We start from the raw sequence: 141481 nt of genomic DNA, 5'->3' as shown, positions 1-141481 counted from the left end.
AAGACTTGGAGAAGACAAAGAAGAAGTTGGATGATGCTGAGGTTCTACTCAAAGTCCGTGTCTATACCCAGGAAGAATATGAAATGGGTTTCAGAAACGGGTTCAGAGTGTGCCGAAGAGTCTGCCTACATGCTGAGCCGAAGTTGGACTGGTCCAAATGTGCCGAATGGGTCCAGGATCCCGAAGACCCTCATATGAAATATGCAACTCCAATCGAAGCTGAAATCCTTAAGGCTGAGGAAGCCGAAGAAGAAGCTGAGAGAATGGAGTTGGAGGCTGAACAGAGGGAAAGGGAGGCTCGGCAGAGTGCAAAGCCTGCTTCTTCTGCTGCTGGGACTGAGACCACCATGGGGCCCCACAATGCTGATCAGTCTGATCCTCGGGCTGAAGCATAGGAACTCGGGCAGTCGTCTTCAGAATCTTGCGGTTCATCATGTGCTCAACTTTAGACTTGCCGCTTTCTGAATTTTTGCCTTGTTTGTTTTTTGCTTCAGCTTGCCTTGTCGTACAAACAGTTTATTTTTTGCTTCTGTACGTATTTCGGCAGCTGTTATTTTCCGCTTGTGGGCGGCTGCCGATATAGTTTTTTAACTTATTTGAACTTGTAGCTCAATTTCTGAGCATGAATTATTAATTTGACGTCCCTTTCTTCAACTGCTTTCTTTGAATGCTTTACTGTTTCTTTAATTCTGCTGAACATAAACTTGCACTGGTAGTGCCTCTTGCCCCTCCAGAAATTGAAGTATGACTTCAGCTGAATAAACAATTTCTTTATTTCTTAAAAATGGGTATCCGAAACACAGGGCTAACTGAAGGCAATGCTTCGAATAATGGCTTTCTGGGATACAAGGCTCAGTTAAGGCAATATCCCAGACTTGTCCATGGACTCATGTCTTTGGAGAACAAATCTTACTGAAGCTTGACTTCAGCTGAAAGACCAGAGTTCTTTAAAAAGACGAGTTTGTCAACAATCTGAAACCCAGTTACCCGAAGGCGAAGGTTGCAGACGAGGCTGAATAAACAATTTCCAACAGTTGCTGTTATCCTTGATTTTCTGTCTATCTTTAAAAAATGGATATCCGAAACACAGGGCCAACTGAAGGCAATGTTTCGGATAATGGCTTTCTGGAATACAAGGCTCAGTTAAGGCAACATTCCAGAATTGTCCATGGACTCATGCCTTTGGAGAACAAGTCTTACTAAAGTTTGACTTCAGCTGAAAGACCAGTGTTCTTTAAAAAGACGAGTTTTGTCAGCAATCTGAAACCCAGTTACCCGAAGGCGAAGGTTTCAGACGAGGCTGAATAAAAAAACCCTTAAAGAGTAGATAGAACCAAGAAAACTTTGAAAGGATAAAAAGTTGCAAATATTTATATAAATGGTGGCTCCAAGGCCTTTCATTAATTCAAAATGTACTTACAAAGATTGTTCTGCCCCGAAGGGTTTACACATGATATTTTTTCAGTACATCAGCGTTCCAGTGATTTTTCAACTCAGTTCCATCCAACTGCCGAAGTCGGTATGTCCCTGGCTGAAGCTCATCACAGATTTCGTAGGGCCCTTCCCATGCAGCTGAGAGTTTTCCATGGATTCGGCTTTTCTGAATTGCAGCAGCATTTCGAAGGACAAGGTCTCCAATTTTGAGAGGCCTTGCATGGACCCTTCGGTTGTAAAATTTGCTGATTCTCTGCTTATAAGCAGCCATTCTATCTCGGGCCGAGTCTCTTACTTCGTCGAGGAAATCGAGAGATTCCTTCATCAGTTGCTCATTCTCAGCCGAGAAGTGGTGCACTCGTAAGCTTTCAGAGCCTATTTCCACTGGAAGAACGGATTCGGCACCATACACCAGTTCAAAAGGTGGATAGCCCGTTGCCTCTTTTTCAGTTGTCCGAAGGGACCAAAGGGTTCCAGGGAGCTCCTCCAGCCACTTGGACTTTTGATCTTCCACCCTCTTTATGAGGGCATTTAGGATCTGTTTATTTGCAGCTTCGGCTTGTCCGTTACTTTGCGGGTGGCATACCGCTGAATATGCCAGTTTGATGTCGAACTGATCTGTATACCGCTTCAGCGGTAAGTTATCGAATTGCCTCCCATGATCGAAGACAAATACTCTCGGGATGCCGAAACGAGTGATGATATTCTGCCAGATAAATTTTCTGACAGTTTGCTCTGTAATGTTCGAGGCTGCTTCGGCCTCGATCCACTTACTGAAGTAGTCAACACCGACTATCAGCCATTTTTTCTGGTACACAGCCTCTGGAAATGGTCCTAGTATATCCAGTCCCCATTGGGCAAACGGGAGTGGATTAAGGATCGGCTGAAGATCCCTTGCTGGCTGGTGGATAACTGGTGCGTATTTTTGACATTTTTCGCATTTCCGGACCAGCTCCTTAGCATCTGCGATCATGGTGGGCCAGTAATATCCAGCCCTCAATGCCTTGTGGGCTAAGGTCCTTCCCCCGATGTGGTTCCCACAGATGCCGAGGTGAATCTCCCGTAGGATATAATCTGCATCTGTTGGTCCCACGCATTTCAGCAATGGGGCTGAGAAGGACTTTTTCAGGAGTTCCCCTCTGAAGACAATGAACCTTGAGCTGGTTCTCTTCATCTTGGAGGCCAAAGCTCTATCTTCGGGAGTCTCTCCCCGAAGTTTGAAAGCTAGGATGGGGTCCATCCAACTAGGCTCTGGGTCAGCGCAGCACACTTCAGGTGCTTCGTCGACACTTCTTTCTCGACGTACTTCCACATATACAGATCTGTTCAGCTCAGTAAGAGTTGAACTGGCAAGTTTGGAGAGTGCATCGGCTTGAGTATTCTGACCCCTTGGGATCAGCTGAACCTCAAAAGTTTTCAGCTTTGCAATGACTGATTTGATCTTGGCAAGATAAGCTATCATCGAGGGCTCTTTGGCCTCGTAGCTGCCGCTGATCTGATATGCAACTAGCTGAGAGTCTGTTTTCAGGCAAACATGATCGGCTTCTAGGGAGATGCACAATTCTAGGCCAGCGATTGCTGCCTCATATTCAGCTTCGTTGTTCGAGGCCTTAAAAGAAAATTTTAGTGCATACTCGAAGGATTTGCCTTCGGGAGAAGTTATCATTACTCCTGCCCCCGAACCATTTTCGGTGGAAGATCCATCCGTAAACACGGTCCAGACTTTCTTTTCATTGTCTAGCGCTTCTTGGTATGAGCATTCGGCCAAGAAATCCGCTAGAGCTTGAGCCTTAATGGCAGCCCTCGGACGGTAGCTGATGCTGAATTCGGTGAGCTCAAAAGCCCACTTGGCTAGCCTACCAGATTTTTCAACTTTGCCGAGAACTTTTTCCAACGGCTGATCAGTTAAGACCACTATCTGATGACAATCAAAATAGGGCCTCAGCTTCCGAGCAGCTACTACTACCGCAAAAGCGACTTTCTCGAGTAGAGGGTAGCGAGTCTCGGCATCCGTCAGTGTATGACTGACAAAGTAGATCGGTTGCTGACTTTTGCTTTCTTCCTTTAGCAGTACTGCACTAATGGTGGCCGGGCTAACGACCACATACAGGTACAAAGTTTCTCCTTCTGCTGGGCTAGCCAGCGTTGGGAGTTGAGCCAGATGCTCCCGAAGCTGTTTAAAGGCTTCTTTTTGCTCTTTCTCCCAAACGAGCTCTTTTGTTTTCGGGAGTTTCAGGGCTTTGAAGAAAGGTAACCCCTTATCCGAAGCTCTGGAAATGAACCTCGAAAGGGCTGCCATTCTTCCGGTGAGCCGCTGAACATCCCGCTTTGTTTTCGGCTCAGGAAGGTCGAGCGCTGCTTTGACTTTGGGGGGATTGGCATCAATCCCCCTCTTGCTGACTATGAACCCAAGGAATTTCCCTGACTTCACGCCGAAGACACACTTCTTTGGATTCAGCTTCATTTGATGCTTTCTTAAGGTGGCGAAAGTTTCAGCCAGGTCTTTAACATGGTCCTCAGATTTTTTGCTTTTGACGATCGAATCGTCGACATAGACTTCCATGTTTCGGCCCTTTTGATCGGCGAAAACTTGATCCACCAGCCTTTGATAGGTTGCCCCTGCATTTTTCAATCCGAAGGGCATCATTTTGTAATTGTACACCCCAGCGTTCGTGACGAATGCCGTCTTTGCTCGATCGTCGGGGTGCATGAAGATCTGATGATACCCCGAGAATGCGTCCATGTAACTAAGCAAGGCATGGCCACTTGTCGAGTCGACTAGCTGATCGATTCTTGGCAAGGGATAGAAATCCTTCGGACAAGCCTTATTTAGGTCCGTGAAGTCAACGCACATCCTCCAGGTACCATTGGCCTTCTGAACCATCACCACATTTGCCAGCCATTCTGGATATTGGCAAGGCTCGATGAAGCCTGCCTCCAGCAACTTTTTGACCTCGGCTGCGATGTCTCGGTTCTTATTAGCGGAGTAATTCCGCTTCTTTTGCTTAATTGGTCGACACGTTGGGTCAACATTAAGCTTATGGGAGATGAGGTCTGGACTTATCCCGGGCATATCAGCTGTCGAGAAAGCAAACACATCTCTGTTGTCCCGAAGGAGCTGAATAAGTTCACAACGGGTGTTCGGATCAAGGTCCATCCCGATTGTTACACATTTCTCAACGTCTCCTTCGGTCAACTGAACTGTTTCAGTCTATTGGTCCATATCCATTGCTGATGGACTGGACTCTTCAGAATCTGGCCTGCTGCCTATGTCAGCAGGTGTCCCAGTCTTTTTGTTCTTCGGTTGGCTCTCTGAATCTTTCGGTTCAGCCGAAGAGCTAGCCTTTTCCCTTTCGGGCCCTTTTTCTCTAGGCACAGATCCTTGGGCTGAAGCACTTAGGCCTTTCGGCTTTTTTGTGCTTGGCTCTCTTTCTTTTTCTTTCTCCTCCTCATCCTTGTCGTTATCTGGGCGACTACTGGATGGCTTGAGGTAGTTGCACCTTCGGGCGTCCTTTTGGTTGCCCTGTATCCTTTCGGGGAAGCCACCGTCTGAGACGTAAATCATCAGCTGATGATAAGTTGAGACGACCCCTTGGATCTCATGAATTATGGGTCTCCCCAAAATCACGTTGTACACTGAAGGAGCGTCAATGACCAAAACTTCAATCATGACATTCCTGGCTGCCTCATCGCAGCCGATGGTGACAGGAAGGGTCACCTTCCCATCTGGATAAGTTGAAGCCCCGTTGAACCCGGATACCGGGTAGGGTACCGGCGTAAGGTGCTTGGGCTTCAGCTTGATTTGATCGTAGGCCTTTCGGAACAGAATGTTTGCTCCGCTGCCACCGTCAACAAGGACCTTACTGACGTCGTGGTTGGCCACCGTGGCAATGATCACCAACGGATCCTCGTGAGGGAACGTTACCCCCCGACAGTCGGCGGCTGTGAACGTCATGTTCGGCACCGGCGACTGGGGAGGCTGAATGTCAGCGTTGTTCACCTGGTGGGTCAGAGCCCTAAGGTGTCGCTTGTGTTCCCTCCGAGAGCATATTCCTCCCGAGATAACATTGATCGGAGAGAATTTTTCCTCTGGCTTTTTACTATTCTTCCGGGGGAAGTCGAGGTCTTGCCGAGAGTCCTTTGCTGACTTCTCGGACTCCTTTTTCTCGCGGTGATCCGCGATGTATTTTTTCAAGTATCCCTTCCGGACCATGTCCTCTATCTGGTCCTTCAGTTGGATACACTCCTCAGTGTTATGTCCCGGAGATTCGTGGAACTCGCACCATTGATTTTTATTTTTTCGCTGATACCACTCTGGGAGTGGTCTCGGCTTTCGGTAACTCTGCTCCTCCTTCGTTACGCTGTAAATTTTGCCGCGTGGAAGAGAGAGCGGAGTGTAGGACTCGTATCTGCCTGTGTATGAGGCAGATTTTTCCTTCTTTGGGTCGCTGGCCGAAGATTGCTCCGAGGCTTTTGCCTTTCCCTTTGCCCTATGGCCTTGGCCTTCAGACAAGGGTGTTTGTTTTTGCTTCCCTCCCCCAGATTGAGGTTGGGTTTTTGTCTTGTTCCACTCTTCGGCTCGGATGAACTTATCCGAGGCATTCAGAGCTTCCTCCAAGGTCTGCGGGGTATGCATGACCATGAAGTCTAGGAACTTCCCGGGCTGAAGGCCATTCTGCATTGCAAAAACGGCTAGCCCCTGGTCCAGCTGAGAGACGCTGGATGACTCGTTGCTGAAACGGGTCAAATAGTCTCGGAGGCTTTCGGTCTCCCCCTGTTGCAGACCCATGAGTTCTGCAGTAGTCTTCTCTCGGCGGTTTGCCATGGAAAACTTGCTCCTGAATTTGGAGGACAGATCATCCCACCCTGTTATAGAGCCTTGCTTTACTCCATTGGAGATCCATGCTTGCGCGACCCCCTTGAGAGTGGTTGGGAAATATTTGCACCAAGTCGCTTCGGATCTGGGGCAAAGATGCATATGAGCCTCATATGAGGCAATGTGGTCTTTCGGATCCGAAGTCCCATCATATGTGATGTGCGATGGTATTTTAACCGTGGGCACGTGCTCTTCCAGTATCCATTGCTCGAATGGCGAACTGGCGGGTAGCATAACGGCCTTGCCCTTGTTCCTGGCCGAAGGGACCGCGCTCCGCCCTCTTAGAGAGGTAGGAGTGGTTTTTGTCCCTGGCTGGGAAGTCTGGGCCTCGGCCGCAGGGAACGAGAGGCGGCTGTGCACGCTCGGTTCCTTGCCGCCGAGTCGGTCGAGGACGCTTCGGCGAACAGTCTCAGGTTGTTCTCGGTGAGCAGATTCTGGCCGAAAAGCTGAGTTGCTGCTCTTATGCGTTTCTGGTCGGGAGGTTGAGGATCCTCTGAAGAATTGAGGGTTCTTTTTCCTCTCTTTTTCAGTTTTCCAGGTATCCTCTTCCCACTCTTCCAATTCCTGGAAGGAAGGAAGTTTCCCACCATCATGGTCTAGCTTCCTCCGCTGATGCCGGGTATGCGGAGGAGTTCGATCACGAGGTGGCGGCATATTTTGTGCCCTCATTGCCTCCATGAGCACTGCCAGCGCTCTTGCCACCTCCTCCGAGCTGGGCCCCGTCAAAGGGGTCCTCGGCTGAGTGTGGAAATGAGAGCGCACAGTCGATGGTTGACTTTGGGGCACTGAATGTGTCCTATGATCGGACTGACCCCTGCTAGACCGAGAGTGACTCGGCCTATGATGAGAGTTATGAATTACGGGAGAAAGGGAATCCTCCCTGTATGATCCTCCCCCTGAGCTGGCACCCTTGGGAGAGTTCCGGTCCGGCGAGGGTGATGGTGTAGGGGTTTTAGGCTTTTCGCCTGCTCCTTGACGGAGGCTTTTGCTCTTGCGGTTCTTAGCCATTGCTACTAAGATAATTACAAGATGATTTTGGTTAGAAACTTGGCTTAAAGATTTTTGAAAGTCTTCCCCACAGACGGCGCCAAATTGTTTCGGGTGAAAACAATGGGACCTTGTCGAAGGTCCGATGAAGTGGAGAAGACTGGATTCGGTCCAAGTGATGTTGGGCCGAAGGTTTCCTGCACAGTAAACACACGTAAACTAGCCTCGAGGGTGTTGCCGAGGAAGGCCCCTCCGATGCTAAAGTCTGTACAGTGTGTAGAAAGAGAACACTATGCAAGAGAATTAATTGCTTGAGGCTTTGTTGAATGAATGTACAAATGTAATATTGATGGCTTTTATACCTTTGCATATATGGAGAAGTTGGGCCTTAGCCCAATTGGCTTGGCTTGAGGACTGATCTTTGACTTTAGCACAATTGGAGAGTTGAACCTTGACCTTGGGCTTTTAATTGGATCATTTAATGACTAGGCCCAATTGGACTAAATTGGACCCAAACAGACTTATTGATAGGTTTGTTATTATTCCAAATCAATTATTATGACCCTATAAGACACCAAACATATCCACTCCTAATTTGAAAAATATTCTCAAATTTGGTCCAAAAATATGGATTATAACCTTTAGTTTTGTAGATAGAAAATTTCGAGCTTTCTTATTCTAAATAGAAAGAGTGCTGAATGCTTCCGTGGATTCCACGAGGTTATTTAAGTATTTGGAATCGTTCATTTTATCTTTTAGCTATCATTTTAAACACTTACAAACTCACCTCCCGTCATTAACAAACTTAGTAATTTATCTAACTGATTTAGGGGGAATATATAATTCTAAACAACATTATATGATCTCATGATGCACCTCCTAGGCTCCCACCAGTCCACCATCACATTTGAATTTTGGTTTTCTTATTTTTTGGACTTTTGAAGGAAAGGATACAAGATTTTTTTTTTTAATTTTTTTATGTACCTCACATCAGTCACATGACTTAGGGTGGCCACTGGCCACATGAATACTTGAAATCATCCACTTAGCCTTTTAACTAGAGCTGTCAATTTAGGTAAACGGGTCGGGTAAGAATGGGTCGGGTCAACTCGAGCTGGGTCAATTCAGATTAATTCCATAACCTATTCGGGTCGGGTTTGGGTTGGATCGTGCTTAAGTTAGGTCACATCGGTTACTTCTTATCGGGTTTGGGTCGGGTTTAGGTTGGATTAATAACAGTTCGGGTTACATTCACGTCGGGTGAACAATAGGTCGGGTTTAATTCGGGTTAAAACGGTTTAGGGTAATTCTCGGGTTCGATTCAGGTTCGGTTCAAATCAATAATTTGCGGGTTAGAATCAGGTCGGGTCATTCTCAGGTTTGAGTCAGGTTCGGTTCAAGTCAATAATTTGCATATTATAATCAGGTCGGGTCATTTTCAAGTCGGGTCATTCTCGGGTTCAAGTCGGGTTCGGTTCAAGTCAATAATTTGCGGGTTATAATCAGGTTGGGTCATTTCCAATTCGGGTCATTCTCGGATTCAGATCAAGTCGGGTTATGTTCAAGTCAATAATTTATAGGTTACAATCAAGTCGGATCATTTCCAAGTCAGGTCATATTCGGGTCCAATTAACTATAAATAGATAATTATCATTTTTATCAAGCTAATTATTTCCTTTGACTATATAATATATATATGGCAATATACTAGGGAACTATAGTCTATAATTTAGGAAGATAATTATTATCTCCTTTGACCATAAAACAAATATATACTATATTTAACTCTTAAATTTGAGGATGATGCTACTTTCTTTTGCTGGCCTGGACCGACTTGTTCTCCCAAGACAAAATGATTTGATCAACAATAATATAAGGTGGTCTAAATTGCATTTAAGGAGATTTGAAATCGGGTTAGGAACAATTTGGGTTGAATTTAGGTCAGGTCAATAACAAGTCGTGTTAATTTTGAGTCGAGTTAGTAACAGATTGGGTTGAATTTTTGGGTTGGGTAAGTAATAGGTAAGGTAAAATTCAGGTCGGGTCAATAACAAGTCGGGTTAAATTTAGGTTTGGTCAATAACAAATCGGGTTAATTTCGGGTCTGGTTTGTAACAGGTTGGGTTAAATACGGGGCGGGTCAGGAATGGGTCAGGTTGAATTCAGGTCAGGTTAGTAACAAGTCAGGTTAAATCTGGGTTTAGACGGGTTAAAACGGGTTTAGGTCAATTTCGGTTCAAGTCGGGTTTGGTGCAAGTTAATTAAATTGACCGTTGTAAAGCGGTAAATTGGTGCAAGTTGTAAACCGGTAAATTAGCCGTTTAAAAGCATATTGAATGGTTCCACACATCCAATTGGACTCCCAGAGGGTATTAGGGACCATAGTAAAAATTTCAACAGTTTTTATTTTCAGGCGAAAAAAAGTCAAAAAATTCCAAAATTGAAGGCTATATCCACGTTTTTTTGAGAAATTTTGGAGGTTTCAGGGCCCTTGTCGAAAAAGTCTTGAAATTCTATGGGATACATCTCGGGGTCATATAATGCCGTTAGGAACCATATATGATCATTATTTGTTGTCATAAATGTTCATGGTAGGCTTGAATTAATGAAATCGGTGCAAGTTGTAAACAAGTAAGTTGGTCATGTAAATACAAATTGGATGATTCTACCCACCCAATTAGACTCCCGGAGGGTATTAAGGACCATGGTAAACATTTCGGCAATTTTTATTTTCGGGCGAAAAAAAAATCAAAAAATTTCAAAATAGAAAGCTAATATCCACACTTTTTGAGAAATTTTGGAGGTTTCGGGGTCCGGTGTAAAAAAGTATTAATATTTTAGGGGATACATCTCGGGGTTATATAATGCCGTTTGGGACCATATATGATCATTATATGTTGTCATAAATGTTCGTAGTAGGTTTGAGTTAATGACCAAATCCGTGCAAGTTGTAAACCGATATTTAAATTGGACATTTAAAGGCAAATTGGATGGTTCCACCAACCCAATTGAACTCCCGTAGGTATTAGGGACCATGGTAAACATTTTGGCAATTTTTATTTCCGAGCGAAAAAAGTCAAAAAAAATCCAAAATTGAAGACTAATATCCATGTTTTTGAGAAATTTTGGAGGTTTTGGGACCCGGTGTCGAAAAGTCTTGAAATTTTAGGGGATACATCTCGGGGTCATATAATGATGTTTAGAACCATATATGATCATTATTTGTTGTCATAAATGTTCGTGGTAGGCTTGAGTTAATGAAATCGGTGCAAGTTGTAAACCGGTAAATTGGTCATTTAAAGGCAAATTGGATGGTTCCACCCATCCAATGGGACTCCCGAATGGTATTAGGGACCATGGTAAACATTTCGACAATTTTTATTCCCGGGCGAAAAAAAGTCAAAAATTTCAAAATTGAAGGCTAATATCCACGCTTTTTAAGAAATTTTGGAGGATACGGGGCCCGGTGTCGAAAAGTCTTTAAATTTTAGGGTATACATCTCGGGGTCATTTAATGTCGTTTGGAACCATATATGATCATTTTTTGTTGTCATAAATGTTCATGGTAGGCTTGAGTTAATGAAATCAATACAAGTTATAAACCGATAAATAGGGCGTTTAAAGGCAAATTGGATGGTTCTACCCACCATATTGGACTCGCGAAGGGTATTATGGATCATGGTAAACATTTCAGCAATTATTATTTCCGGGCGAAAAAAGTCTAAAAATTCCAAAATTAAAGGCTTATATCCACGCGTTTTGAGAAATTTTGGAGGTTTTGGGGCTTGGTATCGAAAAGCCTTGAGATTCTAGACAATACATTTCGAGGTTATATAATGTCGTTCGAAACCATATATCACCACTATTTGTCGTCATAAATGTTCGTGGTAGGCTTGAGTTAATAAAATCGGTGCAAGTTGTAAACCGGTAAATTGGTCGTTTAAAGGAAAATTGGATGGTTCACCCACCCAATTGGACTACCGGAGGGTATTACGGACCATGGTAAACAATTCGGCAATTTTTATTTTCTGGCGGAAAAAAGTCAAAAATTTCCAAAAATTGAAGGCTAATGTCCACGATTTTTGAGAAATTTTGGAGGTTTCGGGGCTCGATGTCGCTAAGTCTTGATAAATTAGGGAACACATCTGGGAGTCATATAATGCCGTTTGGAACCATATATGATCATTATATGTTGTCATAGATGTTAGTGGTAGACTTCAATTAATGAAATCGGTGCAATTTGTAAACCTGTAAATTGGATGGTTCTACCCACCCAATTGGATTGCCGGAGGGTATTAGGGACCATGGTAAATATTTCGGCAATTTTTATTTTCGAGCGAAAAAAAGTCAAAAAAATTTTAAAATTGAAGGCTAAAATCCATGCTTTTTGAGATATTTTGGAGGTTTGGAGTCCCGGTGTCGAAAAGCCTTGAAATTTTAGGGGATACATCTCGTGGTCCTATAATGCCGTTTGGAACCATATAATAATCCCGGTAAGGTCCTAAACAAAACACGATCCAAAAAAACAAATCGGAATTTAATTTTATCAGCACTCTTTCCCTACTAGCAGCGCTCATTTCCGTGTTCCCATCGACCACCACGTTGTCATTGGCGTTTTCTCTGTTTCTTTATCATCTCGTCCTCTTATCTCTCTCACTATTCCACCTTAACTACCTTCTCTAACTTCCTTCTTCTTCTTCTTCATCAATGGCGCCAATCCAACTACTCGAATCCCTAATTTCACTTTAATTCCTTTCAATTTCCCCAAAAATCAACCATGTTTTCTGCAAATCTAAGCACATCTCCTTCCTTAATCACTCCCAAAACTTCTACTTCTACTTCAATTTCAAAACCCTACTTTCTCTCTCCTCGTTCTCTCACAATCCAATCACGTGCCCCCGATTTCTCTGCTGCTTCTTCTTCGTCTTCTTCTCCTGATTGGTTTCAATTTCCCGACATTTCTGGACCTCGGATTCCCCGAGAAAACGACGCCGTTTCAGGGGGTAACAGCAGCAGCAGAGATAGCGATGATTCTATGTTGAATGGGAAGAGAGAGAAGAAATGGTCGAGAAATAGAGAGAGTTATCTAAGGGATGATTCTGAGCCTCTTCCTCTTCCTATGACTTTTTCCGATATTACCCCTACTTCTCTTGAGGAAATCGATCGTCGTCTTCGTTGTGATCCTCAACTTGAGGTAGATTCTTGATTAATTCAAAAAAATATCTCATTTTTAGTAAATTAATTACTGTCAATTGTATGAACATTTGGGTTTGGAGGTAAAGATTTGATATTTTGATAGTGACATTGATATTTTACTTTTGGGATATTTTATAGGATAAAATTGATATTTTTCTATGAATTGATTGTTTATTTAAGACTCTATGAGAGTGCGAGAAAGGGCAATGACGTAGACGGAATTTATCTCGTGTCTTGAATACAACCCATTCTATACTTTACTAACTAGGGTAGCTAACATCCTACACATGATGAATTAATTGAAGACTTCAACATTAATATGATTGAATACCAACTAGGCTAGCTAACTTATAATTTGAATTCGAGATGAAGTGTTTAGTTGATTTTCTTGATATTTTTTAGGGTCCCTCCTATACATGTAATTTGTTAAGGCATGATTGTAGATTTGTAGTGCACCTAATATGATTTAGTGGGGGCATTTGGAGCCTTGGTGGATATTAATGTGACATTGTAACTTGGCATTTGTACACTCTATGATTTTGATCATTGTTAGATGGAGTTAATAGATATGGTGTATTGATGGAATACGTGTTGATTACCGAAGGTACGTGTGGAAATGATGTATGGGAAGATAATGGGATTAGTTTTGTAAATATGTTATATTGTGACAAAAGCTAATTTTGGTCTTTCTATGTATTTTATTGGAAGATATAGCAAGCATTGTTATTTGGAATTGAATTGCAAATTGTTAGCCTCATGAACAAGCGAATTTGGAGTTTTCCCTCTTGTATGTTCTCTGGTCTAATTCTTGTTTTGGGGACTTTAGGATTGTAAAGTGCCTGTTTTTGAGTGGGTGGGGAAGTGTCGAAGTTGCCAAGGATCAGGGTATGTCAACTACTACAACAAACGAGGGAAGACTACTTGCAAATGCATACCATGTATGGGAGTTGGTAAGATTCTGGAATTGTTCTGTCTTTTAGCTTAATAATTCTGAAAAGTTATTCTTTCCGAGGGAAGTTTATTCATAGCAATATGTATGAATTTCTATTCACCAAGTTTTATGAGATGGATGAGTGGCAATGTTCCTAGATATGGATTAATTAATAAAATATAAACAATGTATGTTTGGCTTTTGTATGTGGCCTCTCTTGATAGGCTAAGAATAGTAACGAAACAGGAGCTTTTCTTTGAAGACCAAAGTTTCATAGCTAGAAAAGTGTATTGACTGTATACAGATAAAAGGATATACATAAGTTTGAAGTTTTTCTTGTCCCTAACAAATTATGAAGAACTGTATGTCATGCAATGCTTTTTAAGATATATTTTCATAACTGTGTATCTGAATAGCTTTAAATGAGACTGCTTACTTTTGACCTAGGAAGTATAGAAACTTCTGGGGTATAAGGTTTCCTATTCCCAAAAGCTCATTTGTTTCCGTGCTGATGAAGTCCAAATTGGCTGAGAGCTTGGGACTTAAGGTTTTCTAGTTTCTGAATGTTTTCATATCTGTGCTACATAGATCTTTATAAATTGTTTATATTCATTTTTGCATTCTGTGACAAGTAGTCAAATGCGAAGATTTGTGTTTAACATAATTGTAATATGACTACTTCACTGCAGAAATCCTACGGTCATTCCTTTTAGTTCCTATTATTATCTTCATTCTTCCTCTTCACAATGCCACCACAATTCCAATCCCTTCTCAATTCCCTCTGGGACTATCATTGGCACTTTACAGGTTGTCCATCCTCCACCCAGGTGTAAGGTGTAATTTACTAATTTTTACACTTGGGTGTTGGATGGAATTTGTGGTGGCATTGAGAGTTTCTGGCATCTTAAATTTGTCATTGGGTAATACATAGGTTATAGCTTCTCTCTGTATCATCTCTTCTAATTTCGTATAACTTGGTTTGCTATCATCTTCTGTTACTGGTGTATAGTTGAACACGTGTATTGCTTTAGTGGAAGGTAAATATACGTCTTGTAACTCATTCTGTATATCAATTCTTGGCTGCAGGATATGTTCAAAAGATATCAGCCCGGAAGGAGTTTGAATCGATGGAGGATTAAAAGCCACCTTGATCTCAGTAGAAACTTGTTAGTTCTTCTAGCTTCAATGTGTATGTACATTCAATATTATTCTGATGAGATATGTTCCCATACCCTTACTTATCAGAACAGATTTACAGAAAAAAAGAACTTTTATGAATTTTGTTATGGAATCAATCATGAAAATTTTCTAGCATCTGATCTTACTATTCTGGAAATATTAATTATATTTGTTCATAATCTTTTAATTGGAATGCAACCTGGGATAAAACACATATATGACCTCATGCAACTCACACCTACAGGATTATGTACTCTTCATTTTGAATAGAAGTATATTTTATTGTCATTCCTGTTAATTATTCTTTGTAAGCAAACAGAATGTAAGTAGCGATTTCATTGAATTTGCCTTTGAAGAGATGGTCACAAATGCCTGTTATTGTCATTTCTACAGCTCTTCCTCTTGCTGTTTACTCAGTCTTCAGTTTGTATTGCTGGATTGTTCTTTGATGCGTTCATAATTCAACCCTATGTGACATTGGAGACTAAAGCTGAAACAAAATCAGTATATACTATATAGCTGCTTTCAAAGGCTGATTGATGGTTGAGATTTTTTGTGTTTATGTTGATCCACAATTACATATACATTTACCTCTTCAACATGTCCGTTCTTTCTTTTCCCCTTTTGGGAGAAAGTAACTGGTAATTCAAGGAAGCAGTATTTTGGCGGTCTCATCTAGTCATCTCTAGACCAGGGTGTGGTTTGGGAAAGTCTATACGAATTTCACTATGTTATAATGTTATGTACTTGTTACACTTCATTTATCAAGAAGATTGACACTTTGACTTGTATACAAATGGCCAATTCCATTGTAATAGTTGCTGCTGCAGGTGCTGCTGTTGTCTCCATGATGTCACTGATATTGCTGCTACTTCTGCCACGACCATTTGCTCTATCTGTAATGTTTCATCTGATAGTAATATGACTTATATGAGTAGTAGCAGGTTTTGAAAGGTAGTACCTTTGATTTTTTGAAGGCCTGAAGGCAACAAGAGAGTGTTGAAAGACTCTTTTGGATAATTACCTTGAGAATGTTGAGCATAATATCCCAAGCCTTAATCTAATGTGTGCATGTTTTTTTTTTTTTTTTTTTTTTTTTTTTTTTTTTTTTTTTGAAGAATAATGTGTGCGTGTTTCTTTAGTCTTCTTTTATTTTTAACTTTTATTTTTCGTTAAAATAGGGGTTTTTTAATTAATTAATTAAGTGGCGTGGAGTCAAATGTTTAAAATGTAAGATTAGATAATTGTAAATGTTAATCTCAGAGACTCAGAGATTAACCACAATAGATAATACTTATGAAGTACTTCGTATAAGTTTCTTAAAGACGTTCTTCAATTACAATTTGTGAAGATTACAATACAAACAGAATTTACTCTCAAAACCTAATTGATAAGTATATACCAAATAATATACTCATAGTCGATCTGACGATGTTGTTTTACTTTTGAACTTTTTTTATGCGTTTAAAAGATTAATGTTCAAATAATACAGTGAAAATCTTTGTAAAAACACAAACAAGGACTTCTTTGTAGTCAAAGAGGTAGCAAGACTTTGCCAATAGCGTTGGGCACGGGCTGGGTTGATAGGTGTAGTGGTCTAGCAAGTTGAGCCTAGAAATCTAGAATGCTTCAAAGCAAAGTTGTGAATTTAGAGCTATCAATTCGGGTAAACGTGTTGGGTTTGGGTCAGGTAAGGGTGGGTCGGGTCAACTTAGATCAGGTCAATGTTTGAGTCGGGTCATACTTCTTATCGGGTTTAGGTCGGGTTAATAACAGGTCGGGTTTCACTCGAGTCGGGTGAACAATAGGTCTGGTTTGATTCGGGTTTTCACGGGTTAAAACAGATTAGGGTAATTTTCGTGTTTCAGTCGGGTTCGGTTCAAGTCAATAATTTGTAGGTTAGAATCAGGTCAGGTCATTCTCGGGTTTGAGTCGGGTTCGGTCCAAGTCAGTAATTTGCGGATTATAATCAGGTATGGTCATTTTCAAGTCGGGTCATTCTCGAGTTCAAGTTGGGTTCGGATCAAGTCAATAATTTGGGTCACACCCAATTGGACTCCCGGAGGGTATTAGAGACCATGGTAAACATTTCGACAACTTTTATTTTCGGGTGAAAAAAAAGTAAAAAAGTTCCAAAATTGAAGGCTAATATACACGATTTTTGAGAAATTTTGGAGGTTTCGGAGCCCGGTGTCGAAAAGTCTTGAAATTCTATGGGATACATCTCGGGGTCATGTAACGCCGTTTGGAACCATATATAAATATATAATCATTATTTGTTGTCATGAATGTTCGTGGTAGGCTTGAATTAATGAAATCGGAGCAAATTGTAAACATTTAAAGGCAAATTGGATGGTTCCACCCACCCAATTGGACTTCCAGAGGGTATTAGGGACCATGGTACACATTTCGGCAGTTTTTATTTTCGGGCGAAAAAAAATCAAAAAATTTCAAAATTAAAGGCTAATATCCACGCTTTTGAGAAAATTTTGAGGTTTTCGGGCACTGTGTAGAAAAGTATTAATATTTTAGGGGATACATCTCGGGGTCATATAATGCCGTTTGGAACCATATATGATCATCATATGTTAAATGTTCGTAATGAGCTTGAGTTAATGAAATTCGTGCAAGTTGTAAACCGGTAATTAAATTGGTCATTTAAAGGCAAATTAGATGGTTCCACCAACCCAATTGGACTCCCAAAGGATATTAGGGACCATGGTAAAAATTTCGGCAATTTTTATTTTCGGGCGAAAAAAAAATTCAAAAAACTACAAAATTGAACACTAATTATCCACAGTTTTTGAGAAATTTTAAAGGTTTTGGGGCCCGGTGTCGAAAAGTCTTGAAATTTTAAGCTAAGGGATACATCTCGGGGTCAGATAATGTTGTTTGGAACCATATATAATCATTATTTGTTGTCATAAATGTTCGTGGTAGGCTTGAGTTAATGAAATCGGTGCAAGTTGTAAACCGAAAATTGGTTGTTTAAAGACAAATTGGATGGTTCCACCAACCCAATGGGACACCCGGACGGTATTAGGGTCTATGGTAAACATTTCGACAAATTTTATTTCCTGGCGAAAAAAAGGTCAAAATTTTCAAAATTGAAGGCTAATATCCACGCTTTTTGAAAATTTTGGATGTTTCGAGGCCCCGGTGTCAAAGAGTCTTGAAATTCTAGGGGATATATCTCAGGGTTATTTAACGCCGTTTGGAACCATATATGATCATTATTTGTTGTTAAAAATGTTCGTGGTAGGCTTGAGTTAATAAGATCAATGCAAATTATAAATCGGTAAATAGGCCGTTTAAAGACAAATTCGATGGTTCCACCCACACAATTGGACTCGCAAAGGGTATTAGGGACCATGGTAAACATTTCAGCAATTATTATTTCCGGGCAAACAGAAGTCTAAAAATTCCAAAGTTAAAGGCTAATATCCACGCTTTTTGAGAAATTTTGGAGGTTTCGGTGCCCGATATCGAAAGCTTTAAAATTTTAGAATACATCTCGGGGTCAAATAATGTCGTTTGGAACCATATATGATCACTATTTGTTGTCATAAATGTTCGTGGTAGGCTTGAGTTAATGAAATCGGTTCAAGTTGTAAACCGGTAAATTGGTCGTTAAAGGCAAATTGGATGGTTCCACCCACCTAATTGGACTACCGGAGGGTATTATGGATCGTGGTAAAAATTTCGACAATTTTTATTTTTTTGGCCAAAAGAAGTAAAAAATTTCCAAAATTGAAGGCTAATGTCCACGTTTTTTTAGAAATTTTGGAGGTTTCGGGGCTTGATGTTGCAATATGGCCAATATCTTGAGAATTTAAGGAATACATCTGGGGGTCATATAATTCCGTTTGAAACCATATATGATCATTATATGTTTTCATAGATGTTAGTGGTAGGCTTGAGTTAATGAAATCGGTGCACGTTGTAAACCGATAACTTGGCCATTTAAAGGCAAATTGGATGGTTCCACCTACCCAATTGGACTCGCAGAGGGTATTAGGGACCTTGGTGAACATTTCGATAATTTTTATTTTCGTGCGAAAAAAGTCAAAAAATTCCAAAATTAAAGGCTAATATCCACGCTTTTTGAGAAATTTTGGAGTCTTCGGGGCCCGGTTTCTAAAAGTATCGAAATTCTAGGGAACACATCTCGGGGTCAAATAATTTCGTTTTGAACCATATGTGAGAATTATTTGTTGTCATAAATGTTCGTAGTAGGCTCGAGTTAATGAAATCAGTGCAAGTTGTAAACCGGTAAATTGCTCGTTTAAAGGCAAATTGGATGGTTCCACCGTACACAATTGGAACCCCAGAGGGTATTAGGGACCATGTTAAACATTTCTGCAATATTTATTTTCAGGCGAAAAAAAAATCAAAAAATTCCTAAATTGAAGGCTAATATCCACGCTTTTTGAAAAATTTCGAAGGTTTCGGCATCAGGTGTCGAAAATAAATGAGATTTTATTAGATGCATTTCGGGGTCAAATAATGAAGTTTGAAACCATAAATGACCATTATATGTTGTCATAAATGTTTGTTGTAGGCTTGAGTTAATAAAATAAGTGCAAGTTGTAAACTGGTAAATTGGCCGTTTATTTGCAGATTGGATGGTTCCAACCACCTAATTGGAATACCAGGGTATTAGGAACTATGGTAAACATTTCGGCAATTTTTATTTTCGCGCTAAAAAAAATTCAAAAAATTTCAAAATTGAAGGCTAATCCATATTTTTTTTAGAAGCTTTTGAGGTTTCTGGCCCGGTGTCGAAAAGCTTTGAGATTTTATGGGATACATCTCGGAGTCATATAATACTTTTTTAAACCTGAAATGATCATTATTTGTTGTTATAAATGTTCGTGGTAGGCTTGAGTTAATGAAATTGGTGCAAGTTATACACCGATAAATTGGTCGTTTAAAGGCAAATTGGATGGTTCCACCCACCCAATTGGATTCTCGGCGGGTATTAGGGACCATTGTAAACATTTCGGCAATAATTATTTCCGGGCGAAAAAAAGTTAAAAAATTCCAAATTGAAATCCATGCTTTTTGAGAAATTTGGGATGTTTCGAGTCCCGGCATTGAAAAGTTTTGAAATTTTAAGGGATACATCACAGGGTCATATAATTCCGTTTGGAACCATATATGATCATTATGTTTTGTTATAAATGTTTGTAGTAGGCTTGAGTTAATTAAATTAATGCAAGTTGTAAACCGGTAAATTGGCCGTTAAAGGCAAATAGGATGGTTCCACGCTTCCACCCACTCAATTGGTCTCCCAGAGGGTATTAGGGACCATGATAAACATTTTGCCAATTTTTATTTTCGGGCGAAAAAAAGTAAAAAAATTCCAAAATTGAAGGCAATATCCATGATTTTTGAGAAATTTCGAAGGTTTTGGGGCTGGTGTCGAAAAGAAATAAGATTTTAAGGGATATATTTCTTGGTCATATAATGACGTTAGGAACCATAAATGATCATTATATGTTGTCATAAATGTTCGTGGTAGGATTGAGTAAATGAAATTGGCGAAAGTTGTTAACCGGTAAATTGGTCGTTTAAAGGCAAATTGGATGGTTCCACCCACCCAATTGGACTCCCAGAGGATATTAGAGACCATGGTAATCATTTCGGCAATTTTTATTTTCGGGCGAAAATAAGTCAAAAAATTCTAAAATTGAAGTCTATATCCACGCTTTTTGAGAATTTTTGGAGTCTATGGGACCCTGTGGCGAAAAGTTTTGAAATTCTAGGGAATACATCTTGGGGTCATATAATGTCGTTTGGAACTATATTTGATCATTATTTGCTGTCATAAATGTTCGTGGTAGGCTTGAATTAATGAAATCGGTGTAAGTTGTAAACCGGTAAATTGGTCGTTTAAAGACAAATTGAATGGTTCCACCCATCCAATTGGACTCCCGAAGGGTATTTGGGTCCATGGTAAGCATTTCGGCAATTTTTATATCCAGGCGAAAAAAATGTCAAAAAAGTCCAAAATTGAAGGCTAATCCACGTTTTTTGAGAAATTTCGAATGTTTCGGGGCCCGGTGTCGAAAAGTATTGAGATTTTAGGGGATACCTATGGGGGTCATATAATGCCGTTTGGATCCATGTATGATCATTATATGTTGTCATAAATGTTCGTGGTAGGCTTGAATTAATGAAATCGGTTCAAGTTGTAAACCCGTAAATTGGTTGTTTAAAGGCAAATTGGATGGTTATACCCAACCAATTGGACTTCCGGAGGGTATAAGGGCTCATGGTAAACATTTCTGCAATTTTTATTTCCGGGTGAAAAACAATAAAAAAAAAGTCCAAAATTGAAGGCTAATATCCACGTTTTTTGAGAAATTTCGAATGTTTCGGGGCCAGGTGTCGAAAAGGCTTGAGATTTAAAGAGATACATCTCGGGGTCATATAATGCCGTTTGGAACCATATATGATCATTATATGTTGTCATAAATGTTCGTGGTAGGCTTGAATTAATGAAATCGGTGCAAGTTGTAAATCAGTAAATTGGCCATAAATGTTCGTGGTAGGCTTGAACCATATATTATCATTATATGTTGTCATATAATGCCGTTTAGGTCGGGTTACATTGGAGTCGGGTGAACTGTAGATCGGGTTTAATTCGGGTTTTCACGCGTTAAAACGAGTTAGCTAGGGTAAATCTCGGGTTCGAGAAAGGTTTTAGTTAAATCGATAATTTGCAGGTTAGAATCAGGTCGGGTCATTCTTGGGTTGAGTCGGGTTTGGTTCAGGTCAATAATTTGCGGGTTATAATCAGGTCGGGTCATTCTCGGGTTCAAGTCGGGTTCAGTTCAAGTCAATAATTTGCGGGTTATAATCATGTTCGGTCATTTCCAAGTCGGGTCATTCTCGGAGTCAAGTCAGGTTATGTTCAAGTCAATAATTTGCAGGTTACAATCAGGTCGGGTCATTTTCAAGTCAGGTCATATTCGGGTTCAACTATATTTAAATAGATAATTATCATTTTTATCAAGGTAATTATTTCTTTTGACTATAATATATATGGCAATAGGGAACTATAGTTTATAATTTAGGAAGATAATTATCTCCTTTGACCATACAACATATATATACTATATTTAACTCTTAAATTTGAGGATGATGCTCCTTTCTTTTGCTGGCTTGGACCGACTTGGTCTCCCTAGACAAAATGCTTTGATCAACAATAATAAGGTGGTCTAAATTGCATGTAAGGTGATTTGAAATTAGGCCAAGAACAATTTGGGTTGAATTTAGATCAGTTCAATAACAAGTCATGTTGATTTCGAGTCGGGTTAGTAACATATCGGGTTGAATTTTTGGGTCGGGTTAGTAATAGACCTGGTAATATTCGGGTCGGGTCAATAACAAGTTGGGTTGAATTTGGGTCGGTCAATAACAAGTCGGGTTGATTTCGAGTCGGGTTTGTAACATGTTGGATTAAATTCGGGTCGGGTTAGGAATGAGTCGGGTTGAATTCAGGTCAAGTTAGTAACAATTCGGGTTAAATTTGGGTCTTGACAGATCAATTTCGGTTCAAGTCAGGTTTGGTTCAGGTCAATAATTTACTGGTTACATTTGGGTTGGGTCATCTCCAGGTCAGTTTATGTTCGGGTCTCGCATACTCGGTTCAACTCGGGTGTAGGGTTGGTTTTAGGTCGGGTTTGGGTCACCATTTTTTCGGGTTCAGATGGGTCGGTTCATAATCGAGTTTGAGTCGGTATTTCAAGTCGGGACAACTTTTGACAGCTCTAGTTGTGATGTCTCATGCACATGCTACCTAAAGGCTAAAAGTTCACAATTTAGCTCTTGTATTATGTCAACGTACCTCCTAAAGAAGTTTTACAATTTCTCCGTATTTGATTTTGGTTTTATATCAGCAAACCGATTGTCATGCACGAGCTGTGAATATAAATTCATGTACTACCTCAATTAACTTTTAGTTACAACTTTGAAATATTTTATGCCTCATAAATAATATCTCAAAGTTGCAACTAAAAGTTAACTGATGTAGTATATACATGGCTCATCGGTGTGTCTGTCATGTGATCCCGGCGAAATGCCGAGTTGGGCCAAAATTGTGACGATCGTCGTGACAACCTGGCGTCCTGGCGCGTACCCACTCTATAAGCCAGTATCTTTGTAAATCGCCACGTGGATAATTTAGTACTCACACCACCATTTTCGAAAACAACAACAATTGAAGTTTTTCCAGAAGAGAGAGAAACAAATCAATCATAGTTTCTGCAACTCAACAACTCTTCCAAACCAAATCATACAATTTTAGCGCGTATTTCAAGCAAAATTTCTCAAATCATTCAACTGAAAAAACCCTAAATTCATCACCAATCATCACCTTCTTCATCAGATGAAGAACATTTTTCCAGAGAATTCCTAACAATGGCTGCCCAGGCAAATGAATCAGAACAAGTTGAACAGAGTCAGAAGAGAAAGAAAGAGGCGAAGAACATTCCCGAAGCTCACGAAGGAGAAGAGAGGAGAGAGAATGAGGTGAAGAATGAAGAATTAGATCCAGAGTTGTTTAGCTGTTTGCTTCAACCAATTGCCGCTGATTCCGATCTCGATTACATTGGAATTCGTCGCCTTCTTCTTCATCGCAAAGCTCAATCCGGTGCTCATCGAAGAATTGTATGATTTTCACCTTTCAATTGAGTTCAATTTTTCAATAATTTGTGCAATTTTTCATTTGATTTGAAATTTTCGATTATTGTATTAAATTGCTTTGTTAGACATGGTTTTTGGTGTTTGATTTGTGATATAGGTCAATTTTATAATTGTTTACTTGAGTGCAATTTGAGTTGATGCTTCTCTTCTATATTTTATACATTTAGTTAAGTTCAACCTGCTATATGAATGTATGTAGTTCAGGTGTTAGCAATGCTATAGTTTTCATGAGGAAATAGCGCGATATTATGGAAATTATATGTTGTATTGTGGCTAATCTGCTTGTATTAATCTCTATATGTTTGGTTTTGTATTTGCATTTTAGGAATGGAGGTGTAATGGTAAAGGTTATGTAGCTTATCGAAATTTTATCAATCGACCACGGAATTGGGAGAGCCTCCTTTTGCAAAGCCAATCAAGCACTCCTAATCAAAGGTTGTTGAATTTTAGCTTTGTTTAAGTTAGGATATTGGCCTTAATCTGCTCTCCAAACCCCACTGTTTTTTCCTTAGATTGCAAACAAGTAGAGCATGCCATGGTCTGATTTACTAGTTTCAAATTTAAAGTCATGTTTCCACACAATTCTGACATCAGGTTCATTTACTGGTTGATGCATCAGTGGACGATGGGTTGCATCTCCTGGTCCACTCTCTCTTCTGTTGGAGGTGGAGAGCATGAACTCAAGCAGGGTATGTGAATGTTATCTCCCCTTTTTCTTTCGTTATTTTTGCCTTCATTACGGTATGGCTTGCTGAAACTTGTGAGATACCGATCCTAAATTCCCAGTATTTTTATACGTAACTCTTTCTGTCTTGGAAAAAAGCACTACCCACTTCTGCTGTGGGACATCATATATATGTTTGGAAAGGGAAGTAAGGAAAAACTCTGCACTTCTTGTTATTCCTCGAGAACCTGTATTAGGTAATCATTAAACTCTTTAGTACCTTCAAAATTTTTCCCTGTGCCACTATGAAGTCTCCCTCATGAAGAAGATAAGGCATTGTGCAGAGCTTTATCCTGAAATAACAGGAAGATTATCATTGTTGACTCTTAACTTGATGCACCATGACAGGCTGGCACTTAGTGCTTCAAAATACTCTGTATAAAAGAGACACTTTATTCTATTTTATTTTAGTCAAATTAATGCCATAGCCAAAGAAGAGTATAAATCTTTAATCCATTATATATAGACAATAGTAATCAATCATACATCTTTCCAATTGTAGGCAGAACACATCTGGGATAAACAACATGCTTCCAGAGTCTCAGACGCAAACACTGTGACATTAATGCTAGAATTTGAGCTTTTTCCCATTATGTTTCACATTTTTTAAAGTTGATTCTTTCTTGCTATTTTAGGGCCTACACGGTAGCAGCCAAGCTAGAAATAGTTTCAGCTCCAGTACTAGTGACAATGATCATCGCTCTGACCGATCACGAAGGAAAGCTGAACCTGCTTATTCTTTTGTAGGAATGCACTGTATCTTTGATCAGTGCAAAGTTGCAGGTGATAATTGCTCTTTTGTTCTGTAGAGGAGTCTTGTATTAGTAAAGTAATGGAATTCTTGCTTATTGGTCTTATATGCAGTTACTGTACTAAAGTTCGGGCACATGAGTTCTGATTTGCTAGCATATGGAGCAGGCGATGGATCTCTGACTGTTTGCTCTGTTTCAGACCCTCCTTCAGTTACAAAACAACTGATAGGGCATACCAAAGATGTCACAGGTTAAGTGAACTGGTACTGGTTCTCCAGTCTTAAACTTGTTTGTTTCTGCACCGAGTAAACTTCATCTTTCCTCCCCTTCCTATTTACCTTAAATTTTCTCCGAGTAGACTTGGTCTCTTAGAAGTTAGAACTGAACAGTTTGTATAGCCTATGAAATATGTGAAGGGTGGAAAGTTTTCTGTGGAGTGTGGATAGATTTGCAGTTAGTTGTCTTCCAGTGTTGATGCTTGATGTTGAAATACCGCATAAATTGTTCTACTTACCAACTGTTGAATTTGTTTGAATGGAAGAGTATGTCCTGAGCAAGCACTTTGTGTAGGTAGAGCTACATATGTAGGCAATGGATAAGTGGTTCAAATAATTTCTTGAAACTAAAGTAGTTTGCCAAACTGAAATAAACAATTGTTCTTTTGTCCAGATTTTGACTTCACAGCCAACAACCAATACATTGCGTCAACATCACTTGATAAATCCGTGAGAGTGTGGGACCTATCTAAAGGTGTATGCATTCGGGTTATTTATGGGGTATCAGTGCAATGGTGTATACGTTTTCACCCTGTAAGTGCTTCCATTTAATGTATATATGATTATTATCTAGTTCTTGGGTAACATTATTCCTTTGCATCTAATCCTTTATTCTAAGCATGCTCACTGAAATGGCATGGTAGTTTATTTTCCTTCTATTGCTCTTTCGTGTGTTTCACAGTGGTATACTGATATGTGCTGCTATGGTGATTGAATATGTTGCTTACAAACCTTGGCTGTATATTCTTTCAACAATTAGTATTTTGTGGGTTTCTTTTCATACCAGATGTTCCTTGATGCAGGTGAACAATAACTTTCTTTCAGTGGGGAATGCAAACAGGGAAATTAATGTGAGTTCTGTTATGTTATCCGTACACCCAAAATATGTGTAAAACAATGGCTCCTTTTGCTGTTCCCTAGTTTGAATCACTGAATTCAATATCTTCCTTTTGTGATGAGCATGTTATTAAGCATCCTGCATTTGTTGATATCTATCTTATGGCTGCTGTATGCTGTTGCAGGTCTACAATTTCAGTACTGGTAGATTGATGCATAAGCATGTTCTTGATGATGAGGTTACTGCAATGGACCATGATCATACTGGTCAGCTGCTTTTTTGTGGTGATGCACAGGTAGTTCTTACACAGAAGTTGCTATTGCTGTTCCTAGGAGTAATTCTTGTCTCTTTCATGAATGTAGTTCAGCTGGATGATGTTTGCAGGGATTTATATATACTGTAGGTATGGACTCTCGGACTGGAGCTTTATCTCGTTTACATCGAAATCGGAATGGAAGCAAGAGGAAGTCCCCAGTCACAGTTGTAAAGTATCGAACCTTTTCTTTGTTGGCACGTGGTCCAGTTTTGCTGACTTGCACTCAGGATGGAAGTTTGGCATTCTTCAGGTTTGGATAACAATTGTTTAATCAATGGTCCTAATTAATTAAGTTATAAAAGTAGTTTCTTGTAGAGATGATGATGGCTCTTCTGTAGTGTTGCCCTGGAGGTAAAAGGCTATTTGACAGTTCGCTGCTCTCTCAAATTGACCCCTCGAGTGCATAGAATTCGAGCTTCCTTCTGCCCTTTACTATCCCTTGAGAAGGGAGAATACATAGGTTTGTTTTCGCTTCTTGTCTCCTTTTTTTTTGTTTTTCTTTGCATTTTGGCTTTTGTAGCTCAAGTTCCTTTTATGTCCTTTGTGGTGTCTATCTGTTGCTCAAGCACAAAATTTATGCATCTACCCTTCGTGCTCATTTGAAAATGTGTTATTTCTAATAAGTTTGTCGTTAGGCTGATGGTTATTCTTGTTCATCCTCATCACAACTAGATAGACTTTACCTAGACCAAGGATGGGTCATTTTTATAATCTTTAATGAGAACCCTTATTTCGTACTGTCTTTGAACTTGAAATGTTAAGAGTTTTTTCAGATTGATACTACAGTGAAATACTTAGTCCAGTTAACATCGGATTTTCTCTGTGGTAATGTAACCTTTGGACTCTGAAGTATAGCAAATTTCTTCTGTTATATCTTATATGTTTATGTTGCTTTGCCATGGCATTTTAGTGCTGCCTTTTATTAGTTATCTGATCTGCTGACACCTCCATTTTTCGATGAAGTTGCTGGAAGTGAGGACTCAAATGTATACTTCTATGACTTGACTCGACCAAGGCATACTTGCGTAAACAAGCTGCAGGTAAATTAAATTCTTTTCCTATTTACCGTAAATATATCCAATTCCATTATACTCAGGGAACCATTTGCCAATACAGGGTCATAGCTCATCAGTAATAGGTATCACATGGAATCATGGAGAGAATTTGCTAGCTTCATCTGATGCTAGTGGTACAGTTATAGTATGGAAGAGAGCTAAAACAAGTTAGTACTCTTTTTGGTCGCAAGCTTAGCATTCTGAGGAACATTCACTGTAATGTGAATGTTCATAGAGGATCGCCGCAAATGCTGAAATGGGCAATCCTGAATTCCTGATTGCTTGATCTGAGTCTTAAGAGATCAGAGTTGTCACATTGTCTTGTAATATTATTGAGCTAGAAATCGAGGCTTTCATATATACCAGTTTTGCGTCATACCATCATTTAGTTTTTTCCATTCACACAAAGGCAATATAGCTTATGCACAATGTATCTATTTTTCTTGTTATGGACCTCACACAATGATTTCATGAGACAAGTTAGTAAATATGACCCAAGAGTTGTGTTATTGGTATGATACGGATCTGAGTTTTGGTTGTAAATTTGTAATGGATTTAATTGTTTTGCAAAAATGAATATTTTCCCAGTTCTGGGGTTGTTTTCTTTCCAAAATGGTTTAGCAAGTTTCTCCTGGAAATGGATCATTTTGTCCATGGAGACTTTATTTTTTTTACTGGTAAGATACGGGGGTGCCCCTCCTACCACCGGGGGGGGGGGGGGGGGAGGGGGATGACCATCGAACCTAGGTCACTCATGGGAAAGATGAGGGAGTCCCTCCACTCCATGTTCCTCGTCTATGGAGATCATTTTGTCTAATCATTTTAATTTCGATATGGCTCTTGAGAAATCCTTATGAATATGAGATACAATTATAGCTGAGATTTAAATACATGTATCGTTCTAATCGATCGCATTCGATTGGACTTTAAACCTCTTTACCATACTTATTTTGTGTACTTTTTTTGGTGCGGAGTAAAGGAAATGAAGGTAATCGTTTTGAGTAATAAGGAAGAGTGAAGAGAAAATTTTTTTTGCCATTAAAAGGTATTATAGTGTAAAATAATAAAAAGAAAATTCTAACATGATTTTAATAAAAAAATAAAAAAATAAAATAAAAACAAAGTATGAATACTGTAAGAAAATCTTCAAGCTACATACCTGAAGAATATAGGATCCTTCTAGCTAGATACATAGCCGAAGAGTGGCACCACTTTATGAATGGGAAAGTTCATGTACTACAATGAACATAATAAGACCATTTCTTGATTAAGTGGATGTGGTTAGGTACATTTTCCATCTTTGTGTGGAAGATTGTAGGATCCTTATGGACATTTATAAATAGGGAAACCTTTTAAGTGTTTGGCTATTCAATTCACAATAAACATTGGGAGAGCCTCTTAAGAGATAGAAAGTCACTATTAAAGTGAGAAAATTATAAGCAAGTGTTCAACAATTGATTCTGAGACATCTATTTTATTTGGTGAAGTAGTTTTAATCCTAAATTCGGAACTAGTTATGACCCGATGGGTCCATACCAGAAACCAATCCTCAAAGAAGGAAGATGATGAAGGAGTTTTGAATGAAGTTTTGAGAAATTAATATTAAAAATGAGATTTTTATAGAATTATATTAATTTTTTAAAAAAATGAGAGTCAATTAATTGAATTGAGGAAAAAAAAATATATTATGCGAATTTAAATGAAAAATTGAGAAATTAATATTAAAAATTTGATAAAAATAACATTTTTATGTCTTATACACTATCCCACATCTTTTCTGAATTAAATAATTTTTATTCGAAATTAATATTTTTTTACTTAATTTTTATTGAAATTATGTTTCGTTGTTATGGAAATTTTTGAGGAGTATATTTTATAATATAAGAATGGATGATGTGGATTGATTATAATAGAATAATTAGGAGTCGAATAATTAGCTTATGGGATCTCGAAATAAGAGATTTCATGGTTTTAAAAAAAAATTCATGAAATAAAAGGTATAGATAATATCTTTGGTGTCACTTCTCATTGAATGCAAAAGTTGCTGATAAAAGAGATTATATAATAAGAGATTATTTTGAAAGGAAATAAATCTATGCTCATTTGCTGATAAAAGAGATACTCGTATAATATAAAATCTGCTTAATTTAGATTGTTTAATATCTTCACAAAAATAATAGGTAAATTATGTAATTTATTTATTGCTATTAAATGAATAATTTTCACTTACAATCGACATTAAAAAAAAAAAACCTATATTTCCTATTCTTTTGCTATTGTTAGTTAAAACCAGTATTTTGTCGCTATTACTCTATTGTAGCCCTAATTGACAGTTGTATGTCGTTACTCCACCACAACTAATTAATTAACACAAACTTTACAAAAAATCTGGTTTACATTATTTATTGAATGGCGGTTGCTGGCAACTTCTTCTCCTTCCTCTTTTAAGGTTCATGGCATCTAAAGGAACTGATACTTGACGATATCGACATCTTTCTCCACTTCAACACTACTTTTGCTCTAAATCTTAAAGATTAATCCAACTCTTCAATTATCTTTTCCTCCAATTTCAATGTGCGATGATATTAAAAACTTCATAATTCCTCCCACTTTCTCTCTCCAATTTCAATGCTGCAGTTGGTAACGGAGAGGGAGAAGGGGGTTGAGGGTTTGATGGAGGAGAGAGAATTTGAAGGTTTGTTAATGGTGGAAATGTTTAGTTTTGAAAAGAGATAAAGATACGGGATGAAAGTAGAGTCATTGAGTTAACTTTTGCATTTTGTGTTTATTTTTTTTATTTTCATACTCTGTTTTTGTGAAAAAAAAAGGGTCACTTTGGTGAAAAAAAGGGTCACTTTTGTGAAAATATGAGTCACTTTTGTAATAAAAAGGGTCACTTTTGTAAAAAAAGGGTCACTTTTGTAAAAAAAAAAGGTCACTTTTATAAAGAAAAAGGGTCACTTTTCGCAAAATGTTCGATGTACAATAAAATTATTGTAAACCGGGGGCATGCAAAAGGAATTGATTAATTAATATCTCACCTATAAAGAAAAGCAATACATAGTTTATCGATGCTAATACTACATATAAGTTATGATATTTACAACATTTTTAGCTTTGCAAAAATAATTTTTTTTTTATTTTTTTATTTTTTTTTACGTCATATAAGTTTTCATCATACCACTTTTACGTAATATCCATACTTTTCACTATTGATGTAAAAAGCATAAGTATCCTACTAAGTCATTTTATTTGTTAATGCAATTTGTATGTCGCTACTCCTTTTACCTCCGGTGTGGTAATACTATGGGCGTGTTCGGCAAAATATAGCTGTGGAGGTAGCTGTTAGCTGTCAACAAGCTGTTAGCTGTCAACAAGCTGTTAGCTGTGAAGATAAATAATTTAGATATGAGTGTTCGGTAAAGTAGTGTTTGACTAGTTGTTACATATAAAAATCAATTTTTTATTTTTAAAACTATAGATTAAATTTTCAACAGCTACTTGAAAAGGTACCTCTAATTTCAAAAGCTAATGTTTCTAACTTTTCACAAAAGCTACCTCCACCACTAAAAGCTACCCTAACCACTACTTTGCCAAACACTCACAATTTTTTGTTGAGTAGTCAAACCACTAAAAGCTACTCAAAAGCTAACGCCGAACACGCCCTATATGCGTATATAAAGAAAAGCAATATATTTATCCCTTCATTTAAATTTGATATTATTATATTGCAATTTTATAGCTAGATAGTTAAACTTTGTAAATATTTATGTAAAAAGAAATGTTTGTCAAAATTTTTAAATTTTCGTTAATATATAATTAAATTGATTGATGGTCAAAAGGTGCATCTTAAAATTCATGTAAAGTGAAAATGAGACTATCAAATTGAAAAAGGAGTATTTATCAATGATAATATACGCTATGAAATATCTCCTTTTTAGTTTTACAAAAATAATACTTCGAGCTTCGTATATGCTATATAAAACTCCGTATCCTATTCATCACCATCGACGTAAAAACCATACTCTTCACCATTAACGTAAATAAACATAAACCTCCTACTCCTTCGTCGTCCGTTGTTAGACCAAGGTTGTTCCTCCACCACCGGTACCGTGTTCTTTCACTCTCCAAAAAAAATGAAAATCCTAACCTTATGAAACTCATGACATCTCAGGCCTAGAAGTTTCAACTGCTATTCTTCCCGCCTAAACTTGTTCCTATCCAATCTATCCTATCCAATCCAATCCAATAATCTCAGCTATTTAATCCCACTTTTATAACCCTAAATCGTAGGGTCAGCTGTCTTTAATCTCTCTGATCTGATGGAGCCTGCTCAGAAGAGAATTTGTAATGGCGGCCGCAACCCAGAAAAAAAACCACCACAATCACCACCACCACCACCACCACTAGATAGACTCAGTGACCTCCCTGATTGTCTTCTAGTACACATCCTGAATGAACTCCCCATCGAAAACGCTGTCGCCACCTCGATCCTTTCCAGTCGTTGGCTCAACCTCTGGACTCTCATGACTAAAATAACTTATCCACCTTATCATCCCAACTTCCACCCCTTTCATTACTACTACACCACCCTTAATCACCTTTTTTCCCAACTCGTTTCCCCGAAAATCGACACATTTCACATTGATTTCGATTTCCACCAGTCTTACAACCTGCTGGATGAAGGCGACATAGCAACTGACAGGGAGTACCACAGTTTCCTGCTCCCTTTGCTCGAACATGTCTGTAGCCGAAACCCTGAGATGATCAAGGTAGACTTCCGTACCTATTCTTGGAAATCTACCAATGTATTCAATATGGCTACTTGTGTTTTTAACTGTGAATCGCTTGTTAGCCTGAGATTATATCTTGATTTTGAGTTTGATAATTTATCTGCTGATAAGTTACCGCTCATTAATCTGCCTAATTTGAAAAAGCTATGTATGAATCTGCGCGATCTAAATCGTGTTTTGATGGGTGTGCTGTTTAAGTGTCTTCCTCTATTGGAAGAATTAAAGTTGGTTCTAGAGTTGATCGAGCCTGATCACTTAATTAATATATCCGCCCCTAATTTGAGGCGGTTATCTATAAAGTTAGATGAAAATGAAGAGGATGTTTTAACTGAGAATTGCAAGTTTGTAATTGATGCCCCTAATTTGCAAACCTTAGCAATAGAAGGTATATTGGCATTTTATAAATTTGTTAGTATTCCATCTGGATTAAGTGATGTGATGATTTCGATTGAAGAGAGTTGTTTTAATGATAGCCAACTCCGTACTTATACTAGACAAGTAATGGGGTTGCTTCGAGGGATTTACTGTGCTAAAACCATTGTCTTGGACGAATGTGGTTGTCATCTTGTGTATTGCATTTATATGTTGGAAAAAATTAATCTGAATGGATTTCGCCCTCCAATATTCCATAATTTGTGCGATCTTAGCTTTATTATAAAATTCGAGGGGAATAGATTTCCGAGTTGTCTCTTAGCCAACCTTAGGAGGCTAGTGATAGAGGGTGTCGAGTGCTACGACCTTGAGATCAAGTTGGTCGAGTACATCTTGGCTCATGCTCCGGTGATGGAGGAGATACAATTATCGGTTAATCCAGATGACAGTGTTAGTGGATCTGTAATAGATGTGGATTTACTTGCGGAAGAGTATGAATACTGTCAGAAAATGTTCAAGCTTCCAAAGAGATCGCCGGATTGTCTGATTGATTTCTACGGTCTGGTGATTCAGACTTCAAGTGAAGACGTAAAAGAGGATGGTGAACTTAACTACACATTCGTGGAATGAATGGTCGGTCCAATTATTTGTATGATTGTATGACTGATGAATTTAAGTATACATTTTGTTTACTGTTATAGGCTGAAAGAACAGGAAAATTCTATAATGTATACTCTTTATCTGTAGGTCTTATTATGTTATGTTATTGTTGTTGGCTTTTTAGCCCTTTAATAAAATTTGTATCGTTTATTTTGTTGCCAATTGAATGAGTTATAATATTGGGAGATTTTTGTTGAATTATACAGTTGATATTTGTTACAAGATTGCAATTTTGATAGGAATTTACACAATTTTATGTATATGCTGGTTATTGATCATGTTAGAGGTTTGAATCAAGTGTCACTTTTTCTAGATCTATGTGGAATAGAAAATTTGCATTTTGGCTAATTTATGACAAGTATAATTAATAGTGTATTGTCGCGAATTCCTCATAAATTAATATTGGGAGATTTGGTGAATCGATTGTACTGTATAATTTATACTATATTATCGAGACAGGTATAATATTAATTAATTAAACTCTACTCCGTATAATTTTAAACTCTATAATTAATATTATTGATCATGTAAAAGGTTCGAGTCAAATGTGTCACATTTTTTGAACAAGAATAAATTAAAGTTTCAAAACCTTTAGTACTAATAAACAATATAATTAATATTGTTCATGTAAAAGGTTCGAGTCAAATGTTTCACTTTTTTTTTGAACAAGAATAAATTAAAGTTTTAAAACTTTAATATCTAATAAACAAATGTATACATGATGTATACATGATATATAACTTTTACATCTTTGGTTGATCCAACTAACATAGGTGTATTCTTTCTAAAAAAAATAAAAATAAAAAATACTCCGTAAAAAAACTGACATAGGTGTACTACTGATTGATAATATTGGGTAATTATACATAACTAATAAATTATTAGGTAATAGATCAATCTTCCTCAATTCCGACTGAAAAAAAAAGTATAATTCCAACATTAGATAAATTTTCCCCAGATCAGTTTGTAAGAGCACGGATTATAATGTGATAATTACGTGTTAAAATAAATAATGTGATAATTTTTTCGGTACACTTTATAACCTTTAGCATCAGCCGACGTTTTATCTCTTAATCACCAAACATGGCTAACAGTGCACCCCTTCCCATAAACAATTGAACCAAATTAAGCACTCCATTAATGAGGGATGGTTAGAGCTTTCCTCGCAATTCTAGGAGATTACGGAATCGATTCACATCCCCACCTGGCTCTCTAAAACTCCCAAAAAAAAAACAATTAAAAAATAAAAAAAACAACCAATTCCGACTGAAAATCAAATTCCTGACCATCATTCCTCAAATTCTCCCTCCAGTGTCCATTCACTATTACTTTCCTTCCTCTCAAATCCTCTTTCATTCAATTCAATTATCTTTAAATACACCACACCATAATTAATCATCTTTCTCCAATAAATCAAAATTTAATTCAATTCCTTTTAATTTAATCTTCAATTTAGGCTTTTCCTTTATTCCATCAAATTCATGGAAGAAGACAGAATAAGAGACCTCCCAGATAGTCTCCTCATCACCATACTCTCTTTCCTCCCTATCAATACCGCTGCCTCTACCTCCGTCTTATCCCGCCGTTGGCAATACCTTTGGACTCACGTTAACCACTTCTCCCTCGAAACCGCCTTTGATAATCTCCATACTTTCATTACATCAGTTGATCACATTCTCTCCAAGCTCACCTCCCCAAAAATCTACACTTTTAACCTTCAATTTTTTCTCCGTCAATCAACCGAATCATCAGCGCAATTATCCTCTTGCTTTGTTCCTTGGCTTCATCAAATTTGTCGTCGTGATCCTAAAATAATTAATGTAGGATTTCATCATTCTCATGGATTTTATTCATCACTTTTGTTTCACATACCTACTTGTGTGTTTGAAACTCGGTCGCTAATAGAATTAGACTTGTATTTGCCTGGCTATATCGAGTTTAAGGCGCCTACTACTTTTATCAACCTGCCTAATTTGAAGAAGCTTTCCTTACTTGTATGTGATTCATACTGTTATTTGATTGATACCCTTATAAAGTCTTTGCCGTTTTTGGAAGATTTGAAGTTGTCTATGAATTTAACCGTAGATGTTCATTGTTTTGCTATATCCGCGTCTAATTTGAAGAATTTGTTTATAGGAATGAATGATTGGGGATCCAAAGTTTGTCGATTTGTTATAGATGCTCCAAAGCTGGAGCACTGTGAAATACATGGGTATTTAGCGTTTTATGAATTTTTTACGACTCCAATTGATTTACAAATGGTGCTAATCTCAGTTGAGGAGCCAAGTGATGATGAAAAGGATGATGATTTTGATATGGATTACGAGTATTATAGTTTAATTCTCGGGTTACTTCAAGGGATTTCTTGTGTTAGGTCCCTTGTTTTGATTAGTTATGGTGTTGATATAATGAGTTATCTTAATGGTTTGGATGGAATCGACGTGCCAATCTTTAGTAATTTAATTGATCTAAGCTTATACAATGACACTCGGCCTTATGAAGGTCCAATTACCAGGTTGTTGCTTAGGCAGCAATAAGAGGCTACAATCATATATGATCTGATGAACCACGACGATAATGAGATCAAATTGCTATGTAGTACAAGACATTTTTAGGAAATGCTACTGTTTTGGAGCAGATTCATACACTGTAATTGAGCTCTAGGGTGGAATGGTCATTGCTTCAAGTTCTGATTTGAGAAATATTTTGCTTCAATATGTACTTTGATATGAAATTGTAACTTATATGACACTTTTGTGTAATCTAAGTTCTCAAACACTGATTAATTTATTGTCTTATTTGTGTATATTATATGATCTGGGAAAAAATGATCTGGTTTAGTCCGTTGTGATAGTTTTTCCTAATTTTACATGTAGCTAGCTTTTATCAAGTTTTTTTTGCATCATTAAAACATTTTTGTAAATAGTTTTTACTCCCTCCGTGTTTTTTAAGTGTTACAGTTTGACTGACACATAGTTATAGTGTTAAAAAATTATAAAAGAAAGATAGTGGGGTTAATAGTTTATTGAAATTAAAAAGTAATGAATGTGAGAGGAAAGATATAACAAAAAAGTTGTAGTGGGTTTGAGTGAGGACCATGAGAAGAGAGAGATATAATATTTTAATGTAGTTTTTTGCCAAAAAAGGAAGTGTAACACTTAAAAAAAATACGGCAGAAAATGGAAAGTGTAACACTTATAAAAACGCGAAGGGAGTATAATTTTCTTGAAATTGCCATGTATAATAAGCTTAATAGGTGAGTTTGATTCCTTTAGGACTTGTGAAAAACTTGTGTGAACCCGAAGTTGTACATGTACGCAATTGGTTTTGTATTGAACATAGTTTTCTCTTATTACCTTATAAAAACACAATCACTTTTATTTTAACATAATGACCATTATTTTAACATAGTGACTTTTTTTTTAAATTAATAAACCGACTATAGTATTCCTATTATAAGTGGTCCAGAATAAATTAATGTGAATTAGGTCTATTTAAGAGTTTGTACCATTTAGGTGCAGATTGTCGTTTTCACAATTCATGCAATTATTTATGATTGCCCGCGTAAATGCTTTGTGTAAATACTATCGTTTCACATTAACAGATTGAGTTAAGCGCACACCTTACTTGCTTGCTCTGGATTCATACAGTGCGTATATTATTTGGTCTTTTATTTCCGTAACTCTGTATGACCGTATATTAAGACTTAGAAGCCTAAGAACGCCTCGCCTTAGAGTTATATAGTATATACTCTTCCGTTGCACCCTTGGTTTATTATACCTTTCCTATATTAAATTTATTGGCACGCCAAGAGTGAGGGATAGCTCAAGTGGTTAGAGCCCTCCTCCCGATTTTAGGAGATGACACGTCAAAAAGTTTATCTTTTATGAGTTATATAGTTTAATCGAATAAAACTCTAAAACCATATGTATCTTTTCTTTGAAAAAAATCAAATTTTTATCCTTATATTCTCCTCTATATATATTTGTCTACTAGACTTGAATAAAAAAATCGGATTGAAGCCTTATTGGAGGATATATTTTGGGAAATTATTAGGATATATTTAATTTCCATAATTTATGCTTAGTATATATTTTATGCCTAGCATATTATCTTTTTGGGATCTTTTGATTATTTCCTAATTCTATCGGGTTAGGGAAACAATGTATTATTTATTGGCTATGGCCATCATCATTGTAATTCAAGCAATGGAGATTATTCAATTTAACATATTCTCTCTAATTTAGCATGGTATCAAGAGCAGGTTGAAATTTTTGTTTTTTTCCAAAAATGGTCGGAGACACGTCTCCATTATTGTCACTTCTTTCCCTCGAAATTACAACCAATAAACCGTTTTCCCTTGGGTTGCAAGGTCAACCTAGGAATTTTTTAACTTTTACCCAACCCAAAGCTACCAATTTCAATGATAAATCTGATAAAAGTTGCAACAAAAGCTGCCATGTGGTGGCCAATTGTGGTTTTCATGAAATCCCTCCACTACAAACTCATTATAATACCATATACATGGTTGAGCACCATCCAGACCCAAGTAATTGGGTTCGTGCTAATGCCGTTTCAAGTGCTACAGTTGAGACAATAACGGGATTGTTCGGCAATATTCATGTGCCCGACAATTATTTGAAAGGAAAATTTGATGTTACCTCTTGGATCATTGACACAGGGGCAACTCATCATGTAACCGGAGACAAATCTTGGTTGTTCGATACGCAGGGTTTTGAGTGTCCTGTTGGTCTTCCCAATGGTGACACCGTATTGGCTTCTTTAATTGGTTTTGTTCGTTTGTCGGACAAGCTCACCCTAACCGGGGTTCTTTATGTTCCTAATTTGAGTTGTAATTTGCTTTCTGTGTTCCAAATTAAAGATGAGCTTAATTGTACTGTCCAATTTAACTCTTATATGTGTGTTGTACATGATTAAACAAAGGAGTTGATTGGAACGGGAACTAGGATAGACGGACTATATTATTTTAGCAATTTAGATTCGGTGAATCATGTTGATGTGGGTGAAGCAAGGTCGACCTTGGAGTTGTGGCCCCGTCGAATGGGTCATCCCTCTGAAAAAGTGGTTAAGTTACTTCCTCATGTCAATGGAAATAAACATAATCTTGATAAAGGGTGTGAGGTATGTATGCGTGTTAAACATCCTAGAGATAAATTTCTTGTAAGTGATGGTAGAGCTTCTAGGATTTTTGAGAAAATATATTGTGATTTGTGGGGTCCGTATCGACATGTCTCGTCGTGCGGAGCTAATTATTTCTTAACTATTGTTGATGATTATTCCCGAGCTGTTTGGATTTATTTGTTGGTTGATAAAACTGAGGTTTTTAGAATGTTTTTAGCGTTTGTTGCAATGGTTGATAGACAGTTTTCTCAAACCATTAAAGTTGTGCAAAGTGATAATGGCACGGAATTTAATTGCTTGCGTGATTATTTTAGTGCTACCGATATTATTTTTCAAACCTCTTGTGTGGGGACTCCACAGCAAAATGGGAGGGTCGAGAGAAAACATAAACACATTCTTGAAGTTGGGAGAGCTATGAGGTTTCAAGCCAAATTGCCTATTTATTTTTTGGGGGAGTGTGTCCTTACCGCTGCTCATCTAATTAATCGTACACCCACTCCCTTGTTACAAAATAAAACACCTTTTGAAATTTTGTTCAATAAATCACCCTCGTTTGATGCAATGCGTACATTTGGATGTCTTTGTTTTGCTCATAATTAGAAAACAAATGGGGACAAATTTGCAAGTCGAAGTAGGAAATGTGTTTTTGTGGGATATCCCTTTGGGAAGAAAGGATGGAGATTGTATGATCTTGAGTCGAAAGTCTTTTTTGTGTCTCGTGATGTGAAGTTTGTTGAGGAAGTGTTTCCTTTTGGTAACTCGGATGATGTAAACATCGATGCAAATCACTGTGATACGGGTGAAGATATACATGTTGATTTTGATGAATTTGAATTGGGGTATGTTGAGAATGAAATCCTTGAAAGTGAGGCCATGAATGCTACGTTGGAAATAGAGGAACCAGCCCACTCCGCAACCATCCCGCGGCATATTGCTACAGACCGCAGGGGGCTGCGAAGTCCTCTGCTCCACCAACAGCCACGGACCAGCAGCAGCAGGCAGAGGCGACCCCTGCCCAACCATCATAGCAGGCAGATTCTGCCCCTGCCCAACCATCACAGCAAGTAGAATCTGCCTCTGCCCAGCTAACACAGCATCAGGCAGATTCTGTCCCTATACGACACAGTACAGCAGCGGCCGAGCAGCACAACAGTCGCTCGGTGGCAGCAGATTCAGTTCAGGATTCCTCCGTCAAGCATCAAATGGTCGAGCCCTTGGGTAAAGGTCATCGTGAAAAGATTCCCTCGGTAAAACTCCGTGATTATGTGACACATTCTGTTTTTGCTAAAAGTCTGTCTCCGTCCTCTCTGTCATCCAACACTCCTTCATGTACGCCTTATCCTTTAGCACACTATATAAATTGTGACATGTTTTCTGTAAACTATCGAAAATTTCTTGCTGTTGTTGTTTTGGGAAAGGATCCAAAATTTTTTAGAGAAGCCATGAAATCTGAAGGTTGACGACGTTCTATGAAAGAAGAAATAAGGGCTTTGGAAGATAATGGGACTTGGACATTGGAGCATCTTCCTCCTGGTAAGAAAGCTCTAGGTTGTGAATGGGTGTACAAGACGAAATTCTTGTCTAATGGTGATGTTGAACGTCTTAAGTCTCGATTGGTTGTTTTTGGTAATCATCAACGAGAAGGCATTGATTATGGTGAGACCTTTGCCCCGGTTGCAAAAATGACTATTGTCCGTGCTTTTCTTGCTATAGCAGTTTCAAAAAATTGGGAGATTCAGCAGATGGATGTTCATAATGCTTTCTTACATGGTGATCTAGAAGAGGAGGTGTACATGAAATTACCTCCAGGTTTTGAAAGCTCAGATTCGAGTTTGGTGTGTCGTTTGAGAAAGTCTTTGATGGGTTGAAACAAGCTCCGAGATGTTGGTTTGCAAAACTCACTACGGCTCTAAAAGGGTATGGTTTTATTCAATCTTACTCTGATTATTCTCTTTTCACATACACTAAAGGCAATGTTCAGATTATGTCTTAGTTTATGTTGATGATCTTATTATTTATGGGAATGATTCCGCTGCATTAACTGTGTTCAAAGCTTATCTTGGTGATTGTTTCAAGATGAAGGACCTTGGTCCTTTGAAATATTTTTTGGGCATTGAAGTTGCTCGTAGTAAATCAGGTTTGTTTTTGTGTCAACGAAAATACACCTTGGATATTGTTTATGAAGCAGGGCTCTTGGGTGCGAAACCAAGTGGTTTTCCGATTGAGCAGAACCACAAGCTTAGTCTTGCTAGTGGTAAGTTACTTGAGGATCCTGAGTCTTATCGTAGACTAGTGGGGCGGTTGATTTATCTCTCTGTGACTAGACCAGATTTGGCATATTCTGTTCATATTCTTTCTCGGTTTATGCATGAACCTCGGATTGAGCATTGGGAAGCAGCTCTAAGGGTGGTTCGTTATTTAAAGGGTACTCTAGGATAGGGTATTTTGTTGAGTGCAGATAGTGACCTGACTTTGCAGGGTTGGTGTGATTCAGATTGGGCGGCGTGTCCTCTTACTCGTCGTTCGTTGACTGGTTGGCTAGTTTTTGTTGGTAAATCTCCTATTTCGTGGAAAACCAAGAAGCAACCCACAATATCTTTCTCTTCTTCTGAGGCTGAGTATAGGTGCATGGCTTCAACCACACATGAGTTGAAATGGTTGAAGGCATTGCTTTTGAGTTTGGGTGTCCAACATCCTAAGGCGATCAAGTTGTTTTGTGATAATCAATCTGCTTTACATATAGCTCGAAATCCAGTTTTTCATGAGCATACGAAACACATTGAAATCGATTGTCACATTGTTCGTGATGCTATTACAGAGGGCTTAATTGCCCCTTCCTATGTTTCCACTAAGGAGCAACTTGCAGATATTTTCACTAAGGCGCTTGGGAAGTCTCAGTTTGATCATCTTCTTTCCAAGTTGGGCATTTACAAACCCATGCTCCAACTTGAGGGGGGTATTGGAGGATATATTTTGGGAAATTATTAGGATATATTTAGTTTCCATAATTTATGCTTAGTATATATTTTATGCCTAGCATATTATCTTTTGGGATCTTTTGATTATTTCCTAATTTTATCGGGTTAGGGAAACAATGTATTATTTATTGGCTATGGCCATCATCATTGTAATTCAAGCAATGGAGATTATTCAATTTAACATATTCTCTCTAATTTAGCAAGCCTCCCTAAAATAAAGATGAACAGCGACACAATTAATGACAGATTAAGCTCGCTTCCTGATTCTGTTCTAATCACCATACTATCTCTTCTTCCAACCAATTCCGCCGCTGCCACCTCCGTCTTATCCCACAGTTGGCGCCGCCTCTGGACACACATCACCCACTTTTCCTTTGAACCATGGAAAGATTGGAGATACGACTATAATTTCCGGGATTCTATGAACACCGTCAATCACATCCTCTTCCAACTCACCTCCTCCAAACTCCACACTTTTCACCTTAATATTCCTAACCCTCACAGTTACACCCTTTTCCCCGATCTAGAAACCGACACGGTGTTAAGGGACGGACTTGCGTGCCTTGTTCCCTTGATTAATCTAGTCTGCCAACGAAACCCCGAGGTTATCACGGTATTTTTTCAAAACTCGTATCCAATTCAATTACATCATCTGCCACCTGTTCAAGTTGTTCAAACTAAATCACTTGTAACCCTAGAATTATATGCAAATATTGAGCTTAAGTTTCCTGATAATCTTGCTGTTAATCTTCCTAATTTAAAGAGGCTTCATATGTATTTGTATGACTCGCAACGTCATGTTATGGCTACGCTTTTTAGGTCTTGCCCACTACTGGAGGATTTATACTTGGGTTTACATTTAATTAATTATTGATATATTTGCCCCGAATTTGAAGAATTTGTATATAGATATGGATAAATCCTCGAGTTTGATTCTTAATAGCAAGTTTGTGATTGATGCCCCTAAACTCGAACAATTCACGGTTGTAGGTATTCTAGCGATTAATGACTTTGTTACAATTCCTAGTAATTTAGAACAAGTCACACTTGATTTGCAGAAAATGGATGATAATGAAGTTTTTCTGAATGAGAGACTAGTGCTATTTCGAGGGATTTCTTGTGTTCGGACTCTTACAATAATGGGTAACTGTGGTGTTACTCTCCTAGATTTTCTTAATAAGGTTGATCTGCCAATCTATATTAATCTGGTTCATTTAATTTTCGACTGTGTTGAACAATTTCACATAAATGGGAGACCTCAACTACCTTCTAGTTGGTTGGCTAAGCTCAAAGAAATAGAGGTCTCAATAAAGATGTTCAACTTTTTGGGTTCGAGATGAACTTTCTTGATGACACATTAAGATTCGCAACAGCTTTGGAGCAGCTTCGTGTTTTTCTTCATCACATAAGTAAGCTTGGCCATAACCCAAATCGTTTTGTAGAGGGCTTTTTCAGTCTCCAAAGAGTTCGCCGAGTTGCAAGATTGAGTTTAATGGTAATATGATTGCTGCTTCAAGTGATAATTACTGTCCTGGTGTGCTATCATGTCAAATACTCGAATAGTATATCTGTAAATTGAACCTCAGCTAATGTGGCTTGCCCCAACCTCTGATATTATTAGGTACTGCAGTTTTCTATTTTGTTTGTGTTTTTTTTAGAAGGATATTGTTATATGCGGGTTGCATGTAAGCATTTAATGTACTTACTTTTTTAGTGGGAATTTATCGACAATTTATGAGTAAATCGGTGTAAATACATGTTTATGAATTGCCAACTCTTTCCATATTTAGCTTCTTATATGCAGGCTACATATATCTTTTCTTATATGCTTTTGTGAGCGCAAAGGAATTAAAACAAATACAAAACATTTGCAAAAGTTATAAAATGTTGATATTTTTTTTAAATCAAAAATATGTTTAAATCAACCTAGTACATGGCAAATTGGCAATTGTCTTTTCTTATATGTCAACGATAATTCACAAGCAATCATAGTCAACGAATCTTAATTGCAAAAAAAAAAACAGATATTTTGTGTAGTCCATATTAACATTAGGAAAACATTATGATCGCTTTATTGATAGGAAAAAAAGTCAATGTTCATGCAAGTTTCTCCCTTAAATTAACTATTAATGTCGGGATTATATGTTTTAATATTTTTTTATTTTCTTTTTCAATCGGAATTGAGGAAGATTGATCTATAACCCAATAAATTAACAATCATACACAATTATCCAAATACACCTATGTTGGATCAACCAAAGAGTAAAAGTTATATACACGTACTACAAACATCTACATTTAATGTGACATTTAACAACCGTACAATTCACCAAATCTCCCAATATTAATTATGAGGAATTCGCGACAATATAGTATTATACCATCATCAATTAACCAAAATGTAAAAGTTCTATACCATATAGATCTATCAAAAGGGACACTTGAGGCCTCAAATATGATCAATAACCAGCATATATAGCATAGCTGTATATATAAAACCGAGTAAATACCTATCAAAATTGCAATCTTGTAAAACATTCCACTGCATATTCAACAAATCTCCCAATATTATACGGAGTAACTCATTCAATTTGCAACAACATAAATCATTCAATTTTATTTTTATTTTTATGTCAATGGTAAGTGAAAAATATGATATGGTTTTCACATCAATAGCAAAGAACATAATTCATGGTTTACGTTTAATTTTGTGAATCTAATAAAGAAGCAAATTTCATAACATGTATTTTCTTTATTGGCTATCTTACACTAGTCTATTTCTCTTTTTCAACTCGAATAATAGCATAGATTTATTTCCATTCAAAATACCGAATAATTAATAAAAGTTGCAATTTATTTTATCATTTGGTATTTGAAAAGACCAAAATGATATTATTACCATCAACCGCAATTTCCTTTTCAATAAATAGAGACAATAAAGAATTCTCATATATACCTTTAATTTCATGGAATCTCCTATTTGGAGATCTTATAATCTAAGCATCACAATCATAATAATTTCTCCTAGCTTATCCATTCTTATACCATGGAAGACGCTCCCTATCAACTTCCAACTCAATTTTGACAATACAGTTAGTAATAATAGGGAAGCCCCAATAGCATTCTTAATTTATCAAATACTAAAGTTTTCACTTTATTTAAAAAATATTTTGTAAAAATATTATAATTTCAGTAAAAATATTTTTAATTCAATAAAAATAAGTTAATTTGTTTGGATATGTATATGTTAATTTAAATTTTAACCTTATGTAATTTCAATAATATAATTTTAATAATCCTGAAAATTGAGTAATTTTCATATGAGTCCCTTTGTTATCTTGTTTAAACATTTGTGTCATTTTGGATTGAACCTTATATTATTTTGCTAAACTATAATGTTATTTTGCTTAAATATTGTGTTATTTATTATATTAGCCTTTTGTTATTTTGTTTAAACATTGTATTATTTTGATTTTAATCATATGATCTTTCTAAGTATGAGGTTATTTGCTTAAATTTGATGTTGTTTTTGTAAAATATAAATTATTTATTATATTAATAAAATATTCTATTGTTTTACCAAAAACTTGTGTTATTTTATTTAAAACTTATGTTACAAAATTTTAGCTAAATAAAAATAAAGAACAAAATCGAAAGAATTATGAAGGAATGAAAATAAAAGAAATAGAACCAAAATATTAGTAGAGATGAATATGATGAACATAACATATGATATTATGTAAGTAATGTAACAAAAAAAATTCAATCAAATAACATATAATTTAAAGAATAATAACATACAAAACATATGATATTATGTAATAGAGGGTGAGGGATAACTCAAGTGGTTAGAGCTCCCCTCTCGATTCCATGTGATTCTGGGATCTCTAAACACCACAAAAAAAAAAAAAAAAAGATATTATGTAACAAAAAGTTTTCAATATTATGTAATAATAACAAATCCAATCATAAAGTTTTAAATCACATGCGCGTACGGAATAACATTTATATTAATTAAAATAATAAGAAGCTTACATTGGAATAAACTTGAAATGTACACAACTTAAAGTACCTCGTGCATAGTAGTATCGTACTTTAGGAGTATAATTTTTTATTTTTTATTTTTTTATTTTATTTTATTTTTTTATTTTTTTGAGGAAGAGTATAAAAGAAATTGGCATGAAGGATATAGTTTTTTTTTTTTTAAAAAAAAATAGTATTAGGATTTGGGCCTAACAATTGAAGTCTAAGGGTAATTTTAAGACGCTGGGCCCAATAATTAAAAATAATTAAGCTGGCCGAAACTCAAAAGTCTGACCAAATAAGTTTTCAATTAACCCAAAATCATCATTAATTTATTTTACAGGTATGAAACACTCTCTCAAAAAACCCAAATACCCCGTGTCAAAAAAAAAAAAAAAAAAAAAAAAAAAACCCAAATACCCTTTTGTTTCAAACTTCGAAGGATATAATTTTATTTTTGGAAGGAAATTTTAAACGGATATATAAATACCGTGTTAAGGAAAGTTTTCCTAAATTAAAAACAAAAATACCCTGCAAATTACCGACTTAAGGTATAGGCGTGTGCTTATTCCTCAAGCAATAACCAATTCGTTTCTATATAATGTACTCTCAATTATTCCTGAATTGTTGTTAACAAAATTAAAGGCAAGATTAATATAAATTTTCTAGAGTAAATTAAAGCAAGGCAATCATCAATGGTGGCGAAGTCACAAGAAAACAACGTCATGATTACTTGCGAGCATCGTCAAGCAGCAACACAACGAGACATGAAGATCATCATACGATACGAAGAGTGGGAGCGGAGGATCAAATGCGGTGAAAAAGATGATGAAAAATCTCCGTATACTCGAAACGAGAAAGCTTTACAAGTATTAGGGTGTTATAATCCCGTAGATTGTGAAGCGTGCAAGAGTAAATTATCGGAGTTTCTAAAATCCGTGTTACACCCTAACCCTGATGAAGTGTTACAAGATTTGTACGAGAATGTTTCGAGTGTTCGACGTATGGTTGTTGCGGAGAAAAAAAAGTACGGGTTTTCTAAGGTGTATGAAATCGTAAACCATGTTGAGCGACATAGTTTGTCGCACAACAAGGAGTGGGTGATCACTTGGGTTGACTACAGGAAGCAACAACAAGAACCGCACCCTTTGCCAGTACGCGCAATGGAGCCGGTTAAGGTGAAGGATGTGTCTACGGAGGGTGAGGGTTTAACTTGTGCTATATGTCTCGAAGGGGTTAAGGGCAAGAAGAGGAAGAGATCCACGTCGATTCAAGATGATGTTCAAGAAACGGAGGCTAATGATGAAAATCGAGTAGTGAGGTTATTGTCATGTCAACATATGTTCCACAAGACTTGTATTGATCGATGGCTCAAGGACTGTGGTCATGATACTTGTCCTCTTTGCCGGATTCTGTTGCCGAAATCATCGAGATGTTGGTTTAATTGGGATCTTGCTAAGAAGAAGGCTTTGGATAATGCTAAGGTTGTTAAACTATGTTATAAGTAATAAGGTCTAGCTCTGAGATGTATGTAGTTAAACAAAGTCAATTGTTAGATTTGAGTTGTATCTTTTTTAGGATTGGAAGTTCCATTGAATTCGTTTGTTATAAATCCAAATATATAGGGATTTAATGAGACAAAAAAATGTTACTCTTGTTGCGCACTTGTTGCATTATGTAAGAAAAGTGCTATTATTAGATTATGAATATATGAATGTTCTTTATTTTATCATAGTTTCATGAACATTAATTTTGTATTAATAATAATTTATGAAAAAAAAAATTGAGGAAATTTTTACATTTAGAGAGAAGAAATTGTTAAAAGTCTAACTCTAAATATCCGAGAAATAATGTAAAAAATTAATGGTGAATATTTTGTATTCAATAATCTCAATCTTTGGTTGATGTTTTTAAGCAACATAGTTACATAGATAAACTCTGCAAAAATGTGTAGTATTTTGACATCATACACCAATTCAAAGGAAGGATATAGAAACATTGTGACTTATTTATTAGTATATATACATATATTTTTTCCAAACAGTTTATGAGTACTTTAAGCTTCAATAAGATAGATTATTAACTGTGTTTATAACACTTACAATAACATGATTCAATAATCAGTACTCAGGTGTCGCAGAGAATCGCGGTTACAGGCTGATACAATTTTTCTTGAATATGGCAGATTCTAGACTCTTTTACACTACAAGTTTAAACAGTGTCAAAATTAACTTGGGCGAGATTTTTACAAGGTTGAAAATATACGTATTTGTGTGAATTATACCAGGCACTGTTCTCATTGATCTCTCTCGAATTCATGTTAGAAACATTTATCTGTAATACATGGCAGTATCTTTCTACGGACAAGTTCATTGTATCACCTCATTTCATTATTGATAGGAAATCCTCCTCTTTGTTGCGTCGAAGTTCAAACAGATAGCAACAACCAACATACATATATATATATATATATATATATATATATATATATATATATGTGCATTCTATCAGCTCTAAATACTACATCAAATCCCTTCCTACACAATCCTCTTTATATAACATAGCAACCTAAAACAAGACTGCTAAACACGATAACCATACTAAGTAACTTCTGGTGTTACAGAATTGACATCCTTGTCCTTCAAGAAAAACACGAGGAACTACTCATAAAAGTGGTAATAACACTAACACTAGTTTTTACTTTGAAGCTGCAATCCTCTGTTTGCTTGAAGGCTACCAAACGTCCATCAGAAAGAAAACAACCAAGTCTCTCAATATACACCTACTTCATGGTATTACTCTCCAGTCCCACCAATATACATCACCTTCTACGGCGTTTAGTGTCCACCTGAAATAGCAGCATTAGTATGAGACCAGTAATAAAGTGATATCAAAAAAGTAGTACAGAATTTAGACATCTAACACAATTAACACAAGACAGGCCAAAACATCTCTTGAGATCATGTAAACACTATCATCTTCTTTAAGACAACCAAAGACCTGAAGAGTTTAACATAGAGAATTTGGTCAACAATAAAATCCCATATTTCCCACCATTTCTTCAGGTCTACAAAAATTGAAAAATCTACTACCATCATTTATAAGCGCGAGAAATAAATGCATTGCTAATCACAACCATTCAAGGTTCACTGAGTGTGGCATAGTAGCTCTTATTAAACAAATAGCTCATGAATGTATGCAAGAACAGTAGTAGCCAACTAGCCAATGAGCAATCTTAATTTTATTAGATTGCACATTGAAACAAAGATACATAGTAAGATTCCATAACTCAAAAGGGAACCAAAAAGAGATCAGAATGTTAATTGATTAGGCAATTTGAGTATCCATTGAAAATCCTAAACGAGTACTGACCCTCTCCCCCAAATACCCACCCAAATGAACATACACACAGTGATCATTTGGGCATTAAGTTTAGACAGCCAAAACAGAGATGGCTGAATCATTAACACCCTAAACTCCCAAAGCAATCAAGAAAAGTGATAGTTTGAATATTCAACATTCAAAGGGAATAAATATTAAAACTATCCAGATCCAAAAGACAAGTAATCTGGTTGTTGAGAAAGGCAAATATACAAATATAAGACTGCAGAAGCTGAAGAATGAAATGATAAAACCAACCTAATTAAAGAAAAATTTTCTTGATACATGCATATCAAAATTAAATCAACAGCTCAATATCCTCTAAATCCTATACACATATCAAGAGGTGAAGCCAGATTTCTAAATTCAGATGGACTGATACTTATAATCCTTATTTAAGAATATGATGTATAATCTCTATAAGGCAATAAGTTTTTTTTTTGGAAACTAAGTGTAAAGTAATAGTTATATATTCACTTCTTAATAATAATAATTCAAACAAATAGTATTTAATTTTATGGTATTACCTACCATTTAGACACACAAAAAAAATAAAAAATAAAAAAAATAAAAAAAAAAATACTCGTAATACTATATTAATAATCAAATAATAAGTATTCTCTTATGAAATTAGTTAGCCCTCAAAGTTAAACATTATCAATAAATTAACACTAAATAGAAGATACATAAATAGTGATGGTAGGTTATGCAGCTATGTAATTGAATCCTCTTTATTTAAAGCAATGTAATTGAATTAAGATCTTCAAAGATAATAAGAGGCAGACATAAATGGAGTGAGGGAAAATAAAAATAGCAAAAAGCCAGCTACACGATTTGAACCAGCACCTCTCACATGCGCGAGGTTTTTATATTTCTCTCCCCCTAACCACTATGACAGGCTGGATGATGTTATGGAGCCATCTAAAAAACGAGGGAGTAGTGGATTTGGGCTGTAAAAGCCAGGCCTCCACCACCTCCCGCCATTATCAATACGATGCATTTGTGTGTACTCATTTCACTATCACCCACATGTCAGCATTAGTCCCAGATAACATGCAGAGACAAGACGATTTTTCAATGATTTTTCTAATCTTCTTATGGTGAATACTGACAGTAAATGTCCAAAATACCACTTCTAGAACTCCGGGATTCCATCCTGGCTACCCATTCCTAGTGACCTATACTCAGCTAATCGACTTCAGGATAGCAGACAATGCATGCTTACACGTTGCAAATCCAGAAGACTAGGAATTAAATAACAAAACAGTTGTTAAAATAGAATACAAACATTTAAAAAAAAAAAAAAAAAAAAAGAAAGAAAGAAAGAAAGCACATCAATGTGTGTTATGAGAATCAGTGATAAGGAGATAAGAGACTAAGGACTACAAACTCACTCTTTAATTAATTTTCAGAAAAATATACTCAGCATCCTTTCCGTGGTCACTACTAAACCACAATCCAAAGGGCTCAAATGCACATCATTATTTTCAAGTTATTTGAGTTCTCGCCTATTTCTTTAGGCTAGATTTGAAATTTAATAGACGAATAAGGTTAAGGATTGGATTCATTAAGGCTTTCATAAAAGCCACTAGATTAGGAAAAGAAAAAAAAAAAAAAAAAAGCATGCAGATCTATCTTTTAGCAGCAAAGATATTGAATGCCCATGACTCATGATACGTCAATTTCATGCTGCCTCCTACATCTTTAAAGGGAAAGAAATTGAATGTGCAGGACTCATGACATGTCCTTCCAACTAGAGGGAGTAAATATGTAAGAAATATCTATGGATCAAAATACTAGTTGGCTTGATATCTAAGAGCATCAAGATTTTCTGCCCAGTAAGATAAATTCATAATCATTAATCATTCTTTTTGCATAGAGTATATTATACTCTATCGCTCTGATTTCCTTTATCCAAAAACAAAATTCTTATTCGTGCAACTAAAGACTTGATATCGACAGTCACAACATATCCAGTATTCAATAGTAAAATTATCATTTAAAGCTGTCTTCCTTGTACTTCCTCTCAAATTACTCATATCCTACAATCGTTTACACTTTCAACTTGATGCTAGGTCTATCACATCATATAGCTAGTGCCACTATTCCAGTAAAGGTTGTCTTTAGTTTACATGTAAAAATCTAGAGGCCAGTAAATTAGTTAGTTTACATGTAAAGAGGTGCTCACATGTCCAAAACAAAACATCTCAACTTTTTACAGCAAACCAGATTTCTCCTTAACCTTAGTGATTAATTCTATTTGTAATTACTTCAGATTGGGATATCTAATTTTATAAGTAAAACAACAAAACAGAATTTCCCATCAATCCATCATTAAGAACACCTAATGTAAATTGATAAAATGCTGTAAATGCTACACAAACTGGTCAGGTACCTTTGTATCAGAATGTCTAGATGCGGCATGTGAATTCTGCAACTTCTTTGGATCATCAGAGGAACAATTTTGGCAATAGAAATTATCAAGTCTTTTAGCTTCTTCTGCCGTCATTTCTATACAAGCAGGGTGAAACCTGATTAAACAAGGCAAAGCTCCAACGGTTAATGAGAAAAGGAGGCAAATTAGGCCAAAAAAGAGCATTTACTGTTTACTACGAATTACAACGATTTTGCCTGTTCATGCCAAATCAAGACATATCAGTATTAAATTCATCCTGTGGACTTAAATCATTATTATAAAAGTTCATTGTAAGATTCAAATCTTAAAAAAAAAAAAAAACATTAATTTATGCATCACCAAGAATTGATATTCATACGCAATAAATACAGAATAATAAATTCTGGGGATGAGATCTTTCCAAGCTTATTTCCTGTTTAGTCTCTGATGACAGCTTTTTAATTTATGGAATAGAAGGTGAAAAAGGCAGGACACTTACTTTTAATCAACAAAAACAGGGTTCTAAAAACTTATAAAACAGATAGCACAACAGCAAATGCAAAGAAATACCACCATCATGACTAGCAAAATTGCTGCATTTCTCCAACAAAATTTGCCAGAAAAGTCTTTACAAGGATTAATTGTTTGGTGTATACATATTATGAACTTATTATCACATCAGTTTCAGTAAAACAGCCGGTAAATCCAACCAAAGATAACAACACCACTAGCAAGATTATATGATTATGAGATCTAGGGAAAGGAGTTGATGGAGGAAAATCAAAACTCCTTGAGTCCTCAAAAAACCTTCATAGGAATTTAAATAGCTATTGCAAGGTGATTTATCAAACAAACCAAGAAAGAATCACTTCTGGCTCTCAGCAGAAAAAGAAATTCTGCATAAATTCAATAAGCATACAGAGGCTTTTTTGGTAATGATTTTAGAAATACCGAATTTAGCCAGTATAGCTTATCGAGCACAAAACTCTGTGCTGCATTTCAGAAGTAAGCCTACAGATATATCAGCGCCCTTCATCTCTTGCTGTAACCCAACACATATCACCTGTCATCTCCGCCTCACCTGGTGAAGTCTCTCACTTGTCATCAGTAATATATACCATCACAATATTAACTTGATCACATGACAAAGCCAATGTTGTGATATCCAATATGATCCATGCACGTAGAAATTAAAACTTAAAGTGGTAAATGTGAATTTCAAAATTAAGACTCACCAATCACTGCATCCCTCGCACTGGACCATCAAATCATCCGGATTGTATGGCATCTCACACTTGCAGTACCTGCAAAAATTATCCCAATCCGTTAAGAACTCGGTTAGATAGAATCTAAAAATTCCAAATAAAGCAAAACATTTCCAAATTTCACCAAGATATGCAGAAAAGTAACCGATTAACCCATCCTAATCCCATAAGCAAAAAGACAATATATCCATCCATTTCGACTGACATACTAATCCACTCCTGCGCAGCTCAACCACATTATAGACAACAACAAATTGCAAAATTTGGCAAAACCATCCAAAACATCCCACCTAAAAGAGGGCAGAAAACACATTTTCACCATATCAGCGGACTAAAATATAATCCAAAATTTCCATAATAGAATCAATTAATAAACTAAAAGTCACCCTCCATTCTGTATTTACCCACTATTCTCTCCACTTCATTTCTCCTCAATTCGCCGAATCAAATCAAACAAAATCGCACATTTCAGCACAATTCAACCACCACATAAGACCACAGCAGCAATACAAAAATATCATCACATTTGCAATCAAAACCATTTCACAAAAAGATCAAAATGACAAAATTAAATTCCCAATTCACCAAATTACACAATCTATAAACATGGTTTTAACAAAATCTTGGATAAATACACACCCAATGAGCTAATTAACCCAATTTCACACAATTTCATTTCCCAATTGACAATCAAATCAAAACCCCCAAAAATCCCTAATTCCCAAAAAATTCAAGAAATCAAAGAAATGATAAAAGGAAAGAGAGAGTACATACACGGCAACACGATCAGGGGTGAAAGCGCCAGTAGCAGAGTTATACTCAAAACGACAGAAGTAATCGTCGTTTCCAACAGCATCAAGCTTAGTATAACTCTTAAAACTATGAACCATACATTTCCCTTCAATAGTATCAGCGCTTTGAACATCAAAATGATCCGACAAGAACAACTCCTTCGACCCATGAAACTGTCGCCGACCACCGATCGATTCTTCCGGCCGGTAATACCAGCGCACGTGAACACGTGCGTTTGTCCCCCGAGTGTCGGACTCAATCCTCTCAACGCGCGCCACGTAGGACGGGCTGGAAGGTTCTGCCGGCCTCATCAGCACGCAGTCTCCGGCTGCACATGAGAGAAAGATGAATGTTAAATTACGAAATTGACCTTGGTTTTAGAGAGAGAAAGAGACTTACGTTTGATGGGTTTGTTGAGGGGTTTAAGGGTAAAAGAGTCAAGGGTGCGTTTGGAACCTCGAGGTCTTCCCATGGAGATTGGAGGAGAGAGAAAGTGTGGATTTTAGAGAGAGAGAGTTTACTCAGGTCATGTGTCGCAGAAGAAGAGCAGAAATGTTAGAGAATGATGAAGAAAAGGTTTTTTTTTTTCTTTTTTTTTTTCTTTTTTTTTTTTTTGTTTTATTGAATAAAAGAAAAAAAAAGTTATTGTTTTGATTTTGGATGGATGTGGATTTTGTGTTTTGGCGGTGAGCGAGAGATCTGCCGGTGAACAAGAGACCGACGGTACTGTTTGTTACTCCGTAATAAAAGAGTGGGGGATTGGGCAATATTGAAATTTACCTTCGGTTGTACTAATCTGAGGCTTCTTTGTTGCTAAGGAGAAGGCCCGATCGAGCTGAAACCTCATATAGTTTTACCCAATTCAGAATAGCAGGTTAGGTATTTTGAAAAGGGTAAGGAAATCAAGTTTGATTCCACAATCTCTCGATTGTGAGATACAAACTTACCTCCTAAACTAAGTTTGACTTAAAAGGGTTTTTTTTTTTCGTGAGGCAAGGTTACTTGCTTTATATGCCCAATCAAGTTCATAAATTCTGATAAATAAATTTATACTCATACACACCCATAACAAATTTGGTATCCAGGTATCAATTACATATTCTTTATATTTGCTCATGAGAGTAAAATGAATTTCACCTCATTTTTAAAATTTTCAAAATAACTACGGAGTAAGATTAAATTTCTTCTCCAAAATTTGCCGAGATTTCTTTGTCACAAAAATTAAAGTTAACAAACACTAGTCTTATTAAAGTCATCATAAATTAAAAAATTTCAAACACGATTAGATTAAAACCAACCACGTACAAATCCAAAAAAATAAATAAATAAATAAATTCGTACAATTCCATGCATCCATAGATACGCAAATTCTCCAAATTAAAATAATTACGCCTAACAATTTTGGCGGAAATCGATCTATTATATTGAAATTTGCTGCTTGCTTTCAAAAACAAAAAACAATGGCATTATTTAAATTGTCTTGCACCAATTTGATCAATTCCAAAGTTATCCCTTCTCAATCATAATTTCGCGATTGTCATCAGCAAGTATTTTCATCACAACTTCCTTGAGCTCTTTGTTTTCTTCATCTTCTTCTTTTCCTCCCACTACATCATCAGCAATACCTAAACAAGCCCTCAAACAATCATCGATACTAGTACTATCGCCTTCATCCTCTTCTGGTCCTTTACAAAAGCCAAGTATCTTTAATTTGTACCGACGAATTACTGCTTTCAAGATTTAAAACACTAGGCAAAATTGTACAATATCATCCGGTATCTGCTATAGAAGAGCCGGTACCGGTCCATGATGTATACTACCTCTTTAACTCTTTCGTGTATAAGAAAGAGTGATATATACGGTTGGTACGTTACATGATGTATCACTGTCCAACGTCGACGAAGAGACTTGAGTTCGGGACTTTCATCCTCCTGAACCACCTCGATACCTTGTTGACTAACGATATCACCTAAAACGTACAACACGTAGTCACAATGAGGCTTGCTTGTCCCAAACTTAGCATCCCAACGGAGCCATGTACCAGGATTAGAAATCGATGTGAAGGGATCATTAGCCGAGAATACGGTGTGTTCGACCTCTAATGACTCGAGGCCTGTAAGCTTCTTGAAAAAACACCGCCCTGATGGATTAATTCGCGGCATATGCAACCGTTGGAGGGTTTCAAATCCAAAATCAAACAACTTCCTGCTGTAGGGAAATTCCTCTTTGGTACCGACGAAGGTTGTTACATGTTTAAGTACAAAATTAAGGATTTTACCATACCATGATCTACTCCTTTCTGGGAGGAACATTGAGGGTGGTAACGATGTCGAAAGAGAAGAGACTTCCGGGAGAGCAGCAGCAAATTCATCTTGGTTAGAATTAAGTGTTGCATAGTCAAGATTACTAAGAATTATAGCTAATATATGAGAAGGTAACAAAAATAGAGGTCGATTCTTTTGTTTAGGTTTAGCTTTGCGTTTGTATTGTTGCTTGGTTAGCCTCTTCCAGAATAAATCCATGGTAAAAGAGAGGCAGGTATATTATCTTGGTATTTATTGAGATATAATTAGGGTATATATTTTTTTGGTGCACATAATGACATACTCCGTATATGATAGCGTATATTTTTTTTTATTTTTTTTTTTTTAGAAAACCATATGATAGCTTATATAATTGTATAGATTTAAGAGGAAGTATTGTAAATTAATTAAGAGACCTTCCCTGAAAAAAAGACCTGACACACCAAGATAAGATAATATTTTACAAAATTCATCTTAGACAATGAGATTATATTTTGCCTGTATTTTGATCATTGCATTTTGCTTAAAGTGTAGTACTCCGTAGTAAGATAAATTGTTTAGGCAACTAGGACCTTGTACATACCAACCTAAATTTGGCTTAATGGAAAGGAAATCACTTTCGAGACTATAGACAATTTGGGAGAGGGAATTCCCTTACCTCCCCTCACTCTCCCAAATTGTCTAGCCCAACAGCCTAATCCAGGTTGACCGATGAGGGTTCCGACTTATTTGAGCTTTCTAAGTTCTTATACCCAAATTTTTAAAAATAAATAAATAAATAAATAAAATAAAATAAAATAACTTCACTATTGCTGACCTAATGGAAACACTGTTTACCCTTTTCCCATCAAGTCCACACAAAGTGGATTTACACAAGACATCTACACCAAATAATTTGTATAATACTCCGTATCAATATTCAATAACAATATTAAACATCACTTTACATAATGGCTTTATTCTCCCTATAAGCTTGATTTTTACTCAACTTTGCAATTTATTCTCCCTAGTGAATGATAGGACAATTAATATGACCACAAGTAAAGCAAAGAAATAACTCATAAGCTTTGTGTTAACACACATTACAAGCAATATACAAAGCCACACAAAGTTCGAGCTCTAACAAGCTAACAGAATATAAACGCACAACTACTGAATCAAGTCCTCACTATAGAGCCGAGTGCAAGAGTGCAAAAAGTACAGGGTTAAGCAAAAAGGATTAAAATCTCCAAGTAGGACTTGTAAAATGTAAATACATCTTTAAGTCTAGTTACAACGAAAATTTATGCTACGATATTCAAGGTAAGTGGGTGAAAATGTGCAACAATACTGGTATACCCCTTCTCATCTATTAATCTGTTAAAATTCTAAAACTGATAAACCTGCCCAACCATCTCTTTATGCACGTTTAGGGAACCAAGATACAATCAGAACACAAAACTATGGAGAAGATATGCAGATTATTTCCATCAAAATGAAGTATGAACGAATATTTATCAGAAATTCACAAGGGCCCAAACCCGGGCAAAATGCATATGCGGGGCAATAGAATAAAAATTGTTGGAGTGAGGACATCCGATGTTTAAATGTAACATTATCTAAAATGGAATACATCACAATATTTCACTATATCTCTCTCCTCTCATCCTATAAACTCAAGTTTATTTTAGCATTTACGCATTTAGATATATCAGCGTGGCGGAACTAGGAGACCGCCCCACCCCCACCCCACCCCACTAGAGCAGGATAGATCCCGGATGGTTTAACAAGTGGTGGAGTGAGGACTAGGGATAAAAATCATACTCCGATCCGTTAGGACTTGTTCTCTTCACCTGGTATGATTTTATTTAAAGTTTGATCTGAATTTTTCTGATCTATCCTGATCGGATTTGATCCAATAATTTGACTAAACTTTGACCGCATATTAATACTAATCTATAAAGAAAAACATTATCAAAACGGGTCTTATTAATTAGATTCATCTCATTATAAATTTTTCAAATATGTAATTTTCATAATTTTTTAATACGCAATTAAAAATATTTAGCAATAAGTAAATGATAATTATAAGTTCTAATCTGATTTGATTTGAATGTTTCTAATCTGGTCTGCTCTGATTTGAATTTATTAAGTAATAAGTATCTGAAACAGTTGAAGAGATTAAGTCCTTACTCACCATGGGTGAGAGGGTGGGGTGAGGGTTGATTTCAGGCTATACCCGGCCCTCTGTGTACTCGCCCCATACCTTCATGGCTTCATCTGTATATTGGGTTGATTTTAGGCTATACCCGACCCTTTGTGTACTCGCCCTATAGTCCTATACCTTCATGGCTTCATCTGTATATTTAAAAATATTAAATAAAATATATTTGTAACACTTTTTAATACTATCTCCATTTTTTAATATTTGTAACACTTTTTAATATGGAAATGTCATAATATTTGCAACACACTATATATGAAAAGTTTTTTTATGGAAACGATGTAATATATTATTTCCCTTATTAAAAGCACATGACCCACTAAATTACACTCCTAACAACCACTCACCTTATTTTAAAGTGTATTATATCATGTAAACCCCACATTTCTTAAATACCGTGAAAAGGTGTGTGTTGCAACTATTAAAAAACAGAAGAAGTAGTAGCAGTAAATATAATATCTCGTAATAGCGAGATTTAAAAGTGCATTTGCTGAGTTTTTTTAAAATTATTTAGGAAAATAAGAAAGGGTGTTAAGTATTTTCAAGGGGACACCACAGCCTCCTCCCTTGTCTTATGTAATAAAGATCACTTCACAGTTCACAATATAACCAAATCTACTTTATCAAAGCTCTTTTTCTCTACTAGTTTGATTTTTGCTCAACTTCACAATTTTTTATTAGGAAAAATGAAAAAGAATAATCCCACCTTTGCTCGACTTCACAATTTTTTATTAGAAAAAATGAAAAAGAATAATTCCACCTTTGCTCGATCTTTCGAAAAATAATCTCACTTTCAATTATTCTAGAAATAATTCCACCTTTTACACCAATCTTCTTTTAACAGGCCATGACCTGTTTTGTTGGGTTGACAATCGGTTAGAGGAGGTAACTTAACACGCGTCATCGTTTTCTAATGGGTTATTTGAAAAATAATTAAAGGAAAAAAAAAAAAAACTCCCAACTTTCCCTTCTGTTCTCCTTTTCCTCTTCCTCTGCCCACCGGAGCTATAGCCTCCCCACTTTCCCGCTTTTTATCTTTCATATGTATAAAATAGATAAGCGAATATAAGATAGAAAAATATTTTAGAATTTTATCTTTAATAGGTTTTCTAAATATGTATAAAAATTAAAGATAGATTATAATTTTCAAAATAATCTAATATATATATTGTTGGAAATGGTAATGCAATCGGTTAATTGCAAGGCTAGACGATCCGCACTCGTGGGGGATTAAACGTTCCAAGGAATACTCGTGGCCGACCGGGTGGGCCATTGTTCGACTGGGCCCACCTAATTTGTTGGGTTTGTTTATTTGTCTCCTATTTTGGGATACATATAAAATACGAGTATTGTCTACTTCTTTTAATAATTAATAACACAATATTATTAAACCCTAAACACATAAACACAAGCCTACCCCTTTGATATCTAAACAGTTCTTGAGCAATTCCAACCTTCAAATTCGGGTACAACCAATTATGGAGGTCGTTGTGTAAAATTTGGGGGGCGTGCGTCACTAGCATACTTATATGAGGCTCTCGTGAGAATTTTTCTTATGTGAGAACACTCTTTATGTTCTAAATTTTAAATATGATGTTCTAAACTTTTCCTTAGGGGTTCTAAATCAAATCAAATTGTAACACCCCTCCCTAATTTGTAACACCCCAACCCCAAACAAATTAGGGAGGGGCCTATTGTCACGAAATGCGCACCCTAGGAAAACTTCCCAGGAGGTCACCCATCCCAAGACTACTCCCAACCAAGCACGCTTAACTATGGAGTATCTTAACAAATGAGCTCCCTAAAAGGAAGATGCACCTTGTTGATATGAGTAGTATATCAAATCCTTTTGAAGCAATCATGAGGGGTATTACATACACCCCCACTTGAGAACGGCAACGCCCTCGTTGCGCTTGGAAAGCTAGGGACTCCAGTATTACGCCTAATGGCAACTGGGTAGCCAAAGTGTTACATCTAGTCTGGCTATGGCCATATAGCCCCAGAATTCTCCCCCGCTAGATGACTGACATAGGATTAATTATCCACGGTCAGCACGCGGTCGCAGGGTTGCTCTGATACCATTTGTAACACCCCGACCCCAAACAAATTAGGGAGGGGCCTATTGTGACAAAATGCGCCGGAAGGACTTGTGTTGGTCTGTGGGGACATTGGTTGGCCCTCGATGCGCATTTCGTGACAATAGGCCCCTCCCTAATTTGTTTGGGGTCGGGGTGTTACATAAATGTTCTAATTTAGTACTCACATGTTCTAAACCATAAATTAGTTAAGTTTGATATTATAAATTTTAAATAACTTGTTTTAAAATTTTAACTTATATGTTCTAAATTTGTGCGTTCTAAAATTTTTAATTATATGTTCCAGATTTTAAAGCGTATGTTCTATTTTTTTACTCGTATGTTTTAAATTTTTTACTCACACTTTCTATATTCTATATCAGTTTGTTCTAAATTTTTAATAATCTGTTCATAATCTTAAATCAGATGTTCTAAATTTTACACATATGTTTAAAATTTCATAAAGCAGATATTATAAATTTTTAATCACTTTTTCTAATTCTTAAATCAAATGTTCTAAACATATTACTCACATAGATGTTCTAAATTATTACTCAGATGTTCTAAATTTAAAATCAGTTCTCATATAAGTATGAATTCTCACATATGAACCTATTCTCACTGGATCCATCTCTCCCCCTATATATATATATATATACACATACATACATATATATAATCCGTTCTTTTTTACTTGACCCGCTTTGACTTTTACACTATTCACCACTTCTCATTTGACCGTCTTTTGTGAATGATATATAAGGAAAAATATATTCCTATGATATCTTTTTTAATTCGTCTCAATAAGTACTATCGTAATATACAACTTTTATAATTTTTACTTATAAAGAATTAAAGTTATTGATCGCTAAATTTTTGCATTGACAAGCGTGATAAAAGAAACAGGTCAAGTAAAAAAGAGCAGAGGAAGTATAAGGGAAGACTCTCATGAGAATTTTTCTTATGTGAGAACACTCTTTATGTTCTAAATTTTTACTCGTATGTTCTAAATTTTAAATCTGATGTTCTAAACTTTTCCTTAGGTGTTCTAAATTAAATCAAATGTTCTAATTTTAGTATTCACATGTTCTAAACCATAAATTAGTTAAGTTTGATGTCATAAATTATAAATAACTTGTTCCAGAATTTGAATTTATATGTTCTAAATTTTAAAACGTGTGTTCTAAGATTTTTAATTATATGATCTAGATTTTAAAGCGTATGTTCTATTTTTTTTACACCTATGTTCTAAATTCTTTACTCACACTTTCTATATTCTATATCAGTTTGTTTAAAATTTTCATTCACATGCATGTTCATAATCATAACTCAGATGTTCTAAATTTACTCATATGTTTAAAAATTCATAAAGCAAATTTTATAAATTTTTAATCACTTGTTTTAATTCTTAAATCAGATGTTCTAAACATATTACTCACACAAATGTTCTAAATTATTACTCATATGTTAAAGAAGTTTAATTTGAGTCACATGTTAAGTAACAAAAATCACATAAATATGAAAAATATTTTTTAAAATAAATACTAACAAACCGTGCTCCCTGAGTCCACGACGTACCCTTTCATTCCACCTTACTAAGCCGTATTAGCCTCAAACACAATTTTGCGATTGTCATCAGCAAGTATTTTTGTCACAACTTCCCTGAGCTCTTTGTTTTTTTCATCATCTTTTTTTCCTCCAACTCCATCACCATCAGCATAACCTAAACAAGCCCTTATAGAATCATCAATACTAGTAATATCGTCTTCATCCTCTTCTAGTCCTTTACAATCATCAACCGCGAAACAAAGCCAAGTATTTTTAATTTGTACCGACGAATTACTGCTTTCAAGATTTAAAACACTAGGCAAACTGTAAATTATCATCCGGTATCCTGTAAGTAAGAGCTTGTACCGGTCCATAAACTCGGAACCAAGTATCATCTTTCCCCTCTTCTCAGGGTCCTTGATCACTACCTCTTTAACTCCCTCATGTATAAGTGAGTGTAATATATACGGTTGACACTTTCCATGATATAGTATTGTCCATCTTCGACGAAGAGACTTGAGTTCTGGACTTTCATCCTCCTGAACCACCTCGATACCTTGTCGACTAACAACATCACCTAAAACGTACAACACGTAGTCACAATGAGGCTTGCTTGTCCCAAACTTAGCATCCCAACGGAGCCATGTACCAGGGTTAGATATTAGCGTGAGGGGATCATTAGCCGAGATTGCTGTATGTTCGACCTCCAATGACTCGAGGCCTGTAAGCTTCTGGAAAAGACACCGCCCTGATGGATTAATTCGCGGCATATGCAACCATAGGAGGGATTTATATCCAAAATCAAACAATTTACTGCTGTAGGGAAAGTCCTCTCTGGCATCGACAAAGATTGTTACATGTTTAAGTACAAAATTAAGGATTTTACCATACCATAATCTACTCCTTTCCCGGAGGAACAGTGAGGGTGGTAACGATGTCGAAAGAGAAGAAACTTCCGGGAGTGCAGCAGCAAATTCATGTTGGTTAGAACTAAGTGTTGCAAAATCAAGATTTCTAAGAATTATAGCTAATATATGAGAAGGTAACAAAAATAGAGACCGATTCTTTTGCTTGGGTTGAGCCTTGCGTTTGAATTGTTGCTTGGTTAGCCTCTTCAAGAGTAAATCCATGGAAAAAGAGAGGCAGGTATATTATGTTGATATTGTGAAGATATAATAGAGTATTTAAATGTATCAATTTAAGAGGAAGAGCTGATGATACGTAGTAGAAAATAGGAAGAAGTATTTTAATTTTATAAGGAGACCTAATTTTATTAGAAGACTTAGCTTGACTCAACAAGATATGTTAAGATAATAAACTATATCTTACATCAATGAGATAATATTTTGCCTTTAAAGTGGGTAAGAATGTAAGATAAATTGTTTGTACGTTGTACCAACTTAAAATTTGGCTTAATTGAAAGGAAATCAAGAACTTGATCCAAGTTGACCAGTGAGGATACCGGCTCATTAGAGCCATTCTTATACCCAAAACCATTTTATTTTATTTTTTTCCAAAAACACTTCGCATAATAAAATTATTTACCCTTTCTCCCACCGTAGCCACACAAAGTGAATTTACACAATTACACTACATGTCTACACCAAATAATCTGTGTAAATGTGTAATACTCCATTACTCCGTCTCAATATTCAATTATTCTCCCTGTAAGCTTGATTTTTACTCAACTCTGCAACTTTTTAGCCTTGCATTTGCTAAGATATGGGGAGGGCAGAGCCTAAACCAACAAATTTTTCCAATGTGTAAATTTGGGTAAAATAAATGACTACCATTCAAGCTTAGCAATATATTTAGCATATGCTTGAATTTGAGACTGCAATTGATGAACAGCTAGTATTTCTAAAGAAGATTATATGCTTCAAAGTGCAACTCCAGAAACAAGTTCATCTAAACTTACACAGATTTAACATTCAGAAAGTGTATATACCAAAATGCAGGATTGCATTATAAAAACATCCAACGTTGCAGACAATAGTAACACCTATCTTTCTCCGTCTGAATTCAGTCATCAACATATATATACACACAGCATCACCTAAATTATAGGTCTGACTTCCAAAGCCCATTTCCCCTGTTCAGTTGTATTGCTAGAAAGTAAAATGTTTTTATCAAAGGGTTAAACACCCAAGATTAAGATACCTAGTGAATGATGAATTAAACATCTGTACATCTGCCCTCTTGCAGTCACGATTCCTATACAGTTATTACTTCAGTTGATCTCCTCTACCTTTTCCTCCATTGAACTTTGCCAATGACAAATCAAAGAGTACTGATCTGTATTAGCGAAATAGAGCATTTAATATGTTACAAAAACACTTAAAACACAGACTGCAAATTTGGAAATAATGCAAGAATAACATGAAACTATCACTTCCATATAAAAACTAACAAAATATGAATAGAGGATCATGATTTTCACTATAGTACCATTATTGGAGGGTCATAGAACATAAAAGGAGAATGAACACACACAGCACACCCTAAAAAAAGGAGAGGGGAAAGAAAAGCAAAAGAACAAAAGAGAAGCCAAGACATAGGAAAATAAATAAGACCACAAGTAAAGCAAGTAAATAGCTCATAAGTGTTGTGTTAACACTAACACACACATTACAAGCAATATACACAGCCACACAAAGTTTAAGCTCTAGCAGCTAACAGAATGTAAATGCACAACTGAATCATGTCCTCACTATAGAGTCGAGTGCAAGAGTGCAAAAAGTGCACGGATAAGCAAAAGGGATTAAGATCTCCAAGTAGGACTTGTAAAAACATCTTTTAGTCTAGTTACAATGGAAATTTATGCTACGATATTCAAGCTAAGTGGGTGCAGATGTGCAATACTCGGGTTATGTATATATAAGCATGGGAAACCAAGATACAAGCACAACTCAGTACTATGGAGAAGATAAGCAGATTATTTCCATCAAAATGAAATAAGAATACTTATCACAAGGGCCCAAACCCGGGCAAAATGCATATGTGAGGCAATAGAATACCAAGTATTTGCTAAATAAGGAGCAAAAGTCTAGCTTTGGCTCCTCAACCAACCAAAGAAATATGCAAAGCTAAAACTTGCCCTTGCATAGAGCAGAGAGCAAGTGAGCAAAAAGTAAAGACTTTAGCAAAAGGATTAATTTCTCCAAGTAAGAATTACATACATAATACATCTTTTCAGTGTAGTTACAAATTACAATGGATAACCATGAGTCCATGACACAATATTCAAGATATGTGGGGAGTGCCATGATATACCAACTCAAGCCTCTTTTCATTCACGGTCAGTGTTGGATAGTACTCCCTCTGTCCCCGATTGATAGTTACTTTTGCCATTTTTGGTGACTCAAAATGTTAGTCACATTTGCTTTTTTCAAGTACCATTAATATTATTTTTTAATATTAATATGTTACCCAAGTGTAAATTTACTTTTTCAATGTACTTTCTTAAATTCTCCTTAATTTGACTGATTAGTGACTATCAATCTGGGACGGACGGAGTAATAAGCATGGGAAGCCATGATACTAGGATTTACAGCACCGCAGAAATATGCAAATATAATGCAGATTTATTCCATCAATAAAAAATAAAAAAATTATCACATGGCTCAAATCTAGGCAAATGCACAAGTGATTAATGTTGGGCAATAGAAAAATCAGTATTTGCAAAATGAAAAGCACAGGTTACCACAATGATGAACATATGTGTAACTGACCTGCATTTTCCCGACTTTTAGCCTTGTCATTCAACCTCGATGAGATCTGTAATTTTGCAATCAAGTCTACCATATTTGAAATTATCGGTAGAGGCGAGAAAGTATGGTGATAAGGAGGTTATCTGGGAGCGAGCTTAATCTATCTTCTTCCTCGTTATCGCCGCCATTGTTGATGTTGTTGTGCTCTTCAATTTCTTCTTCAATAACACCGTATTCACTGCTGCTGCCGCCGCCATTGATGATGTTTCCGAGGTCTTCCTTCAATGTCGATAATTTCGGCTTCTTCTGGTCGGCGTCATTTGAATTCGGAAGCGAGCTAATATATGTAATTAATCTTGGCTGGTGTTTCAACTTTGAAGGGGAATTTAGGGTTAAGTAAAGGGGAAAATATGTGCTTGTTTGAGATTTTTGAGGGGACTGAACAGGAGAGACAGAGAGCGCATGAAAATTATTGCAAGGGCCTATCTCTACTTCTCTAGGTAGAATAAACAATTAACTTTTAGTTAAAAAAATAATTTAATGTTTCTTCAAAAAAAAATTAAGTTTAAGAAAAATAATTTCAATTTTTAAAAAATGAGTTATAAAATATTGGAGTCAATAGAAAATTGGCTTGAGGTCTCTTCAAACAAAAAAAAATGGCTTTGAGGTGGTTTTTCTTATAATACTATCATATTTTTTTTAAGGGGGAATGGTAAGGGATCTTCACCTTTAAAGTGTCTCTTGTGGGGATGGGAGGTGACAATCTTACCACTAGACTAAGCTTAGCTTGGTTTTATCACTATTACTTATCTTCTTATTATTATTATTTATCTTCTTTCACGTCTCTCCTCAACTAAAGTGTAGCATTTACTTTTTTGATATTAATGGGGTTGACCCGCCCAATCAAATTGGGTCGGTATGACTATGATCGTATGAGTCTAGACTCTAGACTTGGTGAGAGGTGGACAGAGGATGGGGATAAAAAAAAATATAGTTGTCATAGATGATGGGATGGGGTGGATTTTAGGTTGTACCCTCCCCAACTCCACCCAGAAAATGGAAGTTAACGACTCAACGTCAAAAAATGAGGTTTTTTTTAAAGAACAACAAAAAATTTATTAACAGGTTTCATGTTGCCAATAATTTTTAACAGGTTTTTTTAAACAAGAGAGTTGTTTTTTAAAAAAAATTAACAAATTTTCCCAAAAAAAAAAAAAAAAAAAAAAAAAAAAAAAAAAAAAAAAAAGAAGAGAGAGAGAGAAAAAGAAGTATGTACTTTATTTGCTTTCTTTAGGAAGGGGGGGGGGGGGGAATGAAAGCTGAGATACGAGTAATGGTTTGAAACTTTGAACTTTGATCTGGACCTCCCTTAAACAGGCCCAACCAAAGTAATTACTTTGTTTGTGGAGTCAAAATGGTCCAATGGTTGACCCTTCTCACCAAATTCAAGTCCAGTTATTACATTGCTGAAAAGTTGTTTTGGGTCAATTTAAGTTTGAGTTAGATCTTATGGTATAAATATCAATTTAATTAAGATGAAATCAAATTAGGAGAACTATGATAAAATACGAGTACACCGCACTATATAAAATAAGTGGGTTTAATAGTTAACTAGTGTGTACCCCGGGCGTTGCACCGGTTGCTACTTTAATTAGACCTTGTGATTATTAATTATATACATTTATTTTTATATTTATAACATAGTTTATGATTGGCTTAAATGGTTAAGTAACTATGTTTCTCATAAAAGGTTGGGTGTTCGAATCCCCTTATCATTAGTAGATATGAGTTAGTTTAATAAGTATTACCATTATCGGGTTCAAAGCAAAAACTTAAATCCTAAGTTTCAATGTGGTTTAGATTATGTCGTATCTATATATTTTAGAAGGACGTAATAAGTAATAATAAGCTATAAAGCTACTTACATGGTACATCGTATTTAATTTATTAGTCTGTATATATATTGATTCGTAAGAAAATCCATAATACGGGCTAGGTTAACCGCCATCCCTAACAAGTACATACATCTTCAAACCATAATATACATAGTTCTACACTTCTACTCTTTACGTGTCAAAATAAATGTGTCTATGCGGAATATAGACCAATAATAACTATAAACTATACTGAGTAACAAAAAGTTGATAATTTAACAGGTACCCACATAACTATATTTTGCTTTATGTATAAATAAAACACCAGTGGAAGTCAAATTGTTGTTTGTAAAGAATGCAAAACTTAAAATAAAAAATTGATATTTGTAAAACGGATTGGATCACATCAGATGGAGTAACAATTAGAGGTTGGCACTTGGCAGTGAATCAGTGATATCTCATCCAATCCAATCCAATCCAATCCAAATCAAAAGAAATTAAGAGAAAATCAAAATGAATTTATTGCCATTTATTAGGGTTCAATAATACAAAGACTTAAACCCTAAGTTTACATTGTCACCTTATATACTTACTATACATAACATACACCACTAATAAACTCTCACACCAAAATCCTTAAAACAAACACTAATATCATTGAAAAATGGCAAGAGAAATGGTAGAACAATTAGAATTCGGAAGAGAAACAATCTCTTACATCGTTGAAACTACTATTAACAACCTTCCGGATGAATCCATTGCAACTGTAATTTCATTCACCACCCCTCGTGATGCTTGTCATATCGCGACGCTCTCTACGACCTTTAACAATGTTGTTGGTAATTCCGACATTGTCTGGGATCGTTTTCTGCCGCCCAATTATCGTGAAATTGTCTTACGGGCATCCAACGTTGATCATGTGCATTTGTTGGATACTCTCTCAAAGAAGGACCTCTATATGTATCTCGCTGATAATTCTCTTCTCCTTGACCAAGGATTGATGGTAATTTAATTAATTTTTTCGGTCATTTGAATTTAATTTGAGTTTTGTTTCCTGATTTCTTTTACATTGAATTATTCCTAATTAATTCTTTCATGTCAAAATAATTGGTCTCGTGTTGATGTATAAATGGTGATTTGGCTTTCATGGATTGTCATAACAAAAAAAAAAAAAAAAAACAAAAAAAAACAAAAAAAAACAAAAACAAAAACAAAAACAAATTGGACATGTTACCTATTTACCTAGTTACTCTATAATTAAATAAAATAGATAATCCGTAATAATTTTAATCACAATCGTATGTTCAAATTGAATCAAGTGTATATATATTCCTACCATTCTATAATTTTGATTTTTTTTTTTTCAATTTTTTATACCGACTTTGATTATAATTTTCGAGATTTGTATGAAAAATTTTTACTATCTTGTGCAATATATTATTAAATACTAGATATAAATGTGAATTGAAGTTTAATACGAGTAATATCAAATGTGTTGATAAGTATGGTAATGTTGGTAGCTTACGTAATTCAAAGCATAGTACCGTATATATGTTATTGTCGAAATAAAATAATATTTACATTTAGGTAGATCTGGTAAAGGGCTTATGTGTCACATGTTCCACCATTATTTCATAAACAAAAAATATATATATATAAATAAGATAAATGTGACGACGTTCATTGTATTGTCAATTAATTAGTCTTTTAACAATTTAATAATTCTAACTCCGCATCTAGTTGTATTACTTATATAGTTATATATTCACTCGATCTATGCGTGCATGGCTACTACATTAGCAAAATATTAATTTTATAATCCCAGTTCATTCATTTCCTTAATAATTGTGAAAGGGTTTAGATCTCCAGCCTATTGTCTATAAGAAGTTCCAAATAACTAAACCCGAAGGATCTTCTTGCCGTTTTATTGGAGAACTTGAGTGGGATGACGCACTCTAGGATGGTGCCGGCTAGTAGGAATAATTAGTAGCTTTAGCTGCTTGCAATTGTTTTCTTTTCTTTTTTTCTGTTTGTGTTATTTCTTTGTTTTGGGGCTTGCCCCTCTCTTGCAAAAAAAAAAAAAAAAAAAAAAAAAAAAAAAAAAAAAAAAATCATGTTTGAGATTCCTGATATTTTTTTACATGTTGCATGTATCGAGAAACAAAGGAAGTATAAGACTTAAGAGGTTTAAATGACACATTCTTTTGCACTGATATCACACCAATAGTAGCTATACAGTTCATCGTTGCTTGTTAAATTTGATTGCTTATTTGATGTGTTTTGTTGTGACTAATGAAACAACCAAAAATCTAAACTCTTCATCAGAAATTTTCGCTGGAAAAATCAACTGGCAAAATGTGTTGCACACTTTTGGCAAGGAAGCTAGGCATAACATGGGGTGAAAGACCAAGTTACTGGCATTTGCTTGTGCGGCATGTGATTCCTAGATTGAGGTTCCTTTCACTTGTTTTCGATCTCTTTAATTGTTAATGTTACATTCCGACTTGTTATCCTTCAAACTAAATGATCATGTTGCCTTATTAATGTTATGTCAACAGGTTTGAAATAAAAGGTGGGATCACAACGTCGATGCTATCTCCAAACACCAGGTATGCTGCATACCTTGTGTTTGATGTTACAAATCGTAGCATATGGGATATCTATGATTTTCCCATAGAGGTTACTATTGAAACTTCAGGAGGCGAAGTGGTGACCGGGATGGCCTGTTTAGACCCATGTCGTCGTGAAGGTGGTGAGGGGCCAGAAGGGAATAATGTTAAGCTTTCGAAGAAGAGGATAGATGGGTGGGTTGAGGTTGAAATTGGGGAGTTTTATACTAGGGAAGAAGATGAACAAGTGACATTTTCGCTAATGGAGATTGAGAATGGGTTTGCTAAAGGTAGTTTAGTTGTTCAAGGAATTGAGATTAGGCCAAAAATCGAGTAATGGTTTATGGAAGGAATTTATGTTTGTGGAGGTGATGAACTTGAAATGAAAGTAATGTACCAATGAACAGATGATACATTGGTTTGAATAATTCTGATAAACAATTTGAAAGATGATTAGTTTTTAATTACATTTTGGTATTGTGGTTATACATTTTCTTATGAAAAACATAGAGGAACAAATAAAAAGCATGCACAGGATAAAATTGAACCAATGCAAACAATCCATTTTATTCACATCAATACCAAATCAAATTGTAATAACATGAGTTAAAAATCGCGTGTCTAGCTATCTAACAAGTTACAAAATTATCGCAATGTACTACTCAGCAACTTGTGTTGCTAGCTGTTCCATTCAGCAAGCTGAGTAAAAGAAAATGACACGAGCTTAAGGAAATATATTAGTCAAATCAAATTCTAAAGGTTTATTAATGCTTATTCATTCTTGTAAAAAAAAAAAAAAAAGGCTTATTCATCATCTTATAGTTTAATGCAAGGAGTATAGAAATTGTAAACCCTTCGAATATGAACCATTAAACAATTTAATCGATGTAATATTATTCTAAGACTGGAGAAAATAAAAAGGAATAAAGAAGATAGAGAGCAACAAATCTCTAAGGGCTTGTTTGGCATCAGTTTTGGTTTTTAGTTTTTTGTTTTTTTGAAAACCAAAAACCAAAAACAGGAAACAAGAAAAAGGTGTTTTCACTATGCAGTTCCAAAACAAATGAATGAAATGGTGATGTCTATGATATGTTTTTACACATTCTTATTATCATGTAATTTATGGCAATTCCAATACTTTAAAATTTTCCCAAGAGTTGTAAATGTTCAGAAACAAATTTCATTGAATCAAATTAAAAATTTATATGGCAGACTATCATATTAGTATGGTGATGAGTTCACTATTAACGGTGATGTTGGCAACGAACTATGGCTTTCACTAACAAATCACAACCTCAAACGGCCATCTGCAAGCACCAGCACCAGCACCAGCACCTGGGCCAGCCCCAGCTTTGCCACCTGCTAAGGTGTTTAGTCTGGCTTTACTTTTTCAAAAAAATTTACAAGCAGTTTCACCACCAACTCCAAGGACAGCGCCTCCTCCATCAACTCCAACAAAGGTGCCCCCTCCAAGGCCGGTGTCGTCTCCACCGTGAACACCTGTGATCATTCTGAATCCACCACCATCTTTTTAGCCACCTCCACCTTCAGGTGATGATTCCGCTCCTCCACCTTTAGAGGTGGCAGAAGTGCAGAACCACCATCAGAACCTATGCCTGCTGAAAATCCACAACCATCTCCGCACCTGCCTAAAGCAACCACAGATGATTTTACCACCATTCGGAGGAGTCAATTCCCCATCGGAACCTAAGCCTAATTTCAATCCATCTCCTATGTTTAACCCTCCTACAACACCACCTGAAACCTTAACCACCAACAGATGACGACATTCCACCACGAGCTCAGCTTTAACAACCAATGTAAAAATACCTTATCAGCTCTGTTACGTACAAATCATAGTATGTTTCCTGTGTTTATTGTAGCACAAATTTTTATGTGGCTGGCCACACCGTGTGGCCGGGATTACTTTTTCACGAGTAACTCTTGATCGACCTAGTAATTCATGTATAAGTAACTCCTGACCGACCAAGTAACCTTGGTCACAAAGTGTGGCCAACCACACAGAAAACGCGCTGTTATTGTTGTAGGTCTGTAAATAATCTTACTAAAAATCAAATTAAAGAGGATGAATGCTTCAAAGTAAAGCTTAGAAACAGATTCATCTAAAAATATACAGATCAACATTTAGAAAGTGCATACACCAAAATGCCGGATTACATTAGAACAAACTTAAGCACTGCAGTAACTATAACACCTAATCGTTCTCCGATAACGGTCATAGATATATACAGCATCACCAAAATCATAGTTCCAACTTCAAAAGCTCATTCTCCCTGTGTACAGACTTGTATTGCTTAAAAACTAAAACGGCAGTTAGCAAAGGTTAAGGCATCTTCAGGCATCTCCTTCCACAACCACTGACAATTAGAAAGTGCATAAGTTCACTGAGATACAATTACTCCCTTTGTCCCTGAATGTTAAGGTTTGGCACAAATGTTACTGCTATAAATTTTTCATATAGAAGAGGCAAACTCTAGTATGCAACAATTAGAATATCTAAAATTGAATAGGAACAAGTGGCATATTTAGGAAGTTAAATAGAGCACAAGATGACATTTATGCCCATAATTTATGATGTTGCATTAGAAATAGATGTTTTATTATCCAAATAAGAAGTGTGGGAAACAATAATGGCAACTTTATTATGAAAGTTTAGAATATGAAGGGACAAATGGTGTAATGTGTAAATCAGAAAATGAAAGCACACACACATACACAAACAAAAGGAGAGCAGGGGAAAAGAAAGCAAGAGAAAGAAAAAAAACAGAGAAGCCAAGACATAGGAAACTAAATGTGACCACAAGTAAAGCAAAGATATAACTCATAAGCTTCGTTTTAACACACATTACAAGCAATATACACAGCACACAAAGTACAAGCTCTAGCAAGCAGATAGAATGTAAATCCACAACTGAATCATGTCCTACTGTAGAGCAGAGTCAAGTGTGCAAAAATTGCAGAGTTAAGCAAAAGGTATTCAGACCTCCAAGAAGGACTGCAGGAGTTATAAATACATCCTTCAGTGTAGTTGTAATGAAAATTTATGCTACAATATTCAAGCTAAGTGGGCGCAACTATGCAATACTGGTATACCCCTTCTTTAAAAATCCGTCTCAATTGTAAAACAGATATACCTGCTCAAACCTCTCTTCATTCACAGTTAGGGTTATGTAAATATAAGCATGGGAAGCCATGATACAAGTACACCACAGAACTATGCAGAAGATATGCATGTTATTTCCATCAAAATGAAATACAAATACTTATCTCAAGGGCATAAACCTGGGCAAATGCATGTGAGGCAATGAATAAAAGTATTTGCGAAATGGCAAATGGATAGCAAATGTGTAGCTGACCTGCATTTCCTGACATTTAGCAATGTCATTCATCCATGCAATTTGTAATATCGCAAACAAACCTGCCATTCCTAATTGCATTACTTGATGTAGTGAATATAGAACCAGAGAAGTTGATTAAACAGTTTGATGATCTCCTTAGAAGCATGAAAAGCTTCATACAAAACTTGTATTCCATCAATACAACTCCATATTCAACATCATCCTCATAAAGTTCATTATCCGAACAAATATCAAGCTGCTCCAAAACAGTTGCATTACATAGGATATCTTCCAGAAACTTGATCCCTTGGTCATTTAACTTCATATCCTCTATCTTTAGTGTCTTGAGATTAATTAGCAAACAACTTGGAACTTGACTATCTGATTCCAAAATCCCAAATGATATCATTAAATTGGTGAGATTATGGAAGATTGGCAGGGCAACATCCATCAGATAAAGACCCGGAAATGTGTCTTCGAAGGTAAGGTATCTAGCACAAGATATCCCTTGGAAAAGTGGTACTATCCGGCTAAGATAAGCATCTCGTTCATTGCTATAATACTTAGGTATAGTAACAATGGCTTCTTGTAGCACCTTTTGTTTATTCACAAACTTATAAAAGGGCAACGGAGCATCAATAGAAAATATCCAGTTGCAGTAGCTCCTTAAGTTAGTGTTAGCTACCATAAATATTTCCAAACTATTGAGGTTAGGGGCAACAATATCAACCAAGTGATCCTCTTTATCTAACACAACAGTTAGAGATAATCGTTCCAAAAAGGGGCAAGATTTAAAAAGAGTACGTATCAAAGTATGATTTGAATCACGAAGACACAATTCAAGTTCCTTCAAATTAGGAAGATTAATACACAACATATCATCTCTATAATCATCGGGAAACTTCCATCTAAATGAAAGTCGAAGTACAGAAAGTGATTGAGTTGTGAAAAGACAAACGGGCAATTCAAATAAACCAAAGTAGAAGCTAACCACGATTACCTCCGGATTTCGAAGACAGATGTGAGTAATCCATTGAAGCATAAAAGAGGGATGCGGATCAACATTGGAGTAAACGTTAGTCTTTAGTACAAAGGAGTGAATGACGGGGGAATCGAGCTGAGACAAAATGTGATCAACAATGGTGACAAGGAGATTATCTGGGAGATAGCTTATTCTATCTTCTTCTTCCTCAAGATCGCCATTGTTGATGTTGTCGAGGTCTTCTTTCAATTATGGTAATTTCGTCTTATTTTTCTTCTATTTTGACGGAACGATGGTTTCGTCTTCTTCTGGATCGGCATCATCTGAATTATGAAGACGATTACTACAACCTAAAATTTGTAATTTGTAATTTGAACTCTGAAGGGGTTAGGGGAATTTAGGGTTTTAGTGAAGGGAAATGGTAACAGTATTTGTTTGAGGGGATAAGCCGATAAGGCGCATACCAAATTTGAAAGGTTATTTTTTAAATTTTTTAAATTAGTACAGTACTATGGTAACCCCAACTTGATTTTTTTTTTTTTTTTTTTTAAAATTATCAACTTTCTATTTATTCTACAACAATCCTAATTTGGGATGAGCTTTATTTTAACAAGTTCAATCTATTCTCAACCTGTAATAACAAGTTACTTTGACAATTGGCACGTGTTAACATATGTAAGTACTACCTCCGTTACAAGTTATGTGCAACGATTAGACATTTTTCCTCTCTGCTTTATTTCAAATCGTTGCACATAACCTGTAACGGAGGCAGTATAAGAAAACAGAAAATTAAACTTCGTTCAATGTTTTTGCATCTACTACTTGCGACTTTGGATTGTGTGAGGTGGCCGATATTGTCTATGATCATTGTTGGTGGCGGCTAGAAATTGAGGGTGCAACTACTTTTATGTTTGTTGGGGGAAGATTGTTGATGGAAATTGAGGGTGTGTTTTCTTTCATATTTAGCAAAGGAACAGCAGGCTAACAATGGTTAGCTGTTTTGATGTTGTAAGCTGAGGCGAGAGAGGAGATAACATTGGCTGGGTGTTACTTAAATTATCGATTCAAGTGTGCCTTATACAAGTTTTCTTCAAAAAAAAAGTGTGCCTTTTACAAAAATGGAAAGACTAGCTTACAAATTTGAGCAAAATCAGATACTTTCGGACAATTGTGCCTAAAAAACTAAGGCTTTGTTCGCTGCCTGTGACTTATTCTTGTTTCATTTTCTGCTCAACAGGTACATTAATGTGTGAAAAATCTACAAACAAGTAATATAACACATTCAACAAAAGTACCCCTTACCTTAAACCGAATACAGAGAAATGAAATCTTTGGAAATAATCTCCATCCCAACCAACCATGCAGTTAAGTTCTATGCTTCAAAAAATTGAGGGTAGTCAATTTATGTTTTGTTTTTTATCTAATTAGTGTATGCTTGAATTTGACTCTGCAAATGGTGGATGGCATATCAAAGAAAATCAATGCTGCAAAGTGAAGCTTAGAAACAGGTTCATCTAAAAATATACAGATCAACATTCAGAAAGTGCATACACCAACATGCTAGTTTGCATTACAACAAACTTCAGCACTGCAGTAACTAGAACACCTAACCTTTCTCCAACAGCTGTCATAAATATATACAGTCCCACCAAAATCATAGTTCCAACTTCAAAAGTTCATTCTCCCTGTGTACAGACTTGTATTGCTTAAAAAGTAAAATTGTGCAGTTAGCAAAGGTTAAGCATCTTCAGGCATCTCCTTTACTGACAATTTACCTACAACACGCAAGTTAAATTTGCATAAGTTCGCAGAAATATACAAAGACTCCCTTCCTCCCTGAATTTTGGATTTGGCTAAAAATATTAATGCTATAAAATATAACACATAAACAGGACATACACTAGAATGAAAAAGTTGAAATATTAAAAATTGAATAGAAACAAGTAGCATTTTTAGGAAGAGATTATATAAAGAAAAGAAAGAGGGAAAACAAGATGATATTTAGATGTTAGACTATCCAAAAAAGAAGTGTGAGAAACAATTTAGGGCATCCATTTAATGAAAGTATACAATATAAAGGGACAAATGGTATAACGGTGTAAATCAGAAGTGACATAGTAGTAAATAAAGAAGATATGAGAACAGAAAGTCGAACTAACCTTCGGTGCAAAGCCTTAACATCCTCAGCTAGCGCCGGACTCTCCAAGAATAAATCACCACAGTCCTTTAGATCAACTGGCTCTATATTAAAATCTTGTGTTCCACGGTATTCATTCCACTCAAACCACCTTTTTGCAATTTGTTCCTTTTTGAAGCACGTAAGATGGTCTTCCTCTTCAGGGGAGTCAGCAGCAATCAGTCGGTAAACAAAAACTTTTTTCTCCTGACCGGGACGAAATGCACGCCCTATTGCTTGGCGCGACACAGACGGATTCAAATGGACATCCAAGACTATAATCCGGGAGGCTCCCACAAGAGATATTCCTTCTCCACAAGCTTTGATTGATCCGAAGAAGACCCGTGCATCAGGGGAGTTATTGAACTGCTCCATATGTGATTCTCGCAGATCAGTAGATGTATCGCCACAAATCATGAATATCTCTTTACCAACAGACCACCCCTTCCTATTGACAGCTAACCGTTCCAGAAAATTTAAAGGCAGCAAATACTGGCTAAACACCAGTAGCTTTTCTCCATTACTTTCACATAAACGCAGCATATTCAAAAAAAATTTAGCCTTGACTCCTTCTCTAATGTCTATCTTTTCAACCAGCTCATCAATCTTGGCATCATATTGCAATGACCGTTTTTCAGAACCAGGATTATTGTCTGAAAAAAGCTTGAGCTTTGGGTGAGTGTAGACTGCACAACCCAATGAGGTTTTCCTGAATTTTGTTTTTTCCCTCTTATTCAGCTTATCAACTTCAATTTTCTGTTGAGGGCTCAGACTGAGAAGAACAGTAAAGTCTACAAGTCCAGGAAGATCATCCAAGAAGTCACCCCTGTAGTAGTGCAATACCTTGCTTGTCATCTCCCTCAGATCTTTGATTACAGCCTCCTTTCTTTTCCAGTCTTCATCCTGCTGAAGGGTGTATTCAACAAGATCGAAAAAATTGCTCTCAACATTCCCTCCTTTCAACTGCTTTTTAAACCCATGAAATTGCACTCTACTCATGATACGTTTCTTTATGCTCCTGGATTCGTCAAGCTTCAAAAATTTTGGGCGGACGAGGTTTAAAATGGTGAAAACCTCTTTGACATGATTTTGGTAGAGTGTGCCAGATAGCACTACCTTCCTAGGAGTTTGGACTTTGGCAAGTGAATGCAGCACGTCAGTGTTCTCATTCCTAGGAGTATGACCTTCATCCAAGATAAGGATGCTAGGGCGCTTCAGCAGTACCTCTTGGCAATAAGCAGTTGCCTTGCATGAGCTGTCACCAGTAACAATAGTCGAGAACTGCTTATAACCCAGAAAAAGTATGCTCCTCTGCTCTACCCACTGTCTAAGAACTTCCTTCTGTTGAAACCTATTTTCAGCTTTCATGGAGTAGAAATCAAGTAGAGGAATGTCCTCTACTTGCCATCTTTGAAACTCCTTTTTCCAAGTAGGGAGAATTCCTTTAGGAAGCACCACCAATGGCCTAGCATCTGGATATTGGGCTAGAAAACTTTGCATGAAACTGATGATCATAAAAGTCTTTCCAGAGCCAGGAGCGTGAGCCAAGATGCAACCACCAGGATTTTCAGTAATTAAGTTGCTCAATAAGAAGTTAAATCCCTCTGACTGGTGAGGCTTCATTTGCTTTTTATGCCTAGGATGAGCAGAGATTTCAGTCACAGCCAAATCATGCCCAGGCAGGTTAATCCCATCCAGATGGTAGTCGGTGTCATCGTTCTCTCTGTTAGAACGAGAATCAGACCTGTAGCTTCTCACGCGAGCAGCCTGATGTAAAGAAAAAATGAGTGTCATGAAAAGCAAATGGCATCAATTCATAAGTAAAGGCCATAAGAACTTCTAGCAGAACACCAATCCAGACAACAGAAGCCAATATGATGACATTGATACTGACAGACACAACAGGGCTGTAAAATAATTTAATATAAAATTAAAAAAGGTATTAATCAGTTATCACAGATAAATTTCGTCTGACACGGGTATGTGTCCAGGACTCCAGGTGTCAGGCTTTGCATCAGCATAAACTGAAAGTTACAAAATAAGTGCCTCCAAGCCGATGGCAAAATGTCATATACAGTTAACAACCACAGATACTTAATCCATCCAAGTAACATCCGCACGGAAAAAATCAAGTAACCTTTAAGAATGTAGAGGTGTAGATAGATACCATGATTATTAGGATATGTGTCACGATCTGAGTGTTGGATTCTAACAATCACATATCTTCAGCCAAAACAAGATTTTGTAGAGCTGTAGGATGATATAATGTTCTGTTCTACAATTTAACCAATTAATAAATGTAATTGAATTCTGCTAAATACATTTAAACTTAAGGCCCTGATCACTTCACCTTAAAAAAATAATATTCAATAATAATAATTTCAGTTCAGTAATAATAAGTCCAGTTCAGCAAAAATAATTTCAATTCAGTAATAATAAGTTCAGTTCAGTAAAAATAATTTCAGTTCAATAAAAATCAGTAACTATAGAAAAGAAATTTAACAAGTAAAAAATAATTTCAGTTAAGCAAAAATAATTTCAATTCAGCAAAAATAATTTCAGTTCAGTAAAATTAATTTTAATTCGGTAAAAATAATTTAACTTCAGCAAAAATAATTTCAGTTCAACAAAAATAAGGTGAAGTGAACGAGGCCTAAGTATTGAAAATTTTTCTAGTCAATACCTAATCACCTACCTATCTGACCAAGGAATTATAAAAATATCTGTCAGATATATCCCCAAGGGACTAATGAGAACCTCCAAAACATTTTTTGGCTTACTAATGTTACTATAACTAAATCTCTACATCCCAAAACTATAGATAAAGAAATTACAGACCACAAATAGTCTCTTCCTTTAACTCAATTGTCGTTTTAAGTATTAACTAGAGATCTGTCTCAAAAGCAGGCAATATTTGAATTATAGACACACGTGTTTAATGGACTAGATCATCAAAATTAAAGTTCTTGTTGAGGGCCCAACAAACTAAATCTGAGCAAATAACCACAAAAGTCTCCAGTGAGAAGTAACAACTTGAGTAAATCAAGGACAAAATCAGACTAATAGTCATATACTCATATCCATACATCAAACAATAAAGAGAAAAGATCTAACTTGATATAGATATATACGTGATCTGAAATGGGAAAAAAATAAATACATAAATAAAGAACTATTTCAAACCTTTATGTACTGGAAATCAAATATAGTCTCGATAGCCCTCTGGATGACTCCGCATACTCGGCACACATAGCCAATATCATCTTTGAGGACATATGAATGATCACAGCCCTCATCTTCTTCCACCGATTGCTCGTCTCCTGATTGATCAGCTGGAACATCCTACAAAGTGACATAAATAACAAGTTAAATAGTTCTTTATACAGAAAAGAAAGTTTCACCATATTCTACGATGATAAGACTAAATAGGGATCAGAAATTCATTAAAGTGGGATTACAAATTAAGGTTTGATATACTAAACAGCAGTAGTCATCAATTCATCATACTGTACAAAAGTAAATAAAAAGCACAAATGGAAGGAAAGGTCTAAATGATGATGAGTGCAACAAGGAGCATACTAGCATGCAGAAACAAGAGAAAAGATCAGCCAGCCACTCACACAAACCGGAAATATCAAAAACAGTTTTATTTGCAAACTAAGGCAAAAGCTTAACATGGATTACATAAATCAAAGTAATAAACAGTGTTGTTTTCTAATTCAGCCTGCTCCGAACAGTATATTCCAGATTTCTCCATAGAGAGCTATGTAACTATGTGTACAATTATCTTCGATAAAAATAAGGAAAAGTGAGCATCAGTTCTCTCATAACAATTAAACATTCATATTCTTTAACTTGTGAAAAGCCTGCGGCATACAGTTACAAGCCAACGGATCCGATCAGGGTGGCACAAGATGGTAAGACCACAAGAAGTTGAAATACATGAGATTTAACAAATAAAAAAAGATATATATACATACACCCAATTGCATATTCACAAGATACTAGCAAATGCATCTCACACAAGTTTGCAACCTTTGCTTACAGTAGTTTAGAATATTAAGTATATACACAAGAGATACTTTATATCATCCAAACATTTTCCGTTCCCATCTTATGCAAAGTTCACACTTTAAATGTATATGGGATTTGAGCATTGCTCCTTTGAACATTAATAAATCAATTTTGATAAAAAAAAATATAATGCCATCAAAGCAGATTATCTGATGCATTGTAATCCAAAAATGACCGACTCAAATTTAAATCACCACAATGCCTAAGCTACAACAACTAACATACAAATAAGAAGAAAATCAATTACTATCCAGCATGCCTCAACAACTAAACGAAATAACATAACATAACATAAAATATTTTTACAAAAAAATAAGAAGTAAAGAAACACAAATAAAAAGAAAGAGAAGATAAGGAAAGAAATCACAGAAAATTGCAAGCAGTAGATCTGTTAGAGCAACGAGAAAAAATAACAAAATACAACCAGCAGTATACCTTGGAAGACTCTAACGCAAAATTCATCTCCTTCCACATGTCTGACAACTCTTCATCTTCGGCTTCATTTGAATCGTCATTTAACTCGTCTTCAATACCCACATATACACCTTTGTCTTTTACCTTATCGATTTTCTTCTCTTCTACTTTAGTTGTTTTGACAGGTTTGACATCCACGTAATTTTCAACCTGCTATCACAATAGTTCCCATCAAAACAAGGGAAGCAGATTTGATAATTTAACTATAACCAGGAAACACAATGACTAGGATTAAATCATAACAAGCAGCATCAGTCAGTAGTGAACAAAACTAAGCCGTCACAAGTAGTCAGCTAATCAATACACATTAAGAATGGAGAGGACAGGTTTTGACATCAAACATTCAAACGTCTATAGAAGCTTATATTATTCTTAAACTTAAATCATTAGAATACAACATTGAATAATGGTTGTTGATTTAGAAGAAAGGTAAAGCAGCACAAGTCAGGCAAAAATATTAACCTGACTGGCTTAGAAAAACAAAAGGCAACAAACTCTTGAGCCTCTTGAGTCTTGACACAAGTCATTTAGCATGCCAATATTCAGAAGGTACAATTAGGGTCTAGATTGTTTTGCTGCTGATTAAAATTCAGCATGCCAGACAAGAATATGTAATGACGATAATAAGCGGTTAATTCTCAGCTAAAGACCTTCACCAAAGCTTAACTCCTGCCGTTTCCTTTGAAAGTGCAGAACATTAATAGATTGAACAATAGTCTGTTCCATTAAATTTCACTTTTATCAGTTTTATTCACACAAAACACGGCTTCATTAATCACACGTCAAACAAGATGCAATCTTATCAATGATAAATTTTTTTCACTAAAGTTGCAGTAGCAAACTTGCAATTCAAAAGACTGCTACTATAACATTTGACAGGACAATCTCTATTGACAATATGAAGGACTGAAAACAATTAAAGAGCATTTTACAAAACAGTGCACAAGTGATAAAACAATATGGCAAACTTGAGATTGAAAAAAAAAGAATTGGTTTGACATGGGAAGAACCGAAGAAATCCCCAAAAAGACTTGGCAGAACAAATAATCAGCAATTAGTGATACAAAGGGTAATTCAATAAATATATTGCAAATTATAAAGAGAAGTTTAATATAAGCCTTGGACAAAGAGAGATATAAAAATCTAACCCGCAAGGTCTCTGCATGGAGTTCAATGTTAGTCGGTGGAGGCCTGGGTAAGGCAATCTCTTGAAAGTGAAGGAAGTTTTTTCGGTCAACATCTTCCTCATCATCTGACTCAATTATCAACAAGGGTTCAGATCTTGGAGTGATGCACTTTCTCTCAAGACTATCCAAATCAACAATATCCGTAACCACTTCTCCTTTTACATCGTATTTTGCATACGGTGATGAAAATTCGAATTCGGGATTTGTTGTAAACAGAGAATTAAAAACCTGAACCTTTCGCGCAACCAATGCTTCAACATCTTTCGTAACACTTCCATATTTACCCCAGCTGATGCTATCTAGTAGTTCTGGAATTGTGAATGGATCAGAATAATCAAACAGTGTGGGTTTTTCTCCTCCTCCATGAGAAAACTTCAGTTTCTTACTACTCGCAGCATAGTTATCTGTTTCATCCAAGGAATATCCATTAACTTATAGAAGCACTAACAATACAAGCTGGAAGTTTCGAAAATTATGAAAGACTAACATAAACATATCAGCTCATCAATCACAGAACTAGAAAATACACAGACAAATCTCAAAAACGCTCAAATGATCCATTACAATTTACATCAAATCAACTATACGTTTAAATAATGATAATATGGGGTTCTACGAATAAATAACACCTTTTGAGTCTAATTAGAATGGAGATTCATACCAATTTGAGAAAATATGCTTTTACATTCATCACAATAAATCAATCAGATCTTCCCAAAAATTTCCTTAGTTAATAAATCTGTATCAATACAAAAACTTGTACTATGTACTAAAACCTCTTTTCGTCCGCAAAATCATTTGAGAAAATTGTATTCACAATAACTTAGGTAAATAGCCTTAATATTCATCAAACTCATGTATATTCGTATATATTCATCAAACAACACAAAAGCATGAAACATACTCATGAAATTTCACCAAAAATAACTATTTATAACGCTTTGACTGATGATCTATGGAGTATGGAGCCTTGTCAATTCCCAAAACCCCGAAAAATGTTATGTAAAAAATAAAAATAAAAAGAATTTTCAATATTTCATGAATTACCCACTTGGCCACTTCCTCCATTATAAAAAATTCATGAAAACCCAGATAAATTTAACAGATAATTATTTCATGAAAACCCAGACAAAAAATAAAACCAATATTAAATAGGAAAATCAAACACAAATTGAGGACTATAAATTTAACAAAAGAAACAAAAAAAAAAAAAACATGCGAAAAATGGGAATGAAATAACCTGTACAGACTTCAGCAGCTCCACGCTTCATGTTTTAATCCTCTAAAAAAAATTAGGAAACAATACACAAATTAATGTTGTAAAATAAAAATAAAAAAATATTGTCAAAAAAAAAAAATGACAGCACTAGCAAAACTAGTTGATTTTCCAGATGATCACTAAAAAGAGGGGAAATTTTGAGAAATTATAAACCCTAGAATCGGAAATCAGAAGCCATAGAAGAGGAGAAGAGAGAATAGAGGACTCACATTGAAGAAACGACGTCGTCGGGTGGTGTTGGGTGATCGAAACGCGGTGTTTGGAGGGGTGGCGGAAGGTGAAGAGCTGAGGAGTGCCCTTGGGACTGGCGTTGTGTGCAGTGAGGAGAGAGAAATAAAGGAGAAGTAAAAAAGAGAGATAAATAGAGGGACTAGGGGTAGTGGAAAATGTGTCAAGGCGAATGCTGATGTGGCTTTTTGACACGTGGCTGAATCCCATTGGTCCATTAGTTTTTTTTTACTACTCATTCCTCCATTTCTTATTATTCTTTCTATTGGTAATTTTTATGATCACAAATACTCAGTAATATCTTTTTGATGTTAATAAAGAGAAACCGAGGTAATTTTTAACCATCCTATTGGAGATGTATTCCTTGGATATTGTTTTAGCATATTTTGTTTGTTGTTACCTTCTCCGTTCCTATTCTATTTTGAGCTAATTCTTTCTATTGGTAAATTTTTAGACTTTTATACAAGAATACTATGTAGAATACTAATTTTACACATTTACCCCTTCATTTTCACTCCTAATACACTTACCCTCACAATCTCATATTACCAACTTTCAATGCAACTATTTTCATTTACTAAAATATTTATATTTTCCCAAAGTAACTATTTGCATTTACCAAAATATTTAGTTATTCCCAAAACAAATATTCTCATTTTACATATTCCCCGTATTTTTTTTCTTATACCTACGCAATAAACCAAATGTAACCGTAAAAAAGTAAAAGAGGGAGTAAGAATTATAGAGTGTGATATAAACTTGTGGTCTATTTATGACTGATCAAGTTTAATCACGTAAAAATATAGTGAAATTACTCAACATAGGGTTGATTAGCACCAATCAAGTTCAATAAGTTCAAGTGAAGATTATGTACTATAGGTTTTTGAGTACTATAAATGACTCAGTTGCGTTATTGCATATAGACAATAAAAATTTATGAAGTACGTATTTTAGCATTAAATACTTTGAATGTTAACTATAATAGACCGAAGAAAAAAATATACTTATATTAATAATAGTTAACATGCCTTATTTTGTGTTTACTTTATTACCTTTACGAAACGAATTCATTTAAACATGTGATTCAGTTTAGATTATCACGTCATAAAAGGTCAGTGAAAAAAAACAACGACAACTCACAATTTTTTTTGGGTGTGGGGTCATACCATATAAGAATTTGTTCGATGCTTACTTTTGTATGGGGAAAGAGGAGTAATTGTATGTTTTGTGGCATGAAAAAAAGTGAAAGAATTTCGGAAAAAAATATCAAGAGAAATATGACCTTTGGCTGATCATTCAAAAATAAAAACGCCTTTTAATAAACATCTATGCAGAATTAAACGTGACTAATTCGCATCATGTTTAAAAAGTGTGACACATGTGCAATGTTAATCAAAACCACCCTACCCATTAGCCTCACCGTACCTCTTCACTGACCCCACCTCCGGTTATCACCAACTTGAAAATCCACAACCCTCCATTAGCTCAAAACCTTACCACACCCTCACCTAGCCTCCACCAGACCCAAAATCCCTACCATACCCCCCTTGAAACCCCTTACATATCCACCATCAAAAAAGTTCTGCACCAACCGACAAGGCAAAAACATCTTCACCGTCAAAAAACTTCCGCACCAACCGACAAGGCAAAGGGACTGAGAAAAGAGGCTAGGCACTGGGTTAGGGAAAGCAAGGTTGAGATGGGGATAGAGGAAAGTAGGATTAGGTGATGATAGATGGTTGGAGTGGAAAGGGGCAATTATGGTGGGAGTGTTTTTTCTCCTTTTCCAAAATTTTAATCAATCATAATGTGACACGTATCCAGTTGAACTTGTGTAATAAATTAACCGTTTTTTAAAACAAAGTATTGTCAAATGTCATTTTATTTTGGAATAATTGAAACTTACAATATGTTTTGTTGTTAGAATACTAACCAAGGGTCGTGCTATTTTTGACAATTTTTCTAGCTTTTAGAATGACTAGCAGCTGACCACAGTGGTTTATAAGAATGATTATTAATTTGTACAAGCTACCTTATTTATTAGAGTAACTCATTTTGTCCATAAACATAACCCAAATTCATTATATGGAGTAAATGAGTTTTATAAAGTAATTTTTTTAAAAAGTAACTTCATATGTTATTCGAGTACCCTTATTCTTTTGTTTTAATTAATGAAAGAATAATTCCAGATATTCAAAAGCGTAATCCCATTTTTGTATTGATGTAACTTCACATATGTGAAACACCTAATATTAAATTAAATTACCTAATATGTGAAGTGACCACGCCATATGTAAGAATTTGTGTGTGTATTTATCACTGAGGTGCTTGGTGAACACTTATATACAGAGTATTATATATACTTCGTATTCAACACGTCCTTACTTTTATATGTAATCTCACATACGTGAAACCCATAATACAATATTAAATTTATTACCTAATATGTGAAGTGGTCATGCCACATATAAGAAATTATGTTATCTCTTTCAGGTGCTTGGTGACCATTTACATATACTTTGTATTTAACTTGTCCTTACTTTTAGATATACTCGTTTAAAATGTTGATATTTTCATCACTACTTCAACACTAATATGAAGATCAACTAACTTACAAGAGTGACGATAACAAATCAAAGACAAGATTGACATATTTTTGGCGACGAATGAGACCAAGCTAGATGAAGCAAGCCCCAGCACTACAAATTGCGAAAAACCACCATAAGTTCCTTCAACAACATATTTTACATATTAATGACCAATCCGTCGTATTTAACAAGATCACACGTCAATATGTTTTTTCATGCAATTATCAAAGATTCGGTGGTAACCTAATTTCTATTTTCAAACCATCCCATCAACGAATCTTTTTTTTTTTTTTTTTTTTTGCTTGGAATAGTTGCGAGATCTAGATCAATAAATAGCCTTTTTTCTGTCGCTTTGACTTCTCTACTCACTTGGTGAAAAAATACACTCTCTTAGTTCTTGCCTTCTTGGCGCCCGCCACTCCCTCGTTTACTCAAGAGCAAGAGAGAGAAAACTTAAGAGAGAGAGAGTGAGTGTTTTTTGGGGCAAAATCTCGCAAAATCAACCTCTTTTAGATTCCCCCCAAAAATTTCACTAAACCCTCAATTTTCGCTCTCAATTTAATCCCCAGAAATTCTGAAATCCCTAATTTTACTTCAAAATTCCCATCTTTCTCTCTCTTTCAATGGCTTCTCAGCAACAGTTGAACGCCATTAAGGTAAATTTCTCTGCAGTTTTTGCATGGCATGCCCTAATTTTTTGCTTTTTTTTTTTTTTTTTTTTGGAATTTAAGGGTTTACTGTTTCGATTGATTTTGCTGTGAAGTATATCATTGAATTTGATTTTGATTTTGTTTTTTTTTGGTGGAAAATTAGGGTGCGAAAGTTCTTATGGTTGGTGCTGGTGGTATTGGCTGTGAACTGCTCAAAACCCTCGCTCTTTCTGGCTTCCAAGACATACATATTGTGAGATTTCTTCATCATTTTCCTCAATTTTATAATTTTTTGAAAGTATTGTTATTTTCTGGCACCTAGGGTTTAATTTAGTGTTGAAGTTTTAAGGGTTTTAGGTTGTGTGAAGTTCAATTGTTGTAATAGGTAAAATTAATTAATTATGCGCGAAAAATGGTATAAAATTAATTATGTTCGGATGGGCGCATTTTGCTTGGCTAATTAGTCAATTTTGTGTGAAGAATTAGCCAATTTAAGCTTTATAAGGCTTAACAGCCATATTATGCTGTTTCTCTAAATTGCATGTCATAATTATAGTTGAATGAAGTATCATTCAAGTGATTTCTTTCTACATTGGCTGTTAAAGTTTCGTTATGAGTAGATAAGTTGAATTTGAGACCTTTTCGCCTTTTTGGGATAGAGAATGTTTATGTGTTGCTTTCAGAAGTACCATAGACAATAGTGTCAATCCTGGTGACACGAGCAATTCAAGTCAATCTTGATTTTAAACTGTGATGCTTAGTATCATGAGGTGCTTTCTGTCTATGTACTTAGCTGGCTGTGCTGTTGTTTGAATGTGCACCCAAGTGTTCTGATGTTAAGATTAGGTAATTTCTCAGAATACATTCGTGGTTTCATCTAATTTGGAGCCCCCAAATTTCATGTGTACTTGAGAGATATAGGACTGAAGATAGTACTTTGGTGATGGTTTCCTATATGACATATGTGAGGGGTCATGGGCTTAACAACACATTGTTTGAGGTTTATTTCAGTAAATTACAGTGTTGTTATATCATGTGTAGCAGTCGATTGATTCTGCTAGATTTCTCGAACATATCTATCTTGTATGGATGTACCTGTCTTTGGTTTGCATTTACTATTTTTAAACTCAGTATAGGCAACACATCTTGAACTTGAACCGCGTTTTGTGATGGTATAATTCATCATAGAGATATGAACTGCTTTTACTATGCTTGCTTTTGGCTATAACTTCCTCTTTTTATTTTATTTTATTGCTGTATATCTTATAATTTATGTTCTTTTTGCTGCCGTGTTTTGTCATCTCTGTCCCCATTTCCCGTTGGAGAAAAAGGGTAGAAGTAAGCTAAAAATATTATTATGTGTTCTTTTAATGGTAAAATTTATTCAGTGGCTAGAGATTTCATCACATGCTCATTTCCATTTGCAGATTGACATGGACACAATAGAAGTTAGCAATTTGAACAGGCAGTTTTTGTTTCGACAGTCCCATGTGGGACAATCGAAGGCAAAGGTATGTATCCGCTTAGCATAGTGGTTTATGGATGACTGGCTGGGTAATTAATCTATCTTACTAAAACTCTTCCAGGTTGCTCGAGATGCTGTATTGAAGTTCAGGCCTCATATAAGTATTACTGCCCACCATGCTAATATTAAGAGCTCTGAATTTAATGTGGACTTTTTTAAGCAGTTTGATGTCATTTTGAATGGTCTTGATAATCTGGATGCTAGGCGACATGTAAACCGCATCCGCTTGGCAGCTGGTGTCCCACTGGTAGAGAGTGGGACTACTGGGTTCTTGGGACAGGTAATTTTTTCTCTGCTTAATAAAATTGTAACAAGTACATTAAAATGAGGTTGGCATCCATTTTTATGTTTTTGTTTTTTTATTTTTATAATTATTGTTTATATTACCCCCCTCCCTCTCAAACGTTGCTTAAAGCCTGCTTTTGTAGAATGGCTATATCACTGACCTCAATCTTGGTTATCAGGCTTAACGTGGCATGAGGCTTGATCGCTAACAGCCTTGCCTTGGTAAATGAGTAGCATATGCGCATGGAAAAAGGAATTGTAGAAACAATATAAACGAAGACATGCAGAAAGTTGGAAACTTTTAACAAAGTACAATATGGAAACTATAAATTTTAAACAATAGGTCACTTAACATACTTAAAAATCTGAGACTGTTTTGTTACCATCAACTAAAAAAGGGTATGAATGGTGGTTAGATTTATTTAAAGAGATTTTAGAAAGGAGAGATCATGTTTGACATATAATATCCTTACACAGGGGAAAAAGGTGGTTGTAGAAAATGAATTTTCCCCTTGAGTTTGGTTTTTGAGTTTTCAAGTTTTGGTAAGGGAAAGTGTGACCTTCGTCAGAATTTTATACTGCATAGTAGCTTCCCTCACTGCCTGGTTTAGGTTTTGAATAATGATGATGGTTTTTAAACTAGACTGCAGACAGGAGCTACCCTTAATGCAAAGAAGTATGTCCTAGAGCTAGATTGGTTATCTTGATTCCTTTCCACAAACTACAATTTTCTTCTACTCATCAATAATTTTATGTTAGTGCAACGGCTTAGGTAAATGCATCATCTGAATATTTTCTCTCATTTGTTTTTTGTTTTTTGTGGCGGGAAAATCAGGTAGCTGTGCATGTGAAGGACAGAACTGAATGCTATGAATGCTATCCTAAGCCCGCTCCGAAATCATATCCTGTTTGTACTATTACTAATACACCGTCAAAGGTAGTTATATGCTTCTTAACCACCAAATGATGCTTTTGTATTGCCTTCACCTCACACGACTTTGTATTGGTGATATAATTCTGTGCTTTGGCTTGCAGTTTGTTCACTGTATTGTTTGGGCCAAGGATTTGCTCTTCGCCAAGTTGTTTGGTGATAAGAATCAGGATAATGATCTCAATGTACGTTCAAGTGACGGTGCAAGCTCCTCCGAACACACCGATGACATATTTGAGCGTAGGAATGATGAAGATACTGATTGTTATGGAAGGAGAATATACGATCATGTTTTTGGCTACAACATTGAATTAGCTTTGTCTAATGACGAGACTTGGAAAAATCGCACCAGGCCTAAGCCAATATATTCTAGAGATGTTCTATCTGATAACCAGCAAAATGGAAACTTGGATCAAAGTTGTTCCAGTGGTGATCTAGCTTCAGTCTCAGCAATGGCAACACTTGGGCTGAAGAATCCGCAAGACGTGTGGAACCTGGCAGAGAACTCTAATGTTTTTTTGGAAGCTTTAAAACTATTTTTCTCGAAAAGAGAGAAGGTTTCGCTCCCTCCCTAGCTGCCATTTTGATCAGCCTATGATTCTGATTGGCTTTGGGGTATTAATTTACTTTACTGTTATTGCTCTAAACAGGAAATTGGAAGCCTGGCTTTTGATAAAGATGATCAGTTAGCTGTTGAGTTTGTCACTGCTGCTGCAAATATACGGGCTACCTCTTTTGGTATTCCTATGCATAGCCTCTTTGAAGCAAAAGGCATTGCTGGCAATATTGTACATGCAGTGGCTACAACAAATGCTGTAGTTGCTGGGTTGATTGTTATTGAGGCCATTAAGCTGCTTAATAAGGACTTGGAAAATGTGAGGTTGGTCCTGAATCCTTTGGTATCTATTGTCTTTTAACATCAAAACTTTCTATTTTATTTTAGAAGGTTGAAAATCAGAATTTGGATAACACTTTTCTATGATGTGATATGTGAAATTCCACAACAAATTTCATGTTTTGTTTCAGTTAAGCTTTATTATTTTCTCCTTGTCTCTCTACATCCCCTCTTCACTTTCATTGTGTGCCTATCTCTGCTATAATTTATCAGATTATTGTGGTTTTTTTTAAACTAAATCCCTCAATTTTTATCTTTTTAAAGTGAAGATCTGTGAAGTGCTTGAGCTTTGAGCTGGATGCCTCTCAATTGTAGTTGCCACATTTATTTTAATTTGCTGTGATTTATTTAAATTGCATATAGCTTACATAAGTGATGGACTCTGTATTTAGTTGTGAACTTGGTTTTTATTATGTATTTATTTGTTTTTTCTGAAATTTAAACCCAGGATGACTTTCTGTAATGAGCATCCAAAAAGAAAGATGCTTCTTATGCCTGTTGAGCCATTTGAGCCTAACAAATCATGCTTCGTCTGTTCTACGGTAATGGTTTTGGTCCTTGTCTACTTAACTTGCTCTGCTGTTGGAGTTCCTCTAATGACTTTTCCCTCTTTGTCATAATTCTATTTCTGTAGACCCCATTGACACTTGAGGTTAATGCTTCACGCACAAAGTTTCGGGATTTTATTGAGAAAATTGTCCGAGCAAAGTTGGGCATGAACCTGCCTATAGTAATGCAAGGTACTTCCTTGTTATATGAGATTGGTGACGATCTTGATGAAGACGAGATACGGAATTATGAAGCAAATCTTGAGAAGGTGGTTGCTCCTCTTATCTGTTTGAGCTTTATCAACATTTATATTGTGGTGTTTGAGACTCTCATACTTTGGCTTCCTCCAGGTGCTTTCCAAGCTTCCATCTCCAGTCATTGGTGGTACACTCGTCACAGTTGAGGATTTTCACCAGCAATTGTCCTGTGAAATCAACATAAAGCAAAGGTTTTCACTTGTTTATATTTGTTATGTCCAACATTTACATACATGCTATTGTACTTGGAAAGCTTTTATACTTGAGATAGTGTGGACAAATTTAATGATGATGATTAACTGAAATGAAGGATATGCACGGGCTTTTGATTGGCTTGTTTTACTCCCAAAGGCTAACCCAAACCGAGAAAACAACTCAATTTCTGGAAACATGGGGGACATAGTGTGTGTGTGTGTGTGTTTTTTTGGAGGGGGGGGGGATTTACAAATGGTTGTTCTGGTGCTCTTTTGGTTCAAGTCCTTCACAGATAACAACCATATGGGAGGGATTCAGAGGGCGGGGTATTTGCTATAGATTATGATTCAAAAAAGGGTAGACCTGTCAATGCCTGAAAATAATTCAATCAGGTGTACGGCTTTAAGTCACAGGTTTGCCGTATGAATTCAATGATTTTTGGTCTACCAAATAGAGCTGCTGAATATGTAGGTTACCTTATAAAATTTGTCTTTTCTCCTCAGGTATTGGTGATAGACACATCTGAACTTGCGATTCTTTTTTTTATTTATTTTATTTTATTTTATTTTATTTTTATTTTAGTGTATATTTATATATATATATATATATATATATATATATATATATATATATATATATATATATATATATATACGTCTCAGTAACATGATTGCTGTAAATAATTTATGTTCCTAGATAAGTGTGCTATATAATATGTATAGATGATGTTAGTGTTATTGATATACTAGCCTTGTGACGAAGCACGTTTTAATAAATTGCACTCTTCTATAAGAGTTATCCTAATGTTATCAGTATTCAGGGCCAGTGGGACTGTGGGAGTATGGCTCTGTTAGGTGAGAGTATGGGGCTTGATATGTACAGTGGTAATGTTTATGATGGTGTTTGTGATGGAAAAGAGACAATTGGAACTTGTGAATGTGGGATTTGGGATGACGTCTTTTCCTCCTTCATCTCCTCTGTTTCTTGCTGTAGTAAACCAATCATCATGCTTACTTTCTCCTCAGCTAGCTGGTTTCCTTATTATGTCACTGATACATCTATTTCTCGTTGTTAACTTATGATCATGTTTGATTTCACTATGAGTTCCTTTCCGATTTTAAATGTCATTTTTAAGTTTGAGCTATTTTCATTAGAAACGTCTCACTGTATAAACATAAGAAATAAGATGGATATTTCCTTGTTATATTTCTGGAGCCAAGTACTCCTAAATTGCCTGTAATGCCATTCATTTTTTTTACATTTTGTGCAGGGAGGATTTTGATGAGGAAAAAGAGCCTGATGGTATGGTTCTCATTGGCTGGTTGCAAGTCCCAACTGATACAGAAAATAAAACTTCTGCTCAGAATGGTGAGAGCACATCAGGTACAGGTACTGATCAAGCGGTGCCTTTAGAGATTGCAGAAATTGGGGAAACTGAAGTCAATGCAGTATCCAAGAAAAGAAACTTTTCTGAGCTTTCAAATTCCTCTGTTTCTCATCCTTCATGTGGCAATGATACAAAGTGCAAGAATAAAGACGTAATTTTGGAAGATGATGGTGATGATCTTATCATACTTGACCATTTGAATTCTGAAATGGCCAAGAAGAAAAGACTGGTATAAATTGCTTTGGACATTTTGTCCAAAACTATTTTATCCTAATTTACTGCATTAGAGATCTATTAGATTCGCCTAGCATTTGACCATGAGTTAGGTCTAGCCTTGCAAGCTTTTGACTCTTAACCGTCTACTTTTGTCTCATTGTCTTTGAAGGTTAGTAGTGTAGAATGGATTTAGCGGTTTGTCTCACTGTAAATTATTGACTGATGCACATTGCTATTGTCTGGAACCTATTGGAATCTTGTATGAGCTGACGCTTGAATTTTTGCTATTATGTTGATTATCAAGCTATTTTGGATATCAATATACTCTTCTCAGGATTTCCTTTCTGGTTGGCTGTCTCCTAACCTTATTCAACATGGTTGATGTTAAGACTGACCTGTTTATGCAATTACATTTTTTTTTTTGTATTAAAACGTGATGCAAGAAACTCAGGTTTGATACAGCTAGCTTTCTGAACTTTGCTTCTAAGAATGGCTTATGGAATGGCTTTCTTTGCTTTCCTTTTTCTGGAACTTAGATGCTGTGCATTTGTAGGAGTTCAGCTACCGGTTGCTGCGTCAAATCTCTAGTGCACAGAATCAGATATCATCACTTCCAAGATCAGACCTGTCCATGGAGTCAGGTTAATTCTTGTTGCAATGCTTGGATGTGCTTTTATTTCTTCCTCTTTTGCCCCCGTTTTTTTATCCTGTCACTGTGGTGGATTCTATTGCGTGGAGCTGTGTGACTATTGTTATGCCAGTTAATTTTTAGTTGAGGAGATAGATTAGAGTGAGGAGGGGGTACAGCCATTCAGGGTTGTTTCATAATCTAGATTAGAATATCTCAAATTCATTGCTTACCTTATCTCATTATTTATCATAGTAGGAAAAACTGCCTTCTCTGATTGTTCTAATCCCTATTTTAGTATTTACAAAATTTTTTGACCAAACCAACATATATTGTATCTAACCAAAAAAAGAAGGAAAAGAAAGTCACATCTTTTGTGACATTCTAAGCCGTATTTTCGTTTGGGAGGGGCTTTTAAACGCCTATGCAAGGCATAGGAGGCTGTGTGTTGCTTGATATTTGTAGTTCTTCTGCTTCTTTGGCTTCCTATGATCTTGTTTCTTCAAATCGTCCAATGTATGGACATCAGCCAAACATGCAAATGATCTTGATTTTTCCGAGTAGTATCGGGATAACCCTCTCCTATTAACCAAATCAAGAAACAATTCTTAGATTAGGAGCTTGAATCCTTCAGTTGATACTTCTACTTTTAAGTATAAAAGCAACATCTTTTTGTTTTGTTTTGTTTTTTTTGTTTTTTTTACTTCTAAGGTTAGTCTTTGTAAACTTTGACCATGAATTGGCATCGTTATGAATTCTCAATGTGTTTTCAAAGTATTAGCATTTCATAATTTATTTACATATAACTAAATAATTTGACGAAATTTAAATGTTAGATTTATTTTGAAACAAAGGGAAGCTATACATTAACTAAAGACATGAGAAGTCTGACATAACAATACGTGAAATTAAACAATCTATTTCTTTTTTTTTTCTTTTTTTTTTTTCATGAACCCAACTCAAAAATTCATATGACTATAATCCATTGAATTAAACATAATCATATCGATGATAAAATATTACCCGTCCCCAAATCATTCCTAACCTAACCTAGGGGTATCACCTCTACCCATATTTGATTTTACTTTGTGGAAGATTCATCTCCAGAGCATCCATGTCAAAAACATCTTCATTTGTTGTTTTATTCTCCATTTTTTTGCAAGAGATCGAAGGATCGATTTTGGGGGGGGGGGGTGATGGGGAAAGCCTTCTCTAGTTCTGCTACCTATTTATATATATGGATGAGATGCATGAATATACTATATAAGCTGGTGGATGAGAAAAAGAGTTTGGAACTTAGAAGAATATTTTTATTTTAGACGTCATAAATTGAAGTTGCTCAATTATAGTGTGGGGAATATAATTAGATTGGAAAAAATGAAAGGAAAATAAAATAAAATTAGTGGATAATTAGATTGAAAAACATAAAAGAAAAATAAAATTTAGTGGATTGTGTTTTTAAGCCTCTGAATCATGTGCTTGTGTATTCACCTTATTTTCAGATGGCGGAGGTTGTGTATGACTTGACCGTCGGTATATCTTTAGACGTATATGGCTCTTTGGTCTATCTTTAGCTATTTTTAAGCCTACCTCTTTTTTAGAGGCACCATGTATTTGATGTATGCATGTACCCTTAATTCCTATCCCGCAGCCTTCTTTGACGGATAATTGCCCTTAATGATTGAGATTTTCGACACATTGAAAGTAAAATGACGACAATTACAAGCCATGTTGATTGAAAGGATGTGGTGAGATTTATAATAAAAGATTTATACTCTTGGATCATGCACGGTACTCCATACCCAATATACTTGAGTTATTTTACCTAAGTCTTTTTCTGTTTTGCTTAAAATAAACCTTGTGTTATTTTGCTAAAATAATACTCCGTATGTTATTTACTTCAAAATCATGAATAAAAAAACATGTATTTATTAAAATAACATGTATTTATTTGAAAAATAACAGATATAAATTGAAATAATAAACAGTTCACATCAAAATAACATGAATTTTATAAATCTGAGTACAGCGAAAGGATCAATGTTGAAAAAAAACATACAATATAAAATAACACATATATAAATTGAAATAACAAGAAGTTCATATTAAAATAACATAAATTTTATAAATCTGGAGTACCATGCAGTCATGCACATGGTACTCATGGTACTCCAGGAGTAGCATATAATTTGCGTTATTAAATTAGCAATTTAAGGTGCCATAGTGTCATTAGCCATTTAGCCTTGGCATCCAAATCCTTCTTTACTCCCTTGTGAAAAATTCAATTTCCTGATCCTCATCCGTACACCTCCTTGCACTTGTTGCATAGTCGCTTATTCTTTAGTTCATGTCTTAGATCGAGCAATACACACACATCCACATCCAAATAACTCTATTGGCCGGTAAGTAAGAAATCTTCAATTAGTATGTATTCGAGTATATACTTGTAATGTATTAAGTTAATTAATTAGCTATTCTGACTTTAAACTGATATTGGTCCAATAGATCAAAATGCCTCAAGGTTTTAGATTTTGTTCGTTAAGTATGACTATAAACTGACATTGGACCAATAGATCAAACGCTGGTATGGTATACGGTACTCAAGCTGTAATCTTACAATTTTTTTTTGTATTTTCGTAAAAGAACATAAGGATATAATTATGATGTATACCGTCTGAAATGACATAATCTTTCACAGAAACTCACAGCAATCATAAATCACTTAAATCTGATAAGCTATAAGTGTTCTACTTTGTACTTCATGTCTATTATTGTGCATCTTTTCAAATTAAGTGGTGGATGTGCGATTTTTGAATTCTAATTGAAGTTTTGCAATATGGACAGTTTTATTATTAGAGTTGCTGTACTGATTTAATCTATCTGAAGTAATTACCTAAGTAGTATTAAGAAATCAAAAAGTAAATTCAGTTGAAAAAATGATACTACTAGTTTACATGGAAATCTTCTAAGTAAAAAAATTTCTATTGCCTCTCATCTCTGACATATATATACATGAATTTATGAAGACAACACAAACATTAATAAGTTATTATCTGCAAGTAAGTTTACACTGCGCGCCAGAGCTTGAGAGAAATAATCATTCTAGACAAGAACATGCTATAACATCACTAAATAACACCATTGAATTGTTTTGACATACTGAGAAAACACAGCGAAAAAACAAAGCCACCTCCATTATCACCATTGAAAGCATCTGTTTATGAGCATTGATTTGCAATTTTCCAAAAATTAATAGATTTTTTTCTTAATTTTGTTTTTCATCTTCCACTGAGGTTGCTAAATTGGGCAAGTAGAGCAGTTCCAGATCGTTCATCGATGGCTTGTGTCTGCTCAGGAATGATAGCGTTTGGTTCCACTGCCACAGGTGCAGAAGCTGCAGTAGAGTTTAGGTTTGTAGAAGCATCTTCTGTCTTTCCTTGCGCCGATGCCTCTTGAATTTGCAACGCGTACTCCAGGTTCCATAGCACATCACCCATTGTAGGCCTGTCACACCCATACTCAGCCAAACATTTCTCAGCTGCCTCAGCAAATTTCTTCATCGATTCTGGGTTTATCGATCCAACTAAGACAGGATCGAGGATTTTTTCCAGCATTCCCTTCCTCTTGCAATTCATTGCCCATTCTGCAAGGTTCACTTGTTCTCTAGATAGGGCCGGGTTGATGGCAGGACGAGCACATAAAACCTCGAGCAAGACTACTCCGAATGAGTACACATCTGACTTGTCAGTAAGCTGCTGTTTCCTGAAATACTCTGGATCAAGATACCCGAAACTACCCTTTACTGCTGTGCTGACATGGTCTGCTTGTTGGCCTGGACCATCCTTGGATAGTCCGAAGTCTGCCATCTTTGCGACAAAGTTTTCGTCAAGGAGAATGTTTGTTGTCTTGACATCTCTGTGGATGATTCCTTGGGCAGATCCTGTGTGGAGGTAGTGTAGTCCACGAGCTGCTCCAATGCTGATCTCGAGTCTTTGCTTCCAAGATAATGGAGGCAAGTTCTTTCCATAGAGGTGGTCGCGTAAAGGTCCATTGGACATGTACTCGTACACCAGGATCATCTCACTATTCTCATCACAATACCCTATCAAAGACACCAAATGCTTGTGGCGAAGCTTGGACAGCATCTGTATTTCGGTCATGAATTCGTTGATACCCTGCTCTGAATGAGGGTTGCCTCGCTTGACTGCTACCTGTTCATGATTAAGAGATCAATGTCAATGTCCATACATCGATTATAAAGGTATGTTCTCGTCATCCTTATAAATGTTAGTTTGAGTTGTAAAATTAAGTTTATGATTAGTAAAATTCTGTTCTGTTTCTTTCAATTTGTCCAATGCACTATTAAATAGTTCATTCAAAATTTAATCAAAATTGTAACCAAAAACTTAATACTGGTGTAACCAAGCATTTTAAGGCGATTAACCTGGGTGCCATCCAACGTTCCAATGTAGACATTACCAAATCCACCAACACCAATGACACCACTGGCTGCAAAGTTTTTGGTGGATTCCTTGATCTCGTCGAAGGTGAACCTACGGCCAAGGCCACCAGTGGTGAAGATACTACTTTTATTAGACCCATAATTACTCTTACCAAAGACAGTTGAGTCCCCTGCATGAAGAGGAAGTAGCCAGGAGGAGAAGCTGTTTCTCCTTTGCCAATCCTGAGGCCTCTTATGCCACTTGATCACCATCGCTCCCAACCCGACAAACGCTCCAAACATCATAGCAAACCCGACTGCAGCAACTGTTTTCTTATGTTTGCCATCCGTAGCAGCTTTTCCATCCGGACCAAACTCCCCATCCAAACTACTTACCGTGTTGTTCATCTTGAACACCTCGACCCCATTGAGGATAGCGTTTTTAGCACCGGAATCAAGTGTTGACGGTCCAATTTGAACCGAGACTTTATCTTGATCTACCAAAGAAGAATCAACAACAATGTCTTGGAAGTTTGGGGTGGCTAATTTACCCGTAATTGAAGATAAATCCAACGCAGAAATAGCTGGTTTCCCATTAATGTAGACATTGAAATACAAGTCATTAAGGGCTGTACTAACAATGTCACAAAAATGTAGCCTTACTAAGTAATCGTAAGACTTCTCAACCGGAAACTCCCACGAAACGTTGAAGCTCTGCTCCATGGTGTTAGCATCAGCCATTTCAGCTGCAGAGGCATACACCGTTTGCGGCGCTATGTAAGGGGTGACTCCGTCAGGGTACTTGATGATATTGGTTTGAACATTGACATCTTTAGCCATATTTTTGTTCTTGATATACCCATCATCTTGGACCCATGTTCTACCAAGGGTGTCATTATCAGCTGTTATTAGGCTTCCACCTACATTGACTCGATACATGGTTTCGAGTGAGCTATGACTCAGACCATTAAACTGACCCACCGGAGACAAAGATTGGCCTGAATCACCAATCAACTTATCTGGCGCGGTAGACACCTCAATGGCATTGATGAAAGCAGCCGAGTTTTTCTGAGGCTCAAACCTAATAGAAAACCTTTGGGACTTAACATGGATGAGATACTCCTTCATTGTGAGATTGGTGGCACTAAAACTATGAAGAAGGGTGACTTCATTGGTATAAACATTAAAACTAGCCGACTCAAGCTTGAAAACATCGGTCTTAATAGGGAGGAAATGAAGGCGAACCCAATGCCAACCCGAGTCCTGCAATGTAAACGTGTAGGTTGCATCCTTTAAGAAAACTCTAGCAGAAGAATATATCTTAGAAGGTACATTTGCATTAGGGTCAGAAACAAGGTATTTGTCCTCCGCCGAAAGGAACCCATGAGCATCTTGGTCAGATTCATACGTTTTTCCATCAGAGGTGCTTATCTTTTCGTTGCTTCCACAAGCAATGTAGAAGTTATCTTTTGGGCTGAAGGTAGTTGCAGGGGTCGCGAGGGTGGAGATGGGAAGGGAGAGGAGAAGAACGAGGGGGAGGAGCGCGAATATTGTCATAGAAGAGATTGGTAAGGATGTTTGGGTGGAGGAATGAAGGGTAAGTGGTTTTTTTTTCTTGTCCAACATCATTCCTCCTAACCCAGGAGGGTGTAAAGGGGTAGACTAGGAGAAAAAAAACAGAACAAAAGCAAGAGAAATTCTAGGAAAGTTGTTCAAAAACATCAAAGTAAAAGGAGATTTTTGCTGTTTTTTTTTTTTCTTTTCTTCTCACTCTTGAAAATCGGAGGTGTTTTTTGCTTTGAGAAATGTTGGTTCGTTGTTGTTTTGTGTATTTTTGATGAATGGTAATGGTAAACTAAGGCAAATGTCCAAAATTTTAGCCAATTTTTTTGGGTTGATGATGGCTTTTTTTAGATAGAAATCTTGTGAACTATGTTTGGGATTTAATTAGCAAATATATGATGGTTAAGGGTTGTCAATGAATACAATCTTCTAACATTTTATTTTTTAAATCAATAGTTTAACATCTTTGACATAGTCAATGACTCAATCACCATTCAATTCCCATATTAGACAAAAAATACAAAAATATATTGCATGCTACGGAGTATTATGTACTTGTATAGTTGTATATGCTTGTTTACTAAATTTGATTTCTTTTAGCTTTATTATAGCAAATAAACTGTTACCTTAGTACAAAATACGTAGTATTACCTTTGCAATCCATCGTGAAGAATGTTATTGTATGAGGTGGAAATTCAGATCACGATACAATCGTTACATAAATCGATTGAGGCTTGTAAGTAGGTGCAATTAAGATCATATTTTGGCCGAAAAAAGAACTTGTTAACATTTTAAAAATGATTGGAAATAAAGACATAAATAAGGGATTAATTGAGTAATTCTAATTGTTCTTGTTCCACAAAACCTAATATATCCAAATGCTCATATTGATAATATTTGCTCATTTTATCATCAAATGAGCAAGATGCCTTAGATGCACCCTGCATTCAAGAGTATATTACTTCTATAATTTTCACTTAATCTACCTATTATTCGATTGATGTAAATCTCTTACCAATATAATTATTAAGTACGAGTATTAATTAATTAATTTTTTGAATTTTAATATAAGAGTAAGTTACATAGGGCCTGTTTTGATTTAGTGATTTACTAAGCTGAACTGAACTGTTTATAAGAGATGTTTATGAGAGAAGGAAATAGAAGCTGAACTGAACTGGAATTTAGAAGAGAACAGGTCCTTAAATATACTCGGTAATTGTTGTAGCTGCAATAAACTGTTACTTGTAGCATTCCTCACGCAAAAAAAAAAAAAAAAAAAATCAGCTACAAAAACCTGCTATTTGTAGCAGCCTTGACTACCTCAAGTAGGAAATCGAAGGCAAAATATAACTAACTAACTAACTCATACTACAATTTTGAGATATAAAAGTTCGCTCGTTTATATTGTTTGAATTCTTTGTGCCCTCAGCTAAGAGTTCTTGCTAACTATCACTGTTATAAAATCTCTCTTCATTCTCACAAAAACATACAAAATTCAATATTTTCTTCTTCAAATATAGACATTAGCAAATATCACATTGTACAAGATTCTAACTAATGTCGACGGAAGAAGACAATCGTCGTGAACATCGGAAACTCGTCATTGAAGAATTCCATTTGAGGCGTCTTCAGCGTCAATTGCACGAATTTTATAGCAGAATATGTTCGATTACTCGCTTACTATTCATGTCGTCGAAGTTAAATATTGAATTAAATATTTTATTATATATGATTTGGTTAATTCATTTCAATTTGTGTTTTCTAAGTGTCTATTTAATACTATAATCTTTTGTTGAATTCTTGAAAAGCTAATAACGCAAAATTTAATTTGTTCGAACTCAATATATTCAGGTAAAGAGGAGCTGGAAATTGTAAAAAAAGAGTACAATAAAACAGAGTTTGATCTTAGATATTTACAAAGCAGTGCCAAGTTAGTCGGAAAAGTCATTAGGCTTCTTAACAGTGAGAAAGGTAAGTCATGTCTTCTTCTTTTTCTTTGATTAATTCGGTTTTCTTGCACCCTGGATTTGTTTAATTTGTTGATTTTCTTGAATTTATCGTTTGTCTATGCACAACTTTAAATCGTTAATATATATCTTGATTACATATTTCATATGATACAAATCTAATATTTCGTATTCAATAACATACATGTTACATGAATTTATACATTTGATTATACATGAAGTTAGTCGGAAAAGTCATTAGGCTTCTTGACAATGAGCAAAGTAATTCATGTCTTCTTCAGTTCTTCTTCTTCTTTTTCTTGGATTAATTTGTTAATTTTCTATTGTTTTTCTTGAATTTGTCATATTGTTTGTCCATTCACAACTTTAAATCGTTAATATATATCTTGATTACATATTTCATATGATATAAATCTAATATTTCGTATTCAATAACATACATGTTACATGAATTTATACATTTGATTATTTTTAAAATTATGATAATAAATGGAAGAAGTATTCTGTTACATGAAATCTGCTGTAATGGTTGCTTGACAATTTTTGTGCTTATTACGTCTCTTAATTTTTTAATTAGTTAGTTTGTTTGTTCTTATATGATATTGATATCCAAGTGTACTGTATAGTAGACACTATTGTTTTCGACGCTTTTCTTTGATCAAATAGTTTGATTTGGCGTGGAAAAAAATCAATCAAATTTGTCACTGATTGATGTGTTTATATGTGAATGTGACAGTAAGTGTGGAAATTAGCAACGAAGAATGGATCGTTGGTTGTCATGACAAAGTGGACAAGGAGAAGCTAATTTCTGGAACACGAGTGATTCTTGATAAGACTACCCTCACTATTCTAGGAATTCTTCCTCGTGAAGTAAGTTCTAATCTCTTCTGCTATATACATGTGCCTTAGTTCGATCAGTTGTTTATATTTGCTGGTAATTGTGGATCGAAGTGACTTAATGTGGAAATATTTAAGTTGTTACGGAGTGTATGTAAACTTTTTCCTTCAAAGAACAAATGTTAGTGTCATTATATAGAAGATTTGAAGGCTGCATTTGATTCAATTCCTCGATCCATGCTTGATATGCATCTACTTTTCAGTCGAGTAAGGCAGGAGATCGAACAGAATGTGTGCCCTGTATTAGTAATTGTGTTATGTATGCCTTTTCTCAGCATCGGTTTACATCTTGTACAACAGTTTAGTACGTGACAATTGTCTATATATATTACTCCGTATGATACAAGGATTTATTTCGCTATGAATCTGTGATAGCTTGTGAGACTGTAATCATGGTTCCCTTATTATTTTGGGAAATCTCACTTATTTTATATGCAGGTGAGTCCTCTTGTATACAATATGATTCATAAAGATTCTCGAGATATTAGCTATTCTGCTCTGGGAGGGCTATCTGATCAGATTCGACAGCTGAAAGAATGCATCGAGCTTCCACTAATGAATCCTGAGATTTTCATTAGGGTGGGAATTAAGCCCCCAAAGGTAAGACGCGTGTGTGTGGCTGGCTGGCTGGCTTGCTATTAGAATTCCTGGTTTGTGTTCTTTTTAGGTGTGTTTCACATTTTAGTTCCAAGCTAGTCTTAATGCATCAAGTATTTTTTTTCCGAGATTCAGGGTGTTCTTCTCTATGGGCCTCCTGGGACGGGCAAGACAATGTTAGCTCGAGCCATAGCGAGCAATATAAAAGTCAATTTCTTACAGGTATATGAGAGTATTCAGTTAGATTAAAACTGCTGCATATTTTTTTTTTTAATTGATGTTTCTTTTAATTTTCTGGCATGTAATGATGTGCTTTCTTTTGCTGTTTTAGGCTGCTGCGAGTTCTATTATAATTAGTTACATTGGTGAGAGTGCTAGACTGATTCGTGAAATGTTTAATTACGCTAGAGATCACCAAGTAAGTGGGATATCTAATGTCGCAATGTAAAGTTTTTCTCATCATAAGTTGTACTTGTTTCAAATGATTTATTAAAGTCATTGCTCCTATTTTCAGCCCTGCATCGTCTTTATGGACGAGATTGATGCTATTGGAGGTCGACGACTAGGTGAGGAGGGTATGACTTCTGATCGTGAAATTCAGAGAACTCTGCTGGAGCTACTGAATCAGCTTGATGGATTTGATCAACTAGGCAAGGTATCATGACTGAAATTTAGTACAAGGATAGTTATGTTGTATGCATTGCTGTTGAACAATGTGATTCGGACCTAATATTTGACCACTAAGTGCTTGGTAACTGCAGGTCAAATTTATCATGGCAACAAACAGACCAGACGTGTTGGACCCTGCACTTCTTCGGCCTGGTCGTATAGACAAGAAGATTGAAATTCCATTGCCAAATGAACATTCAAGATTGGAAATTCTTAAAATTCATGCTGCTGGCATGGCCAAGTATGGTGAGGTCGACTATGAAGCTGTTGTTAAACTAGCAGAGGTGAGCAACTATTGCTTAAAGACTTGCATATCATTTTCTGTACTACATCTAACATGTCACTCATACTTTCTTATTGCCTATTTGTTCAGGGATTTAATGGGGCTGATCTACGGAACATGTGTACTGAAGCTGGCATGTTTGCTATTCGTGCAGAGAGAGATTATGTGATCCATGAAGACTTCATTATGGTAATGTTTGTCACAATTAGACCATTACATATCATGATGTGTTCCTTTTGAGTATTTAGAGTCCCCCCCAACCCCCAGAACATTCACTGTTTCGGCTTTTTGTCTCAGTAGCTTCTATGCCATTCTCACACATTGCAAGAATTAAGGCTCAAACTGATGAAATAAGAGATTTTGATCCTGTTCAATGTCACAGTTTAATTTAAAATGGTTAGAATACTTTGTTATGCAGCTTGTGCTTGAATATCTTATACTTTTTCTTTGCTTTGTAGGCTGTCAGGAAATTAAACGAGGGAAAGAAATTGGAGACACAAGCTAGTTATAGTGCTGACTTTGGAAAGGACTGATTAAGAACTAAGTGAAGATTGTATGTAAATTTCATAGTTGCCCCTTGTAAACAGTTAGTTTCTGTTCTTTCATTCTTTGTACTAGTAGTATATTACTAGAACTTCACAATACTTTCCTATTAGTTTTATTGTGTTGCTTTTTCAGCAAACAATTTCTGTAATTGTGTATCATGTAGCAACCTACTCTATGTTACATTTGGAATATGAAAATATGAATGTGCAAGAAACAGTTTTTTTTATTTGTACTATGTATATTGGTTTAAGTGTTTCATGACTTCACTCCTAAACATACTAACTTTAACAAGGAATACAATTTCTCCATTACTCAATATATGCAACGAGACTTTTAATCCGTGTATAATAGTGTCAGCTTGTTGCATGTCTTAACAAACGGAAAGAGGGGAGTTATTAGAATATAACTACAATCATCAAGGTGTTGGAATAAAGTTTATCATACATGAAGATGTAAAAGTAAGAATTCAAATTTGAGAAATAATTTTGCAATGATCATGCACTGTTCAATACTTTTAGAGTTGTAGACCTTGTAGTACTATATAAACTTTGTACATTGTGTAGAAGTAACATTAGTGTATTCATTCCAAAGTAAAACTATACATTGACAAATTTGAAAATTTCTAATTATGCAATTAATAAAGATTAGAGTGAGAGAAAACATCCATTTTAGTATTTTTTTTTTTTTTTTGACGGGGAGTAAAATCATTAATTCATAATGAGAGTATCCATGAGTACATAAGGAGAGACCTCATCGGGAAGACTCTATTTTCCCAAACTTGTTCTACATTAAAAGGAATAAAACGTGCAAGGTTGTGAGCTACTTCGTTCCCCCCACGTCGAACATAAAAAGTATACTTACAGAATTCAATTATGATGAATTAGGCTAGTAACGAATTCGAAGTACAACATAAAAAGTAACAATCTACAAGTTGCACTCATCAATAATGGCAGAATTAATTTTGGAATGTGAACTCTGTTAGAAGATAAGTCTAATAAGTGAATGCCAATTATTGATTTGATTACACAATGCTCATATAGGTCCAAACACTTGTGAACTCATATGGCTCTATGTGAGTAATTATTGTATTATTAGTGTAACTCATGGCTATAAATACAATGCCATAGAAGTAAGAATACAATGATAACACTACAACAATTTCACCCATCTTCTTTCACTCTTTTACTCCTTTTATTAATCAAAACTTTTCTATCGGTAAATTCTTTAACACGTTATCAGCACGAGTTTTCAGTCAAGTATATTTATACCTACTTCTAAAAATTTATAACAAATAATACTATCTACTTCTAAATGTTTCGAGGAGTATGCTCTATAGTTGCCCATATTTGGGATCCTCTATAACATTTACTATATATACCTCAAAAACAACGGTGACAGTTCTCTTACTTGTGAATTTACTACTATCATCTTTTGTTTATTCATGTTGATGTTTCTTTGTTTGATCCATGTTGATATTACATACTCATTTTACGTAAATTTTTATCTTAGTTATTATAATTGCTAAGTAGTTGCTTTGCATGCATATTATTATTAACTAGATTAACAAAAAGATGCAGCCTTTTATACTTATTATTTTTCTTACTTTTACATACTTTTTGTGTTTCTTTCCGTTTTCGAACCCATGATCTTTTATAGATATTAGGGCTATCGGACCACTACGGCTTGCATTCCCAGTGTGATAACCTTTTACAATTATAAATATATATATATGGACCATAATTTTATGCCAGTACGTTAGACTATTATATGATATTTTTACAGTTGTACAGAACAGTAACGGATAAACCTACCTCTATAAAAGACGGATTTTTCCCCCAATTTCACCACAAATCCCTTATCCCTTCCCACTTTTTATCCAAAAATCACCTAAAAAAAAAATAAAAAAATTTCACCCCCTTCTTCTCCGATATGTTCCCCGACGACGGCAACCAAAACACCCAAAACTTCACTTTTGAGGAAGATTTAATGAAGATAAAACAATATTTCCTTCTAATTACGGCGCTTGTAATTTTATTAGTAGCAATATTAATTTTTGTCATTATGTATAAGTAAAACTCACTTATTTTGTCGTTTTAGTATATTAAAAGCTTGTTTTTGTTTTATTATGTATGTTTGTTGTTATTAATCATCATTGTATAATATTACCGTTATCATTATAATTATTGTTACTACTATCATTGTTGTCGTTTTGCTGTTTTTTTTGCAACTAACATGATTAATTTTTGTCTAATCATATAATTACTCACAATAATAAACCAAGGGGGAGAAAAGACTATATTATTTAGGTTTATTATTATTAAATTTAATTATCACGTGTCTTATTAACTTAATTATAAATATGGAAGAACTAAACATGTGAGTTGTACATATAATTTGTTATTATAAACTAATTATCACGAAATTTGTTGTAGCTAAAATGGGAGACCTTATGAAAAGACAGTTCAGCATCTTAGATTTATCTGGAAAGAAATTTCTGGAATGGAAAGTGGACGCAATGATGAATTTGAAAGCTCAAGGCTTGGAGCACACTGTTAAAGAAAATAAAAGTCCATCTAGTCAAACAACTGATACTACCACTTCTGCAATGACTGTTGCAAAACCTGTTACTGAACAAGATAAGGCAAAAGCCTTAGTGTTGTTAAGGCATCAGTTACATGAAGGCCTTAAAACTGAGTACATGATGGTTGAAGATCCCAAAGAATTATGGGATTGCCTTAATGAAAGATTTGGACACCACAAAAGGGTGCTCCTTCCTAAGGCATTATTTGAATGGACAAATTTACGGTTCCAGGATTTCAAATCTGTAATTGATTATAATTCAACCATACATGAGATAGTGTCTATATTGAGATATTGTGATCATCCAGTTTTGGATGAACAGATGATTGAAAAAACACTCACTACCTTTCATGCAAGTAACATACTGTTGCAAGAACAGTATCGTGAAAGAGGTTTTAAAAAGTTCAATGAATTAATGAGTGTATTGCTTGTTGCGGAACAAAATAGTGAACTTTTGTTGAAAAATCATAATCTGAGACCAACTGGGTCTTTGGCCACTCATCATGAGGCAAATGCAACAAATTCCTATCCACCCGAGTCAAATGCTACAAGAAGAGGTGGACGTGGAAATTACAATGGCCGTGGAAAAGGCCGTGGAAATTATCGCGGACGAGGCCGAGGACGTGGTAGAAACAATTTTCAAAGAAACAGTAATTTCAAAAATTTTGAAAAACAGAAGGGACAGTCATCTGGAAGCCACAAACAAACTCTTTCAAAAGGAAAAGACACATGTTACAGATGTGGCATGACAGGACATTGGGGACGTACTTGTCGTACGGCCAAACATTTGGTAGACCTTTACCAGGCTTCTGTAAAAGGCAAAGAGAAAAATGCAGAAGCAAATTATGTTAATGAAGAAAATGCTCCATGTCCTACCCTTGATGTGTCCGATTTCTTCATGGACAATGCAGAAACTGGGAATGATTTCATTCTTGGAGAAAACAACAATGCTTAGGTTCCCCATCTACTAATGTAACATATGCTATGTTTTAATGTATTTTCTTAGTTCCCTGTATTTTAAATTTCTAGTCATGTACTTTAAATCTTTATCATCAATAAAAGTTTGTATGATATTATTCTGAACTAATCTTAAATTTATTTTATGAAGATATGGATCTACCTGAAGTTAGTTCCGAATATCAATGCCTTTTGGACAGTGGAACAACACATACTATCTTAAAAGATAGAAAATATTTTTCACAACTAAAGTTGTTTCAAGCAAATGTAAACACCATTTCCGGGTCAGCTAAATTAATTGAAGGATCTGGAAAGGCTTGTATAATACTTCCAAATGGAACAAAATTAATAATCAATAATGCTTTATATTCGAGTAAATCTCGAAGAAATCTCATAAGCTTTAAAGATGTACGCCAAAATGGCTATCATCTAGAAACAATGACGACAGATCAAAAAAAGTATATATGCCTCACGGCAGAAAAACATGGCAAGAAACATATATATGAGAAATTGCCAGCATACTCTTCGGGGTTATACCGTATAAACATACGACCCGTGGAAATCAATATGATATCTAACCAGAAGTTAGATGACAAACATTTGATTATTTTATGGCATGATCGTTTGGGACATCCAGCAACTGGGATGATGCAAAGAATAATAGCACATTCAGTTGGACATTCAATAAGAAATGTCAAAATTCCCCGATCAGATGAATTAACATGCTCTGCATGTTCACTTGGCAAATTAATAATAAGGCCATCTATGAACAAAATTGCTACTGAATCTCCAAAATTCTTGGAAAGAATTCAGGGAGATATATGTGGGCTAATTAATCCAGCATGTGGACCATTTCGATATTTCATGGTTTTAATTAATGCCTCTACACGATGGTCACATGTTAGTCTACTTTCAAGTAGAAATGTTGCCTTAGCAAAATTACTTGCCCAAATCATCAAATTAAGAGCACAATTCCCAGATCATACAATAAAGAAAATAAGACTTGACAATGCTGGGGAATTTACATCCCAAACATTTAATGATTATTGTATGTCAATTAGAATTGATGTTGAACACCCAGTAGCTCATGTTCATACACAAAATGGTCTAGCTGAATCACTAATTAAGAGATTACAATTGATTGCAAGACCATTATTAATGAGGTCAAGATTGCCATCATCTGCTTGGGGACATGCTATAATACATGCAGCAGCGCTAATTAGATTGAGACCTACAACTTATCATAAATTCTCACCACTACAACTTGTTTGTGGTCGAGAACCAAGTATCTCACATCTAAAAATCTTTGGTTGTGCTGTATATGTTCCCATTGCTCCACCCCAACGAACAAAAATGGGTCCACAAAGAAGGCTGGGAATTTATGTCGGGTTTGAATCCCCCTCTATAATTAAATACCTTGAACCATTGACTGGTGACTTATTTACGGCTAGATTTGCGGATTGTCACTTTAATGAAACAGTATTCCCAGCCTTAGGGGGAGAGAAAGTGAACCCACATAAGAAAGAAATTGAACTCATTTGGAATGCAACACAACTGTTGATGTTAGACCCACGAACAAATATGTGTGAACAAGAAGTTAAGAAAATTGTTCATTTACAAAGTGTTGCAAATCAATTGCCCGATGCATTTGTAGACACAAAGAAGGTGACAAAATCACATATACCAGCAGAAAATGCCCCTGCACGTATTGAAATCCCAACTGGTAATAAGGCCATAGAAAATGAATCTCAGGCACGCAGAAAGCGTGGAAGACCACTTGGTTCAAAAGATTCTAAGCCAAGGAAACTAAAAAGATTGGATGGAATAGAAAATGAGACTAATAATGTTCCCCCGTCAGAAGGTCAAGAAAGACCAAATGTGGATGAAAGTAAAGAAAATGATGATAATCCAAAAGGGGACGAACAAGAAGACAACCCTACGGGGAATGAACAAGATGTTCAAAACATCGATAACAATGAAATTTCAATGAATTACGTCTCTACAAAGACTCAGTGGAATAGGAAAGATGTTATCGTTAATGAAACATTTGCAAATTCCATCGCAATCGACATCGTGTCTGATGAAAATGATGTTGAACCAAGAACTGTAGAAGAATGTCGACGTAGGAGTGATTGGCCAAAGTGGAAGGAGGCAATGCTGGCTGAGTTAAAGTCACTTGAAAAACGAGAAGTTTTTGGGAAAATAACCCTTACACCAGCAGGTGTAAAACCCGTTGGATACAAATGGGTATTTGTAAGAAAACGTAATGAGAAAAATGAAATAGTTAGATACAAGGCAAGACTTGTAGCCCAAGGATTTTCTCAAATTCCAGGGATTGATTATGAAGAAACATATTCTCCAGTGGTTGATGCAACTACATTAAGATTTCTGGTAAGTTTGACAGTCACAAAAGGACTGCAAATGCGATTAATGGATGTAGTGACTGCGTATTTGTATGGGTCACTCGATACGGACATTTACATGAAAGTCCCCGAAGGACTAAAACTACCAGAAAACCACAAGCCTAGACAACTGCTTTCCATAAAACTAAAAAGGTCACTTTATGGATTGAAACAATCTGGAAGGATGTGGTACAACCGTCTGAGTGAATACCTTATGAGAGAAGGATTCAAAAACAACCAAGTTAGTCCCTGTGTTTTCATAAAGCGATCACAATCAGGGTTCGCTATCATTGCAGTTTATGTTGATGATTTAAATATCATCGGAACCCCAAATGAACTCGAGAAAACTGCAAAATACTTGATGAAAGAATTCGAGATGAAAGACCTTGGGAAAACTAAATTTTGCCTTGGACTACAAATTGAGCACTTGAGTCATGGCATTTTTGTCCATCAATCAAACTATACAGAAAGAGTTTTGAAACGTTTCTTCATGGACAAAGCAACCCCAACCAACTTCCCAATGGTTGTTCGTTCTTTGAATATGAAAAATGATCCATTCAGACCCCGAGAAGAAAATGAAGAGATTCTGGGTCCAGAAGTACCATACTTAAGTGCAATTGGAGCCTTAATGTACTTACCTAACAATACTAGACCCGACATAGCTTTCTCTGTGAATTTGTTAGCCAGGCACAGCAATGCACCAACATATAGGCATTGGAAGGGAGTTTGACACTTACTCCGGTACCTATGAGGGACACAAGACCTTGGTTTATATTACCAACCAAAATAAGATGCTGCTCTCATTGGGTATGCAGACGCTAGATACTTATCAGATCCTCAAAATGCCAAGTCACAAAATGGATATGTATTCACTTATGGCGGCACTGCAATATCATGGAAATCAACAAAGCAGACATTGACCGCGACATCATCAAATCATGCAGAGTTGATAGCCCTCTATGAAGCAGGACGGGAATGTGTGTGGCTGAGGTCGATGATCAGTAATATCCAAAAGGAGTGTGGAATGAACGCAATAACAGAAGACCCAACCATCATCTTTGAAGACAATACAGCATGTATCGCTCAAGTAACTGAAAGATATATTAAAGGAGATAAAACGAAACATATTGCCCCAAAACTGTTCTTTACACATGATCTGCAAAAGGACGAGGAAATAAATATCCAGCAAATTCAGTCTTGTGAAAATCTTGCCGACCTTTTCACCAAATCACTTCCTTCGAAGAAATTTGAACAGTTAGTTCATAAAATCGGAATGCGACATCTTCGTGAACTATGCTGAGATCAGGGGGAGTATTATATGTACTGCACTCTTTTTCCCTTCGATCAGGTTTTTATCCCACCGGGTTTTTCCTGACAAGGTTTTTAACGAGGCAGTATACCAAAGCATATAATACAATAATATTGGTGTACTCTTTTGGCTATGGGTCTTATCCCATAAAGTTTTACCTAACAAGATTTTTAGTGGCATTCAAGGGGGAGTGTTAGAAGATAAGTCTAATAAGTGAATGCCAATTATTGATTTGATTACACAATGCTCATATAGGTCCAAACACTTGTGAACTCATATGGCTCTATGTGAGTAATTATTGTATTATTAGTGTAACTCATGGCTATAAATACAATGCCATAGAAGTAAGAATACAATGATAACACTACAACAATTTCACCCATCTTCTTTCACTCTTTTACTCCTTTTATTAATCAAAACTTTTCTATCGGTAAATTCTTTAACAAACTCCAATTTCCCTTGGCATTATTTACCCAAGTTTCTCATTATATAAGAAATAAGAGTTTTTGCTCATTATTACTCCTTTTGTCCAAAATAAATTGTCACAAATGCTTTAGAAGGTTTTTAAAATACACCTTTGATTATACATATCTTTAATTGCAAGATAAGGAAATTGAGAATTGAGTGGTGAAATTGTGAATTTCATCATAGTTTACTAGTTTTATCTTTTATTCATTTTTGTCAAATACTCTACTACTCGTATATATTATGCGTGAATTACAACATTGATCTTTAATAATTATATGATGATCTTGCTCACGAGTGCCCCGGGGCATTAGATAACAATCAAATATACTTCATAAAATGGTACTCCGATCCTTATTAATGTGGGAATACATGCCAAAATCATGCGTTGATTGGTATAATTAATGTATATTTCAAATTAATAATCTACATTTAGTTTTTTTTATCAAACGGCCGAGATGCTCATTAGTTTTTGCCTAATTATATTTATGTTTTTAAAGTTTAATAGAACCTATTCTTTTTCAAAGTATAATCTAAAAATGAGTTATAATAAACGTTGTCTAAATTCAAATTACAATTAAAATAAATTTTACTATAATAATTTCTAATAATTAAAATCAGGTGAATAAAATTTACTCTAAACAAAAATTAAAGTGTTTTTTATATTAAATATAATAAAATAAAATCTATATATAATTGCAGTGTCGGTTAACTACAATCCTCCAAAAGCCAAATTCTCAAATCTCATGCATTGATTATTATTTAAATTTATTATTCAAATACACATGTTATGTATAATGCACGGATACAATCTAGTAATGAACGCCCCGGAGGCGTTGGATAAGCTAGTTAAAAATAGAAAGATTAAATTAAAATTAACACTAATTACACCGATCGACGCGTGATTTTATCATGCTTTTCCAAATTAACACCACTTTAGGTAAGATTTTAAATGCTTATCCAACGTGTCGGGGGTGTTAGTTAGCAAGATCCAAATAAAAATGACTGAGTAATATGATAAGGTTAGGGGTTGTTAAATTACTGAGAGTATTTTTTTCCAAGAAAAAAATTACTGAGAAGGAATTACGGAGTACACCATATAATCTTGTTGAATAACATACTCCGTATTTGAGTATGTGACAAATCGGAAGTCCTTCCTTACTCTCTGTGCAAGTCTCAAAAACTTCTCTCTCTTTCTTTCGAGTAGTGATAGACCACTACCAGGTATGGGCTCCCTTGGTCCATACCTAGGGGCAAAAATGAAATTTCATGTAAATTCTTAGACAGTAACTCATTTGTTACTAAGCAGTAAAAAAAACTCTTTTTCCTCTTTTTCCCTCTCTCCTCTTTTTCCATTAGAATGCTCACCAGAAAACCTTTGTTTTATTTTTTTTAATATTCTCATCGGAAAAGTGTTGGTGATGGTGGTCGTAAAGTTTTTAATTTGGCGAAAAATTCACCGGAAAACCAATTCAAAAACCTTTGAGTGAGAGGAGAGAGAAAATCACCATCATCTTTTCGTTTTCGTCTTCATCAAGTACAGAGTACAATAACAATATGAAACCATTAGATAACAACATACAAATAAAATAACAGTATACAAATGAAAAATAACAGTATACACGTTAATAATAACTGAGCACCGACAAACAATTAATGTCGTCGACTTCAACTTTCTCACATCCAAATTATTCCGAATTTCAACAGTACCTAGCAAAGAACTCGCCGTTTTTCATGATTGAAGTAGTAAATTTGCACTCCGATGAAAAATTCATCGTCGATCTCGTGGTTAAAGTAACAAATGTTTAAAGACCTTGAAAATCCTTCGCCGGCGTCCGACTATACTACCTTTCATCAATTAAAATCCACATAACCCCACTTGAAGAGTAATGTAACTCCGGTTGATAAGTATACTCCGGCAGAGAAGAATACTCCATAGCCTCACCCTCACTCCTCGATTTTTGGGGGTTATGTTTCTTTTTTACCCACTCTTTCCTTTTTTATTCAATTTACATTAAAATTTTAGTTAGAAAATAATCTTATACTGTGGTATGGACAAGTACTAGTCCCTACCTGCTAGTGGGTAATACTTACTCCTTTCTCTCTCCTCTCTCATCGGAGATCATCTGCTTTATTCTGCAGACCTCTCTCTAATGTCGACCGAAGAAGAGGTTAAGCGTAAGGCCGCCGTTGCCGAATACAATAAGAAGCTCCTTCAACATCGCGAGCTTGAATCTCGTAGCAGAAAAGGTTTTTCATTCTGAATCCCTAATTTCGACCTTTTGTCTTCATTAATTTCTAGGTTATTGAATTTTAGGGTTTTGAATCTGCTTTTAGTTTGTTTAGCTGTTTACGATATCAAATTTGCATGAATTTATATCTAATTTAACTCCGAGATAGTCGAATTTGATGAATTTCTAGTCGAATTAGTTAATTGATGTTGTGAGAAATCAACATCCAGTGTAATCGTAGTGGAATTTGAAGTGTTTAAGTTTGATTTTCGATTTTCGTTTAAATGTTTGAAAATTTATGGAAAATTGTTTCGCTATTCGTGTTTGTGATTTCTGACTGTAATTTCGTATCTGATCTGAAGATTTTAGTGCATGTAATTGGAAACGTTAGTTATTGGAGAATTTTAAGCCAAATTTTGAGTTTATTGAGAAATGTTTGCTCGTGTTAGGGTTTGTGAAGTAAAACGAAGAATTATATGAAGGTATATGGAAAAACAACTAGTTTCATCAGTTGTGACAGTTATGGAAGCTGCTGAATAGTGGTGATGAGTTTTGGTTTATCACTATAAATTTCCATTGAGGTTGGAGGAGAGTGTTGTGTGTATTTTTTTTTAGTTGAGAATGGTTGCTTGGTATTTATGCAACTTGATATTTTGTTGATTCTAGTAGTGGATCATTGTTCCCTTTTATTTTAAGGCTGCTGCTAATGTATTTAATTTCTATATTTTCAGTGAAGGAAGAGTTGCGAAGTGCCAAAAAGGACTACGCTAAAACAGAGGATGATCTAAAGTCACTCCAGAGTGTTGGGCAGATCATTGGAGAAGTCCTAAGGCCTCTTGACAATGAGAGATGTAATTGATTTCTTGATCTCTTCTTGTCTGTTTTACCACTAAATTCATTTTGCTGGTTTGTTACCTTAAGGAGTTAAGGTACCTTAGGATTTGTTGATCTTTTGCCACTATCCTTTTTTTTTTCCTTTTCTTTTTAAAAAAAAAAATAAAAATAAAGAGAATTGAGAATCTCTTCCATTAGTAGCAGATTAGAGTTATGTGAACTTTGTTGCTTGGACTTCCACTAGGGTGTGTCAAGTCTTGGTTGCAGGCTTATTTTTATTTATTCCATCTATGATGAGATCTTTAAGACAAAATGCTTTTGTTCTATCTATTTCACTGTCCTCTTTGCTTCATATCAGTGATATTACTCTGTTTATCCAAGTGTTGTAGTTTGTACTTAGACGTGTACATATAACTTGAACAACCTTTTTTCCCTTAACTTTTTCCTTGGTCATTTAGCACTGCAGTACCAAATAGATCCAATCATATAGGTGACTGAGTAATGTGTTTATGTGTGCCAGTAATTGTGAAAGCTAGCAGTGGACCAAGGTATGTGGTTGGTTGTCGTAGCAAAGTGGACAAAGAAAAGCTCACTTCTGGAACTCGAGTGGTACTTGACATGACTACCCTCACCATTATGCGTGCTCTTCCTCGTGAAGTGAGTTTCTCCTCTTATGTTCTCTATTTTACCTTGTCCTGCATCTGAGTTTTTGTGTTTACTTCTGCCATGATTTCCATTTGGTTGATTGGGATTGACCAGAAGCTTAGTTGATTCTTAATTTTAAACTTATTTAAATGTCACTGCCAGCTGAGCTAGGCAGTGGGTGGTTGAGTCTTATCATGAGCTAATGTTGGAACTTAAATGTCAAAATTATTGAAAAATCGTGACTGTTGCCAATTGCTGCTTTGGAGTTTGAATGTGCCTCAAACAATATTGGATTTGGTTCATTACATGCCTTATGGTAGCTCAAAGTATAAATGATAAGAGTAGTGTAGGATTTTTGACATATCTGAAGGTAAATGGTTTCCTCAGGAAGGGTTTTGTCTAGTTTATCAAGATGTTAAACTGACATCACTAATCATTATGCTAATGAATTCATTCGCATAGGATGTTTTTGTTGAAGCTTGCTCTTCATAGATAAGATTCATTCTGTTGGGTGCGTCTTTTCAATATATTTGGGTCGCTTGTAGGGCATTATTCTGCTTATACTATATCTTCCTTTGAATTAATCTATAGCTTGTATTAGTTGAATAAATTTTACTCAGATTTTATCACAGAACACTAAGTCTTAATCCAGATTGTTTGACACAGGCTAGCTTTATCATAATTTCTGATGCCCTCTTCCTACAGCGACCGCATTTAAACGTTTAATTTATGCATTAAATTGAATGTGGTGATCCCAAGATGCAAAAAATAGGTGTTTAAGTTTGTGAAGTTCTTATTCAGTTGTGTAATTCTTGTACATGTAAAGTGAGAATGTATTATACAATTATTGCAGATTTAGCGCATGGTTGAAGCCTATGGTTCTGTGACTTCTGTTTGCCACATCGCTTTATGATATTGCATCATGTTCTCATATGTTGCATATGCAGGTTGATCCAGTTGTATACAATATGCTTCATGAAGATCCTGGGAATATAAGCTATTCTGCTGTGGGAGGGCTGTCTGATCAAATCCGAGAACTGAGGGAATCCATTGAGCTTCCACTGATGAATCCTGAGCTTTTCATTCGTGTGGGAATTAAACCTCCAAAGGTATATACTTTGTGTGGGACTGTATTTTCTTTGTTTATTTTTGTTTTTTTTGGTTTTGTTACCTTGGGTAGATATTTGTTGGGCTAACGCAATATTTGTGTATGTTTTCCTTTACAGGGTGTTCTTCTCTATGGGCCTCCAGGGACTGGCAAGACATTGTTAGCTCGAGCCATAGCCAGTAATATAGATGCCAATTTCCTAAAGGTATTAAAGCATATGCATTTGAAAATGGTTGCATCCTCGTGATTTTTTTTTTTGTTTTTTTTAAGGGGAGTAACATACTAACGTGTAAATAACTGTTATTTCTTATATTTGTTATAGGTTGTATCAAGTGCTATTTTTTTTAAGGGGAGTAACATACTAACAGTGTAAATAACTGTTATTTCTTATATTTGTTATAGGTTGTATCAAGTGCTATCATCGATAAGTACATTGGTGAAAGTGCAAGACTGATCCGTGAAATGTTCAATTACGCTCGAGAACACCAGGTGAGATAGCGGCATTTAACGTAGTTATCACAGTATGAGGGTACTGGTTTAAATGGTTTCTTGTGGTTTATGACTCTTATGTTTTCTATTCTCAGCCTTGCATCATCTTCATGGATGAGATTGATGCTATTGGAGGTCGTCGATTCAGTGAGGGTACAAGTGCTGATCGTGAAATTCAAAGAACCCTTATGGAACTGCTGAATCAGCTTGATGGTTTTGATCAGCTAGGCAAGGTATTATGACTATGAAACTCATTATAGAGTAATCTTGCTGTAATTTGTAGGCGCGTTGCAGTTGATAATTTGATGTTCCTCTTTGACCACATTGTACTTTGTAAATGCAGGTCAAAATGATCATGGCAACAAACAGACCGGATGTGCTGGACCCAGCACTTCTTCGTCCAGGACGTCTAGATAGGAAAATTGAGATTCCATTGCCAAATGAACAGTCAAGAATGGAAATTCTCAAAATCCATGCTGCTGGTATTGCCAAACATGGTGAGATCGACTATGAAGCAGTTGTTAAGCTAGCAGAGGTGATCTTCTACTTTATGTAGACTTACCTATTATTTTCTGCTACCACATCTATCAAGGTGTTGAATATGTTGCCCTTTTTTTCCAGGGATTTAATGGGGCCGATCTACGAAACATTTGTACTGAAGCTGGTATGTCAGCCATACGTGCTGAGAGAGATTATGTGATTCATGAAGACTTCATGAAGGTAATATTTGTCATATTTAGACCATTAAACAGCATGAGTTTTATTTGTGGAGCATGCACTTTTCCCCGTGCAACTCACATGCATTGTTTTTCATTATTTAGCCTAGTAGTTTCTAAGCCATTCGCTAATAGGTTTAGAATACAACAAAGGTGAGTGCTAAGAGCAACTCTAGTGGAGCGTATTTGCAAATTAGTTTGTTAGAGCAACTCCAATGGTTGTAGCTACTCACTAGGGACTTGCTTGCAATATTAAATGAACCCTAGCTACAAGCTTGACCATTGGAGTTCGAAAATGCAATTAGTTCGGCCAAGCAAATTAGCTTGCAAAAAACTTAATTAAAATGAAATTAGAAAAAAAAAAAAAAAAAACCCTTAATTTTCAAAGCTAATTTGCTTGGATAAAACTTGCATAAATTAAATAAAAATTAAAATGAAATATAAAAAAGTTAATTCGGGAGGTAGGATATAAAAAATTAGTAAGCTAATAGATGGCCATTGGAGCTCTAAGCTAAAATGACAATTAGCTTAAAAACTTATGTGGCATAGCAAACGAATTTGACAATATAAGCATCTCCAATGGTAAAACTAATTCTCAAATAAGCTTGCCATACCACGTAGGATTTTAAACTAATTTTTTGTGTAGCTATTTTGTGCTCCAATGATTAGCTAATGGCTTGGAATTTAAATGAGCTTAACTTTCTCAATTATCTCTAAAAGTTTAATTATATTAGTACATTAATCTCTAAAATTTTAGAAACTTCTTTCTCAAGCAAATTAGCTTGCTTTGCTTGGCCAAACTAATTGTATTTTTTAGCTCCAATGGTCATGCTAGTAGCTAGAGACTTTTGGAAAGCAAGTCCCTAGCTACAACCATTAGAGTTGCTCATAACTCCAATTGTTGTATCTAAAGACTTGTTTGTAACTTTAAAAAATCTCTAGTTACTAGCTTGACCATTGAAGGTAAGAAATACAATTAGTTTGGCCAAGCAAATTAGCTTAGACAAGCTTATTTGTTTGAGAAAAAAAAGTTCCAAAATTTTTGGAGATTAATATATTAAAATTAATAAAGCTAATTGAGAAAGTCCGGCTTATTCAAAAAAAAAAAAAGGAAAAGAAAAAAGCAAACTAGTAGCTAGTCATTGCATTGGGGTATAAAATAGCTACAAAGTGGTTTTGCTTGAAATCATATGTGGCATGACAAGCTAATTTAACAATTAGCTTACCATTTGGAGATTCTCCGCCATTAAAGTTGTTCACATAAGATTTTAAGCAAATCTCTTTGTATTTAATTTGTGCCCCAATGGTTAGCTTGTTATTTAAATGGGCCTTAATCTCTTAAAAGGGGCTTGCTTAAAAGATTAATTTATCAACCCTTTTTGGCATGTTTTTTTCTCAAGCAAATTAGCTCGTCCGAACTAATTTCATAATTTTGTTCCATCATAATTTAGCTATAATTGTCAAGTTAGTGGCTAGGGAATTTTCAAACATTGCATGCTTAACTTGAAATTAATTTTATAAAGGTGCATAGTATATTTTTTATGTGATCGAATTACTTATGTTGTTTATTTGCTCTGCAGGCTGTGAGAAAACTAAACGAAGCAAAAAAGCTAGAGTCAAGTGCTACTTATTCTGCAGATTTTGGAAAGGATTAGTACTAAAAAAAAATTCACAAATTTTCTTATAATTCTTTGTTCTATCTCTTTGTTCTATTGTGAATTTTCAAATTGAAACTATGGTTTTATACTAGCTTTAATTTCTTAACAAATTCTTCATTTGCATTAACCTTGATACTTTAAATTCTTTCCCTTTTTATCTTACAGGGTTCAGCTAAAATTTGAAACATAATTCTGTTATTAAAAAAACTACTCCATTTTGCATAATGTCTCATTTAGCAAGTGTTCTAATTTTCAAGATGTAATTGGAGTTCAAGGTAATCTTGCAGAACTACTAGCCTTTTGGTAAAATTTGACGTCATCACTCATCAGCTGCTGAACATTAAAAACCTTGCATAAACCTTGCAGCAACGTTCATAAACAAATGACATGAGTTAATAGTGAATAAATTACAAAATTTAAGATAATTTGCCTATAATTAAAAATTTAATCTGCAAAACTAAGAATTCTATTGAATTCATATCAGACTAGTCTCACTTCCAACCCAGTGTTAAGACGGTTTGTTGGTGAAGCTTAGCATCCCCGGCAGCTACCACATTATACTCTAAACAATGATTACAAAAAGTCAGAACAAATATGCACAAACATATAAAAACATATCAATACTCGAATGGTTAAGAGAGTCATGTTTTTGCACCTGTTGCCTTAGATTCTGGTGAAGCTTCCCAGTGGAATTCTTCGCCTTTCCAATCAGTTATAGTCCCACCGGCCCTTTTATAACCGGTATTAATGCAAGGAAGTCATATGGCTGAAAATAACCAGGAAACTAAATCAATCAGAAAGAAAAGGAGTAAACATATACGTGTAACATGTTTAAGACGATGAACATAAGATTATTGGTAAGATTAGTCAGCTCACCTTCAAGCCAGATTCAACTACGAGATCTACAAACCCAGAAGCTAGAAGAGCATAGGCATAACAGTCACATCCATAGAGTGGCACTTTAACCTGTTTTAAGTTTTTGATATTAGATTTGCAAGATAGTTGCTAAGTGGAAGCAAATGCGAATTAGATATCATATACCTTATTCCTAACGCGAATGAAAGCATCTTCAGCAACCCCGGCAAAAAGATGGGGACTTGTAGTGTACCTTAACAAGGCAAGCAGAAATACAGCTGAAACTTATGATCATCCAATTTATTATCATTAAAAGAGGTCAACAAAAATGAAGGCCAAATGAGGCAATTATTCTGAATACTGTTTGTAAGAGAAATAAGAAGACCTACAAATACGCTTGTGATAGATCTGTACAGCTTCGTGTTGACACATCTTGCCCATTCAATGTAGTCCTCTTCCCACTGATACCAACCCATCGTTCTCTGAGAATAGGTTGATCAATTACACCCAGAATCTGCAAGCATTAACATTACCTATTTATAAAAACATTGAAAATGGGGGAGCAATAGAAATTACAGCACCTAAATAGCTGCCAATCATGAAATTTTTATAGCAATGAAAAAACTCCTGTAAAGATTATCGCTAGGCGGTAGTAAGCAAAACAGCACAGCAAATTTCTCATTAGTTTTTATTTTTTATTTTTTTTTTTCACGATATGAGGTCGGTCAAAAACCTATACAGCATTACAAAGATTCACACAAATTACAATTGAGTCATACCGGCTTACCCTTGTACAGAAGAGCTATAAGAGTGCCAAATACAGGTTTTCCTGGAGATATGTATCAAGGAAAGTGAGTCTTAACATCATATTACCAAAACTTCATTTAATTATGAAAGGAAATTGACAGGAATTACCAGTTATAAAGCTCTTTGTGCCATCAATAGGATCTAAAACCCATACGTAATCTGAATGTTTTTCTTTACACCTCCAACCATTTTCTTCTCCAAAACTGCGAATAAATAACAATGTCAGAATTTAGTACTTGAACATCATTGCACTACTTTATTCCTTTCAGCAATAAGGCTAACCCATGTCTTGAAGGGAAAGTCACACTCATGATCATGAAATGACAGTATGATGATACGAGCTCACAACTTCAACTTACATTGCATGAGAAGGAAAATGTTTCATGATAATTGTAACCATTGATTCCTCTGCGGTTCGATCAGCAATAGTAACTGGACCTATAGTTCATATTATAACAATATCAAAAATCTGGGAATGATCTAGTTTCATCAAAAGTTAGGAGCAGTTCAGTATCATTCAAAGGAAAAAAGGAGATTCAAATGTATTGATCATTAAATTTTCAACAAAAGACCAATCCAATATTACAAGCATAAACCATGTCAGTCCTTGGAAGTACCATAGGAAAGATTTTAAAAGGAAACTGTTGTGTATACAATGCGCGCACACGCACACACACACACACACACAAAAAAAAAAAAACCTTCGGTCCGTTCATTTTTTAATGTACATCAGTACATAGATGCCAAATCAAGATAAACATTAGTTAAATGCTCTAAACGGTGAAAGATGAAATCTTGCAAAAACATCAAGTGTCTCTCTGGCAGTTTAAGACATTCGGTGATCACTGCTATAGTTACTACATATTCATTTTTAGGCACAATTATTCTAGCTGCTAATTGATTTGTATCAGCATGCAAAGGCAAGAAAAGTGAAAAAAAGAAGTTCCTGATTAATGATGAATTGATCAAATTAGTTGATGTTTCATTTTCTAGCTTCTAAGTGAACCACAGTCAGATACATGTGAGTTGTCTTGTACTCATACTGTCCTGAATAACTGTCTCAAGTGAAAAGTCCAAATTTGTAAACCTTGGCCAAAAAATCAATAAACTATGTTGACGTAAGAGGTAATCCTCAACAAATATACTAATTGAACAAGTAATTATCATAATGTTCGCAATCAGACTACGTAAGATACAAAAAGTTTGGCATCAAGAACCAAAAAAGAGCTAATTTGAGAACATCAATTCATGGCAAAATCTTATGTTGTGTTAATTAACTAAGCATAAATGTACTTCAGTTTTTAAGAGTCAACACCAATTGAAGTTAGAAGTGTGGATGACTAGTAATTCTCTATCAGAACAAACAAGATTTGTAAGCAATAATTTCTTTTTATTTAAAAACGTCTTACGTTAGTCTAATGCATACAAAATCGTTAGAATACTCATTATCAGTCAGCCAGCAAAAACATAATAAGTGTGAACAATAGTCTCAGTGATTGCAGTGTCCAGCAGCCCCAGAAATTCATGGCTCAGCAACAATTTCAAACTCATTTCCACAATAACAGAGCTTACTAAAACAAACATGAGACACAGAGCAAATACAAAATGTGATAAAATTAAATTACCTACAAGCAAATCAATAAAATCTTGAAATTAACAACAAAAACAGAAGTTGAGGAGTGCTTATACTCATAATATATGCAACTAAAGGTGAATTAGAACTCAAATTCCACTTGCCTATTGTTCAAATCAGTCATGTATTACTTGAATTCCACTTGCCTAATAACTAATAGCTTGACTAAAAGTAGCAAATTCTGCAACCATAAAGAAAGAGTGAAATTACTTGAATGTCAAAGCACATAACAGAGCTTACTAATGCCATCGCTATACAAAATTGCATTACCTACAGAAGCAGCAAACATGAGACACTAAAAATCAAACAAAAATACTTAGACTGATAGAATAAGTATATACTTCGTATTATATACTACACTTTTCATTAAGATATATGCAAACTTCATAAATCAATTTCAAACTAGATCAGTTGTTTTTTCAGCATGTTTTCAGCAAGAATGGTACACATTTATTGATGGTAGAAAGCTTCCTCGACTGTAGACTGGCCAAAGTAACCAAACAGCTGAAAATATAGCATGTTTTGCCAAAAATTGTGTAGAAATATAAAAAAAAAAAAGCTCGCGTCATATTTTGTCAAAAAAAAATTGAATTTCTTTCAAAATTGATTTATGATGTGCTAAAATACTAAATACACGATTGATTTGTTGATAAAACAAGTAATTTTCACATTTTGGCAATTAGATTAGGAAAGATATAAAAAAGTGACAAAACATCCACAAAAACCACAAAGAAACAAAGAAACAAAAAGAAGTATGATGCAACCTAAGCTTAGTGAATCGGCCAAGTGTAGATCTGCCTCAGTGTTCAACAGTCAACACCTATAGAAGTTATAAGTTTGGATGACTAGTCAGTCTTGATCAGAACAAACAAGATTGGTAAACAAACGAAATGATTCCTTTTCATTATTCTAATTTTTACAAAATTATTAGAATAATAAACATCCTCAAATCAACAATCAGCTTATTCGTTATATAAATGAACAAAATTCTCAGAAAATGCAGTTTCCAGCAGCCCTAGGGCCCGATGACTCAGCTACATTTTCAAACTCGTTTCCACAATAACAGAACTTACTAAAACAGGTAAACAACCATGATACACAGAGCCACAGAAAAACTCGGTAAATAAAAGTTATAAAACTACTTAATTAAAATCAAAATCAAGAAAATCTCTAAATAATAATCGAAACAGTGATTGAGCAGTGCTTGAATACACAAAAGGCAGAATTAGAACTCGAAATTCCACTTGTCAATCGTTAAAATCAGTCATGTAACCTAACAACTGAGAGCCTGACTAGAAGTAGCATATTATGCAGCCAGGAGAAAGAGTAAAACAACTAGAATTTCGACGAACGAATCATGGAATAGCTTACTAATGTCATCATTATATAAAATTATAAAACATACAGATGCAAAAATGAGACGCTGATGATCCAAACAACCAAAATAATGTACTACAATTGATAAAATATTTATATTTTAGGAATTTATCACGTAATTACACTATTTATTGAGAAATACGCATATTTCAAACTATATCAGTCATCAAAATAAGTATATACTGAATCTGCATGTTTTCGGCAAAATGCTACAAATTAATCAACGGTAGTAAATGCTACACAACTGAAAATTGAACAAATTGAGCCAAAAATTATGGAGAAATATAGGAAAATAAATCAGTTAAGCGCATTTTCTCAATCAATTTTGAATACTTACAGAACTAATTTGTGATGTTAAAAATAATCATCATGATAAATTGAATTTCTAAAGATGAATCAAAACACACTGAAACAATCAAACAACTAAAATTTGACCTAATTAACAAAAAATCATAGTAAAACACTTCAAATGTGAAGAAAAAATCGTGAAAAATGAAACTTACTGGAGTCGTCTTTATCGAGAATCTCGAATTTCTTCCGGAAGAATCCGCGGATGACTTCGCCGGAAGCATCAGCGAGCTCATTCGCAACATCAGCGAATCGATCAAGGTCACCATTGTCAAAGCCGAGTTGTAGTTCTTCAATCGGATGATTCGAGAAGTCCGAATTCGACGCCTCCATTGAAATCGGAGCGAGGTTAGCTCGAGAAGAGAGAGAGAAACTTGAGGTGAAGAGAGAGGAAGTGGAAGAGAAACGGAGCGATTGAAATGGATGAAGATTGGGGATGAATTTGGAGGAATTTGAGGAGAGAGAAAGGAAAGGGGGAGAATGAGAGAGGAGATGAGCTTGGGAGTACATTTGCGCTGAGGAGAGAGAAAAGGGGCGGGAATCTGAAGTGGTGAGTAGGTGAATGAGGGGGGTTTGTTCTGTTAAGTGTTACGCAGATAGTCCCCCATTTTTGTACCGAGAACTAGTTTATTACTTTAAACTATTGCAGTGTATGGAGTGGTGGGACTTTTCAAACCGAACCGTGAAACCGTCCGTTACCGAACCGAACCATCACGGACTGATCCGTTTATAAATCGATAAATGTAAACCGAAAATCGAACTGAACCGTTCAATATCAAACCGAAACCGAATTGAACCGCTCAATGTCAACCCGTTACGGACCGTAAACCGATAACAAACCAAACTGCGCAAATCCGAACCGAAACGAAACCGAACCGAATGGTTTATAAACCCGTTAATGACCCGAACCGTTTATAAACCGAAACCGTTTAAACCGAAAAAAAAACCGTTTAAACCGAACCATTTGTAACCCGCTAACCGTTTAAACCGACCCGTTTATGAACCGAAACCGTTTAAACCGCACGTATAAACCGAACCGATTCATGATACATGATAAGATGAAGGGAGGAGTGAGAATGTGAGTGATTTGGGAGCAGAATCTTGAAGCAGCAGCCCAGCACCCAAGAGCAGAGGAAATAGCAGCAACAAGCAGGAACCAGCACACGCAATAACAGATCAACAACTTATCCGAAGCAAGGAATAATATAAGCAGAAGGGACTCAGCAGGAACTTATTTTTGTTTTTCAAAATTGCTCTCAGATTTACGTTTATCGTATCATCACTGAGCAATGGCTGTTTTAACTTAAAACTTGAAAAATGCTGCCAGCAAGTACATATACATTGAAGTCTCAACATAAATGACAAGGGCAACGATGATTCAAGAAAAATTAAAACAGCAAGCATAAGAAACAGCAGCAACAAAACTTATCATAAATTCATAACACAAAAGGCAGCAACACAGCACCTCAAGCTGGCAGGAGGCAGGAACCAGCTCATGCAGGCAACAATATAGGCAATAACAACTCAGCAGAGACAACAACCAAAAGGCAAAAGCACTACCAGCAGGCAGCAGCTCATAACAAGTTCAAGCAACTTCAAAATTATAGCTTTTGTTTTTTAAAATTGCTCTCAGATTTACATCACCGAGCAATGGTTATTTTAACAAAAACTTAAGAAATGCTGCCAGCAAGTCTGAAAATAAATGACAAGGGCAACGATTTTAAAAGTCTAGAAAAATGCTGCCAACAAGTCTGAAAATAAATGACAAGGGCAACGATTTTTCAAGATAAAATAAACCACAATGAGACACAAATACCAGTTATGCAGATGAAGCACTTTCGGCTTCAATCTCTTTACCAATAAGGAGGACGTCTTCCTCAACATCCGCTTGATAACCACGGCACCAATTTTGGGTGGTAACCAATGCCTCAACATTCTTTGGCAAAAGTTTACCCCTATATTTGTTCAAAATACGACCACCCAAACTAAAAGAAGATTCAGAGGCCACCGATGTAATAGGAATGGCCAAAACTGTTATCAACATAATGAGCAGTCAAAGTGAGATAGCCTCGGTTAGTACATGCAGTCCACAAGTCACATGTAAAGCTAACTCTACCAGAAACATTAGCCAAAGACTCAAGCAACAAGGATTTATATTTATCATGCTCAGCAATAACATACTTTAACATAGTTTTTCTACAAACATGCTGCACCTTAGGATTCAAATATGCATGAAGTTCCCTAAGATATTCATGCTCTACAATATTTAAAGGATATGCATGGCAGATTATAGCTTTAGCAAACTTTTGTAGATAAGTTTTTTGATCAAATTGTGATTCGTTACCGGACTGGAGACCATGCTTTTCCAAACATGCATTAATATGAGCTCTACAAGTTGAAGTACCCGCTTTACCAGGTGCTTTATATTCTTTGCTACACAAATTACAACGATCATAATCTACATTTTCATTACCTATCGTCTTTACAAAAAAAGTGTAATGCTTCCATATACCTGCGGTTCTTTGACGTTTATTAACAGAAGGATTGATAGTGCCGGTATGACTAGCATCATCAACCGAGACAGAGGCAGCTTGAGAGCTAACAGTATCAAAATTTGATTGCCTCTCATAGTCAAATTCATCATACTCGCGAGACATGACTGAAACAAAAAAAAAACAGCATTTATAACTTATAAGTACCAAATTAAGTGACAGATTCTACTAATAGTGAGCAATTAAGCATGCATTGTCTCATGTGACCGACACTGAAGTCACGACAGTGAATCCTATTCACTCAATACCAAAATTCAACTAAATAGATAGTTCATATTTCAGAATTTTATTTGCACTAGTCAATGTTTCAAAATTCAGAATTATACAACAAACGTGATTACAACATATATCCTAACAGAATATAGAAAGTTATATACGATACAGTCACATATGTGTACATTTTAAGTACTAACTTTAAGCCAATCATATACAATGCTTGTATTCCAACAATATGGGTTAAAAATATAAAGCTAAAATCCCAATAAATAAACAATGCATGTATTCCAACAATAATAATCACATAATCTGAACAACCCATCATCATTACTTTTAAATCGAGCATAATAAACAACAAAACAGCACAAATCTACCATTTTCCCTTAAAAAACAAAAATACAATCAACAACAGATTTTACTCATTTTAGGCATATTTCGACTATATTCAAGCAAGAACAACAACAATAATCAAATACAAAAACAGAAAAACTGTATTAAAAAAAAACAAAAAGGAAAAAGTAATTACCTTTGACGGCTTGAAGGAGATTTGAAGATGGAGAACTACCTGAACTGGAGATCAAAAGAAAAAATCAAGAATGTAGATTATCAGAACTTGAAATAAAAAAAAAAAAAAAAAACCTAAACGAAAACGAAAAAAATCGAATAAATTAACAAAAAAATTACCTTAGGGTTTGACGGCTTGAAGGAGAGGAAGATTTCAAATCAGAAATCAGAAATCAGAAATCAGAACTTAGATCCAAAACAAAAATGAAACGAAAACAAAAACCCTAAATAAACAAACCGAAACAAAAATGAAAAAAATCAAAACGAAAACAACAAAAATTAACAAAAAAACGAGAATGTAAAGCGAGAAATCAGAAATGTAGATCCAAAACACAAATGAAACGAAAACAAAAACCCTAAATAAACAAACGGGAACAAAAACGAAAAAAATCAAAACGAAAACAACAAAAATTAACAAAAAAACGAGAATGTAAAGCTAGAAATCAGAAATGTAGATCCAAAACACAAATGAAACGAAATTGAGCTTGAGATTCTTGAGAATTTCAGAACGAAAGAGTGAGAAACTGAGAAGTTAGAGAGAGAAACTATGACAGATTGTGAGATTGAGAGAGAAACGGCTGAATGAGTGAATGAGAATGGCTGAGAGAGTGAGAGTGGGTTTTTTTTTCTAGGTTTAGGTTTTACTTCAGTTGATCTAACCGTCCATATTCAATCTCAACATCCAAGTTAGATCTAACCGTTCATTTTTTTTTTTTTTGTAGATTCTAGAATATTCATCTAGATCTAACGGTCTAGATTTTCTTTGTGCTTTTCTAGGTCTTTTTGACCGTTTTTTTTAATTATTTATTTATTATTATTATTATTATTGTTAGTATAATTATTTGTTAATATTATTATTATTACTAGTTTACTACTACTATTATTATAATATTATTATAATTATTATTATTATTATTACTATTATTATTATTATTATTATTATTATTATTATTATAAGTTATAAATTGTAAGAAACGCAAATGTTTCAAAATTGAAATTGATTCAATACGACATAGTTAATGACTTAATGAGTTAATGGCTTAATGCTCATCAATATGACAATATCTGACATCTGTGAGTCTGTGATTGTATATCAGTATATATAATAAACTATAAAACTAATAATAACTTAATAAGTAATAATACTAATAACTAATAAAGTAATGAAAATCTAACCATTGTTTTTCATGGGCATTCAATCTAACCGTTGTATATTTGACTATTCGTACATTAGTATTGCATAATGCTTTCATCACCACTTTAATTAGTGATTTCGTGATTTCGTCCATTTAACTTATTAAGTTGTTTGAGTTAGTAATCTAAATTAAGTAACAAACTAAATAACGAATCCATTTAATCTCGTGTAAGTTATAATTTATAAGAAATGCAATGTTTGGAAATGGAAATTGATTCAATACGATATTGTTAATGTATATGTAATTATATTATTATGTATATGATGTATATCATATCGTACGAATGTACGGTTGGTATCATTATCATACTATCATAAGTATCATTGCCTCATTGAATTATTGGTATGTACTATAATCGATAAACATATTTAGTTATTTACATATCTGATCATTAAAACTTAAAAGTTTAAAACACTTGTTGATCAATCTAATTGAATACTTGTACATTCTTAATTATCGATTTATCGTATTATAAGTATCAACTCATTAAATCATGGTCATGATTTCGTGATTTCGTCCATTTAACTTATTAAGTTGTTTGAGTTAGTAATTTAAATAAAGTAACAAACTAAATAACGAATCCATTTAATCTCGTGTAAGTTATAATTTATAAGAAATGCAATGTTTGGAAATGGAAATTGATTCAATACGATATTGTTAATGTATGTGTAATTATAGATTAATTATTATGTATATCATATCGCACGAATGTATGGTTGGTATCATTATCATACTATCATAAGTATCATTGCCTCATTGAATTATTGGTATGTACTACAAATCTACAATCGATAAACATATTTACATATCTGATTATTAAAACTTAAAAGTTTAAAACACTTGTTGATCAATCTAATTGAATATTTGTACATTCTTAATTATCGATTTATCGTATTATAAGTATCAACTCATTAAATCATGGTCATGACGCGATCTTTAAAACAATCATGAATTCAATTCATGACCCAAACCGCTTATAAACCGAACCGACATGATCCAAACCGTTCATAAACCGAACCAATTGAACTGTGTAAACCCTCTACTAAACCGGCCCATTTCAAACTGAACCGACATGATTCGCACCGTTTATAAACCGAACCGATATTGACCCGGGTAAATCCGCCCCTAAACCGACCCATTTCAAACCAAACCGGCTTGATCCAAACCGTTTGTAAACCGAACTGACATTGACCCGGGTAAACCCGCCCCTTAAACCGACCCGTATCAAACCAAACCGACATAATCCGAATCGTTTATAAACCGACCCGCTTATGACCCAAACCGAATTTAAACCGCAAAAAAATAAACCGAAACCAAACCGAGCCGTGACTAACCCAAACCGAACCAAACCGACCCGCCAGCTAAACTAAACCGTTTCAATCCGAACCGCTCCAAACCGAAACCGACTCAAACCGAGGTCAAACCGAACTGCCAGACCGAAGTCCCACCCCTAGTGTATGCACTTCATTGGTCATGGAGGTTGATCGGCTGTTAAGAGAGTTGTTGTAATTTGATCAACATAATTACACGATGCGTAGGATTGAGACTAGGAAACAAAGGAGATTTTGTTGAGAAACTTGATTCGGCTCACATTTGAATTAGTTGGAGTCTAATAAGTTTTGGATTATTGGATGAGGTTCCCTTAAAAAAAAAAAAAAAAAAAAAAAAAAAAAAAAAAAAAAAGGACACCTTTTTGTTTGGATGGTTAGAACCTAGCTAAAGTGAACTAGTTTTTTGTTGATGCAAGTATGGCAGGGTACCAAGTTTGTGTCAAGCTATTAGCCTATCGACCAACATCACTAGCTTCGCCACAAAAGATTGCTAAAATCATGCATTGACTAATTGTGCAAGGTCATCTGTTCATGAAAATAAACGAGGAAAACCGGGTTAACTTATATTAAGGGTCTGTTCTCTCCAGCTTATTTTCACTTCAGTTCAGTTCCTAATTTCCTTCTCTCATAAAATATTCAATTCAGTTTAACTTTGTAAATGAGAATAGACCCAAATAAAACATGTTAATATCATCAAATTTTCTCTCTCCTCCCCTCGCATGGCTAATTTTTCCTTCTCTCTCCTCCATTCCCATGGTTATGCCCAAGATTGACCACCTTCACAAATTAAAAGCGGTCGTCCGGTATAATAAACACCCTAGTAGAAAATTATTAAAATCGGGTCCATACAAAGCCCTTAGGGAAAGGGATTCGTTCGTACTCGTGGTGTTAAGAAGATCTAATGGTGGTGGGATTCGTTCGTACTCGTGGTGTTGCAAAGATCAAATGGTGGTGCTTGATCGATTGGGGTCAACTGGTGACGGTTGGTGAGCGGCAGGTGGTGTGGGGAGAAAAAGGAGGTGTGGTTGTTGAATTTACAATATTAACTTTGGTGAATTTACAAAATTAGTCTTGATATTAAGCAGTTTTGTTAATATAAGATATCAACTTGTATTTTCTCAAAATAAACACCAACAAAATAGGTAAAACATGGCTTAAGAAATTAAAGGTACATTCATCATCTTAGACAATTGAAAGTTCAAAACACTCTTTAAATGAAAAGTTTCACACATTCAAAAACCCTAAAAACAAACAAAAGAAAATTACATCTCAACATCTAAAAGCACAAACTAACCCTTCGCATACTAGTAGATGCACATAGATTATTCAACATACAACAAAAGCCTTAAACTCTGGCCTTTACATGAGTAATGAGTTCACACCCAAAGGTACAAATTGGCAAAAGCTATAACGAAAATGAAAAACCGAACTCTATAACTATCTAGTGGTGACCAGGCAACTTATCCTTAATCTTTTCCATTAGACCTTTCTTCTCAGCAGGCTCGTCCTCGTGGTGCTGGATAGTGGTAGTGGTGGTTGTGGCCATGGTAGTTGTCGCGGTATGGTCTACGTCCTGATCCTTGTGCTTACCACCCGGCATTAACTTATCCTTGATTTTCTCCCCGAATCCTTTCTTCTTCCTTCCCCCACCCGTGGGTGTATGTCCTTCTTCCTCGGACTATAGCATATTCAACAAAGAAAATTATGTATTGCATTGAGATTAATTAAATAAAATTCAACAATTGAGTAAATATTATTGTATATCCGATTTTTGGACTTGTTGAACCCCATCATAGCCCACTTGTGAGTGTCCCACATTGGAGAAAGAGGAGAAATGGTTCCACTTTTTAAGGTAGAGGAGTTACTCCTACTATTGCCTAGTTTTAGTATGGAAGCTCCAAAGCCTTGTTTGATACGGTGTATTATGACTATTATCTGCCTTAGAAAAATGGTTACTTATTTTTAGGTCAAAGTTTAAATTTCTTTGACAAAATATTGTCACTCATAAACATGTACATCGAAATATCATCGTATGAATCCTATTAGGCTATTACATTTGTACATGTATCAAATTTATATATACGCATGTAATTATAAAGGGAGAACACAATAACAAAAAAGTTAGTTTACACATTTTATTTTAACAAATTGTATGCAGTTATTTATCAAACATGAAGAGACATTTTTGCAATATTCATGAAATAAACGATAGATTGCATGAAGTTACTAAAAATATATACTAACCGATTCACCGGAGCTAGTGCCACTTCGTCGAATCTCTTTAGTAACAATACCAACAGCAGTCCCTCCTGGCTGATCTCTCCTCGGCTGGTGCTGCCCGCCTCCCAAAACATCTCCTAGCGTCCCAGGGCCGCGGTGTCCGGGCTCATTATGACCCTGCATGCCGCCACTAAGAGTCGCGGACGGCATCCCGGTTGTCATGGAACCTCCATGAGTTCCATGAGCCGCGCCACCAATAGTCGAAGATTGCATCCCAGTAGTCAAGGGGTTTTTTGGTAACACGGCATCACGAGTGGCAGAAGAGTGCGTCCCATGGGTATCCGTAGAGCTGTCATGTCCCACGCCACCATGAGTCAACCCGCGGGTGCCTGTGGAGCTATCATGTCCCACGCCAGTATGAGTCGTAGAAGACTGCATCCCATGGGTGCCTATAAGCCCTACGCCGTGGGTACCCATGAGATTGTCATGTCCCACGCCACCAACACCACCACTATGAGTCTTATTGACATTGTCATGTCCCACGCCACCATGAGTCGTAGTCGTAGTAGAGTGCGTCCCATGGGTACCCATGAGATTGTCGTGTCCCACGCCACCACCATGAGGGGCAGCCCAGCGGGCGCCCATGAGACTACCCATGAGATTGTCATGTTCCACGCCACCATGAGTCGCAGTAGAGTGCAACCCACGGGCGTCCACAGGGTTGCCATCTTCATCAGTATACGCAACGCCGGTTAGATGAATGGGATGTCCATGTTCATCAGTAAGCTTAACCGGATGACCTTGCTCATCCGTTAGCTCAACCGGATTACCATGCTCATCCCTCAAATGTTGTTGATATGCCATCTTCTCCTAACAAAAACACATTTTTTTCCTATATGATTTTTCTTACACTTCAAGTAACTTTTTTTTTTTTTTTTTTTTTTTTTAACTTGGTTCAAACTTTGGATAATGATAGATTTTAATTTAGAAAGAGGATAACAATATGATGAATGAGGTGATAGAGATATAGACAAATTGCATGGAACAAATAGAGTAGTGGAGCTTTGTGGATGGTTTAGAGAAGAGATTAAACACGTGTTTGATAGATATTGTGAGGTGCCTCCACGTTTGTAATTATATGATTGATTAGTGTCTTAGTGCAAGGTTAACACGTGCTACGGATGTTTTCAGTTGGCTGATGACTCTTGAGTTGGGATGTTTACGGGTAAGCTCTACCGCCGCTACAAATACTACTACGACCCTATTCTATTCTGCTCTGATGTTTTGAAATTTGTTATGTCGTATTAAAAGCTGTTCTACTTTGCCCAGAAGTTCAAAAGAACAGTGACCTACTTGTATTTTATATTTGGATGTATCAGAAGTTCAAAAGAACAATGGCCTACTTGTATTTTACATTTGGATGTATTATGTGCATGATTCACTTGTAAAAGAATATTTTGCTTATTTATCTTGTTTAAATTTGTTAATTCTATGCTCATTTTTGTTTAAAGTTATCTTACTTATACTTATTACCTTAAATTATGTACACAGTATCCATAAATTATTATTGATGCATAAACTTAGGGCTTGTTCTCATTGACTAAACTCAACTCAATTGAATTGAACTGAATTGAGCTGAGCTGAGCTAAACTGAACTGAACTGAACTAACTGAATTGAATATTTTATAAGAGAAGGAAATTAGGAGCTGAACTGAATTGAACTGAACTGAATTTCAACGTAAGAGAACAGACCTTTAATTACTATTTTATTTTATTTTATTGGTAGAACGACTTAATTGTAATTTTGTATAAATTAGATTAGTAAAGCAAAACTAAGCTTGTTATTAAATTAACAAATGTATGAAAAATAGTTTTGAGATAAGCCTAATTTTGCTTATTTTAATGAAAAAAATTGCACTTTTCAATAGATAACTTGCAGGGGAAAGAGTTAATTTCCAAGTTAAGAGATATTGTTAAGGAACCGTGTATAATGCATATTATGATATGGAGTTACACTTTTTTAGGATATGTTCCCCTTAGTTTAAGAATGTTTTAAAACAAATAAGATAAGAGAATTAAAATTCAAGTGACAAGAACACTCTTTTGAACTAAGCCTCTTAAAAGATTGTATTTCCTTTATTTAATAAAGTTCAAAGCAACATCAAGAAATACAATGAAATTTATTAATGTTGAAATTATAATTTCACTTACGTGTTTATTACTATGTAGGTTCTTTTGTTGTTGAAAAAAAAAAAAAAAAAAAAAAAAAAAAAAAAAAATTAAATTCAGTTATACTAAAATTTTAGATATTTTCTAACGTTTACTACTCTTCAGTCCTTACATAGCTAATTAAGTAAGAAATTGTATACTTTAGTTAGAAATTTTTCTAAAAAGTAAAATTGCAACATTGTAGATTCATGCAATTGTTGCTTTTGCTTGATTCATGCAACTACACCACCAAAAACACACATGCTATTTTTTTTTAAAGAAAGATAGGTAATAGTGGGCGGACGAAAAGTCGACAAAAGTAGAAATTAATTTAAATGCAAGCGATGAACAATCAACTTTAGGATTCTGAGGTTGGTATACATCCTTTGACCACACAAACATCACGGTTATGCATTTCTATACATTTGTATAACGATGTAGAATCTCCCAACTAAATAACAACTGTTAAGGGTACATCAATAACAAGACAAGTAACACCCAAATTAATTACTTATACACTTTTTTATACTTTGTGGTTCAACTTTTGGTTATTTGTACTACGTTGTTGATCTTCAAAAAAAAAAAAATTGTTAATATAATCTCAACGACCATAAACGATCAGCATATTTTACGCCCAAAGTATCATTTATACATTTGTAAAAATGTGGTATGAGTTTGGAATCAGAATTGAAAAATGAGTGATATTAGGGTAAAACTTTATCCTTAATAGTTAATACCATTTGTTATAAATCCCTACTAAGTTCATTTCTATTAAGGATAAATCCCTAAGGCTAACTACTAGTTCCTTGATGGACGAACAATTGATTGAAAAATATGCACCCTTTGGTTGCATGTTCACATAGTAGGGATTTTACAATTTATAACAACTAAGTCTATCATATGACTCGAGTAAAAAAGAGAACGATTTCTTTTGAAACATAATTGAATTCTTGTTTCAAACAAATTTAAATGTACATAACATGAATAAAGATCAAAACCCTCATAAATCACCTGCCAACTTGATTTCCCTACCTATAACTTCCTATCATACTTTATATCCTATATTTCCTTCTTTACAATGTCATATCACCATACTAAACCCTTTATATCAGAGAAGATATATCAAATCAATTGATACCTAAAACGCGAGCCATATTCAGCTTCCGCTTTGTATTTTGTGTCACCAAGTTTGTCATCATGTTACGCAAGTAACAAACTCACAGAGAACCTGCAAAAGAAGTTTAATCAATGTTGGAAGTGAAGATTAAACGTAAGCTTTAAATCTACCTTCCAGACTAAACCACATAACATGACACATTAAAAAGAAGCTCAAGTACCATTATATGAGTGATACCCCCATCATAACAATTTTTTGCACACCCGGTTGTACCAACTTTAAATTGGTGGCCTCAAAAAATGGGCAAAAACGGCTCAAATCTCAGGTATTTTTACATATTTCTGGCATGCATAGAGGTGTTTTGAAATTTCCTGACTTTAGATTGTAATTTCAATCAATCTTTGAGATGAAGGTATCATTACTTCCACATAGTTGCAAATCTTTAAGCAAACATAATTTGTTATGGATAGGAGCACTAACCTCCGATCTTTCAAACCAAGCTGCAAGGCTTATTCCCTGCTAGACTTAGCCCAAAACAATCCCTTTTTCCTTATTGATGGGCTTTCCGAAGCAGACTTGTTGCCCCTTGATCCAAAGGAGAAATGCCGCTTTAAAAAAGGCTTTGCGGCAGAAATCTTCAAGCTAGAGCTGTTGCCAAGCTTGGGACTCTTCCCTTCATGTGCACCAGCACTTCTCTTCCAAGAATCAAAATCAAAAGAGGCATTGGTATCTACAACCCGATTCCTTGACTTCTTGCTACTCCTAGCTTTCAAATCCTTTTCTGCCTTCAGCATTTTCCCAGCTAATTTCAAAGTTTGCTTCTCCCCAAATGTACAAACCGGGCAGGCAGGATCATATTTATTAACTTCGGGCGTTATGGTCTCCAAGCACTCAGCATGGTATACATGCTCACATATTAAAACAGCTACAACAGATAATTCATTACCCGCAATAAATTTTTGGGTGCTCCAAGGTGACTTCTCAGACAAGAGCTTGGAGCAAATACCACATGTTTGAAAATCAATAGAGATTGACCGGGAATTACGAACACTTGTTTTACACAATTTATCATGAGGAAAGCTGCAGGAATCACTATCAAAAGACCAACGTTCTCTCTGTGAGGCCGACATAAGTTCTGAGAAGGCATGAGCTGACCAACCATCAGAGGACCTTCCATAGGATCCCCGAGTTGACACATTGCTTACAGCAGAGTTTCCAAATGGCACCTGCCCTTCTTCAGAAACAGAGTTATTACTCGGTGAATTTCTCCCAGAACTATGGCTTTCAGATGCCTGATGGGCAAGCTCGTGAGCTGGCGAACCTCGGGCCCATCTGGATGGGGTTGGTGATGGTGGAGGTGGATGGCTTTGGGATGAGACTGGTGACATGCATACAGAAGATGTTGTATGAACTGAGGGTGATAGTTTAACAGAAGCAGGGTCTGATAACGGTGGAGATTCTGTAGATTGTTTCACCTAAATAAATCAAATTACGAAATATTGGAAAGACAAATTATTAGAGCACTGCATAGTGAGAAACAAAAGTACGTATCTAGAAACCACAAAAGTTTCCCTATATACCTCAGTACAGGCATTCCTCCCAGCAGATTCACCTGCCATATATGAAAGCAAAACTCCACTTAGATTTACATTTTCAATTATATTAGTAACCAATATAACTGACAACTATGGAGTAAGGAGTTGACTGACAACTATGGAGTTGAAGATAACAGATATCTTGAAAAATGTAGTGCAATAATAATTTAAGATCTTAACAGGATACACTGAAAACTAGCTACCAATCCACATTTATATTGGTAAAGCATAAACAGTCATTTAAGCAACAAGAATAAACTCAATAATTTCCCAGGGTGAATCTTACATTTTTAATAGTAGCTTTACTTCTGATCCTCTAAGCAATCTACCAGTATCATGACAAGAATTAAATCACAGGAAATAAAATAAAATAAAAAAAATAAAAAAAAAACCAAATGATACGTTACTCAAACTCGACTACAAAAACCGAATTGCTTTTACAGAGATTCGAGACAGGCAATCAAGATCAACATATAGAGAGGCCAGCAGCAGCTACTTCACTATGGAGGTCAACTGCATAACTATAGTGAGATCCAGAAGCAAAACTATAGAGAGTAGTGAACTTAGTGAGTGAAGACGCAATAATTTACCCCACATTCAAAAAAAAGAAATGACTTGGTAACCCCTATTTGCCTTTAAAAACAAGTATTTGCATCTCTCTGGACTTGAACAGGAAATGCAATGAGCTAAAACTCTTTTCAGCAATAACAATAAACTGACCACAACCACGACCATGCTACAGTACTTTAGCTGTGTGCTTAAAAGGACAAGTACATACAATCCAAGTGCAATCAAGATTGAAAAGGATAACCTAATTTGTTTATCCGTCAAGCTGTTCTTTTATTTTCTATATCCCTTTTCCTTCACTCCTATTTTTTTTTATTGCAATAGCTTTAGCAATAACCTCAAACCCTTCACATCTCTTTATAACAGAAAAAAGGGATGGGGCCAAATTGATAAGCATCATTCTGATAAGTGACAACAGAAACCAGTTCTTAGAATAAAGACATCAAAAACAGAAAATGAAAAGACTAACCATGATATTCCAATATCTAACCAAGTCTAGATAAATTTTGCACAGTCAAATCAAATAAGAAATATTATAATGCAAGGCAGACCAAGAAGTCTTTACCTGAGGCAGATGTTTTTAGGCTCTTAGTCGTATCCTGGTTCACTGGAGATTTGCGCCATGCTCCTGTTCGATAACTCTCCAATGAACTACCTCCATCTGACACCTGTGCTGACACATCAGTTGCAGATTTCACATCCAAGCCATCATTCCTACTAGCAACATCAGACAACCAGCCTACGGAAGTATCTTCACCAGCTACCCCAACTCGACTATCCCATCGAAAACTCCAAGTTGGAGAATGCCTAAAATTTCTATGCAGAAATTCACCACTAGATCCTGGTTGTATGGCTTTGTCTCTAGAAGCAACGCAACAAGCAGCTCCCATATTTGCTCATACACCAGTTCCAATTTTCAGCTGCTAGCAATCAAAGAAGTTTGCCCCTTGACCACATATAGCGCCAACAGAACCAATCACATATATTCCAAAAGACCAAAAAAAATTCTGGAAAAGAGGGGCACACTAATTAATAAACAAAGACAACCATCAGTAGCATATTGAAAAATACATTTACTCAACTAAGATATTACTCAATCTACCAAAAATTTCACACCTAAATACCCAATTGATGCAATACAATTGATCCAGAATTGGCTCATACCCAAAGTTCAAACAACTATGAGAGTTCCAAATTGGTTTGTACCCAAACACAACAATCCCGAGATCACAAACATTATAAACGAAGCTAATAAGAATGAATGATATTCCGTAGTAGCAACAACATATGCAAGTTCTGAATAACAAAGTGACATTTCATACAGTATACATTATGAAATTAAAAAAAAACAAAAAAAATAGCCATCAGAAACAACCATCAAATCTCAACATCGTAATCACGAGTCTTAGATTCAGAGAAGAATACGAAAAAAGAAGGAACCCTACAATCAAAATCCAAAATGTAAGTCAATGCTAATTTGTTTAGTTGGTTAAAGTCTAGCGAGTTAATTTCTAAGACCTCGGATCAAATCCCGTCTAAATGCCTTTCCTGGCTACCCATTACCAAAGGTTTTATCAAATCATATACTCAACAAACATTTCCTCTCATTCAAAACACCACCTAAGTAAACATTAAACATCCCCAATTGAAGCTCGAAAAAATTACAAAATTTGATCAAACTCAATACAACAATCTCAAAAATAAAAGAAAATTATTAAACTAAAAATAAATAAAAATAATAATAATTTAAAACCTTGAAGAGTGAAGCAGGAAGTAGAGCAAATGATGTTATGAATATGAAGAGTATAGTCAGAAATAAATAGTATCAAAAATTAATTAGTTTTATTAATTAAATTAAATATTTATTAAACCCCCAAAAAGTAGTGGGAAAATCATGAAAATTCAGAAGAAAAAAAAAATATATACAGAGGTCAGAAGATCCGAAAATAATGGCGATTAACCATAAAAGCAAAAAAATTGAACAGTCAGAAGAAGAAAAAATCTATTCAAAATTCCACGATTCAGATGATAAAATACCCCAAAATTAAAATTAAAAATCCAGCAATATAAAACAACTAAATAATCGCAAGATTTAGTTACCAAAAATCACGCTCATCAAATCAAACAATATCATTACTAATAACTTAATTTCTTACACTATTTTTTTTTAAAAAAAAAAATAGAATAAAATCAAAAATTATACATCAAAATTAATAAAAAAAAATGAAAATGGAGAAATTACCTTAAGAAACTGCAAGTGAGAAGGCGCCACAGAAGAGAGAGGAGAGAGATTCTGATTCTAGTTTATGGTTTTTGGGTATAAGAGAAAGAGAGGTCGTTTTTGACGGTTGAAAATAAACGGAGTTAAAATGATGCTTTTTATTGTTATTTGTTAACTTGTTTTATACTCTCAGTGATTGATTTGTAGTTGGTACAGTGAGGGGTGTGTGTAACGTCGTTAAGAATATGTCGACCACCCTTTCCCCTTTCTTTTTGGTGAGTTTGGCGGATGTGGAACTTGCTTTTTTAAATGTCTTTTTATTTTGTATTTATATACGGATTACGTATATTTTTTCTATGGAGTACAAAGTACGAGTATATTTTTATACAACAAAAAAAATACGGAATAATGTATTGACTTTTAGCATGAATTATGTGTTGCCGACTGGCACACACCAAAACACTTATCGAGTAAACCTTGATCAATTGAGCACATAGGACCATTTTCTTTCTATCGAGAACAATATGGTAGAATAGCCTTGACCGAGTAACATCGGACCAACCAAATAACTCTTAACCAATCAAATAACCCCTGAATAAGTAATCCGATCACACGATGTGGCATGTGGCTATCCACATATATAAATTTGTGGTTGACTTTGTATTATTCACGTAAATTTTTGAAATTATAATATTTACCCATTTTACCGCATAATCTAAAAGCTACTCCATATGTAACAATAATGATAATAAATAAATAAATTTTATCTCTATTCTTTTTATCTTTCCATTTCGTGTTCATATGAAATGAAAAATACTCCGTAATAAGTCAATGTTGTTAGATACGTATTGATATAAAGTATTTGTTAGATAGTTGTTAATTGATGATTGATTTTTATCTATATCAAAAAATATGTTGTTTTAGGTATAAATATAAAGTATCATAATATAACTTTTTTTTTAGTTATGATTAAGATTTAATGATATTAAAGTAAGGTCAAATCAGTGCATTATCATGTATGCAAAGTTTAATTGTGTGAATTATTTTGAAACAA

General features: G+C 35.4%; 17 protein-coding genes and 1 long non-coding RNA gene across 23 annotated transcripts; 10 read left to right on the top strand and 8 right to left on the bottom strand.

Annotated features, from left to right (window-relative positions):
* Window positions 1-11798: 11798 nt before the first annotated feature.
* Window positions 11799-15685, top strand: LOC110705137 (protein disulfide-isomerase SCO2-like). 4 transcript variants are annotated; one of them, XR_002508045.1, is made up of 4 exons: window positions 11799-12491; window positions 13320-13443; window positions 14511-14613; window positions 14997-15394. XR_002508045.1 is itself a non-coding variant. In XM_021882979.1 (4 exons), exons 1-3 carry the CDS (start codon window positions 12075-12077, stop codon window positions 14561-14563), a joined length of 594 nt encoding a protein of 197 aa, XP_021738671.1. In that variant the 5' UTR covers window positions 11799-12074; the 3' UTR covers window positions 14564-14590; window positions 15434-15685. The 4 variants fall into 4 exon arrangements, 3 of the variants coding, with proteins under 3 accessions (XP_021738671.1, XP_021738670.1, XP_021738669.1); XM_021882979.1 differs by lacking the exon at window positions 14997-15394 and adding an exon at window positions 15434-15685 and having other exon boundaries at window positions 14511-14590; XM_021882978.1 differs by having other exon boundaries at window positions 14511-14590.
* Window positions 15686-22768: 7083 nt separating this feature from the next.
* LOC110705136 (WD repeat-containing protein 13-like) lies at window positions 22769-27884 on the top strand. The gene is made up of 12 exons (XM_021882975.1): window positions 22769-23279; window positions 23641-23750; window positions 23935-24004; window positions 24675-24822; window positions 24904-25041; window positions 25461-25600; window positions 25870-25917; window positions 26089-26199; window positions 26289-26470; window positions 26559-26680; window positions 27184-27260; window positions 27337-27884. Exons 1-12 carry the CDS (start codon window positions 23031-23033, stop codon window positions 27445-27447), a joined length of 1506 nt encoding a protein of 501 aa, XP_021738667.1. The 5' UTR covers window positions 22769-23030; the 3' UTR covers window positions 27448-27884.
* A 3713-nt stretch (window positions 27885-31597) lies between these two features.
* LOC110704881 (F-box/LRR-repeat protein At3g26922-like) lies at window positions 31598-33070 on the top strand. The gene has a single exon (XM_021882695.1). It carries the CDS (start codon window positions 31598-31600, stop codon window positions 33068-33070), a length of 1473 nt encoding a protein of 490 aa, XP_021738387.1.
* A 1511-nt stretch (window positions 33071-34581) lies between these two features.
* Window positions 34582-35637, top strand: LOC110704880 (F-box/LRR-repeat protein 13-like). The gene has a single exon (XM_021882694.1). The coding sequence runs from the start codon at window positions 34582-34584 to the stop codon at window positions 35635-35637; it is 1056 nt and encodes a 351-aa protein (XP_021738386.1).
* Window positions 35638-41440: 5803 nt separating this feature from the next.
* LOC110704879 (F-box/FBD/LRR-repeat protein At3g14710-like) lies at window positions 41441-42560 on the top strand. The gene is made up of 2 exons (XM_021882693.1): window positions 41441-42019; window positions 42117-42560. Exons 1-2 carry the CDS (start codon window positions 41441-41443, stop codon window positions 42558-42560), a joined length of 1023 nt encoding a protein of 340 aa, XP_021738385.1.
* Window positions 42561-47557: 4997 nt separating this feature from the next.
* On the bottom strand, window positions 47558-53877 carry LOC110705135 (chromatin remodeling protein SHL-like). Of its 2 annotated transcripts, none has more exons than XM_021882974.1 (5): window positions 53476-53834; window positions 53059-53404; window positions 52255-52323; window positions 51020-51155; window positions 47558-48091 (listed from the first exon to the last, which is right to left on the bottom strand). In XM_021882974.1, exons 1-5 carry the CDS (start codon window positions 53546-53548, stop codon window positions 48065-48067), a joined length of 651 nt encoding a protein of 216 aa, XP_021738666.1. In that variant the 5' UTR covers window positions 53549-53834; the 3' UTR covers window positions 47558-48064. The 2 variants fall into 2 exon arrangements, 1 of the variants encoding a protein (XP_021738666.1); XR_002508044.1 differs by lacking the exon at window positions 47558-48091 and adding an exon at window positions 51971-52100 and having other exon boundaries at window positions 51026-51155; window positions 53476-53877.
* Window positions 53878-63062: 9185 nt separating this feature from the next.
* Window positions 63063-65399, bottom strand: LOC110705134. Its single transcript, XR_002508043.1, has 2 exons — window positions 64937-65399; window positions 63063-63500 (listed from the first exon to the last, which is right to left on the bottom strand). It is a non-coding gene; the product is annotated as an uncharacterized LOC110705134 (long non-coding RNA).
* A 2054-nt stretch (window positions 65400-67453) lies between these two features.
* LOC110704878 (putative F-box protein PP2-B12) lies at window positions 67454-69735 on the top strand. The gene is made up of 3 exons (XM_021882692.1): window positions 67454-67792; window positions 69115-69242; window positions 69348-69735. The coding sequence occupies exons 1-3, from the start codon at window positions 67454-67456 to the stop codon at window positions 69733-69735; spliced, it is 855 nt and encodes a 284-aa protein (XP_021738384.1).
* Window positions 69736-71492: 1757 nt separating this feature from the next.
* On the bottom strand, window positions 71493-74499 carry LOC110705132. Its single transcript, XM_021882973.1, has 2 exons — window positions 72776-74499; window positions 71493-71829 (listed from the first exon to the last, which is right to left on the bottom strand). Exon 1 carries the CDS (start codon window positions 73797-73799, stop codon window positions 72801-72803), a length of 999 nt encoding a protein of 332 aa, XP_021738665.1. The 5' UTR covers window positions 73800-74499; the 3' UTR covers window positions 71493-71829; window positions 72776-72800.
* A 701-nt stretch (window positions 74500-75200) lies between these two features.
* LOC110705131 (protein CHROMATIN REMODELING 35-like) lies at window positions 75201-83283 on the bottom strand. Of its 2 annotated transcripts, none has more exons than XM_021882971.1 (7): window positions 83139-83283; window positions 82891-82932; window positions 81612-82054; window positions 80425-80616; window positions 79099-79257; window positions 75899-77682; window positions 75201-75514 (listed from the first exon to the last, which is right to left on the bottom strand). In XM_021882971.1, the coding sequence occupies exons 2-7, from the start codon at window positions 82919-82921 to the stop codon at window positions 75511-75513; spliced, it is 2613 nt and encodes an 870-aa protein (XP_021738663.1). In that variant the 5' UTR covers window positions 82922-82932; window positions 83139-83283; the 3' UTR covers window positions 75201-75510. The 2 variants fall into 2 exon arrangements, with proteins under 2 accessions (XP_021738663.1, XP_021738664.1); XM_021882972.1 differs by having other exon boundaries at window positions 80425-80613.
* Window positions 83284-86058: 2775 nt separating this feature from the next.
* On the top strand, window positions 86059-92980 carry LOC110705130 (SUMO-activating enzyme subunit 2-like). Its single transcript, XM_021882970.1, has 11 exons — window positions 86059-86401; window positions 86559-86648; window positions 87823-87906; window positions 87982-88200; window positions 89041-89142; window positions 89241-89693; window positions 89787-90016; window positions 90480-90573; window positions 90666-90848; window positions 90931-91028; window positions 92303-92980. The coding sequence occupies exons 1-11, from the start codon at window positions 86369-86371 to the stop codon at window positions 92652-92654; spliced, it is 1938 nt and encodes a 645-aa protein (XP_021738662.1). The 5' UTR covers window positions 86059-86368; the 3' UTR covers window positions 92655-92980.
* Window positions 92981-95237: 2257 nt separating this feature from the next.
* Window positions 95238-99872, bottom strand: LOC110705129 (probable receptor-like protein kinase At4g39110). Its single transcript, XM_021882969.1, has 2 exons — window positions 97708-99872; window positions 95238-97474 (listed from the first exon to the last, which is right to left on the bottom strand). The coding sequence occupies exons 1-2, from the start codon at window positions 99331-99333 to the stop codon at window positions 96542-96544; spliced, it is 2559 nt and encodes an 852-aa protein (XP_021738661.1). The 5' UTR covers window positions 99334-99872; the 3' UTR covers window positions 95238-96541.
* A 952-nt stretch (window positions 99873-100824) lies between these two features.
* On the top strand, window positions 100825-104447 carry LOC110704877 (26S proteasome regulatory subunit 10B homolog A-like). The gene is made up of 10 exons (XM_021882690.1): window positions 100825-100930; window positions 101119-101238; window positions 101971-102104; window positions 102570-102731; window positions 102864-102950; window positions 103060-103146; window positions 103243-103383; window positions 103490-103681; window positions 103771-103869; window positions 104139-104447. The coding sequence occupies exons 1-10, from the start codon at window positions 100825-100827 to the stop codon at window positions 104211-104213; spliced, it is 1203 nt and encodes a 400-aa protein (XP_021738382.1). The 3' UTR covers window positions 104214-104447.
* A 2216-nt stretch (window positions 104448-106663) lies between these two features.
* Window positions 106664-107761, top strand: LOC110704876. The gene has a single exon (XM_021882689.1). The coding sequence runs from the start codon at window positions 106664-106666 to the stop codon at window positions 107759-107761; it is 1098 nt and encodes a 365-aa protein (XP_021738381.1).
* A 5937-nt stretch (window positions 107762-113698) lies between these two features.
* On the top strand, window positions 113699-119732 carry LOC110705127 (26S proteasome regulatory subunit 10B homolog A-like). The gene is made up of 11 exons (XM_021882967.1): window positions 113699-113906; window positions 114082-114189; window positions 114902-115021; window positions 115525-115661; window positions 116597-116758; window positions 116876-116962; window positions 117160-117246; window positions 117342-117479; window positions 117590-117781; window positions 117868-117966; window positions 119543-119732. Exons 2-11 carry the CDS (start codon window positions 114093-114095, stop codon window positions 119615-119617), a joined length of 1194 nt encoding a protein of 397 aa, XP_021738659.1. The 5' UTR covers window positions 113699-113906; window positions 114082-114092; the 3' UTR covers window positions 119618-119732.
* Window positions 119733-119829: 97 nt separating this feature from the next.
* Window positions 119830-125253, bottom strand: LOC110705128 (bifunctional phosphatase IMPL2, chloroplastic-like). The gene is given in 10 exon segments (XM_021882968.1): window positions 119830-120182; window positions 120276-120347; window positions 120350-120386; window positions 120497-120586; window positions 120662-120728; window positions 120865-120989; window positions 121255-121304; window positions 121391-121485; window positions 121642-121720; window positions 124796-125253. Coding segments are annotated over 10 exon segments (1041 nt in total). The 5' UTR covers window positions 125151-125253; the 3' UTR covers window positions 119830-120111.
* A 6400-nt stretch (window positions 125254-131653) lies between these two features.
* On the bottom strand, window positions 131654-133962 carry LOC110705126 (embryogenic cell protein 40-like). The gene is made up of 2 exons (XM_021882965.1): window positions 132744-133962; window positions 131654-132177 (listed from the first exon to the last, which is right to left on the bottom strand). The coding sequence occupies exons 1-2, from the start codon at window positions 133581-133583 to the stop codon at window positions 131941-131943; spliced, it is 1077 nt and encodes a 358-aa protein (XP_021738657.1). The 5' UTR covers window positions 133584-133962; the 3' UTR covers window positions 131654-131940.
* A 1786-nt stretch (window positions 133963-135748) lies between these two features.
* Window positions 135749-140579, bottom strand: LOC110705125. The gene is made up of 5 exons (XM_021882964.1): window positions 140449-140579; window positions 138772-139213; window positions 137625-137656; window positions 136525-137519; window positions 135749-136155 (listed from the first exon to the last, which is right to left on the bottom strand). The coding sequence occupies exons 2-4, from the start codon at window positions 139094-139096 to the stop codon at window positions 136554-136556; spliced, it is 1323 nt and encodes a 440-aa protein (XP_021738656.1). The 5' UTR covers window positions 139097-139213; window positions 140449-140579; the 3' UTR covers window positions 135749-136155; window positions 136525-136553.
* Between the last annotated feature and the right edge of the window lie 902 nt (window positions 140580-141481).

The sequence above is a fragment of the Chenopodium quinoa genome, unplaced genomic scaffold (assembly GCF_001683475.1).
Source record: "Chenopodium quinoa cultivar QQ74 unplaced genomic scaffold, ASM168347v1, whole genome shotgun sequence".
Classification (NCBI taxonomy): Eukaryota; Viridiplantae; Streptophyta; class Magnoliopsida; order Caryophyllales; family Amaranthaceae; genus Chenopodium; species Chenopodium quinoa.
Note: the sequence above shows the minus strand (reverse complement) of the source record. Positions and strands in the feature narration are given on the sequence as shown.

Excerpts from the sequence above, each read along its gene's own strand:
- LOC110705137 (XM_021882979.1), top strand. The coding sequence starts at position 12,075 with ATGTTTTCTGCAAATCTAAGCACATCTCCTTCCTTAATCACTCCCAAA. Across the intron at positions 12,492-13,319 it reads GTTGTGATCCTCAACTTGAG|GATTGTAAAGTGCCTGTTTT; the intron begins GTAGATTCTTGA and ends TGGGGACTTTAG. Across the intron at positions 13,444-14,510 it reads CATACCATGTATGGGAGTTG|GATATGTTCAAAAGATATCA; the intron begins GTAAGATTCTGG and ends TCTTGGCTGCAG.
- LOC110705136 (XM_021882975.1), top strand. The coding sequence starts at position 23,031 with ATGGCTGCCCAGGCAAATGAATCAGAACAAGTTGAACAGAGTCAGAAG. Across the intron at positions 24,005-24,674 it reads AGAGCATGAACTCAAGCAGG|GGCCTACACGGTAGCAGCCA; the intron begins GTATGTGAATGT and ends TTGCTATTTTAG. Across the intron at positions 25,918-26,088 it reads ATGCAAACAGGGAAATTAAT|GTCTACAATTTCAGTACTGG; the intron begins GTGAGTTCTGTT and ends ATGCTGTTGCAG.
- LOC110704881 (XM_021882695.1), top strand. The coding sequence starts at position 31,598 with ATGGAGCCTGCTCAGAAGAGAATTTGTAATGGCGGCCGCAACCCAGAA.
- LOC110704880 (XM_021882694.1), top strand. The coding sequence starts at position 34,582 with ATGGAAGAAGACAGAATAAGAGACCTCCCAGATAGTCTCCTCATCACC.
- LOC110704879 (XM_021882693.1), top strand. The coding sequence starts at position 41,441 with ATGAACAGCGACACAATTAATGACAGATTAAGCTCGCTTCCTGATTCT. Across the intron at positions 42,020-42,116 it reads TGTATGACTCGCAACGTCAT|AATTTGTATATAGATATGGA; the intron begins GTTATGGCTACG and ends CCGAATTTGAAG.
- LOC110705135 (XM_021882974.1), bottom strand. The coding sequence starts at position 53,548 with ATGGGAAGACCTCGAGGTTCCAAACGCACCCTTGACTCTTTTACCCTT. Across the intron at positions 53,405-53,475 it reads CCTCAACAAACCCATCAAAC|CCGGAGACTGCGTGCTGATG; the intron begins GTAAGTCTCTTT and ends TCTCATGTGCAG. Across the intron at positions 52,324-53,058 it reads ACCCCTGATCGTGTTGCCGT|GTACTGCAAGTGTGAGATGC; the intron begins GTATGTACTCTC and ends TAATTTTTGCAG.
- LOC110704878 (XM_021882692.1), top strand. The coding sequence starts at position 67,454 with ATGGCAAGAGAAATGGTAGAACAATTAGAATTCGGAAGAGAAACAATC. Across the intron at positions 67,793-69,114 it reads TCCTTGACCAAGGATTGATG|AAATTTTCGCTGGAAAAATC; the intron begins GTAATTTAATTA and ends ACTCTTCATCAG. Across the intron at positions 69,243-69,347 it reads CATGTGATTCCTAGATTGAG|GTTTGAAATAAAAGGTGGGA; the intron begins GTTCCTTTCACT and ends TTATGTCAACAG.
- LOC110705132 (XM_021882973.1), bottom strand. The coding sequence starts at position 73,799 with ATGCTTCAATGGATTACTCACATCTGTCTTCGAAATCCGGAGGTAATC.
- LOC110705131 (XM_021882971.1), bottom strand. The coding sequence starts at position 82,921 with ATGAAGCGTGGAGCTGCTGAAGTCTGTACAG. Across the intron at positions 82,055-82,890 it reads AGCTGCTGAAGTCTGTACAG|ATAACTATGCTGCGAGTAGT; the intron begins GTTATTTCATTC and ends TGGATGAAACAG. Across the intron at positions 77,683-79,098 it reads TTGATTTCCAGTACATAAAG|GCTGCTCGCGTGAGAAGCTA; the intron begins GTTTGAAATAGT and ends TCTTTACATCAG.
- LOC110705130 (XM_021882970.1), top strand. The coding sequence starts at position 86,369 with ATGGCTTCTCAGCAACAGTTGAACGCCATTAAG. Across the intron at positions 90,017-90,479 it reads AAGGACTTGGAAAATGTGAG|GATGACTTTCTGTAATGAGC; the intron begins GTTGGTCCTGAA and ends ATTTAAACCCAG. Across the intron at positions 91,029-92,302 it reads GAAATCAACATAAAGCAAAG|GGAGGATTTTGATGAGGAAA; the intron begins GTTTTCACTTGT and ends CATTTTGTGCAG.
- LOC110705129 (XM_021882969.1), bottom strand. The coding sequence starts at position 99,333 with ATGATGTTGGACAAGAAAAAAAAACCACTTACCCTTCATTCCTCCACC. Across the intron at positions 97,475-97,707 it reads GAACGTTGGATGGCACCCAG|GTAGCAGTCAAGCGAGGCAA; the intron begins GTTAATCGCCTT and ends AATCATGAACAG.
- LOC110704877 (XM_021882690.1), top strand. The coding sequence starts at position 100,825 with ATGTCGACGGAAGAAGACAATCGTCGTGAACATCGGAAACTCGTCATT. Across the intron at positions 102,105-102,569 it reads TAGGAATTCTTCCTCGTGAA|GTGAGTCCTCTTGTATACAA; the intron begins GTAAGTTCTAAT and ends TTTTATATGCAG. Across the intron at positions 102,951-103,059 it reads TAAAAGTCAATTTCTTACAG|GCTGCTGCGAGTTCTATTAT; the intron begins GTATATGAGAGT and ends TTGCTGTTTTAG.
- LOC110704876 (XM_021882689.1), top strand. The coding sequence starts at position 106,664 with ATGGGAGACCTTATGAAAAGACAGTTCAGCATCTTAGATTTATCTGGA.
- LOC110705127 (XM_021882967.1), top strand. The coding sequence starts at position 114,093 with ATGTCGACCGAAGAAGAGGTTAAGCGTAAGGCCGCCGTTGCCGAATAC. Across the intron at positions 115,022-115,524 it reads GCCTCTTGACAATGAGAGAT|TAATTGTGAAAGCTAGCAGT; the intron begins GTAATTGATTTC and ends TATGTGTGCCAG. Across the intron at positions 117,967-119,542 it reads TTCATGAAGACTTCATGAAG|GCTGTGAGAAAACTAAACGA; the intron begins GTAATATTTGTC and ends TTTGCTCTGCAG.
- LOC110705126 (XM_021882965.1), bottom strand. The coding sequence starts at position 133,583 with ATGGCATATCAACAACATTTGAGGGATGAGCATGGTAATCCGGTTGAG. Across the intron at positions 132,178-132,743 it reads GCACTAGCTCCGGTGAATCG|TCCGAGGAAGAAGGACATAC; the intron begins GTTAGTATATAT and ends AATATGCTATAG.
- LOC110705125 (XM_021882964.1), bottom strand. The coding sequence starts at position 139,096 with ATGGGAGCTGCTTGTTGCGTTGCTTCTAGAGACAAAGCCATACAACCA. Across the intron at positions 137,657-138,771 it reads CCTAAAAACATCTGCCTCAG|GTGAATCTGCTGGGAGGAAT; the intron begins GTAAAGACTTCT and ends CATATATGGCAG. Across the intron at positions 137,520-137,624 it reads GGAGGAATGCCTGTACTGAG|GTGAAACAATCTACAGAATC; the intron begins GTATATAGGGAA and ends TGATTTATTTAG.